The sequence below is a fragment of the Sesamum indicum genome, linkage group LG15 (genome assembly GCF_000512975.1).
Source record: "Sesamum indicum cultivar Zhongzhi No. 13 linkage group LG15, S_indicum_v1.0, whole genome shotgun sequence".
Taxonomy (NCBI): Eukaryota; Viridiplantae; Streptophyta; class Magnoliopsida; order Lamiales; family Pedaliaceae; genus Sesamum; species Sesamum indicum.
In genome coordinates, this window is record NC_026159.1 from 7,488,735 (window position 1) to 7,608,251 (window position 119,517).

General features: G+C 33.9%; 15 protein-coding genes across 25 annotated transcripts in view; 9 read left to right on the forward strand and 6 right to left on the reverse strand.

The window, feature by feature from the left end:
* The window catches only part of LOC105178170, a 4,033-nt gene extending 1,538 nt beyond the window's left edge, over positions 1 to 2,495 (forward strand). Inside the window, exon 3 of the mRNA XM_011101569.2 lies at positions 2,040 to 2,495. Within this exon, the coding sequence (XP_011099871.1) occupies positions 2,040 to 2,171 (132 nt within the window). The 3' untranslated portion in view covers positions 2,172 to 2,495. The remainder of the gene's footprint in view (positions 1 to 2,039) is intronic.
* Positions 5,906 to 8,015, forward strand: LOC105178171 (protein POLLENLESS 3-LIKE 2). The gene is made up of 4 exons (XM_011101570.2): positions 5,906 to 6,232; positions 6,333 to 6,545; positions 6,627 to 6,782; positions 6,873 to 8,015. The coding sequence occupies exons 1-4, from the start codon at positions 6,065 to 6,067 to the stop codon at positions 7,773 to 7,775; spliced, it is 1,440 nt and encodes a 479-aa protein (XP_011099872.1). The 5' UTR covers positions 5,906 to 6,064; the 3' UTR covers positions 7,776 to 8,015.
* LOC105178172 lies at positions 17,803 to 22,302 on the forward strand. Its single transcript, XM_011101571.2, is given in 6 exon segments — positions 17,803 to 17,955; positions 18,081 to 18,850; positions 18,853 to 19,050; positions 19,297 to 19,502; positions 19,814 to 20,037; positions 21,170 to 22,302. Coding segments are annotated over 5 exon segments (1,872 nt in total). The 5' UTR covers positions 17,803 to 17,955; positions 18,081 to 18,387; the 3' UTR covers positions 21,951 to 22,302.
* Positions 23,953 to 26,505, reverse strand: LOC105178173 (L10-interacting MYB domain-containing protein-like). Of its 3 annotated transcripts, none has more exons than XM_011101573.2 (4): positions 26,251 to 26,505; positions 26,059 to 26,153; positions 25,187 to 25,546; positions 23,953 to 24,968 (listed from the first exon to the last, which is right to left on the reverse strand). In XM_011101573.2, exons 2-4 carry the CDS (start codon positions 26,071 to 26,073, stop codon positions 24,474 to 24,476), a joined length of 870 nt encoding a protein of 289 aa, XP_011099875.1. In that variant the 5' UTR covers positions 26,074 to 26,153; positions 26,251 to 26,505; the 3' UTR covers positions 23,953 to 24,473. The 3 variants fall into 3 exon arrangements, with proteins under 3 accessions (XP_011099875.1, XP_011099874.1, XP_011099876.1); XM_011101572.2 differs by having other exon boundaries at positions 26,050 to 26,153; XM_011101574.2 differs by lacking the exon at positions 26,059 to 26,153.
* On the forward strand, positions 27,100 to 31,656 carry LOC105178393 (3-dehydroquinate synthase, chloroplastic). The gene is made up of 9 exons (XM_011101858.2): positions 27,100 to 27,114; positions 27,660 to 28,051; positions 29,702 to 29,852; positions 29,937 to 30,104; positions 30,202 to 30,428; positions 30,580 to 30,703; positions 30,935 to 30,997; positions 31,088 to 31,231; positions 31,322 to 31,656. The coding sequence occupies exons 1-9, from the start codon at positions 27,100 to 27,102 to the stop codon at positions 31,451 to 31,453; spliced, it is 1,416 nt and encodes a 471-aa protein (XP_011100160.1). The 3' UTR covers positions 31,454 to 31,656.
* LOC105178174 (rac-like GTP-binding protein RHO1) lies at positions 34,659 to 38,082 on the forward strand. Of its 2 annotated transcripts, XM_011101575.2 has the most exons (8): positions 34,659 to 34,827; positions 35,134 to 35,391; positions 35,855 to 35,942; positions 36,075 to 36,184; positions 36,296 to 36,359; positions 37,266 to 37,330; positions 37,452 to 37,517; positions 37,623 to 38,082. In XM_011101575.2, the coding sequence occupies exons 2-8, from the start codon at positions 35,293 to 35,295 to the stop codon at positions 37,722 to 37,724; spliced, it is 594 nt and encodes a 197-aa protein (XP_011099877.1). In that variant the 5' UTR covers positions 34,659 to 34,827; positions 35,134 to 35,292; the 3' UTR covers positions 37,725 to 38,082. The 2 variants fall into 2 exon arrangements, with proteins under 2 accessions (XP_011099877.1, XP_020554692.1); XM_020699033.1 differs by lacking the exon at positions 34,659 to 34,827 and having other exon boundaries at positions 34,841 to 35,391.
* On the forward strand, positions 41,563 to 45,294 carry LOC105178176 (ubiquitin-conjugating enzyme E2-17 kDa). Its single transcript, XM_011101576.2, has 4 exons — positions 41,563 to 41,740; positions 42,487 to 42,614; positions 44,495 to 44,599; positions 44,948 to 45,294. The coding sequence occupies exons 1-4, from the start codon at positions 41,671 to 41,673 to the stop codon at positions 45,089 to 45,091; spliced, it is 447 nt and encodes a 148-aa protein (XP_011099878.1). The 5' UTR covers positions 41,563 to 41,670; the 3' UTR covers positions 45,092 to 45,294.
* On the reverse strand, positions 48,748 to 59,970 carry LOC105178177 (vacuolar protein sorting-associated protein 35A). 2 transcript variants are annotated; one of them, XM_011101577.2, is made up of 22 exons: positions 59,785 to 59,968; positions 59,599 to 59,695; positions 59,385 to 59,508; positions 58,616 to 58,801; positions 57,665 to 57,752; positions 57,424 to 57,480; positions 57,246 to 57,335; positions 57,042 to 57,164; positions 56,848 to 56,922; positions 56,720 to 56,779; positions 55,830 to 55,946; positions 54,838 to 55,077; positions 54,697 to 54,762; positions 54,493 to 54,582; positions 52,407 to 52,496; positions 50,756 to 50,845; positions 50,311 to 50,379; positions 50,150 to 50,230; positions 49,924 to 50,031; positions 49,651 to 49,754; positions 49,406 to 49,519; positions 48,748 to 49,314 (listed from the first exon to the last, which is right to left on the reverse strand). In XM_011101577.2, exons 1-22 carry the CDS (start codon positions 59,875 to 59,877, stop codon positions 49,104 to 49,106), a joined length of 2,373 nt encoding a protein of 790 aa, XP_011099879.1. In that variant the 5' UTR covers positions 59,878 to 59,968; the 3' UTR covers positions 48,748 to 49,103. The 2 variants fall into 2 exon arrangements, 1 of the variants encoding a protein (XP_011099879.1); XR_002288354.1 differs by lacking the exon at positions 48,748 to 49,314 and having other exon boundaries at positions 49,914 to 50,031; positions 59,785 to 59,970.
* On the forward strand, positions 64,087 to 72,331 carry LOC105178178 (protein FREE1-like). The gene is made up of 10 exons (XM_011101580.2): positions 64,087 to 64,945; positions 65,265 to 65,351; positions 65,439 to 65,570; positions 66,872 to 67,003; positions 67,126 to 67,191; positions 67,828 to 67,938; positions 70,055 to 70,144; positions 71,635 to 71,662; positions 71,748 to 71,818; positions 71,952 to 72,331. Exons 1-10 carry the CDS (start codon positions 64,211 to 64,213, stop codon positions 72,027 to 72,029), a joined length of 1,530 nt encoding a protein of 509 aa, XP_011099882.1. The 5' UTR covers positions 64,087 to 64,210; the 3' UTR covers positions 72,030 to 72,331.
* Positions 77,349 to 79,944, reverse strand: LOC105178179 (F-box protein At4g35930). Of its 2 annotated transcripts, none has more exons than XM_011101581.2 (5): positions 79,794 to 79,944; positions 78,926 to 79,407; positions 78,120 to 78,194; positions 77,923 to 78,032; positions 77,349 to 77,847 (listed from the first exon to the last, which is right to left on the reverse strand). In XM_011101581.2, exons 2-5 carry the CDS (start codon positions 79,316 to 79,318, stop codon positions 77,586 to 77,588), a joined length of 840 nt encoding a protein of 279 aa, XP_011099883.1. In that variant the 5' UTR covers positions 79,319 to 79,407; positions 79,794 to 79,944; the 3' UTR covers positions 77,349 to 77,585. The 2 variants fall into 2 exon arrangements, with proteins under 2 accessions (XP_011099883.1, XP_020554634.1); XM_020698975.1 differs by having other exon boundaries at positions 78,926 to 79,470.
* Positions 86,166 to 94,763, forward strand: LOC105178180 (protein MID1-COMPLEMENTING ACTIVITY 1). 6 transcript variants are annotated; one of them, XM_020699316.1, is made up of 10 exons: positions 86,166 to 86,301; positions 86,608 to 86,648; positions 86,738 to 86,792; positions 86,932 to 87,624; positions 88,791 to 89,203; positions 89,524 to 89,627; positions 90,377 to 90,448; positions 93,168 to 93,274; positions 94,315 to 94,408; positions 94,484 to 94,763. In XM_020699316.1, the coding sequence occupies exons 4-10, from the start codon at positions 87,217 to 87,219 to the stop codon at positions 94,534 to 94,536; spliced, it is 1,251 nt and encodes a 416-aa protein (XP_020554975.1). In that variant the 5' UTR covers positions 86,166 to 86,301; positions 86,608 to 86,648; positions 86,738 to 86,792; positions 86,932 to 87,216; the 3' UTR covers positions 94,537 to 94,763. The 6 variants fall into 6 exon arrangements, with proteins under 6 accessions (XP_020554975.1, XP_011099887.1, XP_020554973.1 ...); XM_020699314.1 differs by having other exon boundaries at positions 86,177 to 86,492; XM_020699313.1 differs by having other exon boundaries at positions 86,177 to 86,439.
* Positions 97,058 to 101,763, forward strand: LOC105178181 (aspartyl protease family protein 1). The gene is made up of 10 exons (XM_011101586.2): positions 97,058 to 97,436; positions 97,753 to 97,888; positions 98,496 to 98,731; positions 99,327 to 99,551; positions 99,659 to 99,794; positions 99,871 to 99,944; positions 100,027 to 100,126; positions 100,220 to 100,277; positions 101,231 to 101,302; positions 101,393 to 101,763. The coding sequence occupies exons 1-10, from the start codon at positions 97,138 to 97,140 to the stop codon at positions 101,599 to 101,601; spliced, it is 1,545 nt and encodes a 514-aa protein (XP_011099888.1). The 5' UTR covers positions 97,058 to 97,137; the 3' UTR covers positions 101,602 to 101,763.
* LOC105178394 (protein IQ-DOMAIN 31) lies at positions 104,141 to 105,111 on the reverse strand. Its single transcript, XM_011101859.2, has 2 exons — positions 104,763 to 105,111; positions 104,141 to 104,385 (listed from the first exon to the last, which is right to left on the reverse strand). Exons 1-2 carry the CDS (start codon positions 104,985 to 104,987, stop codon positions 104,224 to 104,226), a joined length of 387 nt encoding a protein of 128 aa, XP_011100161.1. The 5' UTR covers positions 104,988 to 105,111; the 3' UTR covers positions 104,141 to 104,223.
* LOC105178182 (protein FD) lies at positions 109,386 to 110,936 on the reverse strand. Its single transcript, XM_011101587.2, has 3 exons — positions 110,276 to 110,936; positions 109,885 to 109,962; positions 109,386 to 109,510 (listed from the first exon to the last, which is right to left on the reverse strand). The coding sequence occupies exons 1-3, from the start codon at positions 110,786 to 110,788 to the stop codon at positions 109,439 to 109,441; spliced, it is 663 nt and encodes a 220-aa protein (XP_011099889.1). The 5' UTR covers positions 110,789 to 110,936; the 3' UTR covers positions 109,386 to 109,438.
* LOC105178183 (phospholipase D delta) overlaps positions 116,047 to 119,517 on the reverse strand; it is a 9,696-nt gene continuing 6,225 nt past the window's right edge. Inside the window, exons 7-10 of the mRNA XM_011101590.2 lie at positions 119,357 to 119,505; positions 118,422 to 118,580; positions 117,379 to 117,579; positions 116,047 to 116,642 (exon numbers count right to left, since the gene is read on the reverse strand). Coding sequence (XP_011099892.1) covers positions 116,346 to 116,642; positions 117,379 to 117,579; positions 118,422 to 118,580; positions 119,357 to 119,505 — 806 coding nt within the window. The 3' untranslated portion in view covers positions 116,047 to 116,345. The remainder of the gene's footprint in view (positions 116,643 to 117,378; positions 117,580 to 118,421; positions 118,581 to 119,356; positions 119,506 to 119,517) is intronic.

Below are 119,517 nucleotides of genomic sequence, written 5' to 3' on the forward strand. Positions count from 1 at the left end.
TTATTTCAGTTAACATTTTACAACCAACAGAATATTTATACCACCACATTTACCTTGGCATGAGTGATCTGATTGAGGGAAACGAAAATAGGCAGCAAAGAATCTTACTCTAATATTTATAAGACTCAAACAACATAATTCCTGCTCTTCAGTCCAAATAATGCTGGATTTATGATGGATGTGTTGATGATGTTTATGTTTTGTGATGGATGAATTTGTTATGTTTGTATTTCGTTGGAGGCGTGTCTTTGTGGGGGTCACTTTGTTTTTCCTTTTTTTTTTGGCCAAATGTTTTGGGACAACTCTCAGAGGATTTGATTAGAAGAATGTCTATACTTCAAAGGCCTCTACACCTTCTAGATCTTTTTTATTCTTTCATTCTGTTCATGTTGATGTTTATCAGGTGTACACACAATTAATTTATATGTTCTTGTTAGTGCATGTTCAAGTAACTATGATATGGTTGTGTGTCTAAGGGGTGGCTTGGTGAGGTTTTTATAGCTGAGGGCATTAGTGATATTTTAACTAATAGCGGTTTGTATTAACCTTTGGAAATAGTGATGGATGTATATTAATATTTATAATTTTGAAAATGTGGCTTTACAAGATAATATAACATATGTTGTTTTCGCGATGATGAAATTAGATGAGGCAATGTATGGCGCTTATTCCTATTGTGATTATTATATTAAGTACAGCCTCTGAGAATTATCTTGTAAGTTGGCACAACATATAAGTAAGGAGTGTTACTAGGTTTATTGCTTATAACTTGTAGGGTACCAGTACAGCAATCTGTTGTGATTTGTTGATGTAGAAATCATTGCAGCCATTTCTTTATCCACATTGCTTTTGCAAACAGTTCTCTACCTGTTTCTTCAAATCCACAACATCCCATAAAAGGGGTTGCTTGAATAGGATATTTTTATGTGATGGATACAACAATGTTGTATCACTTCATATATGTAGAATGATAACCACCAAAATCAATTATTCTTCCTACCTAGACAGCTACAGTTCCAACCCCCTTTAACTCTATATATGTAACATTTAGAATCTGACAAGCTTCAAAGCATTAGAAAGGGTATTTTGGTCAATAAAAGATGGGGATTGCTTGGTGGCCGACAAAATTTAGAGTTCACTTAAATATTTTGTCAAAATCAGCATCTAATGTCCAAAATTTTGTGATGCAATTGTAAAAACAGAGCGTTTTCGTGAAGGGTATAGGTGTAATTTTCAAGTTCCAGGGGGACACTATAATTACACAATTTTGGAGGGGTATAGGTGTAATTAGTATTTTTTTAATCATGTACTCGGGGGAGGGAGAGAAAGGGTGGAGGGCTAATTTTTCTTCTAAGTTCTTTGATATCTATCATACTTTAAAATTTCATGAAATACTTTTCAAAACATCTGAATTCTGTTTCCTTTCGCTTGAACATGGTTATCCTCTTTATGTTTGTGTGCCTTTGTGTGTCTCTGTTCATTATATTTACTCCATTTAATTATGGTTACATCAAATAACATAATAACAGTGCCAGCATATGTCAAATTTTACATATATATTGATGCATTTGTTAGAAAATCATCAAGTAGGATATTTGAAGTAGGTAAGCTTATTGAAAGAAGTTAAATAAGCCCATAGTAAAAGGGAGGGACCAAAAGCTGAATATTGATGTTACTGCGCTGTAGCATGAATAAAAAGTTGTTTTGCTCTATACTAATATTTGCACATTTTACTCTAGCTGATCCATATACCTGATGCAGAGACAATTGTCTTCTGTTGTTTGCAATTTTGTTTTGCTATAAAGCGACGCCAAGGAAATAAGTATGTCCGTTATGTATGGACATCTAATGGTTTCCCAGCTTTTAAAAGCTTAACGTTGGTTAAAGCATACCTTAAAGGTACCGTTAGTTAGGCTAATAAATTAATGTACCGGGCATGTTTAAGTTCTGTAATTATATTGATAATATCTATGAAACTAAGAACCCCAGTGCCAAACGGGAAAGAAGATTCTTATTTTCTGAAATTCTGTTATATTCAGGAAATCTCGGGTTTGCCGACTTCCTTGAAAAAGGCCTCATCCCAAGCAGCCGCCTCTCCTGATGTGATGGGAGAATCTTCGAGCTCAGGGACTGCAAGACTTGATAAGGCAGACAGTTTTAGAGCACTCTAAGAAAACATTATAATCGTGCGTTGATTGACTCCTGCTTCATATATTTTGTGCATAACATATTTAATATTGCGTTAAAGGCTCTTCAACCCACTTTGGAAGATTGTTATCCTGGAGCATAAATATTAGATGATACAAATAATTAGCATTCATGTTTTGCTATGTGATTCCAGCCATGTTACGATTAACGTATTTATTCCAACGAACGTATCTGCAACATTTTAAAAGTGAGTTTTGGTGTATGGGACTTGTATATATGCAGGATCACTCCTGTGTTTTCAAGTTACGGTATGATTGGTTTGGCAATACAAATACATGGTTCTGATATTCATCGTATCAGCTAGTTATTTAAGTGACTTCTCAAGCTACACTTCCATAAAAGTTCGATAACTGCTGTTTGTACTTGCATACTACCGGTTTGTGTTCGTCTCTCACATAGTGTTCTCACTTGATTGCGATAACAACTCCCCCTTTTCCTCGTCACTTTCTTTGTTATATTCTCTCTTCTTCATTCTTCCATCCTTTTTCTTTTTTCCATCAGAACAAATACCACTACTGGAAGTGTTTGAAAGGGGGAAAGGGTGTTGGAAGGCCAATCATGGCTTGGGACGGCTCGGTAGGTGCACCATGACCATAGCATACCACCATTGTTAATTCACTCAAGTCCCATCAGGTCTTATAAGTTCGGTCAATCTTGTTTTGATAAGTGTTGTTCACGTAAATAAGGTTGTTGTCCATGTTACAGGAAATGGAAACTTACAGTTATCATCTGTGTGGTTTGTTATAATTATCAATACCACATTGTTGTTTAAAAAATTACTAATATTTTTTTAACATTAGTTGCCGTTAAGCACCTGTCAGAATTTTGTAGTGAATTGAGAAAATGAAACGAAAAAACTGAAACCTTTCTTCTTCTTTATTTTTCCCTTTTTTTTTTTTGTTTTAGTGATGATTCTAAGTGAATTATAATGTTTATATAGTTATGTGGTTAACAAAAATGACTATTTCAAGGCCCTTCCAATCGATGCACTATTTCTCATTTGAGTCAATAATAACAAATCAAACACCAATAGTTATCCTATTTGATGGATGTGATCCAATGAATTATGGCCCAATAATGAATTAAAAGACCCAACACTTTATCTTTTGACCCCAATCCTTGTAAAAAAGGAAGTCTACCTCGAAGCGCCCAATGTTTGCGGCCCAAATGCCAAACAGGCAGTCGTAGTCTCACTAACACGTCATCCTCTTATTCACGTGGCATGCATTCAGGCTTCTCACCTATGCCCCTTTCTTGACCAACTTGAAACACGCGTGGCAAGAGGGCTTCCCTCAAGAACCTGGACCTTGCACAACAGACTCCTGACAGACTGGGGGTCCCCTTCCATCTCAGACTCTCCCTCACTTAAATAATGGCCCTAACAACATGATTTCTAAAAAATGGGATTTGATCAAGCTCTATCCTAACTAATTCTATCTATTTTCCACAGGAATAGGGGGCACTATTAGTTCCATGGCTGAGGAGGATATCCTTCTATAAATAAGGGATTCACCCCCAGGCAGAGGGACGCTTTCATGCTATAGAAATTTGGCTGCTACTTTGCCACGCTTCTACTGCACTCATATACACGATTCATTCCTATTTTTTCATCATTATATCCCCATTCTTTCAATGCTTTTCATTATTCTAAATTATTATTCTTCAAATCCAATACTAATTTGAGCGTCGGAGTGCTAACACTTTGTTTTGCAGGTATGTTTCTTTCGAATTCTGCTCTAACCAATATAGGCCCAACGCCTAAGTTGAAGATCGCTGGACTCATGCTAAAACAGCACGCATCACTATTGAATGTTGTTATATTCATAATGTGAGTTTGATCTTTTGTCAAGACATTTAGCTAAATTAAATATACATTATGATCTGTGTGTTAATTCTTGCGTGGTTAGTCTTCATATATTAGTAACAATAATTCGGGCAATTGGACCTTAATGAAGGCGCAATCCTCTAACAGATTTACCAACCTTATTTTCCCAATTATGTATACAAAATTCAAGCGCTAAAAAAGCATATAAAAACAACTTTATGTAGATTTAAGATTTTATGCAAAAGAGTTCCATTGATTCTAAAGTAGAAAATGCAACTATCCTTAAACCCTTTGTGTTTTTTTTCTTTTTTTAATCTCTCCTTTTTCTTTTCCTTTTCCTTTTGGGGTGTCTTAAATACATCAAGGGTGAAATAGAAAGTTCATTACAATAAAAAATAGGGTTAATTACACTCTCTTATTTTAAGATTTGATATAATTACACGTAAATCTTATATTATTTGAAAAATTACATCTAGCACCCCTAAGATTTGCTTTCGTCTAACAAATAAATTTCTCCGTTAGTCAAAATTCACCAAAATTTACTGATATTAACAAAAAAAACTGAATAAAAATTGATATTTACCCTTGGTTGATTTATTGCAAGTCAAATATTTTTTTTCTATTAAACTATCCTTGTAACGATAAAGATATACCTCCTTTCATGCATTAATGCGCAGAAACGTATGAGGGCAATTTGAGCATAAAAATATTTATTTGACCTGCAATAAATAAATAATAAGTGACGTAAAAATATATTTTTTTTTTCATCTTTTTGTTAATATAAATAAATTCGGTGAATTTTGATTAATGGAGGAATTTATTTATTAGACGGAAGCAAACATCAGAAGTGCTATATGTAATTTTCTAAACTATAGAGAGCCTACGTGTAATCATATCAAACTTAGGGGAGGAGAGTGTAATTATTCCTAAAAAACAATAGAATATAGACACTCTTGAGGTTAGGCCAAAATACATAAATGCCCTCTATGTTTTATAAAATTACAATTAGACCATTTGAGGTCATAGTTGCAATTACAACCCCTATTTAAATACAAAGCTTATGCAAACATCCCCTGAAAAATATTACACTAACACCCCTCAAGGGGTATAATTGTAATTTTATAAAAGATATGAAGTATTTGTACAATTTGACATAATCTCAGGGAGTATCAATATAATTTATCCAAATTATATTAGTAAAAAATATTAAGTAATAATTTTAAGTTAACTATTATTAAAAATATTTACTAAGTGAAAATAATTTTAATATTTTTATAATATAATTATTATTGTTAGAAATTATAAATTAAGCTATTATTATACACAATTAATAACATATTTATAGTGACAATTAAATAAAAATATAAATATAATGGTGATTACTGTTTCTTTATCACTATTACTTTTTTCTTTGGTCACTATGTTATCATCGTACATAGATGACAATATTTATTTAAATATAATTAATATTAAAATTTATGAGATTTTTATAGTGAAATAATAAAACTTCTTATCACGTAATACATACAGTTAATAACATTTTTAATATCATACTTAAATATTTGATGCCAAAAATTTTTTTAGTGAATTGTATAATATTTGTAGTAATAAATGGAAAAAAATACAAAAAAATATAGGGTATTAATTACAGTCATGAAGGAAATATATTAAACAATAATGGTTAAGATATAAAAAAATAGTGTATTAATTGTAGTCATAAACGAAAATAATAAAAAATAAGGGGGGTGGATATGGAAATAATCCTTTCTTAACTCCGTTAATTAAAAAACCACGGAAAAAAGAGCACAACGGCTAGTTGTGAAACGGTAAACTCCAACGGTCAGATATTTCAAAAGTCCTCTCAGCGACTGTAAAGCACACCCAAACCTTCACATCTCCTCTTCGTCTCTGCCCTCTCTTCTCTCTCTCTCCCCCACACACACACACTGTTGCGTGTGTAAAGTTGTTCGATTCTTCCACTCTCTCTCCCTCCACATTCCACACTCTCTAAAATCATTCCAAACTACAAAAATGATGCAAGAAATGTGGAATGGGCCGCCCGGTTTCCGACCCACAAAATCGGCTCCGTCGTCTCCCGCCAAGCCGCTGGGCGTCTGCCGAACCAGGTCTGACACCTTCCACGTGACTCACAAGGTCCCGGTTGGAGACACCCCTTATGTCCGGGCGAAAAATGTTCAAGTGAGTTCAAATTCTTTTCCCATTCTTGCAGTGTGAAAATCTTTGGTAAATAAAGAGATAACTGAGCCCATTATACTGTTCTTTTTTCCTTTTGAATCAGCTTGTGGATAAGGATCCGGAGAGGGCAATACCTTTGTTCTGGGCAGCAATTAATGCCGGAGATAGAGTGGATAGTGCCCTTAAAGATATGGCCATTGTGATGAAGCAGCAAAACAGGGCGGAAGAGGCAATCGAAGCCATCAAGTCGTTGCGCAGCCGTTGTTCCGATCAAGCCCAAGAATCCCTTGACAACATCTTGTTAGATCTTTACAAGGTATATATATTTTTGGGATGTAAGTGAATTTTGAAACTAGTTCATGTTTTTCTGACATGTTTGAGATGTAATAATGTACAGAGATGTGGGAGATTGGATGACCAAATAGCACTGCTGAGGCACAAACTGTATCTAATACAGCAAGGAATGGCGTTTAATGGGAAGCGAACCAAGACGGCAAGATCCCAAGGGAAGAAGTTTCAGGTCTCCGTCGAGCAAGAGGCGACTCGATTGCTGGTAAACACGCACCCCACGTACGCTGCATAAACTGTACTTGTATGCTTAGGCTTGAATTGACAAGAAAATGTGGAATCTTGAACTTTGCAGGGGAACTTGGGATGGGCACTGATGCAGCAAAACAATTACATAGAGGCAGAAGAGGCTTACAGGCGAGCGCTTTTACTGGCGCCGGATAATAACAAGATGTGCAATCTGGGCATTTGCCTGATGAAACAAGGGAGAATAGGCGAGGCGAAAGAGACCCTTCGGAGAGTAAAGCCAGCGGTGGCCGACGGCCCCAGAGGCGTCGATTCCCACCTCAAGGCCTATGAGAGAGCGCAGCAAATGCTTAGAGACCTTGAGTCTGAGATGATGAACCGGGGCGGTGATAGGGTGGAACAGAGTAAGCTGTTTGACGCATTCTTGGGTTCTTCCGCTATCTGGCAGCCTCAGCCTTGCAAGGAGCAAAATCTTGCTCCATTCTCCAACGCGCATCCGCCGTCTAAACTTCAAGACGATGCTTATGCCGATGAGAATGCAAACTCCAACATCATAACCAGCCGTTTGCCACAAAGAAGCGCCAAGCCAGGAATTGGTGCTACTCTGGTGAATTCACTCAACATTGATGCACCACCATTCTATTCATCCAAATTTGGGAAGGATTCTTCCGCAGGTACTGCCCTTTTGCCTGAGAGTCTTAAGAGGACAAGGTCCGGAAACGTAGCAAACTTAGAGCAGAAGATGATGGCTTGCACCGAGCCGGAGAATAAAGTGCGTAAACAGTCCATATCACCGGAGAAAACTGGCGATAAGTGGGCCGATTTGCTCCCGGATAGCAAGGACTTTGAGGAGGCTATAATTGCTGCTGTTTTAGGTCCGGGTTACGAAACAACGAGAAAGACTGACGACAAAAGGCATGGCAACGGCGATGATATCACTCAGAGAAAGGTGGTTGACAAAAGGCTCAAAGTATTTCAAGACATTACAGCATCTTTGAGTCCAAAGGCCTGACTTTTTATTGAACATTATATATAGATATGACTTAAAAGCTAATTTAGTTGGAATCTTGATTCTAAGTTATGGTAATGTTTTAGGTTGGAGATGAACTTGTTCTCCTCAAGTTTCATTCCTGTAGGGAGAGGGAAGGAGGGAGGGATTCACAGCTAAATAAATGGTGTCTCCACCCCATCCCCACCCCCACCCCCTCAACAGAGGAGTGTCTGTCTAATTTTATTCATTTTCTGCCTTTTCATGGCTTCTTCAAAAAATAAAGCAATTTGACGTTATTATTTTTACCAGTGTTTCTTATTGTTTTAGGCAATCTTGTTTCTTGTTCTGCATTACCTATTTTTGCTGATCTTGCTTGTTCTTCTCATCTACAATGTGGATGCCATACGGAGAATGGGTGCGAAGGCAATAAATTTATTTGATATGATTTTATGGAAAAAATGCAAGCAACCGTTCCAATATTATAAATAAGCAAATTATATTCTTTATAAAAAAGAAATAGCAATTTTATCCCCTGTATTCTTTAAAGGGTAAAATGCAAACACACCCGCCAACCTAAGGGGTTATTTGCACTTTGCTCCCCAATTTTTTCTTTTTTTTACACTTCCCCACCCAACCTTTTGATTTTACTGTTTTTGCATTTATGGGGAAATAATGACGGAATATTTTATTTGCGTGCGTATCCGATTTTGGGTTTTGTAAAATTGTAAGGATTAAGTGCAGACAGCCCCCAACATATAGGGCAAAGTGTATATGATCTCATACATTTGGGAGGTTGTCTGCATTTTAACCCTGATAAGTTTATCGAACTTAAAATCGCCCTCAGGCACGTGTACGCATGCAAATAGAATATTCAATCATTATTCCTCAAAAAATACAAAGTGCAACAAGATGAAAAGGTTGGGTGGAGAAATGTAAAAAAAAAATAATGTTGGGAGGCAAAGTGCAAATGATCCCATATGTTGGGGATGTGTGCATTTTTACCCTTCTTTCGAATACTATATTAGATGGTATATTGTTATATTGTAGTCTATAATACACGGACCCGGACACAATATGATACGGACAAGACGGCATGAAAAATGTAGAAAAATTAGGACACAACACGGCACTGATACAACTATATATAATATATAATTTTATTATATATATTCTCAATTTCTCATAAAACTAAAATATGCAATATGAATAATATCAAGATAAAGTATAAAATAAGCATGTCTTACATTTATATTTTTAACTAAATATGGCTTCAAAATATACATAATCATAAAAGTAAGCAATGAAATTTTTTTAATATTCAAATTAATTAAGCCATCACTGTCATCTCCCAAATTTTTAGTAATTTCTTCTTAGAACTTTTAGTTTGAGATGAGTGAGTTAATTCTTTTTATTTTTTATTAAGCTCAAATTTTTTTAAAAAAAATAGTCCAAACCTTTTGAAAATATAAAAAAAAAAATCAAAATGTGTCAGAGCGCCCGTCGTTTTATTTTATTTTCTAACATGCCATCTGTGTGTCCGACGTGATGTCGTTTTATTTTTTTTTTTTATTTTCAAATATGTTATCCGCGTGTCCAATACATGTCCAAGTTGTATTGTGTCCGACACTATATTAAGTAATTTTTTTTTTGAAGTGTCTATGTATTATGGATTGTAGATTGTGATAAATGTACAAAAATTACCTTTTTGTCCTGATTTAATAAAATTGAAAGAAATGTGGACAAGAAAATGGGCTCAGATGACTTGAAGCGATTTGAGTGAGTGAGAGCTTTCTATTCGTATCGGTGAAGGAAGTCTTCAACAGAGGAAGGGAAATTCTCTTCTGCAATGGACAATTTGAGGGGCGAATTGTGAGTTTTGGTTGATTTGTCATTCTTTTTCTTGGGAAAATTGCATGCAACCCCTTATATTATGCTTAAATTACACAAAATTTATTTGTGTTAAATCAATAGTCATAAAGGACTTTGTGAAATTGAAATCCTGGAAAAAAAAAAAAAAAAGGAGGTTCTATATTCAAAATTGGCGGAATGTTGTGTACAGGAGTTTGAAATGCGAAGATAAGTGCTTTTTTACCCACGTTTTAATTTTAAACGTTATTTGTTATACCAAAATTTTCTATTATAAATATCACTTGACATCCTTCCACAAACACACTTCTCTTCCCTTTTTTCTTCAAGGTAAAAAAAAAAACCTCAAATGAAATATTTAATACTCATTTATGGATTTATTTACGGTATTTTTTAGGATGTCTTATGCTCCTCTAAATGTGAAAAAATTAATTGAAAATATAGAAATTTGGAGTGTCATTGCCAAAAAATGCAGTCATTAAGGTTGCGGATCCAACCGAAGAAAGTAAGGAAAAATTATTTTGCAACTGTAGAACAAAAGAATACAACTTTTGTTCGTTGGACACTATTAGTATTTTCAGAATAATTTCACAGTCAACCTCAATAGAATCACCAAAATTCTAAGAGATCCAATCCAGACAAGGAAAAATGAAAGACAATTTTACAGAACTACTGTCTATATGCTAGGAACTAACGTCGAATTATGAAGCTTGAAGCAAACGAAAGACGGTGAAGAAATTTTTTCAGTTCTTGTTATTTTGATAGTTGCAGTATTATTTTACAATTTAACGGATGCAGTTTGGATGTTCCATTTGAGCTTAGTTCCCTATATTATAACTCATGAATAGAGAAGCACGACAATAAAATAGGTAACCATTTAATTCATCCAAAAATGTCAAATATGACGATCGTCTCCTGTTGATAATTTCCCCAGTCATTAAACATAAATACTACAATCATCGTACATTCCTGTTCATTGATCCCAATATTTCTCACAAAGCATCCTCTTTCTTCTCGATCGAAAAGCCGATCGGGGAATTAGAATGAAACAAAATAGAAATTTCAAAAACGACAGCGTCAAAAAATATAAATTAATTATTAAAGTGATTTTATACATATATATATATATATTTAAAAATTAATTAAGACATGTATTCTTAAATTAGAAACCTAGACATGGTACGTGGGACACGGAGAATAACTATAAAATCAAGAATAATTTTACTACCCAACATAATAAAATACTTACCTAACAACTTCAAACTCAATTGAGTACGAAGCGCCACGTCACCACAACTCTTCATATGCTTTTTATAATATAATGTATGTGAGTCGATCGAAATGAACTGTATGCCAACAGTTACCATGTGCTTTAAAGTAATCTTGTATGCTCTAAACTTTAGTATTAATTACATTTAGACCCCTCTAAAAATATTAAATTATATTTTTTTATTAAAAAATTTTATAATTATATTTACATTCCTATAAAAGTTCTCGATTTATATCTAACCCCGTTAGGATTTAGATGAAAAATACCAACGCAAGTAAAGAAAAATGTACAAATTTTTAATTTTGTCCCGCATTTAAAAAACTTTAATCGTACTGTTGTTATCAGTAATAACATTTGATATAATTACAGATATTTTGTTGTGTAAATACGTTGGTTTTATAAGTTTAAATTAAATTATATATACTTTATGTATTTTTATGCGACAAAAAATAAGAATTCTTTTTGCAAATGTATATCTAATTTTTATAGGAAAGAAAAAAAGATATCGTACAATAATAATAGCTTTACGATCTTATTGCATCAATTATGGCTCGTAATTGATTTAGTGGCAAAAGGTGACAATTTTAATATTATTATTAATTATACATAATAGTATAAAAAAATATTTATCATAAAAATAAAATTTATAGTTTCAAGAGTAACTATTTTATAAGCTCTTTTAATTAAGTATTAATAATAAAATAACATATATTTCTTGTAAAATAATAACATTTATTGTTAATTAACATAGATTAGTGACGAACTTAGTAAAGAATTTTGCTTACTAATTATCTCGATGTCGATTTTAACATCAAATTTTACATAGCTATGAAATTATTTTCTTGTAGTAAAATATTTTATGTATAAAATTATTTCTAAAAGTAATTAGTAAAACATATAGTGGCGATCTATTGATAGTATATAAATATTATTAAATCATTTGTAATAATAATTTTAATTACCAATAATTATATTATGAAAGATAAAGCCTATTGAGTTAATATATATATATATATAACGATAATTTTTAAAATTATCAATTAATACTTTAATATTAATATTATATTTTGGCATTGCGACAATAAGGTGGCAAGTTGAAGGGCTTATGTACGTGTTCTTTTAGGAAAGCGTGAAAGTGGAATCGCACTTTCTGACACCCGATATTCCACATCCATTCTCTCTCTCTCTAGGATAGAGAAACACCGCTTTTGATTTTATGTTTGGGCATTTGTCGAAATAAGATAAAATATATTTAATTTTTTTTGTATCTTAAATCTTGTTTGTGTATTTTTTTTATTTTTTAATTTTCTATATATAATATAAAAGAGATATCATTTGACAATGAATGATAATTTTTTTTATAAAATACAGCATTAAACGTACGATATTTATATATATATATAAATATTTATGGAAGAGATATGATTTGACAATAAATAGTGATTTTTGTCTCTCAAACTCCAATATCAAATCTACACCATTTATTTTTAAAATTTTAAATTTTGGCTTTGGTTTTAATTGACTATAGTTAATAGTATTTGGATTATTTTTATTCACATTTGTTTTGGTTTAAATAATTAAATTTGTCAAAATTGAATAGCCAACATCTAACGCTTATGAGAATGCACCACAACAAATACGTATTTTTATCATAATTAATTATTATGGTTAAAAGTAAAAAATTATGGTGAATACTAATTAATTATAATCGTGTAACAGGTATTAATTGTTGTTTCTGCCAGCAAAGTCGAACAGTAATCATAATTACGAATCATGACACTATTAATTAATTGTAATTAAAATTTAAATTTTTGCGCTAATTTTATTTAATCATGACATATAAAGTACTTACACGTAAATACATATATTTCCTAAAGGAATAATTTGTAAGCATAGAAAATTGTACACACACATATATATATATATATATAAATATATATATCTTTTTTTATATTTTTTAATACTCTTTTTGTAATTTAATTTACAGAAATTTATTTGTTGCGGTTCTATTAAAAAACCCCTTCTATAAAATTTTTTAGTCATCTCCTTAATTTTCAGATTTCATCTCAAGTAGCCGAAGATATTTTGTATTTGTCAAGAAAAAAAACAATTAATTTATTATTGCTTAAAAAAGTCAGGAAAAACAATAAATCAAAAAAGCCCCTGTCCGATAGGAGAGACCAACTGTTAAAATTTTTGTCCAAACCAAATCCCAGAGAACAAGGGCTAAAAACTACAAGAGAAAAGAAAAACCAATGCCTTCATGCTATTAGACGAGTTGTCGCTTTGCGTGGCCTAATAGAGATTGGATGACAGATGTTGAGTGGGCTGCAAGGAAGTGGAAGGGTAAACATATCGTCAATGTGGCCTATCACGCATTACTGGGTGCATGTATCTACCATATATGGAAAGAGCGAGAAATCTTAGATGATTCGAGCATACTGAGCGGAACCCGAATATTGTAGCTAATTTAATTGTGGAGGATGTTAGGCAGCGTATACTTGGCATTACCTTAGCTAGCTCTGTTAGTACACATGCACTTTATAGATTGTGGCGTATCTCTTGACCTGTCGAAAAAAATATTACTTGATTCATGATTGTTGTACTATATTTTTTTCTATTTATGAAAATTACATTTATCGAAAAAGAAAAAAAGAAAAAAAGAAAAACCAAACTGAAAAGCTTCTCAAGGTGGGAAGCAGTTGGAGTCGCAACTGCTCAACAGACATCTCAATCGGAGTCTCTTTCCATAGCATTTTAGGTATCTCCAAGCTGAGTTGATCACATCCATTGACTCGTGCAAGATGGCCACAAAAGTCAGTTGACTCTTTAAATAAGTTGGTAAATTGCTTCATTTCAAAAAGTAAAAAGGGGATAAATTACTATTTTTTTTATAAAAATAATTTACTCATTTATAATATCACAAAAAAAATAAATTGCTATCCTTCAGCAAGGCCTGCACACCGACGAAGAGCTCTATATGTGAATTATTTTGTTATTTATATTTAATTAATATACGCAATATCTTAATTTATTAATATAATACGACATAAATATTTTTTATATTTATTTGAACTTAATTATAATAAGTAAATTGCAACATTATTTAATAATATTTCATATATATGGAATAAAATTTGGGTTCAAATTTTATGTTTTTTTATTCCAGAGGGACTTTTTTTTCCCCCTCTGATTTCCTTTCTTCAAACATTCTTTTTTTATTTAAACTTTCGCATTTTGAAATAAATTTTCAGGTTATTTCAAACACAAATACTATATTTTATTAGTATTTTGATATTTTTTATATATACTTATTTATTTTTATATAATATGAAACTAACATTTCATTTTTTTTATATTGAGTATATAAGTTTGATTTTATTCTTTTATAAGGTATAAGGTTATTTTTGTCCACGTAAGCAAATCGAGGGCGCTATTTCAAATTGAATAAATATATTATTCTTCTATTTTTTATAAAAATATATCTTAAAAATGGAGAATTTATCTAAAATATCCAGATTAAATAATCAATAATTTATTTTTAAAATAAAAATTAATAGCAACATTTTACGTTCAAAATTTTTGTGTATTTATCATACTCGTTTATTACGTAAATTTATTTTTTAACAACTGAATTACTTAGGTTACTAATTATTTTTCAATTAGAATTAATAATATATATTTTTAATTGAGAAAGATATGAAGTTGAAATCAAAGTTTAAAATATTAAAAACATTTAAGCATTTTAAAATATTGATTTTTAACTGAGGAAGGAACTTATTTGTTAGATGGAGACAAACCTCAGGAGTGCTAGATGTAATTTTCTAAACCATAGGGGATCTATGTGTAATTATATATGTTCAGGAGAAAGGAGTGTAATTATCCCCCTATATTTTTTTAATAAATTACATCCAGATTCTATAAGATTAGATTCGATTATACAAAATCCTTTCTTTTTTTTTTTTTGGGTAAAAATTATAAGCACATTCGAATGTTAAATATCATATTTTGAAAAAATTACACATCCTAACATTAAATTTAATTATACAAACATCTTTTATTTTGTGCAAAATTACAAGCACATCCATTGGATTCCATATTTTGTAAAATTGCATATCTCGACATTAGATTTAATTGTACAGACACCTCTCATTCTTTGCAAAATTATAAGCACATTTCTTTATAGGGGTGTCGATGTAATTTATTATAGGAATGTACTTGTTTATTTTGTCCTTGAATAAAAGATGTATTTATAATTATAACTATAATATCATAAAGTATATTTATAATTTTTTGAAGAATAATGGTTGTTTGTGTAATTAGACCTCACTTCAAAAGGGGTGTCGATGTAATTTATTCTTTTTTTTTTTTTTTCTTAACTCCGTTGTCCTATCAACAAGTGCACAAACTCCCTCTATTCTTTGTAAAATTTCAAATACACCACATCAAAGTGTTAGTGACTTAGGGATGACAACGTGTCTTAGTTATATCCGCCCCATTTGGCCTGTTTGAAGTTTTAATTGAGTCTCGTGTCTTAGTGTTTTGGACTCGGACCAAACCCTGTTCTTTTGATTTATATATATATTAATATACATATATGAAAGTATATATGTGTATTTTATTCATACTTACATATAATACATAAATTTAATATTTTAAAGTCTAGCACATGCACATATAATATTTATAGACATTTTAATGATATACAAGTAACAAATATTTTTAAAATTTCAATATTTTAAAGTCTAAATATGCCCATATAAATTTATAAAAAAAATCATTTAATATTATTATTTTTAAAATTTATAATATTATGTAGCATTATTTTTTAAAAAATATACTTTTTAATACTTTAAAAATATTAAATTAGATTTACCGAGACCACCAAGTTCTACCCATCGGGTCCTAACCAGGTTTGGGTCCGAGAATTTCTTGGTGGATCAGGTCCGGGGTGGATTTGTTAGTTGCCATCCCTATTTAGTGTGATTTATCTCAAGGGGCATTTTGCATAAATTAGACTAGATTGTGTACTTGTAATTACAACTACAATCTCAATAATTTGACCGTGATTAGCGAAAGATAATTTATGTTATTAGACATAAGGTAAATTACAATGAGCTCATCTGAACTCGATATAATTACAACTCTTTTATTGTTTAAAAAATTATAAATACCCCCGATATCTGACGAAATTATATATCATTGGATGGAAATCGAAAATTATCAATTTTACCATTGCTGTATTATTTTCTTTGTTTTCTAAAGAAATTAAAAAATTATATAAAAAACTGAACAAGTTGGATGAAAAAAATTTAAAGATTATAAAAAAAAATCATCCACTTAGCTCTATAAAAATACTTCACAAATTTAAAAAATAAATAAAAAAATTATAATTTATATTTTTCAATGACATTTTGATCAGTTAACCACAAAAAAATGGATAGAATCTTAACATCAATTAACGAGTCGAGCTAATTATTAAACGATTGTTAAAATAAAAAATATATTAATATTTTTGAATTAATAAAAAATATTTATATTTATATTTAACTTTAAAAGAGCCCGTTATAATTTATAATTGAACGTTGCATATAAGTGTAATTTACTCTCATCCCTAAATACCACCTCATAAATCAATAAAAACACAGCCCAATTGGTAGAGATTAAGAATTCAAAGATGGAAAAAAACAAAAATTAAAAAAGAGGATTTGGCCGTTGAGAGCATTATAATTAAACACCAAAACGGGTGCACTACTAAATTAGCTGTGTCATTAACTCTGTCCTCACAACATTACAAATACACACACACACACACACACGCTTTTTATTATTCTTCCTAACGTTTTTGCCCTTTTTTCCTTCCCTATTTTTTTTACCTTTTACGTTTCGTTTTTGGCCCTGAAAAAGAGTGAAAAATCAATACCCATTTTGAATTATTTACCATAACATATATATATATATATAATTCAGTCCGTTGGAATTTCAATTTTCCAGATTTACCCTTCTTTCTTTTCTTATTTGACTATTCTCTCCCCACCACGCCCTTATTTTTTTATATGAGAAATTCTAGTCAAAATCGAATTTTAAAAGGTTCGAATTAATTACAAGACAAGTGGGTATAAATTAATTAAAAATGTGGAGTTTATTATTTATTTTTTGTTAAATATTGATAAATTTTAATTTTTTTTTTTTGCATACAGGGTCATTTGGAATTTTCGTTTCTATAAATTTTTCTTCGAATTCAAATCTACAAATCCAAATTTAGGATAAGTGTAATTATTATTTATTATGAATTATGTGCTGAATAAAATTTTGACTATGATTTTACTTCTATATTTGGACTTTTTTTTATTAAATTAAATATATGTATTTAGTAATAATATGTAGATTATGACAACAATATTCCGAGCAAGGCACTTAAAAATTTTAATATATTCTCAAAAATGTGTTTTCCATGTCTATTTATATTAATATTATATGATGCTTCTATATTATTTGGCAGAATAAATATTTTTAAATTAAAATATTTGAAAAAATTATATTTTTAGTCCCATATGATAGTGGTATTGTATTTTTTGGACCCATAATTTACGGACTTCGTATATTGGGTCTCATAAGGTAAAAAATCGTAGCTTTTGAGACAAAAAATGGCATACAACTTTTACTCTATAGGATCAATAATATTATAATATTTTATCCTATATAATTAAATATATTAAATTTATAAATTATGGGATAAAAAATGTAATAATTTTTATGGTGTGGGATGAAAAGTGCAATTTTTTAAAAATATTTAATAGGCATTTAAGAGGGGGAAATGAAGAGGTGGAGAATGTTGGTAAATAAAAACAAGTGGAGGGCATTATGGTGAAAAAGGTGAGAAATATATGTGAGTATGTATGTGTGTGTGTGTGTATTTGTAGTATAAATAAAATTATGGCACTCTGCCCAAGAGCTTCATTTTCACTGTGTGGTAGCAATATACTGTCGTCTTCCTCTCCTCCTTTCCTCCATTAATCTCTCTGTCTATGGCGGTGCAAAGATGAAGGAAAAGCTCTGTCGCAGGTCTTTTTCTCATTCTTCTTCTTTTTTCTGTTAATTTTTCATGTTTCTTCGTTGTTTTTGTTGGGAAGAATTCTTTGGTTTCGGAAATTTATGAGTTGGTTTTGTTGTTTTTTTTTTTTTTGCAGGTGAATAGTTGCGGGAATTCTTTGACTTGAACTGGAATCTCTGTCTTTCTCTCTCTAGATTTCAGTACATAAATGGGTGGGTTCTGATCTCTGTCTGTGTTCAGAGCGAGGAAGTGTAGTGTTGTACTTGCGACCACAGATTTCTGTTTATCTTTTTCCGTGTTTGGGGTTGATGGTAAGATGAACAGTACTGGAAAGGAAGATAGAAAAATGGTATGAAGAAATCGGCGTTAGAGTAAATTAGCTGCATTGATTTTCTCTCTCACACACAACACATAGTAGAGAAGGCGTTGGAGAAGAGGAAAAAATGGGATGTTGGTATTCGAGATTAGACAGAGAGGAGATGGTTTCAAGATGTAAGGCTAGAAAGAGGTATATGAAGCAGTTTGTGGAAGCTCGGCACGCCTTCTCCGCCGCCCACAGCATGTATTTGAGGTCACTTCGGAACACTGGCTCGGCCCTTCTTCAGTTCGCCACCGCCGAGACCGATCTCCACCGCCACCACCTCCCACCGCCGAATCCGTCTCCACCCCCTCCGTTGCCGAGTACCCCACCACGCCCCATGAGCCCCACTTCTTGGACGACCACCACCTCTACGACCACTTCCTCTGCTATCCGGCCACCCCCGCCTCCGCCTCCGCCGCCGCATGCGTCCGCATCCACCTGGGATTTCTGGGACCCTTTCATGCCAACTGCAGGACGGTCTGTAGATGAAGAGGAGTGGGAGGAGGAGACCACCACTGCTTCTGAGGTGGCAGCTACCCCCACCACCACGGGCCTTCTGTTGTTACCGCCACGGCCACCACCGCCAGCAGTGAGCTTGCCGTGGTGGTCTCCACCAAAAGTAAAGATCTGGTTGAGATCATCCGAGAACTGGATGAATACTTCTTGAAAGCTGCCGATGCTGCTGGTCCACTCTCATTACTGTTGGAAGTCCCCATTTGTAATTTCAATCGCCAAACATCATCAGGTATTGGTTTTCCCGTTTGCATTATATTTACTCATATCTCTTATGTTTTCGTTTTCTTTTTTCTTTTTTCTTTTCCTGGTAAAGAATGAGAATTGTTCCTACTTATTTGCAACTCAATTACATACAGCAAGAGTAAAACTAAGATTGCAGATATGACTTGTAATATATCTTAAATGCATTTGCCGACCGAGAAGTATTATTAAATTGGCCCCTTTTTGATGTAATCTTGAATCTGTTTGGTTGCAGCTAAGGATTATGGATATGGGAAGAGTTTGAGTCCAGTATTATGGACATGGGGTTCAGGTAGTGCGAAATGGAATGCTTTTGGGAAGTTTTGTGAAGATCCCATTGGAAATAATGTAGGTTGCCAGGCTGCTGATGGAAAAGCCACACATTGTTCGACGGTCGAGAGGTTATACTCTTGGGAAAAGAAACTCTACTCAGAGGTTAAGGTATCCCAATCATGGTGCCAAGGCTGCTTTGACTTTACTTAAATCTTCTTAATCTGCAGTCTTGTGAGTCTGTTTTATCACAAACTATAAGGAGTTGTGTCCCCAGATACTGTGCAATTCTTCAATGAAAAATGCCTTTCCTCTTCAGATTTTGGTAATGATGTTATTATAATGCCTATTATGGCCTACTCTTTCGGGGTCTAAGAAAATGCAGATGGTTTCACAGGGTTGTGACTATACACTTGTGTGGTTGTACTTAGAACTCGTATGTACAAGATCTGATTGAAATATTCCCTATTCTGGTTTTGTAGAATGCTGAGCATTTGAAATTAGAGCATGAGAAAAAGGCAGCAATTCTCAGGAAACTAGAATTGAAGAATGCTGATTATATCAAGACTGAGAAGGCAAAAAAAGACGTTGAGAAGTTGGAATCACAGATGATGGTTGCTTTGCAGGCGATTGAGACTACCTCATTGGAGATTATCAAATTGAGGGAATCAGAGCTTTATCCACAACTTCTCCAGCTTGTAAAGGGGTTAGTCGGCTTCTCCTTTGTACCCGTTAACACGAATCTCTTGCATAATTTTCTTGATCCTAGTTCTAAGATTAAGCATTTGGATGTTGATTTATGAAAAGCTAAAAATATCTTGGATGTTCATGAAATCAAAGAAATTTGAATTAAATTCTTTAACTTTTTTGTTATGTTTAAGTCTAAATTCACAATTTGTAATTAGTGTTGAAAGATTACTCGGACGTTGAAAGTGGAAACCTCAGGACAGATGGTAATGCTAGTGACTGGGGCACTCTCAGCCTCCGGTCAATCACCCTTGGCTGTATTTTCAGGAGATAAGTGAAATAGATAGGAAAGTAGAATAAAGACTAGAATTTGGAAATTGCCCCATGCTTATCTCTTATATTCTCATTTTACCTCTGTGCAATTATATTGTTCATAATCCATATTCATAGCATTCATGAGTTTGTTGATATCTGCATGTCCAAGCCCGTTTAAGGTACCTGAGCTGAAGGTATTGCATACAGTTTTTCTATGATAAACTACCCTAACTGATAATGAAATAATAAAAAGACTTGGCATCTAGGCTGCTGATCTTGCATGCTTCAGGGCACGCTTCACAGAGGCCTTTGATTTCACTGAGTTTCATGAGATGGGTGCCTTATAATTCGTCCTCTACAATTATGGAAATTCACCAGCAACACTGGTATCTTTGTCTTTGTAAAGAAGATAGATTTAGAGTCAGATGGGATGGTAATATGGGGGTTTTATGAGTAAGAGCATGAGCCTTTCTCAAATGTTAGCCCAACTATAAGAAATCACGATACAATAATCTTAAAAGGAGAACTGATTGAAAATGTCGTAATGAAGGGAAATTACCTGGTAGACTGGTTGTTAGGTAATATTGATCAATTGTAAACTTTTGTTACTCTAAGTTCATGCTTGAATTTGTTCACTAGGTAAGTTTCAGCTATTCTTTTCCTTTTCCCCCATATTCCCAATGCTTTTACTTGCAGTGTTGCTTGAACTTGTGCACAGGTTTCACATAGAGTGAACTTGTTTTCCTTTTCTGGTCAGATGTCAAACTATATACCACCAGCTACATGATTAACAAACAGTTAAAGTTTCTCATCTAATAAGCATCATTTTCTTTCAGGTTGATGAGCATGTGGAGAAGCATGTATGAATTCCACCAGGTCCAGACACACATAGTCCAGCAGCTCAAGTATCTCAACTGCATTCCATCTACAGATCCTACTTCTGAAATTCATCGACAGTCAACACTTCAACTTGAACTTGAAGCTCAGCAATGGCACCTCTCCTTCTGCAACCTTATGAAGGCTCAACGGGATTATATTCAGTCATTGACTGGCTGGCTCCGTCTCAGCCTCTTTCAAGTAGGTAATAATCCAATCAGCAAAACCAAGCAAGACTCCGCCATTTACTCGTTCTGTGAAGAGTGGCAACTCACAATCAATAATGCTCCTGACAAGGTGGCGTCAGAGGGAATTAAGAGTTTCCTATCGATGATCCATGCCATTGTAGTGCAACAAGCAGAAGAGCAGAAACAAAAGAGGAGGTCAGAATCAGTGTTTAAGGAGCTCGAGAAGAAGGCGGGTGAGCTTCGATCCTTGGAGAGCAAACATGGCCCATATTCAATGCCTGAAGCCTCAGGTGAAACAAATAAGGATCCGGTGAGGGAGAAAAGAGCAAAGGTGGAGGCCTTAAGGGCAAGGGCAGAGGATGAGAAAGCCAAGTACGAAAAATCAATCAGTGTGACAAGGGCAATGACAATGAACAACTTACAGATGGGGTTGCCGCACGTTTTCCAGGCGATGACCGGTTTTGCCAATGTGTGCACTCAAGCGTTTGATTCGGTTCACAATCAGGCCAAAAGTACTGATGACCTTCACAATGTGAAAATGATATTACCTTGAACAAGATACATTCGGCCACAGGTAGCAAGAGCTGAGAGCAGTACATATTTAAAGTTTCATTTTAACTTCATGTATAGATGCGTCTCCACTTCCTTGGTTTGTTCAGCCTCTACAGGAGCTTGGGAAGTTGGTTAGAATGCAATGTGCTGTTACATTTAGTGCTAAAACGATTTGCGGCCTGTGTAAGTACTTCTGCTGATGTAGTTTTGTTTAGGTGACTACAGCTTGATTGTTAGATTTCTGTTCCTAGATTCAGAAGTTTAGAATCCAGTGTTTTTAACTTTATTGTACTTTTGTTTTGAATCCTTAAAGACATCATAGGCTATCTTTGGTTAGATTTGTGATTGTTGTTTTTAGGGTGTTCACATAACTTTTCGCACTGAACTATGGGAAGCCGGATAACTTGGTTTGGTGCTGAGACAAGACACACAAACACACACACATCATAATACATAGAGATATATGTTTATACAATAAATAATTTTATCTTTTGTGAGGGTTATAGATGTCATTTTTGTAGAATTTCCTTTTTTTCTTTTAATAGTCATAAATTTGCACAAATTATATTTTTCTGTAGGTGGTTTTATCTGTTGGGATAATACACCGTCCATTGAGGTTTTGTGTAATTTATACGTAGATAATTTGTGATTTAAAGAATAAAATTCAATATTGATGGTGTTTATTTTTTGTCTAATAAATAAATTTATTTATTAGTTTAAATTTATCGAATTTATTAATATCAACAAAAAAAAAATTAAAATGAAAATTTGTATTGAGGATGTTGAGGACGTGTTCAATAAGTGTCAATCTTCCTGCATATGCTAGGTATTTGTTGTATCAGGTATATATTTTTGTCTGTACTTTGTCAATTATGTGCAAAAAATTAATGTCTTTAGAAAATTTGGTAAACGGGATTTTTTGTTTTTTGGATGATCAGTTAAATGAGAATTGAATACCTAAGTATTTGTTGAATTTTTATGTTAGGGAATATGTTAGAAATGAAATTAGTATTTCTAAATTCATTCCAAATACATATTTGTATAATTTAGCAATATCATTACTCATTTCCTTATGAATGCCTGCCCATAAATATGGGATCTGGCATTCCCCAACTTACCCATAATTTTAATTATTCCGAATAAATTGGGAATAGATTTTTTTATACATATTGTTAAAATAATTTTTAATAATATTATACTTGTAAGATTTAAAATCATAAAATTATATATTATTTTGAATACATTATACAAAATAAATATCAATATAAATATTTAAATATAAAAAAATATTACATATTAAAATTATTAACATCTTTATATGCATTTTACCAAATATTACTATAGTGATAAAGTATTATATAATAGCATACATACCATATATTGTTGTATTCTATATTTTCATTATGTAATAAATATTTATTAAAATAATTAAAATACACATCCAACAATATATATTATATATTTATAATTAACTTAATACTTCAAAATAATATTTTTATGTAGCAAAATGTTGCTTAGTTGTTTTTTTTTTAATTTTAATTTTTATTATTTTCAAAATATGTAAATGAATAATTTGAAATTCTTTTATTCGATTCATTTTTTCATTCCTTTGACATACTAATAATAGAAGTTGCATGGTAAGTCACATTAATGGATCCATCAAACCAAATACAAGCTTATGTATCTTGAGATAACTTATTCTTCACTAGCAATTGGTGTATGTCGTTACTATGTGCATACAAAGTTATGAAAATATACTATAAATAAAAACAAATATATAAATCAATATACTAATTAAAAATAATAACAATAATTTATCAATTCATGTAAAATATAAAAAGTCGAATAATTTAGTTATATTAACAGTTGAAAGGCATTTTTCGTTTCATAAAAAATTAATGCAGTGGTGTCAATAATCGACGTTTGTGAGTGAGAAGAGGCTTTTTTTTTTTTTTTTTTTATATATATTAGAATAGAATATAGACTTGAACCAAACAAGGGCCTAAAAGAATAGCTATACATAATAAGAAAAGAATAAACAGTCCCCTGACGGCAAGAAGCAGAGACTATGAGAACAAGCAGCAAAACACACTCTGCCATTCCCTGTATAAGAATATAATTCTAGCTTAGAGCTCAAACACTTCATAGCTCCTCAAGGTGACCAGAAGAATGTACCTCAGTAGATCCAAGAAACAACCCTGATGTCAAGTTTGCTCCAGTGGCTCTGAAATTTGAAAACCATGTTCGTAAGAATATTGTTGCTGGTGTTGTGACACTTGCTGCTTCATAATGATATCTACCTAAGTACTGCATAACATTAACTTCTACATGCCGAGAAGATGAAGCGCTCGAAATTTATACTCCAAAGTCTTCATCCATGAGCAGCATATGTGTGATGCATTTTCGAGAGCTCGGTACAGAAGTCATGGAGATTAGAGAATGGGTTGATGTGAGCCAAAATTCTAAGTCTAGCATATGTACAAAGTACCATCTCCCAAGTGGACGTAAGGAGAAACTGCTAGGGCTACGGCAGGGTACAGTTGAAACACTTCCTTTGCAACCAGATTGATCGTTTTTCAACTCTGAGAGTTAAGAATGTCTCCCTTGCATTACGATTGTTGAATAGATCCAAAGCAGCATGATATACTTGGTCATCAACGCCTTGCAATTGATCCAATGCTCTAACACAATCAGTTATGGAGAATTTTCCATTGAAATTCTTTATAGCTTCTGCCCTGAGTCTTGTAGCAGTGGCCATCTCCAGTATACCTCTTGCAATAGCATCTTCAACTCCTTTCCGACCTCTCTTGCGACTGGCCGGATCCGCATAGTTCTCTGATTCAGATGGCGATAGTTGTTCCACCTTTACAATCTGATCTCCTGGAGAACAAGGCATTGTTTCATTCTCCTTGGTTGATCCATTCTGTTTTTGGTGTCGCCCTGCTTCTGCAAATATCATCCGCAGCTGGTTGAAAATTGGACAGCCCATACTCTTCAAGGTCTCAGCATCAGGATGATCCTGATTAGCATATACTATTAGGAAATATTCATACTCAACCAGAGATATCTAAGACACTAATATGCAGAATCAAAACATAATAATCATAATTTTTAAAATATTCTGAAAAACATAAAAAGCATTTAGATAACAAGCAAGCTACCAAATTCTGAAAGAACACATAATGTAAATGGGAGACTTTCTTCAGCTCTGGGATCAAAATATAAACTCGAGAAGACCTTGATGTATCTGTCCCATGCTTCCTCCGTAGATGTGATTGCACCAGTTGCCTCATCCCATTTGAAATCAGGATGATCGAGTAGCAATGATACATTAATATACTGCTTTCTTAAGGCAACATAACGGCTCTTCAGTTGATCATTATCCCACCAATAACCTGTTTGAATGCGAAAGTTATCACAAATGAACTTCCACCCTCTCTTGCTAAAAGATTTGTTTGATCTATTCCCCTTTTGAATCTGGTCTACCATCAAATCAACCAAAGTCTTAGTCAATGGAGCTGTCCACTTAGCACGCAATTGATTTTCAGGCTGCTGCACCACATCAGGTTTCCTTGAACGAGTTGTCCGAGTGGTCATCTTTTGTTCAACAAAAGACCAAATAAGCAACAAATAAGAAATGCCAGGTGTAAAAATGAACAACAACCATACCCGAAAACACCCTAACAAAAGATCACACCTAAACACAAAATAACAATGACAAGAAACTAAACAGGGCTATGGTTGTTCCACACGAACTCATGATTTTTCTTCCGTATTGTTTCTTCACCTCAGATCTTAGAATATGAATGTACATACAGCATATTAATTTTCTGAGTCATACTCTAATGTGAAGTTTACCAGTTCCAAAAATATAATACCAATTACAAGTGGCCTGATGTGAAACCCACACAGGGTGCAGAGAACTCAAATGCTAAGCATATGAAAATTAAAAAGAATAGCTTTCCCAGGGAAACATCATTTCTAGAGCACAGCCCAAAAGAAATAACCAAAAAATAACTCTATATGCACCCATCATTTCAGCTGCTATAAATTCAGGTGATAGAAACAAAATAACCCTTCTCAGAGAACAGAAAACGAACAAAGTTCACCAGATTTACTGCCATGGAGGATCAATCCAATTCCATCGTTGAACTCAAGACCTCCAAAACTAATCCGCTAAATTCCAAAATGCAAACTTTTCCTCCTAAAACCCGGAAAAAACAATTCAATCACCAAATATAACTCCATCATAATTACTTATAAATAAGTATAAAGTGACGTAAGAATCGTAGAACACCTACCAAAAACCAGCGCACGCACACAGTTACTTATACGCGCTGTTATTCACCTCCGACGATGCGATTTACCAAACTACTGCACTTTTTGCGTCTTTTTTCCCCTAAATAACGTGAAATTGAAAAGGTTCTTGCCTTTGGTCAAGGAGAGGATTTCATGAAGCAAAGAGATCGTCAGTCGTCCCTCCCAGTCCCAGGGATCGGGGTTTTATAGAATTTTGCTCTATTTATTCCTATTTTTTTCCTTACTTTGTAACCACAATCCCTTTGCTTTGACGTATTTATATTTTCTCCCAATACTCCAGTGAGCGGTTTTGTTCAGGAAAATTGCAATTTTCGTGCCATAACTAATTTTATTTGCAACGTTGATCCTATAATTTCACAACCCAAATCGATTTAGTCCTACAAATTTAAAAAAAATTGCAATTTAACAAAAAAAGCACGTGCATCCGTTAACCATTAACAGTTTAACGAAAATGATTAATGGGACGTAAATTGCAATATTTTTTTATTTGTGGGACTAAATTTATTAAGTTGTAAAACAATTAAACAAATGGGGTAAATTATAAAATACAAATTATAGTTTTCCCGATTTTGTTCATAGGGAACTACGTTGACAGATTTTTTTGTCTTTCATTTCTTTTTTTACATTAAATCCAAATATACAAACAATCCTTATTATGATATTTGTATTTTTCATATTTGAGTTTCGGAATTTGAGTTGATCTACGACACTACTATTCATATCTGCACTTTCTGGTCGAAACCAAACATCACGTACTCACGACGAGATGGATTGACAGCAAACGTTTGAAAGGCAACAAATCCAACAAAGAGATTCTTCTACACAATCAAATGTGCCGATGTCTGGTTCTCAACAATAATTGATTTTTTTACATTTGTACAAAATTTTTATACTATTTTATTTTTACAAATTAGTTGCATTTTTTTAGAATTGTATAAAAAAAATACACTATTATATTTATATAGTTTATTGTATTTTTTTAAATTAATACAATTTTAACATTATAATTTTTTCAAATTTATTATGTTGTTAAAAATTAATTGAATATAATGAATTTTAAAAAAATAAAAAAAATATTTAAAAGCATCCACAACACACTTTTTTTAAAAAAAAAAATTAGTCGAGTCGTGGATCACTTCTTTTAAATTATATAATTATTACACGATAAGTATATAATATTTCTTATCTAATAAATTCAAATTTGATCCAATCTTATAATTTCACAATCCTCACCTACCAAATTGCACAAGTTTCCATTTTTTGTATTTTCTTTAAAATATAAAAGAAAATTAAGGTGAAAACGAAAATCAATTCACCTACCACTCACCAAACCTCACAACCTAACCAACAATCAATACTCCGACGCTAAAACGAAAATCTGTTCATGTAGTTGTTGATAAACGCGCACACACATACACACAACGCCGAGCGGGATTGGATTGAGCCCACAGCCACAATTTCTCTCCGTCGGCACAAATGGCTGCTTCTTCCTCGCTCTGCCAAACACAATAATCACTTCGCTTCGTTTCACTCGGTTTTGCGCTTCCCGGTCTTCGCTTCTTCCGTTTCTTCCCGGTGCTGTCTATCCTCTGATTCTAATAATCGTAATTTGACGCTGAGGTTGAAGGCGTCGGCCACTTCTGCTGCCCCGGTAATGGATCAGCCCACTTCGTCTTCTTCCTCTCCTGATGTTTCTACAATTGTAGAGGTCGATTTGGGGGACCGGAGCTACCCGATCTACATCGGCTCCGGCCTTCTTAATCAACCTGAGCTGCTGCAAAGGTAGTTAATTTTGTTGTGTTTGCTGTTGTTTCTAGTTTTGTTTGAAGTTGATAATTTTTCTTTGCAATGGGTTGTTTGGTGTTCCCACTGAAATTTGGAAAAATCGTCTTATGCCGTGCCTACCAAAGTCATGCTGAAGGAGAATAAGAGGTTAATTGATTAATCTACAAATAGTCTAAGATGATGTAGACCAGGCCGGGATTGCGTTGATTTGTAAGAAAGTGCAGTTTTATATGTTGATCAATACTTAGTGTTTGCTGTGGTAGTCCTCCATGCCACTTGTACTTTGCAATGCACTATCTTGAGGATAGACTAGTTGGCTCGTTTGGTTTAATTTTGTAAAGGTTGACTTTAATGCCAGTGCCATTGGTTTTGAACTGCTGCTGATCTGAGTTTGTGTGTCTTGTTCAAATTCTGTGCACTTGACCATCTGTGACTGGTTATGTTTAAAATGAGGGTTGTTTCTTATCCAGAAATGTAGTCTGACACTTAACAAATGTGACATTTTTTTCATTGTTGCATAGTGGTGGCATTTGTATTGAAGTTAAAATGCTGCATATTAATTTCTTTAAAAAAAGAAAAAAAAATGATGCATACCTTTCTAAACTCAATCCATAAATGATGTGCTTTACATCATGACTAATGGCAACTCAAGACAACGTGCTACGTAATGGTTATGCTTAGTATACTGTTCTGTTGCCATAATCCTTACTACACCTTCACTCAAGCATCCAGGTGTTATTCCGTGACCTGAAGGCCACAGAAGAACTGCCGTTTTTAACCCCAAGACTTGCCTTCTATGTAAATTTGAAATATAATAGAAAAATAACTACTCAAGGGCAGACTTTCCTGCCCCTGCATTAGATGAAAATTTGTGTTGCACATTTACATTTATTGCCATATTTCAGTTTTTGTGTAAGTTATGCTGAATCTGAATATACAGGGGGTTATACAAGCACGAATGTATCACGGGCACAAAGATAGAAAAATCTGAACTTTAGAAACACTAGTCTTGCTATCTATGGGATGGACCTAGTCAAATATTTAGATCTTTGTTGGGGGTGAAGGGGGTCGAACCCCTTTAATTAACCTCTGTGGTTTGGGTGTTTGCCTGGAGTCCCTGAATCTGAATGTGTTTACAAATGATCCATATCCAAAATGTTTGTTGGTTTTGGCTATTCAATTTTGAAGATATTCTGGCTGCTACTCCACGGTTTCTTCATCTTTTAGTCTTGGATTCCTTTATTACTAAGTTAGGTGAACATCTTAAAAGTTTCATAGCTTGCCAGATTTCCTGAGTGGTTGGAAGCCCATGCCCTTTTTAAGCAACATAGACTCATCCAACTTTTACTTTCCTAGATATATGCATAACGAGGAGAAACAACAATGATTAAGTCTCTTATACAATACTTACAAAGCTAAGTACAGATAAGTTTTTGTGTGAAACAGAATCATTTTTTTCCCCAATATATGTTGATCTTTAAATATTTGTTCTTTTTGTTTTATTAACATAGTGGGATTTTGTTTTTTTTTTTAACAATTTTCCTAATTTCTTTTATTGCATGTCGAGAGAGTTGAATCTTTGAGTTTGAATGTTCTTTTATTTCTCAATTTCTTTGTGATAATTTTTAAGTTACTATTGTATTATAGGCATATTCACGGCAAGCAAGTCCTTGTGGTCACCAATACCACGATTGCGCCATTGTATCTTGATAAAGCTATTTCTGCTTTAACGGATGGAAACCCCAATGTCAAAGTTGAGAGTGTAATTTTGCCAGATGGAGAGAAATTTAAGGACATGGTGGGTATTCTAAGCTAATATCATTATCTGACTTAATCATATAATTGGGTTCAAATGACAATGGCACTATTTTATGCTTCACAGGAAACTCTAATGAAAATCTTTGACCAAGCAATTGAGTCACGAATGGACCGGCGCTGTACGTTTGTTGCCCTTGGTGGTGGAGTCATTGGTGACATGTGTGGGTATGCTGCAGCTTCATATCTGCGAGGAGTGAATTTCATTCAGATTCCTACAACTGTTATGGCGCAGGTCTGATTAGCTACTTGCATCCTCATCTGTGCATGCCAATTCAAAATAGTATATTACTTATTTCTTTTTCTGATTATCCCATCATATTATTGTTTAGGTAGATTCTTCAGTTGGTGGTAAAACTGGAATCAATCATCGGCTTGGAAAAAATTTAATTGGAGCATTCTACCAACCACAATGTGTGCTTATTGACACCGACACACTGAACACATTGCCGGATCGTGAGTTAGCATCAGGACTTGCAGAAGTCATAAAGTATGGACTTATAAGGGATGCTGAATTTTTTGAGTGGCAGGAGAAGAATATGCACGCACTGCTGGCAAGGTAAATATATGTAGTCAAGACATTAGTCACACCACATCATTATTCTTTCCTTGCTGATCTAAATTCTTGCTTATATATCTTTTGTCCATGGGCATGCATGCTTATTTCCTTCAGGAATTTGACCTGTAATCATAAAGAGTTTGCTCTGCAGGGACCCGAGTGCATTTGCTTATGCTATCAAACGCTCATGTGAGAATAAGGCTGAGGTTGTATCCTTAGATGAGAAGGAGAGCGGACTGAGGGCAACATTAAACTTGGGCCACACTTTTGGTCATGTGAGTATCAAATTTGAAAATATAGAGACGCTTTAAATAACTAATGTGAATTTTCTACTAGACTGTGCTTTTGGTGTCTTTAAAATGCATATTATTCTTTATTCTCTAAGTTCGGTGATTCAAATGTCCTTAACTCTCTGAGATAGTTTGTCATTGTTAGTGCGGTACTTCTGAAATATGAATTTATTTAGAATGTCTCTTACATGATGTGCTTTCCATATATACTCACAGGCAATTGAGACTGGTTTTGGGTATGGGCAGTGGCTTCACGGGGAGGCTGTTGCAGCTGGCACGGTATGTTTCTTTCTGGACCAGGTCAAACTTTTGTGCTTGATCCATGTATCCATCCATGCTTAAAGATATTGCTTGCATATTCAATTTTAGGTAATGGCAGTTGACATGTCTTACCGGCTTGGATGGATTGATGATTCATTGGTAAAGCGAGTGCATATGATATTGCAACAGGCCAAATTACCTACAGCACCTCCAGAAACCATGACTGTGGACATGTTTAAATCTGTTATGGCGGTAAGATGGAGTACTAAAGCAAACTCGACACATATTATATTTGAAGCTCTAACCATCTGGTTCTTAGTATAACGGTATTTTGTAATGCAGGTAGACAAAAAGGTAGCGGATGGTCTGCTAAGGCTCATCCTCCTGAAAGGTCCTCTAGGCAATTGTGTTTTTACTGGTGATTACGATAGAGAGGCCCTTGATGACACGCTGCATGCATTTTGCAAGTCATAGTTTCATTTTTATTTCACCTGCTGAAATTCGGTCTGTGTATGTATTTTTTGTTTGATTTCTCTGTATTTTTGCCCCATGAAGATGTTTCCTGTGCTACAACCAAACCTACTCAATACCATGTTGTACAAACATCACCAGTAGCTAGTTAGGACTTACTGGATAATTTTGCTTGATGATAATAAGAGTGCAGATTGTATGGGTTCTTTTGCTGGCTGGAGAGAATTTCCTCCGAGTTGGAGTTTGGTTTTGTGTCATAGGCAATAGAGAAAGAATGGGAAAAGTCATAATATCGGCAAGCACCTATATATTAAGTCAAAAATCATTTTGGCTCAGTTTTGCTTTTAATGTTAGCATATGAAGTTTACGAATGTTAAAAGAGATATTTGATATTTGCCAAAATTGTCACTCTGGTAACTGAAAAACAGATGTCCTCCTCTGCATACTGCCAGATTGTTGCTTTCAGAAATTCAATGGGTTAAATGCACAAACTTTCATGTGTTTTAAAATTTAGTTAATGAAATCCTTATGTTTTTAAAATAGATTTAAAAAAAAAGTCTTTGTATTTTAAATGTAGTTCAATGGTCCCTCCCTGTTAAATATAACTAACGACATTAATTCTTTTACAAACTGATCATTATGCTTTTATTTATTATATATTATTTTTTATTCTAATAATTATTTTATTTTTTTAATAAATAAAAAAATTGTAGGATTTAATCAATTCATTGATTGGGTCTTAAATATAAATAATAAAAACTTAAATTATTATTTATTTAATCTAAATTCAATAAAATTTGAGTTTGAGGAGGTGTTTAGATATTAGATTGTAATGATTATACTTACTTTTGACAGGTTTTGTTTTTTCTGTTTTTTATTGTGTGTGAAATGATATCTGGATGCGATGTTATTCTTTTTTTTTTTTTTTTAGGGGAAGGGGGGATGCGATATTATTCTTATAATAACTCTTTGATTTGGTGGTTAAATGTGGAAACAATTACAGGAAAATACAAAAAAATTGAACAAGTAGATTGTACTATTCATATATTATTTTTTTATTATAAGTAGAACGTATTACTATCGTTGAACGTATAAAAATATATATTTATATCATCATTTATTGATTACAAAAATTTGAAGTTCATAATTTTATTTATATTTCTATTTTTGAATTATTATTATATGTAATTATATTTTCAAAGAAATTGATAACAATTAGTTTAATTGATAAAAAAACTTAATTCATTTATTGATAATTCACATCTAAATTTAATTCTTGCTATTACAAAAATTTATCTTTAAAATTGAAATTTTTCGTTTGGTATTTACTAATAATTATATTTCTTGATCTCATATTTGAAAAAATTAAAGCGAAAGTAAAATATAATGTAAAAAAATATATAAAATAAATTAATTAGTCAAATTATTTTATTTAGGATCTTTTTAATAAGAAATTAAAATTTAATAAAATCAATCATGTTTTATTTGTAGGATTTTCTTGTCTATTTGATTTTTTTAATTTAATTTAATTTTTGTTATATTATTTATGTATGTTATATTTTTTTCTACTATCATATCCTGATGTCTTTTATTTTTAAATTATTGATGCAAAATGAATACCTCATTCCTGGCAGACTCAATGGGTACAGGACCGTCTTGTTAGAGTACAACAGGAGCTTGCTCGTTAGTTCCTTGATCACCATGTGCTCTGCCTCTTTCCTGTGGGAGGATTGTCTGGCTCCACTAGCTTGGGGTCTCATAGAGTTGTATTGATGGTCTCCACGATGAACTATCAGAGCTACTGACCGAGAAGCGGCTTGATCGGCAGCAAGTAAAGCTATTGGGTCGAATGTTGGATCGGGGGCATTGTGTCCCCCTACTACCTGCTCTGGAGGTGGGACAACGTAGATTACAGTAGCGGGGAGGGAGGTGTTTCCCTCAAAAGATCTATTATCATCTCTATTGTCTGAACTGACCATTTCTCATATCTAAATTTAAATAATTCCCATAGATAAAGCTAACGATGCGTACCGGGGTCCAACCACACTACAAGGACCTAAGAATTTTTGTAAAAATCCTAAGATTATCGAGGGACTAACCCGTAAAATAAAAATTAGCACTCCGATGCTTAAATAATAGATTTATTGAAGAAATAAAGCAAAATATGAATCAAAGTAAGAATAATGGTTAAAAGTAATGTTGAAGTGATGAAAATCATGTGTAGTGCAAAAATATATTGAAAATAATCTAAAATCGAGAGAGAGAGTGAGTATAAGTGTAATAGTTTGTATTACCAAAATGACTGCACGATGTCTTAATTTATAAGCATCCATAGTGCAAGATCCGGAAGGTAGTTGGGGTGAATCTGATGTCATTGGATAGCTCACGTGTTAGCTACAGAACAAAAAGAATATCAGGATTTTTTAACTTGTTTAAACAAAGATATGATCATTTGACAAAGTTTTGCCCTATTTATCTATGTATCTAGGGTTATAGTTGCTTGCTGACTAAAATTGAGTCTCAAAGGGTTAACTGGATATTTTTCACTATGACATATCTTGAGATGTCAGCCACCTATATGATGTGGCTTTCCTATTGTACAATGACTCAACTTATTGGATTGTATTCATTCTTTTGGCCTGCCAAGTTAGGAAAAGAGAACAGTTCACGGGCTTTGTATCTTGCTCTTGGCCCTGGGCTTGGCCTACTAGGCACCCCCGGGAGGGGCCTATTTCCTTACACTTAGACTTTGAGGAAAAATATTTGGGGAGGTATCAATAATACTTAAATAAATAAGCCCTTACTTGACTTGTTGTGTTGTATTGCTGGAAAAATCCCCAATTTATATTTGTAGAGTGGAAACTCCTGTAAAGATTGTGGATTAAATAACATGATTTGAGAGACATTTCATGTTATAATTGATATTATTTCCTTAATAATAAGATATGATTTAGAATTATCAAATTTGTTATAAACGTTAATCAGAAACCAAATTACGAACCAATTTATTAGATTATTTATCCCAAAAATTTTAATCTCAACCGTTTGTATATACCGAATGAAATAAAAAAAAAAAATGTAAAATAAAAAATCCAATCCTCTCCAAGTCATTTGGATACAAAATAAGAAAAACACTATATAGTAACAACTTTATTTTTTTTTATTATTATTTTCACAACACCTACTATACTATATTATAAGAATTTGAATGAAGAAGAGTTAGGCCATATAGGAGGAGGTATGATACATGAGAGGTTGGAGGCCGGTTGTAGATCGAGAATGAAATGGGCACTTGAAGAGCGAGAAAAGCGTTGAAAGCGTGTGCGAAAGAGAGAGAGGGGAACGGTTCAACGGCAGCATTTCCCGGCTGAATAAAGGTATTGTTGCCCACCCATAAATCTCACGCACACTCTCACCCACTACTACACTACCTACGCACACAAGTTTATCCCCTTCAATTCACCATTTGCTTTCTTTCTTCGGTTCTCTCTCTAGATCTCGATCCCCCATTTTCTCTCTTTCCATCCCTCCCGCATACATATATATGTTCTTTTCCAATTTTATGATTAGGGTTTGATTTTTTATGATTCTCTCGTGTGCCGGAGTTGTTGGGGTGGGAAAAGTGTGGAGTCTCTGTGATTTTTGTGTTTTCTGATTGTGGATGTTCATTTATGTGTGATTAGGAGTCGTTGGTAGTTGCGCATTGCATCAGGTCTTCAGGAGAAGATCTGACGGACAAATAGAGAGAGAGAGTGTGTGAGAGGGAGAGGGAGAGAGAGGAGAAGACTGAGAGTGTCTGAGGGAAAAGAAAAAATAAAGGGGGGAATTTCCGTTTGCGAAGAATGAGCGCTTCGAGATTCATAAAGTGCGTGACGGTGGGCGACGGTGCCGTCGGCAAGACCTGTCTCTTGATTTCCTATACCAGCAACACCTTCCCCACGGTCAGCTCTTTTCTGATCTTATTGTTGTTGATATTCAATTGGTTGTTTCATGTATATGTTTTTGAGTAATTTGGATTAGGTGAAATGGAGAAACGAAGGTGCCTGCATTTCCCTTTTCTCGATGGTTGTCTGACCTACTACATTATGTGATTGGTTAGATATAAGAAATGAAATAAAATGGAAGAAAGAAATAAACATATCAGGACACCTTATTTTGCCTTTATTACTACATTGCAGGGGATGCTATGTCAGCTTCCCGGGCAATGTCAATGAAAAAATTGATGAATCAAATCAATCGATATGACATAATTGATTTATGGTTACATATACATTTTGTTCTCATATTTGTTATGTTATATGCAGCGGATATGTTTCTGAGATATGATGTTATGTCATTTCCTCTTACACCTTGAAACATAATTTCTTCTGGTTAACATTTTCTCTACATTTGTAAATGGAACAGGATTATGTGCCTACTGTTTTTGATAATTTCAGTGCAAATGTGGTCGTTAATGGAAGCACTGTTAACCTAGGCCTGTGGGATACTGCTGGTATTTATTACACCTGTATTTCCAGAGCTGCTGATATATGTCCCGGCATTCTTATCTATAAATTTAAGCACGTATGTATCTTTCTGTATTTCTTTTATAATAGAACCTACATTTTTCGTTTTATGAAAACAGGACAGGAGGACTATAACAGATTAAGACCTTTGAGTTATCGTGGAGCTGATGTTTTCATTCTGGCATTTTCTCTCATTAGCAAGGCCAGCTATGAAAATGTTTCCAAGAAGGTAAAGCATTTTTGGGTCTTAGAAGTTTTTCCTTGACACTGTTAACTTCCTATTTTCCACTTTACTGGCCAGAGTTTCTTTTGTCTTATGAAACGCCTACTCATTTTCCAGTGGATTCCCGAATTGAAGCATTATGCTCCTGGTGTCCCTATTGTTCTTGTTGGCACAAAACTCGGTGAGATCTTCAGTTAATCTTTTCTGAGTGGCCCAAACCAGCTTCTATGCTCAAAATATGCTTTAGATATCTTGTTTAACTGTAACTAAGACTCATCATGAAGTATGTTATTATAGAGGATATCTGATGGACAGAGACCATCCTGTCAGCTTTAAGCTTCCTGCAGCCACTACTATAAACAGCTGAAAAGAATTTTAGATGGATTTTTTGCCTGTATATTATCTGACAACACCTGGAAAATTTAATAACATTAATTGAAAGTAGTGAGAATTGGATCAGCATCATAATCTTTGTTGTTACTGTTTGTAAATTTTGCATATTTTGAAATGGTTTTTACTGATGAGGAGTTGTAACCTGTTCGGTCTTGATAATGGTCAGGGTTATAGCTGCTCCTTACCTTTACAAGTTCAAGTTACTGTGTTTCAATGTGTAAATTTTACTTTATATGTCTATTTCCCCCTCCTGTAAGTTGATTGTCATACAGCTTGATGAAATGAGGAGAGGCATGCAACTGTTATGTTGATGCTGTCTTCACTCATTTATGTGCTTGGGTACAGATCTTAGTCTCTTTCAAGTCATCATTTCTGTATTGTTTTTCTCATGTATAAATCTGTTGGCTGTAGATGAGACTGTACACCTTTACCAGAGTTTGTTTATGCACAAATCGATGGAGGGACTTGTTTCTGAGTTTTGCATAGTTTATACTCTTAGTGGGTCTATTGATCTTGTTCAATCTGAAAACTCAAGGATAATCACCAATGTATTTATATTAATATTTTGACAGCGACATTAGCTATTAGGCTTGTCTATACTTTGTATTTTGCTTTCAACTGTAGAAAACAAAATGGCTCAAATTTGTTAAATTAACGTTTTTAGTTGTTGACTTGTATGATTTTGATGGATTAGATCTTCGGGATGACAAGCAGTTCTTTGATGACCATCCAGGTGCTGTACCAATCACTGCAGCACAGGTGGGCCTCTACCGATTTGACCTATTTCACATTTCATTTTGTGCTTATTTCTTCTCATCTCTGCTCTTTATGTACTTTCTATCAATTTCTGAACGTTATATTATCCTCTTTCAACGTCCAGGGGGAGGAGCTGAGAAAGATGATTGGGTCTCCATCTTATGTTGAATGTAGTTCAAAAACACAACAGGTCCATAAGACTCTCAATTTCATCTTCTCATGGACTGTAAACATCCGCTTTCATGAGGTTCAGCTTTTCATACTGAACTAGCTTCTTGATTTGTTTTTATTGCAGAATGTCAAAGCAGTTTTTGATGCTGCCATTAAAGTTGTGCTCCAACCACCCAAGCAAAAGAAAAAGAAGGGGAAGTCTCAGAAGGCCTGTTCTATATTGTGATCAGAAGTAGGTAATGAAATATGTCCAGCAGTCGTTCTTCTGGTCCACCCGACTATGTCATTTTCTTGTTTCTTTTGCCTCAGAAGAAAATTGTAGTGCCCTTCCATGCCTTTGATCAAAGTAACTAGTGATCCCCGTGGAAGCATTGGTGGCTTGAATTGTGTTGTGCGTTTGATGTCCTAGTGTTTAAGTCACACTTTTAGGCCACTTCGTTGTGCCCGCCCTGTTTTGATTCCTTTACTTTTATTTTTGTTTATTAATGAGACGAAGATTTATGATGTTGGCTAATGTAGGGTTCGCACATTCTCTTTTGACTTAATTTCCCTTTTATGCATCACATAAAAAAAGTTTGTCGTAATTGTTTAATTCTATTTCCTTTCCGCTATACCACTATGTCCTGTGCCGACTGATTGATGCAGCAATAAGTGACATGCTCACCACTCAATGTGATGGAATTCAGATGCTTAAGTTTGACATGCATTTGCTTATTTATTGCTTATCACCTATAATCTATATCAGGTCTTTTCCAAGATTCCCCGGTCCTCTTGGTATTATTAAAATCGATCGATTGCCTTAGTATAACGCCTTCTGCTTTCTATTTATGCACTGTTTCATTGGCACCATTTCCTTCTTGACAGAAAAGGAATAAAGTTAAATTCAACAACAGGCTGAAGATAAGATTCCTTTGACATTGTTGCAGTTGTTTAAATTTGAATTTGAATTTGAATGATAGACTCCATGTCTTGTGGTGGATGAGTTGAAGTTGGACCACTAGAATGCACATTTCTAGCCATGCTTCCTTCACATTCTTCTTTTACAAGATGCTTCGCTGGTGGCCTCAACTTTGTATTTTTCAAATGCTTGCAACTTTTTGTACTCTATCACGCCCCTAATTATTAACCCTTAAAATTGGAAGGGGATATAACAAAACTCTTTTATCATTTTTTCAATAGAGATTAATCATATTGTACACTTCACTTCATTTTAATTATACAAACACCTTTTACTCTTCATCAAATTATGAGTACACTTAATATCTACAAATGTGCCTCTTATTAACTGGTAAAATTTTGTAAGTATATTATACTAGTACTCTTCTGATGGTGTATTTGTAATTTTATAAATGACGAAAAAATATTTATATAATTAAATCAAATTTCAGAGGGGTTGATGTAATTTAACTGTTTTTAATTTTTGTATTTCTTTGAGGAAAACATTTTCATATACACCTAAAAATGAAGAGCTCCCAGTTATACAGATCATGGGTGTATGAAGAAATTTGCATGAGAGAGTTATGACTGTTTAAAGTTCACTATCATCCCTAATCCCAGATATAATTTGTAATTTTCTCACCAATTATCATTAATTGTATTATAATTTTTGGGGAAAGAATGATTAATCCATGATCCTAATTTAAAACGAAAATATTATTACGGTTAATTATAAGAGTTTTTTTTTTGTAAGAGGAAAAGAACTAATGACATCATATAATAATTAATTATTAATGTTCTGTCCGAATAGTCATGTGACCTCAATTTCACTGATCGAACTAAACTCCATTCGCACCTTGCTATGGTCTCTGACTATTAAATTCTAATTACGTCTAAAATAAAGTGAATGAAATATTTCATTAACATTCACTAATAAGGGGTAAAATTAAAATGGTGCATTTCAGTTATGTCATTAATTAAAAAAAAAAAAAACGAGTCTTGTACTTTAATAATTTAGTATTTTTTATAGCTAAAAGAATAGTTAAATAATAACAAATTAACCAACTATTAATAATTTAGAAGCCAAACAAAAACTAAATATACTAAATTCATTTTATCCCTAATCATTACAATGGAACTAGATATAATAAAAAAAATTGTACAAGATTTATCTAATTACATTTCTTGCTGTATATATGTGGACAAATTAAATTCTTTTCAGAATAATGTATGTAATTAATTTAAATTTAAAATTATGTATCACAGTGCACGAAGCTACAAAACTAGCGTAGCCTATGAAATGTAATTAATTGACTTACTGAATAATAAATTAAATTCATCAAAAGTCATTACAAAAAATAAAACAAAATAAGAACTAAAAGAGTGACAATTATTTAATATTGTTATATAAAATTAATACAAGATTCTTTAGTTTGTCTCCATAATAAATTTTTATGATTTTAATAAGAGGAAGTTGCCATTTTTGTGGTAAGGGGTGGCAATTTTAGTCCCGTATGATTTATTTTCGCAATCTAATTCTATAATATTAAAAATTTGAGAATGTTGATCCGTTTTGGATGAAAAATTTTAGAACTCACAAGAAAATGTCACGCGACAATCACGTGATAATTTAAAATTGGGGCTTTTGAATGAGACAAAAGACTTGACAGTATAATCGTAAATTTGCAATCTAAACACACTTCACACATCTCAAACTTTTCGGGGAGACTGCATCAATAACTTATCATCATCTAAACTGCTTCCATTTTTATTATGCTACATTCCTTCCATTTTTAATTTCTTATTGTATATTTGTACTGTTAGCATATAATTCTAATTTTATTTTTTATTTTTTATTAATTTCAGGTATTGTTAATTTTTTTTTATGGAGGGAATAAAAAGTTACCTTTGGAAACTTTATAAAAGGGTCATTTAATATGAATTACCTTTTTTAGAAGAAATTATATATATCAGGATAATATTTTTTAAATAATGTATTTTATTAATTGAATAAGATTTTATTTATAATATTTGAAACTTACAAAATAATTTTAATTTCTCAATGGGTGGAAATATGATAATATTTTATTGTTATTTCAAAATGTTCCGTAAATGAAGTTAGTAAAAAATTCAATATTGAATTTTGCATAAATAAGTTTGCGCTATTTTATATAGTCCAATGGTTATTAAATTATAACATACTATTATGCAATTTAAATTTTTTTTTAAAAATATTATAAATTTTTTTGTAAAAATATTATAAAAATATTATCAATGAATTCCCTAAGTTAATTATTGTTACCCAAAAGAAAAAATCCTTAAAGAATATAAAATATATTAATCTTAATAACTAAAATTATTTGTGTATAATACTAATCAATTTAAATCTATATATTTCTTTATTTTTATTCATAATATTCTATAATGATTGACATATTTCTTCTTTCTTGGATATTATACTTACTATATAAATATAATATTCGAAAAAGATTCCCAACACACACTTCAGGCATTCATTTTACTAAAAAAATTTAAAATACTTTAAAATTATTACATCAATAAAAAAAATATAATATTTAGAAAAAATCTAATCAGGTCCACTCTTCTAATTAAAAAAAAACACTTAATATCCATCATAAAACATCGAAAACACCTAAGAAAAGAATAAATTCTCAAAATTCAATAATCTAATTATTCCCCGAAGCAACTCTTTACAATATACTCCATCAAAAAATCAAACCCCCCCCCCCCAAAAAAAAAAGGATTTTTTTATCATACTTTATAATAATCTCCGCATTCTTTTTTTCGTAAAAAAGATCGAAACTAGTTCTTCAATTTCCTTCAAAGACCTCACTATATAACCTATCTTTCACATAAATAAAGTGATACTATTAAATTATTTGATCATCCCATAAAGTGGTATTTCTAAAACATCTTATTCTCCTTATTGAGATATGGGATTGATGCGATTGAAAAGCAAGTAAAATGGGAGGGTTCTCTTAAAGTCAAATGGTCCCTCTTTTGAACAAAAAATTCAAAGGAGTCCCAACTTTTATCCCATGGAATTTGTACCATAAACTCTCCATCTATAAATAAAGCTTGTTTTGGTCATTGGTTGACACATTCATAGCTTGTCCACCTTGCTACATTTCTAGCTATATAGTTCCTAATTAGCAAACATAGTGTTTATTAGCCTCTAAAGAGTTTGTGTTCAAATCGGTCGACCTATATAATTAATGGCGTCGAGGAGAATTCTCAAGGAGCTCAAAGAGCTGCAGCGAGACCCTCCGACTTCATGCAGTGCAGGTACAATTGAGATATATATATATATCGAGAGATCCACAAGTTATTTATATGGTATTTGAGTGAGTCTGTAAACTTTTCAAACGTCTTATGAAACGTTTGAGAGCTTATAAGATGTTGAAAAGTGTTTGGCAGTTTTTTCGTTTTCTTTAAAAATAGAGCTGTAAGATTCGAAAAGAAGATGTTAAGGGCTTATAATAAGCCCCTTAAAGAAAAGAAGTAATGAGTTTTTAACTCATTTTAAAAAATTTAACAAATGCCTCAGTTCTAACCACGTTAGTTGTAAGATCGACGGTTACTAACATTTCACAATCTCCATAATCTTATTTTATCCAAACACTCCAAATTTTTGTTTTTTTAAGATAAGATCTATTATATTATGAACGCTAAAAGCATCTTGTAAGATGTATGAATTTATAAGACACTTTAAATAAATTTTGCCAAATAATGATTTTCTATATTTTGCACACAGACGTATAGAGATTATTATATATTATAAAAACTCTTGGATCTACAATCTTTGATATTATTCGCACGACGCTATAAATCAGTAATACATCAGAATTTTAAAATTATACATATGTTTTAGTATATTAAATTTATTGATGGACATAAGTAAATATAGGAGAAGATTGATGGACAAAAACTAATGTAATCTAAAAATATTTATTATGATATGTTCAAATTAAGTAGTATAATCTATTACACATATATTATTGTTAATAATTGAAAAAAAATGAAAATTTCAGGGCCTGTGGCTCAAGACATGTTCCACTGGCAAGCAACCATAATTGGACCAAATGACAGCCCATATGCTGGTGGTGTTTTCCAAGTTACCATTCATTTCCCACCTGATTATCCTTTCAAACCTCCCAAGGTACAACCTTCTCTTCCCCTTTTTCTTTTCCTTTTTTTAATATATATATATATATATACTTATTTGATGTAATATGTTCACATTGTATTGAAAAATTATTTTTAAAATTTTTTCAATATATATAACAACACAAGTAAAAATTAGGCTAACCGCTCAGTGTTTTATTAAATTAGTAAAAGAGTCTCTTATATTTTAAAAATAGACAAAAAAAACCCTCCTCCTGTTTTCAAAACCCCATAAAAAAACCTCATTCTGTTAACAATTAACGAAATGTGGCATGCAGGCACAGGTGGTGCGCTTGGTTGTCAGTTTCTATTGTTTTGGTCAATATTTTAGGTCATTACGGATTAAAATACTCTTTATATGTTTATATAAGAGATTAAGGCCTTTTTAGCTTGTTTTGTGTGCATTTGTTTTGCCATTATGACTAAAAAATGAAATAAATTATATTTAAATTTATTACTTTATTATTTTTTATTTCAAAAACTTTTAGAAACACCTAAAAGATAAAAATACTCTTTATACATATTTATATACATTATTTTCATATTTCAACATTTTTTAAAAATATATTTATATTAGATATAAAATATCCAAAAAATAAAAAAATATATTATAAAAAATAATATATTAAAAATCTATACTTTACTTTATGTACTAAATATTTTTTTTTAAATAATATACTAAATTTAAATTATTATTTAGGTTTAAATATTTTATTAATTATATTACTTTTTTATGAATAATATTTATATTTAAATTAGTATTATATATATTTAAAAGAAAAAAGAGATCCAATATATATCAAACAAAATAATAATTAAATATCTAATAACTAAGTTAATTAAAAAAATTAAAACTAAACATAAGTAAATTAACTAAAAAAATTAAAATTAATTATGTTTTATAATTAAGTTAATTAAAATTAATTATAATTGAGTTAATTAACTTAAAAAGAAAAAAAATGGCCATCGCCGCCCCCACGTCGCTATTGTCGTTAGTCATATTTAACGGAGAGGAACGATCGGGCTGAGTTTTAAAACACAAAGGGTTTTTTTGCTTATTTTTAAATCGAAGAAGGTTCTTTTTGCTGAGTTTTTAAAACTCAGGGGTGTTTTATGCAATTTAGCCTAAAAATTATGTAACCTTTTGAACAGTTATGTAAAAAATACAATCATTGTAAACTTATAAAGTTTATATAGATTTTATATTAATTATAACAATCATAAATTTTGGGTAATATTTACTTTAAATTAAATTTTCATAGTAATTCAAATTACGTTTTAGAAAAATAATGGTAATAAATATACTTCAAAGGGGTGAAAATAATAAGGGCATTTAAGTCATAAAAAAAATTATCCATACCATGAGGGGGCATTTTGTTACATTCTATAATTTATGAAGGTAAATGCACTTGATGCATAATTCAGCAGTGTCAAATATATTTAACCCTAAAAGAAAAAGCTTCTTACATGAGATAATGTGTCTGACATATTTTCAACACGACACTTTTTGTTTTTTTCCCAATACTTTACAAATTTAAGAGTTATAAAATTTAAAAATGTTCTAAAATGAATTAAAACGAAACGTGTTACCCATTTTAATTTTATCTTTACCTTATTTTCGGATAATTTTACCCCTATGCAACTTTTGAAAGGCAGTTTTAGTCCATATGCACTCATAGGGATAAAATCGTCCGAAAATCTGACAAAGAACCAAAAATAAGCAATTTCGTAAGTTACTGGACCAAAATAAAAATGAACATAATTATCGAACTAAAATTAAAATTAGACATACTTAGCAGACTAAAATAATACTTTTCCCTAGAAAAAATCATATGTTGATGGAAAAATTAAGGAAATGATGCATGGTTTGATCAGGTAGCCTTCAGGACAAGGGTGTTCCATCCAAACATAAACAATAATGGGAATATATGCTTAGATATCCTCAAGGATCAGTGGAGTCCAGCTCTCACCATATCCAAGGTACTATTATTTACTTTATGCTCCTCCTAATTCACTACAATTTCAAAAAATAATAATATTCATGATAAAAAAATATATTAAATAATAATTTTATAATTACTATATTATATGATAATAATTTTGATCTTTTCGTAAAGTAGCAAGAATCGTGTATAAAGTTTTTACTGTATACTATTACCTCGTCGTCACAGTACACGTGATACTAATTATTGGCTTTATAATTGTTGGCTTGAATGCATTTTTAGTCCTGCAACTATACTCATTTGACGTTTTAGTCCTTTATTTTGTTAGAATTACGAAATAATCCTGTACATTTGAATATTAATATATATGGGTGGATGGATGCAGGTTTTACTTTCCATATGTTCATTGCTGACAGATCCAAACCCGGATGACCCACTGGTTCCAGAGATAGCCCATATGTACAAAACGGATAGATCCAAATACGATACAATGGCTCGTACCTGGACACAGAAGTACGCCATGTGCTGACACTCACCAGATTTTTCCCCAAACTTGCTAATTAATATTATTATTAGTAATTAATAACCATCTTTAATTTGTTGAGTGATGATTCCTAATTCTTGGAAGGACAAATGTATAAAATTAAGGATGGGTATAATTATGCATGTACGTATTTTTGTTTGTGTGTCGTGATCTCAACTAAATAATTATTTTAGAACGGGTTTTTGAAACGCATTTTAATTAATTTAGAATGAATTTTGTGACGGGTAATTGCCCGTTCGTACTGGTGGCTAGAATCGGAAAAAAAATTATGACGGATTAAATAAATTTGCAATAGACTCAAATTTGGAACGAATTTTGAAATGATTTTCTGTTTATATGTTGTTAACTTTTGTGACAATAATATGTGTTACAAAATTGGGTGCAGATTTAATTATTTATAAGTAATAAATTATTTTTTTATTAAATTGAATTGTTTTTATGTTATTTATTTTTTATTATTTTATTTTGAATAATTAAAATTAAAATTTTAAATTATTTGAATTTGAATTAATTTGTATGTTGTGGCTTGGGCTTTTGCAATTCATGCTCAACTTAATTATATATATATACCTTATTTTGGTGTTCCCAAGGTAGTTGTGATTAGCTCCAATATCGATCATGGGTTTTCTATGAATCTTCTTGTCCACGTACATTAGTTTCATCCTCAAAATGGCTCCTAGTTAAAACAGTGGCAGTCTTCCCGTCCCAAGTGGCACATTCTTCTTTGCGACCATGTGTTGCACCACTGTGAAATGGCACCTAAATTTTCCTCTTTCGCTTCAAACATATTCTCACCACTCGCAGATGCTCGTGGTCCATTGACTTTGTTGGAAATGTCTTCTCAGTAAAGATCGCCAACGCATTTTATAATGTTCCTTCGGACAGTCCTAATATGAATGTAGGTCGTCACACAAAAAACATTCGTTGCTCTTCTGTGGCACCCCCTGCTTGCTCTCTTAGGGCTTGTTCCTATTCAATTGTCACTGCAAACTATTCTATTCTACATGTGGGGTTTTTCTATCTTTCTCACTTGCATTGGAATTACTCCTAAATGATTTTGTACCTCCCAGCTTATTTTGTTTTAAGTTAGACGTCACATGTCCTCCCCTTCGGGGCTTTAAGTTGAAATTCCTTAAGCGTGTCGCCGCTCCTATAGTCGATCCCAAATCAATCACCTATTGATGTTGTAGCTCAAACGCGCCATAGTTTCAAGTCCTTCACAAAGTTGAAGAACTTATCTTTCTCTGACATGTCCCATATATCCAAAATCAGTGCCGACTATTGAGAAGGCTTTCACACATGGAGGTTATATGCTCCAGCTTCCGCAATGCCCGCCTAGCATTGTAATTCATGTTCTCCAAAAATAACTACTCTAAAATTGCTTCTCGAAGAAAGCCCCAAGTATCCAGTTGCATTTTATTGGCCTGAATATCAACATATTTGGTGTGCGAATAGAGTTTGGCATCACAAATCAAGTACATTATCACAATTGACACCTTCATCGCCTTGTCCCCAAAGTTTGCAGCAAGGAAGTACAACTCCATGTTAAAAGAAAGTTCTCAACCTCCTCTGCATTACGAGCGTCACTAAAGGCCTTCAGTTCAAGAATCTAAAGCCTAGCAACCAGGTCATAAACAAGAACAAGAATACTACTCACAACACGTCGAAATAAACCCAATCTAGATGGACATCAGCTCCATCTCATGCCACATCTCGGCAATACTACAGCCACCAAAGGTACCAACCATTTCCTAGGCCACTTGCTGACATTCCTAGACCTGCACCTAATCCTATAATTGGGAGTTCTCATCCTCCATGCTTGCAATTCTCTCGTTGGGCAACATAGCCCATCTTCTCCCTCAGTATCTTAGCGTGGCATTCTTGCAGAACACATGTAGATCACAGCAACCTGCCTTGGCCTTAAGGTTCAGTTATTAATATGAAAAGGGGTACCGTGGGGCTAATAGACTGACAATAAATGACTATTTTTGCCCCGATAGCAACAACAATTGAATTACAGTTGACACTCGCACAGGGTGCCAGCAAGAACAGCAACACAATATCTGACAGTAGCAGCACAAGCAAGAAAGGTGTAGCATAAAAGCAGTAAATTGGGCATAACTTATAACGTGGATTACATTAATAACTGAAACCAATATACATTGTACACACGAATGTTGAGGCAAGGGGATCGCCTTGAGTGGGACAATAGACGCAAGACTACACCAAGCTTCAAATACTCATTTTTCCTTATTATAGTCTTAAAAGGATAAAATCCTATTGACTACACTAGATACTGAAAAGTTAAAAATCTCACCTCAAAATGTAATGTACCCCCTGAGTAAACGTAGTATTTACAAGTATACAACCACAAAAAACTTTCACCTAAAAGTCTAAGACTGAAAATCCAGCATCTGTTGGCAAAGATTGTTAGTCGGCCTATGGGCAGTTCAGTGGCCGACTATGCATCAAGGGACGCTTAACACTGGATTAGGATCCTCCGATTATTTTCATGTTTCTGTTGTTTATCGCCACTTTTCATATTAATTACCATGCTTTATATTTGTCATTCCACACCAAAATGTGGCTTTGATCTTTGAGAAATATTTTTATAATTTCTCATATTTATATGTTGCTTTAAGCTTACAGAGATTTTATTGTTCTTGTTTACGCATTTACTATTTTGACCTAGAGACTAGACTTTAGTCATTTTACGTTTTCTTATTCTGGTTCATTAAGATATTATTTTCTAGTTTCTAATTTTATGCGGGATTGTTCAGTCAATAGGAGTATAATCATATTTTAAGACATAGGGTACACATTTTAATCTATTTACATGACCTATTCATTTTTGCTTTTAATTGTTTAGACATGTCTTTGAGGTCCGTCTTTGAAGCACATTTTAGTCATTTAAAGTAGAAAAACAGTGAGTGTTCGGATTCTGCAAAAATAGAAGAAAAGGGGAAAATTTAAATTTTTAAACTTATTTCTAATTTTTGGTTGGGTACCCAATGGACCCACTTAACTTCACTAGAAATCGCAACATAAAAGAATGTCGGAGACAGGAAAACTTTGGAGTTTTGGACTATCTTAAGACCCAACGGAAAACCTGGATGCTACATCCTAACTTCCAAGTTTGTGACTTGGTACAGAAACTTTAGGGCTTACACTCCACAAATTTGCAAATAACTTCTTCTTTTTACTTTTATGGTGTGAATAAATTGTTAAATATATATATATATATATATATAATTTCAGCTATAACTTAGAAGTGTTCTGAAAACAAAAGTAAAAAATAATTAAAATTAGATTGTTGGAGAAAAAACTTAATATGTATAATTCTACCCGTAAGTTGCAAAATTGATAGGAAAATCACAATTTTTGTCTTGAAAGAACTTGAGCAGTTCAAAAGCAAAACTATATATCAACTCTAAACATCTGAACACCAACTCAAAATGAAATGCACATTCCTTGCTTACCAACATTGCATTATATTACTAGTTTTATGAGTAAACATACCACACAAACGAGGCGACTATGAGACAAACCTGTTTTCTGAGCATCGACTGCTGCCATCCCTTGAACTTTCATTTGCTTTATTAAAACAACAGCAAAATAACTACTAAATAAAATGGCAACAATTTGTACATTTACACAGTATCATATTCAAATCAATGTGCGACGCGATTGTCTGAGTAAGAAAACTCATTGTGAGGAAATTACAGATAGATTATGTACCACTTGCTTATTGCGACTCTTTTTCAACAATCCAGACATGCAACTGCAGTCAAGTATCAATTCAAAAGTTCACTACAATTATCAACATTCTATAGCAGGACTCCAAAGATGTTAGAATGTGCAAAGTGAGCATTTAATTCAGCTCAAAAGTAGAGCTGGCAAATTCTATAGGTGTTAAAAATTAAACCAAACCAAAATCGACCAGTAATAACTCGTGTTTAGTTCTACTAATTTCACTTCTTTAAAACCTGTGAATAAATTACACCTTGATGAGCTCATATCTCTCGCCCACTGCACCACCTTTGTCCTTCTGGAACTGTATGTACCGTAATGTACTTGCAAGAAAAGCATCTGCTGCTGGATCTGATGATGCATTGTCACCGTTCATCTCGCTTCTGATCAATTCGATCAGGTCCTGGATCGATTCAACAGTTATCTGCGAGACCCCCTTTTCGTAGAAATAGAGATATCTAACAATGATCAAATGAAAAGGCAATGAATATTCCCTAATATAAAGATAATAGCAAATATAAAGTCAATTATATGAGTTGCAGTCATCACTTGTTCAGTATCTCTATAAAGAGCACGACTGATCCGCCGCTGCCTCTAGTTGCAGTAGCCATTTGTTGAACAGCATTTGCAATTCTTAAGGCACGCTTTAAGCAAAGCAAGACCCTAAACGAAACATTGAACAATACATAAGATTGAGAAAGGAAAAACAACACATAAAAATAGAAAAAGAAACTTCAAAAATTCAATCAAGATTCTAACGGCCTCTGACAGATACCAAAATTGTATCAACGCACCTCTCTCCATCTCTGATACGGTCGTGTTCATCAAGCCAGAACAGGTGCGAACATGCATAGACAGCTCTACACTGGTCAGGCTTCTTCAATAGCTTCGCAGAATACTGGAGAAGGAATAGGGAGGATGAAAAGATACGCACATACTTATGGTACCAACAAATAAGAATCTTCCATATACTAAGATAAACAGAATAAGTTCACACAGCATTGACCCATATTAAACTGGGTTGACATGTGGCTATATTATGACTACATAGGCTTACAATAATTTACCCCTGTAGCCTTGTGCGTCAATGCGTCTCTATTCTCAACGCCGAAGACATGCATCCTCTGAAGTGTTCCTATTATTAGATGTATGCATATCACCTGAGCTTTTGAATCCTATAGAGAAGTAATCCAGGCAGAGGTGAGTACACATGGCGTCAATTCACAATAAGCCGAACTAAGAAATTTATTTGCTGCCAACCAAAAGAATATGACAAGGAAACTGAAGGTTTACCGTGATTTCTTCTTCATACAAAATATAAGCTTGGGTGAAAAATTCATATGCGACAGGTTCAAGATCACAGTCATTTGCCGCCTGAGATAAAGCAAATTAGCAACCACAGGTCGGACAAAATATAGATACACCATCTAAGATTCCAGGCTAAGATAAAGTACCTCAGCACATTGCAGATACAACCCTAGAGCCAGTTCAGGTACTGGTATACTTGACAACGACTCAATTATCTACAGTAAAGATGAGATGTTATTCCCATCTATTATTAAAAGATTGAAGTAGGTAATCGCAACAGAAAAGAATCACACAGATATTTCCAGTTGAAATAGCAGCCAGAAGATCTCTATCAAGATAGCTACAGTCGGCGTAAAAGCAACAGTTGGATGCATCCAAATACGAGAAAATTGAGGGGGGAACTTTAAGTGAACTTTACCTATGAAGTGGAGCACAGAAACTTTATTCAAAGAAATCAATTATAGGTGTTAGAAGGACATCAGAACCAAAATGAGATAATATGGAACAGCCAAAGCAAGGTTAATGGCCAAGATACCAGCCAAAGAACAACATAAAATATATGAATCAATTCCAAGGCAAAACCACTAGTACCTGTGTCACTATCTGAAAGATCTTCTTTGGTGTAGTTGATGCCTCATTTCCAGATACACTTTCATCCTGACCTTCCAGTCGCCTTACCAACTGAAGAAGACATAGAAACATCAGATAGTGCAAACACATCCCCATCAATTTTTAAAGCATTCTGAAATTCTTTTCCCCTCCCTCCCTCCCCCTTGTTAGCATGGGATGTTGCATGGGGTAATATCACATATTTCAGAATCAATGCATCCATCGCCAACAGCCATGGGAAAAGATACAGCTCTAAATTCTAATTCTAAGTAGCAACCTTTTCAAATGAAAATCAGCCTCCAAGAAAATATCCATGTGCAGACTTTTCAAATACCAACCATGATGATGATTATGAATTCATGGAAGGATGATAAATCTAAACCCTAGCAACAAAGTTACTTAATACATAACAACACATCATAAATGTTGTGGTGGGTGGGTGGTGACTGTAGTTTAGTGTCGACCTCGGTGACCACATAAATCAGGATCAGAGAAGGTTGGTCCTGCAGGCTGAATGCAGGGTTAGATTAAATCAGGTAAAGGAGAACTCAAGGTTAAGAACAAATGGAGGCCCAGCTGAGGCAAGTGGCAGAAATTGGTGAAGATGAGTGAATGGAGGCACATTATAATAGTTATGCAAACTGTAATATTCCTGGAAGTTAATTTTGACTAGAGTTTTAAAATGAGTCACATCTCCAGCATCCCATTTTGGGCATGTTCCAAAGATTTTGGAATTTTTTCCCAGATATATGCATTTTTATCAAATCCTAAAGATATATAGAATCATTTATCATAATCTAAAATGCCATTTCATACACAGATTTAATTCCAAAACTGAAGCCAAATTCTACCTTAATGGGTCATACAGGAATATGAAAACTTTCACCTTGTGATTCTTGTGGGACAACTTATCCATGTTTTGGATGAAAAGGGTGTAACAAAACATTGCAGTAAACTCAAGAATTCATGCTCCTTTCGGACATAACCGATCCCAACTCTAGCCCCTTTCTCCCCATGAATATTGCCTCTTAATAAACACAAGGGTCATATCAACAAACACGGGGCCAAAAAAGAGCTCCCATTGTTATCCCAGGAAACGTATACTTCCAAACAAGCTGGCTTTTAACCAATGAAACATTAAACACTGGTCTGCTGACACCTCACAAGTAGACCTTCGTACTCAACATTCTAGGCAGCAGTAGAGCAAATGCCATTTCTCATGAAACTACATGACCATATTTAGCTGGTGAAATTTATGTAAATTACATACTAGAAAACCCTACCTTTAGAATAAATTATGTCTTGACGCTTACAGGCTAATCTTGACCAAAAACTCGCTAGTCTACAGTCCACAAGTTTTAAAACACCAATCTCTAGGACACTATGTGGGACTACATTCCTTGTCAACTGGTTGTCATTCGTCACTAAGTAATCGAGATAACATAACATGTTTTCATGCTTCTCTAAACTAAGAACAGGCTGCATTACTATAGATGAACAGGAGCAGCCATCAATGCATACATTGATCCTAGGCAGTGTTAACCTATGATCATTTTCGGATGGCTTCTAATCTTTGTGCTCGGGAGGATCAAGTATAAAATAGGAAAATGAATAAGATGAAAAACTGATATACCTTTAGGGAACTGAATATAAGTGGAGGGACCGTAAATGGAAGCCTCTTTCGTCCTCCAGTCAAAATATGCTTCCTCACAGTATGGATGATCTGAAAATCAACAAGCATATAACTATCATGAAATGGAAGCAGCAAATATAGACAATTTTGCTATACAGTTACGGTCAAGTCAACTTCAACTAATGAACTAAAAACATATACAGGAAGATCATTTCCAGGAACGACGTAGGAAAGATAATACACTGAATCAAGAAGAGTCTATACGATGTTAAAAATAAAGGAAACACAAGAATGTGAAGGAAAAAGCTAATAATCAATAAAAATGAGAACAGTGACGAAGAGGGATAAAAATTGTAAGCATGTTGTCTTACTATATGAATATGGATTTACCTCAAGTTAATTTCAGTGCAGCTGAGGTCTGATACTTTTATATCAAATCAATATTATTTAAAAATATTAGGTTATTATCTGTGTGATGTTCAACATTATCACTAAAAGTACAGCCAATGTGATATTGTCATATATGTAATCTGTTATAGGTTTAAACAGTGATAAGGCAACAGGCCTGAATTCAACTGGCAGCAAAGCAATTTGCTCAGTCTTAAATGTTCTTCCCATGCCCAGTCCTAATGCACATGCACCAATGGAGTACTCAATAGCAAAAAATGAGAAGAGTTTGGACGGCACATGCAATCACCAGTTCACCACTTAATCAGGTAAACAATGTAACTGATAGGGTTATGTACCTATCCTGAGGTGATATTGAGAAATAAAAAATGATCAAAAATACAAAACTGGCAACAAACATTGATCAACAGGACTTACAGTACCAATTACTCAGAATGTGCTTTCATATGACAACGTTGTTAAGCAGGTTATAGATAAATGGTTGTATATATATTTTTCTTAATTATAAAGATGCATAAAATGTCATTTTTAACCCTCAATTACATAGGAATAAAATTATCCTGAAAAAATACTGATACCATATACAACCTGAACTCTTAAGTTTTTAAGTCATGATGCAATAGCAGGTATATATGTAGGAGTATTTTAGGAAAAAGAGGAAAAACGAAAGAAGCCACTTTGCAGTCCACATTAGAAATATGTCCCCTACAACTTGTCAACGACGGAGCATTTTGGTCAAACAAAGCTTTTGTAGTAGACCCCGATGTCATAGGAGGGTCTAACATTGTATATTTGCCAGTCATAGAACTGCAGACTCATCTCAAAAATTGTTCTAGCTTCCTGATGAGCTCTTCTAATTTTTTATGACCTTTCCATGTTGACACACCAACTTGACTTTATGTCAGAAAAGAAGGATAAGTATTTGCAATGCTTATTTCAGGCACCACATGCAATATTTGAACAATTGAAATAGCCTCAATATGAGATGGTCTTTGCAGCCTATATGGTAATTAAGAATGGAGAATCACCCACAACTTCCATAATAGTCCACATTATTGAGATCAAGTTTCTGTCTCTTTAGCAATGTGTGTTTACATATATATATATATATATATAGATATATGTGAGTGTGTGTGTGTGTGTCAAATCATGAACCCAAAAGAAACTACAAATTTCAAACTGCAGGATGGGCGCTCAATTCCTAGTATGAGGAATTTTCGCCACTGAAATCAGCGAATTACACCATTGGCATTGATGACTGGATTCATTCATTGATTTATCTTATTTTACATATGTTTTTTAAATTTCATTTTTTCTGGTGGGGAGGCTCACGAGTATGAGTAGTCCCTTCTCAATTGCAAAATTCGCAAGGCTGAAAAGGAGAAGAAAAGAATTTGAACTGTTTCCTGTTTGGTAATAGAGGGCAACAAGAGAAAAAGGATAGCTGCGGAGGTACCCGCCCATCTGATTATATCTCTATGGAAACATATGAGACGAATGTAAAGCTAAACTTAAGCACAGATACCAACTTATACAGTACATATCAGAGTTGCAATGATAGAAAAAGTATGAGAAGACCTTACATCAATTTTTGGCTAGCACTGTAATTGAAAAGTCAACAACAAAACCAAACACTGCCACAAAACAGAAATGGTGGGTCACTGAAAATAGTGATTACCTTCGACATCTCTTCTGGATCATCACTATGGAGCATTTGGATAAGACGTGCAACAGAATTCTGTTCCTCTTTGAAGTCCTCTTCATCAAGCTGATAATACAAAAGAAAAAATGTATCTCAGAGCAAAAAAGAAAAGATGATAAAATAAAGAAAGAAATGTTGGTAAAAGCCACATATAACTCGATAGCAAACATCTTCCAGCACCTCATCATGAAGATCTTCATCTAAATCTCTAATGAGTCCCTTTATCAATTCAAACAGTGCATCCACCTGTTGTACCAAAAACTCCATGTCAAACAGGAAGCAAAACTTCAACCAACTAAAGCACATCAAGAAAACACATACCTTCTCAGCAGTTGAAATGCAAGTCTTGTTTTTCATTATATTTTGAATGATAACATTGGCCATCTCTTTATTTGTTCGAGCATTTAGATACTCCATGACACGGGGATAATTCAACAGCTTTAGTGCAGTGTCTATATCTTTATACTTCTCAAGTGGAGCGCTCAGAAGTGCGACAATCTGTTTTGTTGCTTGCCTATCATCAAGCTTTTCTTTTCCTGAAAGTTTCTTTACACATGCTCCCTACAGGAAAGTGAGTAGCCTCTGGCTGGTGACAATGATATATTACGAAAACAAAAGGAGTTCCTATCTTCACATTATGAACACCTGGTAAGTCACAAAGAAATTCTACAATACACCAAGGGTGTAAGTGAAGAGCAAGATTACCTTTTATAGAGGAAAGTTGTTGAATGTAATTATAAGTCATAAACACGCAATACAACAAGGGGATTAGTGAAAAGCAAGATTAACTTTCAGAGAGGAGAGTTTAACAATATAATGGTGTCAAACTCTAATCTTCTACAAACATTAGCAGAGAGATTAGAAAGTGTAAGCACAACATTTTTCACAGGCCTCATGGAACTAGAATAAGAAGAAACTAGGTAGCATTTCACAGTTTTAATTGAACTATTGGCCATATTTATATCTCGTCTGCATGGTGAATAAGGTGCAGCTGGAAGTGCCTTTTCTATGTCTTCTAAAACATGGGCACAGGGTTTCGAAAGAACAAATGAGAGAGGTGTAACTATACACTTGACTCGTCTTTAGATAAATCCACTCCATGATATTGCAAAAAGCAACAATGTTTATGAAAATCATACAAGATATCTATCTATACATGCAACTGGATCAGACGATCTAAGAAAATTTTGCAGGTATCATCAAGCTAAGCAGGGGTAACGTTGAACAAGACTCAAGAAGGATACAAGGCAAGACAGAAACAGAGATGACGTACAGTAATCCTAGAACATATTACAACAAATAAAAGAACTTACCAGAATTTGGTCAATGTAATCAAGCCTATCAGGATGTACTTGTAGAGTAAATGTCAAAAGAGATGCATATAATGTCACAACTCCAGCAATAGGCATATTTTCTTGTGCTTCTATCACCTGCATTCAAGAACTGACACCAGTTGGCGGGGAAGAAATACCAGAAAACCAAAGACCACAAAACTTAAACTTGCACCAAAATGGGAGTCAGATTAACACGATAGGACTTTTCTATATGCATATAGTTATAGGTATTGAGTGACTCAATACATCTAAAGGTCAAGAATAGCATAACCCAAAAACCGATGCAATATATGTGTCTGAAGATTAGAAACGATCAGAATAACCTTCAAATGATATAATTTGCACAAATCACAATCAAAAGTATATCAAGAAAAAAAAGCAGAGATGCTGTCCTTACGAATCATGAGCACATGTGCGTATATGAAGAACACACAACTTGCACTGAAAAGACCTCATGGCTGCATCAAGGACAATTTTACATGCTTTGCTTCCTAATAGAAAGTTTGTTCTACTTTTCATACAATGAATGTCACGGAAGTCATGTATTGTACATAGTCCAAGACAACTCAAGGAAACTTAATACAGCCACAATAGCTTTGCATTTCTATATCCACAAGTGTAAGACAATAAGGAGAAAATCTACACAAACAAAAAAATCATAGTCATCATCCCCACTATAATAATACTTGTGAGATTTATCAGATCTTGAATTTGAATTCTTCCAATTAGAGTCATTACCATTTCCGATCAGTTCAACTTTAAGTACAAAGAGAATAATGAAAGCAAGTACTGGAAAATCCAAAGGCTCAAACCATCATCAAGAAGTTCGTAAGATCTTTGAATTTCAAAAGGAAAATAAGAAGATTTACCTTGCCTATGGCATTGTTCAGTTTTGCAAAAGCTTCTACTTGAAAAAATTCAGGTAAGACCTGCAAAATGGAACTCATAAGGAACCATGCTTGCACCAGATTTTCAGAACATTCTATGCATTACTTACTTCTGCACCAGAAGCAGCATAATTTGAAAGCCTTTCCATTAGTCGAGCAAGCACTGTTTTTACATCAACAGAAGGCTGTGGAAAAGCATGCAGAATAGCTACAGAAGTTCAGCAAGATAAGAAATACAAAAGAAGATAAATAAATAGAGAATGAAACAAAGTTTTAGGAATTATAGTAATATTGTTAACCCTACCTGAAGTTGAGGGCAAGCATTCAATAAGGTCTCAAGAGTCTGCAAGTGGTATTCATCGGGGAAGACTTGAATTATGCAATCCATCAAATAGTATTGAGCAAGCTCATCCTTGCAGTTAACAACCTGAAGCCCGCAAAGGTGCATATCATCAAATTACAAGTACAGAAACAGTATGCAATCAGCTAAATTAAGTCAACAAATTACTTGCTCCAACACTCTGGGAAGCACAATTTCCTTGTACATTTCAAGGTCAACACCCTCAATCTGGCTGAGAACATGAAGGTTCTTACCAACCTAACCAAAATGAAATGAACAAAACAAGACTCTGTGAGTACACCCAATCAATGATAAAGAACTCAATAATTATGAAGGGGATTATTACAAGATCGCGTAGCTCGCTCCTTTCCTTTTCCCTCTTCTCCTTTTCACGAGTAGGTCCCTGAAAATAGACCACCCAATGGAAAGGCAGAATTCAGTACCAGAAAGTATAAATACTCCAAATTGAAAACAGAAAATGCCTGCATTTACATGAATCTACTCTCATTACCTACTTTTAGTTTCATGACAACAGAAACAAAACTGATAAATGAAACAATACTGGATCTTCCTATTTTTCATCATACCTGATGTTGCATTCTAACCCAAAGCTTGTTCATCTCGGTGAAATTTTGGAGCACAAACTCAACAGCATCCATAACGGTATCAGCATCTCTATAGGAGTTAGAGGAACGTTTAAGCAAATTTGGTCCATCCAGAGTACTAAAAACATGATTCATCAATAATAACAAGCATAGACAGTAGAAATTACCAAATTAACAAAAATATAGACACATCTCTTGGAAGATATATAGAGAAACATTTTAGTATACAATTACATGTACTAACAGATCCAACCAGATGTTTCGTGCACACTTTTCAAGATTACAGGAAATAATAATATTTTTCGAAATATCCATGCCGACCGATCGGAGAAGTGGATGATATGCATATACATACAACACTATGTTCAATTTAAACCCTAGAATCAGGACTTAATTCCTAAGAACATAGCTATTAGTTGTAAACTCAGAACATCATGCTATCCAAAGAATCAGCTCTATCGTCACCAACAAGTAATAATAGATGTGCAAAGCCATCCTCGACTGGTTTCTTACACTCCCTGAAGATCAAAATCAGGCAGATAACAGAAACTGCAATAATTACAATCCTAAATCTAACATAATTATACCAGCGGATATCATGCTTATTGTTGTTTCTAATGGAAGACATACTTAATAATGGATGTACAGAAATTAAACTGCTGACATGTTTTTCTCTAAGGTTTATGTGTATTCAAGGAAATTAGCATAAGTATGATTTAAAAAGCAAGCAGACATGCAAGGGGTAGAAGTTGACAGTGCCGCGTACAGCAAACTATAAAACTGAATCCAAGGTCAAGACTCAAAAATGCAACATAGATGGCTCTTGAAACAGGAAACAAGAATGTTCAACTTATAGCTCTGAAGAAATTTTTATTGGCCCTCATACTGATTATCCTTGAAGCTAAATCATAGAGAAGCACATAATATCCTTACCCTTCATACTCAGAGCCAATGTCAGGCAATTTATCCCTACTGACTTGAGACAGGTAACTCCTCAGAAAGAGCCCACGTAGAGGATGTTGGATACCACGACACATTTCTACAAGATCTTTAAGAACATCCTTCGCGGGAGCTTCTTTGGATTTTATGTAGACAGACCCCACGGTACAGAGCAAATATCTAAGAGAAAGAAAAATGGAAGAAGAAGAAGAATGAACAACTCCACCATGTGGACGTAGTGTAATAAAATGCAAGCTGTCTTAGAGTGACAAAAGCTCCATCATGACTTGCAGGCCACTAATTTGAGTCAAGAATAACAGCTGCTTTCAGTGGTTAGCTACACACATCTACCTTCACAAACCCTGGGATGCTGATAATTCATACATATATACACCATCTTTTGAACAGATTGTCAAAATGAAATAATCATCCAAGTGCTTTGCATTCACGAGTATAATACCCAAGGGATGCGTACAGATATGATAAGATGTTTGAGTCTCAAGTGCGTGCATATGCCTTTCAACAGGAACTTGAAAATTAAAACATAAAGGAAATGCAGATGCAAATACAGCACCATCACTTGCATGATACTCCTTCAAACAGTCTAAGTGTGCCTTCCGCCAACACTAGCTTCTAAACTTGAAGTACACAAGCAGTTGTATAGAATGCAAATGCAAATTCCCACAGTAAAGAAACATCATCGAAAAGATAACGAAACATTTCAGCAAATGAACACAATAGATCCCAAAAAGTGATCCCATACAGTCTCGGCAAGATGTTGCCAGCGTGCTGCACAAGCTCATAAAGCTCGACAATCGAGCAACCACGACTAGTCTCCTCCTTGAAAAAGAGCTCCAATTTCCTCAATTCATCAAATGCCCGCATATCTAGACACCAAATCAAATTTTTGAGATGGTGAAGCAAAAAAAAAACAAGCAGAATCAAGAAATTGGAAACAGCCACACTTAATTACACACAAAGTTCGTAGTATTTGTGAGGAGAGAGCCTCGAAGTGCGGAGCTCCGAGAGCATCTGAGCAGAATACTTGAGAGCGTCCTTCAAATTGTTCGAATCCTAAGATTGAAAACGAATTGCAACTCAAAAACTAGGGTTTAACTGAACCGCGCAGAATACACAAAAGAAGAACAAATAGATGCAAGTACGAGAGCACGGTGCATGTAGAAGGCGTTCTGTTGAAGGCCGGCGATCCCGGCGGAGAGCCATTTTTCTTCATCTTCAACTCCGTCAGCGATCATCCTCCCTGCCTCCCTCTCTCTCTCTCTCTCTCTCTCTCTCTCTCTCTCTCTCTTCTTGGATCACACCTCAACAAAGTAGCAGGGCGAAATGGGAAAAAAAATGTAAATAAACAAAAAGACAAAATATTAAAAAGAAAACATATAGTTATGCATTAGTAGACAGTATTACATGTTTCTTGTAGTTACATTACTATACTACTTGCCGGCATTAGTGTGGTATTGTTTTCATATGCGCATAATAAATAATATTTTATATTTTAAATAAAGTATAACTTATTTTGGAATATGAACTTTATTATTAATATTATTTTGGTATTTGCATAATTATAATTTAATTAATATTTGATTTCATCATTAATAATATTTTGATATCTAAATAAATTGTAAATAACTTAGCTCGTATGGAATTTCATCATTAATATCACTTTGGTATTCATTTTTCTAAGTTTTCTATTATTATTTTATATAACGGTTATTTTATCCTTAAATATTAAAATAATAAATAATAAATATATCAGAGAAAATTTTACATAATTTTCTACCGGTATATTTTATCTTAAATTCTAAAAAACATGATAAGTACTATACTCGCAGGCTTATTTCTCCTTTTGTTGCTTGCTAAGTAAGTTAAACGAATTACTATGAAGTGCATCCTAACATATTGTATCACTTTGACTTGAGCCCCAAACATGTGAGAATTGTTGTGTATACTTTTTTTTTTTATTTAGAATGTCCGTGAAAGATGTGGTGTTTTTGTTGTTTGTAGAACCGACAATGTTCAAATTCATGCTGAAAAATACGTCTTGGGTATCGTGATGCAGGTTCTAACTCTTGTTTTGTGTTCTCTTATTGTTGTGCTGGAGGTTATCCACCATGCAGCCATTGCCTTATCCGCAGCCTAATTTGGTTAGCATTTTAGAGAATGTTCTGTTGAAAGCGAGCATCCTCTTCTTGCAATGGTGGATCTTCTAAAGGTAGTGTCTTGCTCAGGAGTCTTCCAATTCTATGAAATAAGCAAAAAAGTCCAAATAAACAATCACGATTGTCACATTGAATTAAAGCAGAAATAATGAGTAACAAATTACGTAGAATTTTATAAACAACATAATTAAAATAAAAGTATAAAAAAATATTCAATATTACTAAACAATCAGGCGGAAAATATTGCTACGGTAAAAAACCATAAAATGGAAATACCAACAAAAAGATAAATGAGTTAAAATTACCAACATAATTGAGAAGGTATTTACAAATGAAGAATTAGGGACAGAGAGGATATTTCAAGTCCCTGCTCAATGGCTACTATATCGTGATAATTCAACCCACCAAGGATGGTGGGATGAGTTATAAAACTTCTACAGTGAATAATATCGGGTTCCAATCTCACAAAGGAAACAACAGACCATCCTATACTATCTGACTTATACAGACTTTGATAAGAAATTAAGAAAAACTTTTAACCTGGGAGAGGGAGTTAAGTGTATTTATCTGTGCCACGTGAGATTGAATTGTATTTAACCTCAACGATATAAGATGTAGGAGTTATTATGCATAAGTTAAGCTAAAGCCACTTATTAATAATAAGGGCAACACTCATCACTCTAAGTTTTGATATACATTATGATTCCACTCTTTTAATGCATCAAGTGCTAATTTGCCAATGCATCAAAAAAAGAAAAAAAAAAAGTGCTAATTTGACAAGTTATAATGTTATTTAGGTGGTTTTAGATTTTGATTTATCAAATTAAAACCTTTCACATGCCTGCATTAGCATGATTTAATAATTTCATCTGTCAAAATTGTCAACTTTACAATCAACATGTAAAGATAATGCTAAATGTGTTAATGAATAAAAATATTTGGGTAAAATACATAAAATCTCCCTATATTTCTTTAAGATAGGTAAGGAAAAAAGACTATCTTATCTCTTACCTACCCCTATTACATGGCTAGGATTAATTGATCAAGGATATTTCAATAATTCGCCACATCCTCGTTGATTTGGTAAGTCAATCTTTCCTTTTTTTCTTTAGTTTTTTTCCTTGTTCGATACATTTCTTTCTTGAAATATTAACATTTCGCTTTTTTATTGAATTTTTTTCCTTCTTCAGCACTTTCCTATCTTGGAATGTCAACCTTTCATTTTTTATTGATGTCTTTCATTCTTCAGCACCTTCATATCCTGAAATAACGACCTTTCCACTTCTAGTTTCATTTTTCCTGCATCAGTAGCCCTCAAATTCTTGAATATCCTTAGCCCCATGTTGTAACTAGATCGATCCACAATAGTAAAAACATATTGCTTCTTTAGAAACTAGTTTATTAATTTAATTTTAACGAGAACATAAATTGCAAGGCTGAGACTCACATATTGAGGTGCAAGATAATGTCGATGGTAATTTTAGTTATACGAGTGACTAGAAATTTTATCGCTTCTTAAACCTTATTTTGAGAATTCATGGAAAGTTTATTCCGTTCTTTTTGTTTTCTCGCCGCATGCATTTTTTTATTATAAGAAATTTTAGGATTTTTCACATGCACTTCTTGATTTGGAGTGTTTTGATATGTGCCTCAAACAAATTTAATTGTTTATTGGCTTAGGTCATTCTATTATGTGTTTCAAGGACACTTGTTTGTCATTGGCTTCGGGGCGTTCTTATATATGCCTCGAAGAAACCTGACTGTTATTAGTTTCGGAGCATTCTATTATGCATCTCAAAGAAGCTTGTTTGTCCTAGACTTTGGGCGATTTATTATGCACCTTAAAGAAGCTTTTATGATTTTTTGTATAAGTTGATTTTATGAACTTTTGGAGCTAAGTTGTCACTATGATTATTTGATGCTATATGTTTACTATCTCTTGAATTAATTATTTGTACACAAACAAAGGCATATTAGCTCAGTCGTGCTAATAATGCTATGTGTTGCGATTCATCTTTTTTGAAAAATTAATTGTGGAAATGCAAAACAAGAGCAAAGTCAGAGCGTGAGACAGGTCACCACACACAAGGAGAAGAGTTGAGTCAATACATAATCTATTTCAATTGTAATTACCAAAGCAAATAATAAGTACAAATAATGCCTCCATCATTCTTTGGTTTGCCTCTAACGCTTTCATATTGGCTGTTAATTCATGGTAAATGGACAATACGTCTTTAAAATTATCTTCAATTGTTCCACTTCCAGAATTAACTTCTTCTTCAACTATTGGATGTCTTAGTGTAACTTCACTGTGAAACTTTTCCAAAAATACTAATTGGGTCCGATCAACAAAAAGAATTACATTAATTTGTCTTACAATTACAGAATAACTTTCCCTCACTTTCTTTGGCTGAACCAACAATTTTAATTGCGGTATACTTTTTACAATAACATCTTGAATTTTTATATCTCAAATCAATTTTTTCTTCTTTGGACGAAGATCTTCTAGAAGCATAAGACATTCTACAAAATTTTTAAAAAAAATATTACTAACAAAGTGTTTCAGTTTTCATAAAAATAAATTACAAAATAATAATAAATAGAACAAATAAAATTTTAGTTACCTGTAATTTTATCAAACAAACAAGTGCTGCAAAAATGAGGTAGAATGTATGTTATGTTGGTATTGATTTACAAGGGTGAAAAAAGGTGCATTTATGTCAATTCAAATAGAAGAAAGACTAAAAAACCTTCAGCCTTTCGCACTTCCAGAGCCTGTAGGCAACCTTCCGTCGGTTTGTCACGGATGGGTTTTTTTTTGTTAAGTCAATCTTTCCCCTGTTGATTTGGTAAGTCAACGTTTCCCCTTTTTCTTTAGTTTCTTTCCTTTTTTATAATCTTCATTTCTTGGAAAGTTAACATTTTGCTTTTTCATTGATTTTTTATTTCTTCAACACCTCCCTATCCTAATATATCAACCCTTTCTTTCTTATTGATTTATTTCTTTCTTCAACACTTTCCTATCTGAAAAATGACGATCTTTTCACTTCTAGTTTCATTTTTCCTCCGTAACTCTCGTTTTTTTCTTTTTAATGGGGATTGATTGAAAACAAACAACGGTGTAAACTTTCTTAACCGTTTGGGAAATTTGTGAAGTGTAGATGAAGTTCGGTATCTGCTTATAATTATAAAAAGTATATGGGTCAACTAATAATTATAGGAAACCTGAGGGGTGGTGAATGTAATTTACGATTTTGTAGTCGCGAATAAAACTCGAGAACCTGCGCGGAGTTCCCTTTTGCGCTCAGTTGTTGAACAAACAAAACTTGCTCCAACACGTTTGGCACAGAAACAATCCAAAATTTTGTAGGTTGCAAGCGATCAGATCTCATCAAAACTCAGAAGGAAGACGATGCAGCAGCAAACTGACACCACGCCGTCATCCTATTACCACCAATATTATCAGAACGCCACGGCCGCCGATCCTCCGCCGTTCAATGCCGTTTCGGCGGCCCCTTACGCCTCCGCCCCTCCGGTGACGGTTTCACCCTCCGATTACTCCAATTTCCCGTCCACTTACCCCTCCTTTCCCCCGAACCCCGATCATGTCCCTAACCCTCCTCAATATTCTTTCCCTCACCTGCACGACGTTTCTCAACATCATAATTTGTACCATCAAAATCAAGCCCCTGTAAAATACGATCATGTGATCCCTACAAACCCTAGCCCTAACCCAGAACCCAAGTATGATCCCTCATACTCCTTGAATTATTCATATGGCTCTTCAGCTGTGCCGTATCATGGGAATATGTTTGAAAGCAATGTGGACTATGCAGGAGATCAAGGATTATATGATGGCGGCGTTTACAAATATAATGGTGGTCAAATTGAGTCTTCTTATGGGGGGAAAGGAAGCCGATCGTTTGACTCTGCAAGCGACGGTGGTGTGATGTTTGATGATTATGGTAGGCCAATTAATGTTGCTGCAGGAAAAGAGCCGAGTGGACACGGGAATTCTTTTCCTAAGATTGTCAAGGCGGTTCCAAAGGTAGAGGATTCTGAGGATGTTAAAAGTGGTATCCAAAAGTTCCGTGTCAAGCTGTTGTCTGAAGGGTTTGGTCAGACTGATATGGACGTTCTTTGTCAGGTTTGTTAGATTTGTTGGTTGGGTCTTTCGTTTTGCTTTATTGAATTGTCCTTCCTTGTCAATCATTTGGATGTTAAATTGTTGCTTGGTTTTATACTTTGCCAATCCTGGATAAAAATATTGCTTGTACACAATGCCAAGTTTACTGATTGCCAATATGAGTAGACAGTGGGGACAGTGCTTAATTGTTTCTCATACAGTTAAGCATCTTATGGCGGTAATCTGAATACAACATGGTGTTGTGTCTAAAGCTGCCTTTCTGAAGTGAGTGTTTTGGTAATTCCATCTTTTTATGTTAATATTTTTAAATTGATTTTAGATTGGTCTGGATGGAATTCGGTTTTTGGATCCAGCAACTAGTCGGACATTAAAAATATATCCACTTGAGACAGTGACTAGATGGGAGGTAAGTTTGTGCACAATGCATATTAGTTGATGCATTTTCAATTTTTCGATGAGAGATTATTTTGGGGCTTATCCTATTTCTATGCAGGTGTTAGATTCATATATCTTTGCATTTTGGGCCAAAACCAGTGTTGATCCAGAACCAAGGCGGATTAGGCTGAAATCAAATAGTTATACCACAAACAATATTCTGGACACTGTGACAGCAGCCAGCATACAGGTTGGGAGATTTCGCGAATCTTATTGCTTATCTTATTACAACTCTTGCTGCAAATCTTCAATGTCTTGTTTATTGATTAGTGGCCCATGCATGTCTCAGTCGTTTAATCTGTTCATTTGTGATTGACTGAGAATCTAACACTAAACCTTATCTTTGTTTCACATGTCTTCTAGTAGAGTAGAATGATTTGTAATAGCTGGAAGGATTTTATGTCGTCGCACAAGTACTAGGTTCTGGAGTAGAACAATTGGATTTTGCTCTCTATGTTAGATGCTAGCCTTTTAGTACTCCTCCATTGCTCTATGATTTGTGCTTTTATTTATTAGCAGGGTTGGATGTTCTTCATCAAACTCGGATCTTGAAAATCCATAATATGCAATATTACATAAGAACAAACCCTTCCTCAGCTCCTCCTCTTATACTAATATTGTATTAGTGCAAATAAGTAAATGTGATTAAACATTTTTCACATTCTGATGGACCTAGTGAGAGTCTTGCTCTCGCGTTTGAATTCCAATGAGTCTAGAAGTGTGAACAGCTGGTGGATATGCTGAAGCATCTAAATGATCATGAAATGAATTTACTTGTGAATATTAGTCCCTTTCCAGCTACTCATAATGTGTGTTAGTCAATAAAGACTTGTGCTGCAAAGGAGATAATTTTGGTCTTCCTCTCCTTGGCTAGTGAATTGGTGTCAGGACCTGCAAACTAAGACTATGTTGATAGATTTGATGCCAGCCCCTTTTAGTTCTGGTTTGACAATTCACATGAATCAGGGTTGAAGTAAGCACAATAAAATACAAATGGTTTAGAAGCCTCGGAATTATGCTTCTTACCTGAGGCTGTATGATGACAATTATATTTTTATAGGTTATGAAACTTTAACCTACTTCTGTAATTGGAATTCACAAAGTAAAATTTATCCATATTCAGCAACAAGAAAAAGTTTATTGCACTGTGAAAATAGTAACTTAAAAGAACAAAGAGGAAGAGAAGCAATTCTGTTGTCGACTTGTTTTAATATCCATATAGTAGCTTCGGTAATTTTGGTCCATAATGAGGATATAGCATAATTTCCAGATCGAGTTCTCTTATATATATTTATGACATTGAACATAGAGAACCAACATTCGGCACTGCTCTCTGCTGAACTTACTATGGCGTACTGCATGAGGCACATTTTTATGATGTAACGATATTGCAATGATGCATTACCTGTATTAGTTACTAATTTCAACATAAAATTGTTTTACTTAATCTGACGCTGTAATTGCATCTGCATCTTTGTCTTTTATGAGCAGTCCAAGGAGATAGGGTCAAGCATTAACCCCTCAGATCTAGTGAAGGGAGCTGAGCCATCAGTTGAGAAGAAGAAGGGCTTCATCGACTGGAAGAACTTGATAAAGCCAGTCAATGAGGAGAAAGATCACTGGGTTAGATTAATATTTGTATTGATTTAGTGGTCATTAGATTGTTTTTGTGATTGCATTATTATGAAACACAAGATATTCTATTTCATATTTGTTACCAACTGTTTTTTACATCTTACTTTTAGGTCCCAGATGAAGCAGTAACCAAGTGCACAGCTTGCGGGACAGATTTTAGTGCTTTTAATCGGAAGGTAAGCACTCTCATTTAATGGTGGCATGAGTTAGTTGTCAACATCTGTTGGAAGTGCATAGAATTAAGCATTTATGTTTTAGAACTAAAAGAAACTTTTTGAAATGATTGAAAATAGAATTCTTCAATCTTAAGCTACTATCTATGGTGGTGTTTACATCCTTGCACGGGATAATTTAGGATGGGATGGGACAATACTAAATGGTGGATAAAATTTAATCTTGAGTGAATAATCCAACATCCAGTTATGTGACAAATGTGTGGCTGCTGGAATTAGAGTGGGATAACTTATCCCACCAAACCAGTGTTTAAGTCTGGGCCAGCCATTTCTCTAGTAAACAGGGGAATTGGTTGGATTGGGCCATTTATCCAGGCCAATCCAACCATGTAAACTAGCCTTAAAAATTTTAAGAAGAAAAGATTCCTAGTTTCTTGCATCAACCATTTAACGCCTCTTATCCGAAAGCATGTAACATGAGTTTGCAAATTACAAGACTGGTAATTTATGAGAAATAGTTTGTATTCTGCCTGAAAAACATTCCTTTGCATTTATGTCTTTTATGTGTTTGTTTTTCTATATCCATACTTCATACTCTTTTCTCATGGTGGTCTTGTTCGTGTTTGTGCATGTCATCAGCATCACTGCCGAAACTGTGGGGATATTTTCTGTGACAAATGCACACAAGGCAGAATTGCACTTACTGCAGAGGAGCATGCCCAACCAGTTCGAGTTTGCGACAGATGCATGGTACCCAATATTGTATATATAATTTCTTTTGTTGATTTCATAGCCACCAATTTGAAATTGGGTATTCGTGCATCACTAGTATGTAGAGTCTTTCATTTAAGCATTGAAATGCTAGTGCTTCCGGAGCTTCACTGCAGCAATGAGCCACTACATTGTTATAGTGGTATAGTAGAATTCAAATAATTCCTAGTTGGAGAATTCTAGTTAAACTAGAATGCGGTTCAGGAAAACAATCACCCCATATATGGTTCATTGTTGCAATAACTTTATTATGCTTTGACATGTCAGAGTAATGGTTTCAGTAGCCATGTTGGGTACACAGTAGTAGCATTAGCCCCTCACTATAAAGATCTAGAAGTTTATGATTTTCAGCAGCACATTGTTATAGTGGTATAGTAGAATTCAAATAATTCCTAGTTGGAGAATTCTAGTTAAACTAGAATGCGGTTCAGGAAAACAATCACCCCATATATGGTTCATTGTTGCAATAACTTTATTATGCTTTGACATGTCAGAGTAATGGTTTCAGTAGCCATGTTGGGTACACAGTAGTAGCATTAGCCCCTCACTATAGAGATCTAGAAGTTTATGATTTTCAGCAGCACAGAAGAATGAGTTCGTTGGTTGGATTACGATTGGACAATAAATCTTCCTAAACTTGCTTTTCCAGCATATTGCTTCTGCATCACCAATGTTGCTTCATTCTTTTGGCCAGCGTACTTGCTCCACATATCATTTCTCATAAAGTGATCACATTCTTAAGCTCTATCATCTCATTGAGGATGGGAAACCATGCTTCCGGGTTCCCAAATTGAAAGAAAGGACCAAATCTTTTGCCCAAAATTTAATTTAGTTCACCCTGTGAGGGACTAATTCAGACTTCATTTCTTGATGAATGGTGACTCTTGTTATTCTACTGATTTCGGACTTTGTAACATCATCTTTCATACTCCCCAAAGCCTGAAATGTATCTTCTTTTGATTAATTTTGTCGTTTTTATGCGACATTTTGTTATTTATACCAAGTTTTCTGCCCCATCCCAGAGCTGTTGACTTTAGACTAATGGGTTACTGTATTACAAAGTTGATACATTAAGCACCTTCATTCCACAGACTGTACCCTTAATCACTAAAGTATTATAATGTGGCGCACCACCTCAGCCGTATGCCTTCAGTCAGGTGCTGTGGACTAGTAGATGTTTTAACTTCTCTGTGCAGTATCCTTCTATACCTCAGGATGCAAGATGGAAAATATTCTTTCACCTCGAATTTATCTTCTAGTTTGGGAGCTATTTTTAGCATTTTATCTGCATGCAACATTGTCAACATTGGATCCTGCCAATCAACCCTTAATGAGGTGAAGAATGATTAGTAGATGTATCTTTCTCCTACTTCTAAAGTTGACCTAATTATGATTTATGCAGGAAAAATTTCACCCTCAGCTTGGTCTTTTCCCACAAAAACTAGTAAGCCCTATCCACACAAGAACACCATCTCTAATGTTCCACGCCCTTTTCACATGAAAATACAAGCCAAACCAAGCTTAATATGTGTTCCCAGTGGAGAAACGTAAGCCATCACACAGATTTCCTTAAGAAACATAAGGAAATGAAAATGCACTAGCAATGTTTATGGAATAACTCCCAACCTTACAGTCTTATACTTTATTCCTCAGTTTTCAGTACGGTCAAATGGGATCTTTTTGGAAATTTAGCAAAATTCTACGCATTTAAGGATCTCAAATCTTTGCATTAACCTCCCAAGTCTTGGAGACTAGCACCCCTACTCAATTTGGGACTGTGGAATCTTTTAAAAGTTCAGAGTTCCTAGTTAGCAGAAATTTTGTATGTGATATATATTTTAGACTTGATCATGGTTTGCTTAGGAGGAAGATCCAAAATATTATTATAATTAGTTCATTGGGTTTAATTGTTTGCACCATCTGAATGTGTTCCACTGCGTTACTCATTTTTCTCCGCCTATGGTTTCCTTTCCTTCTCTATAGGTGGAGAAAAATGAGTACCACCTATGGAGTTGGGTATCAGTTAATTCTTCTGCTAATATAACTTGATTTCTTATCTTCCTTCTTATTTTATTGTGATTATTGTTCTTTGCAGGCCGAGGTAACTCAAAGGCTGAGCAATAAGGTCGCACCTGGTAGAGTTGCTGGGTTGCAGAGCCATGAGGAACTTGCCAGAAAACTTCAGGTAGTGCAGAATGCAAAAGTTGATTATCCTTCACTTTGTTTCCAATATATATTTTTTATTCCAATTCTTACTGCTTGATGTGTAGTTACATATTCATATAGGCTGTGGGGAGTTTATTTATGATTGTATACAACTTAGTTGAGACAGGATAGAGAGGGAAAGTCTTTAGTCAATTTTCCTTGGCCCAAAAATCTCTAAGCTTTGGTTGGTATTGCATTTGAAACCAAGTGAATGAGGTACTGCATTTTGAATTGAGTCTATTCCTGTCATTTCTGGGTTGAGCATGACGTGATGGCCTAACTTAGAGATCCCAATCTATTTCTGAGTGGCAAGGTTATTAGGAAGCAGTATGGTCCAAACACATATCCATAAAATGACAAGATGTTTTGCCTTTAAACCTTTGTCTTATGAGATAATACTGTTGTACATGTATCTCTTTTTGAGTTGTCTCCCTATACTTCCGTTCAAAAAAATGTTGATCTCTTGTTGGCGTGAGATCATATATTGTCCTATCAAACATTTTCGGAATACGTCGGTTATGCCATGTTAGTTAGCTATTTCCAGAGTTTCTGCCAATTCAAACCATCTGAATGCAAGAACCTATGTCAGCCCTCTACCACCATCCAAGGGCCTGAGTCTGGTGTGAAAATTCGATCTATCTACGAGCACCCGACACAACAGAGACATTTATCTGTTCTTAAAAAGTATGAGATACTGGCAAGCGGACCACTTCAAAGTGATTTCGATGGATAGAACTATGAGAACTATGGATATTGGTTGTGAGAGAGTTGCTAATATTATGGAAATCTCATCCAATTTATGGGAAGACGTTGTAGGCACTTCATATACCCAAAAATCTCTAAAGCGTCATCAATCTCAGATAGAACACTTGTACTGCGTATACTAAAAAAGCAAGAGCTCCAATCCTTAATGGACTAAGTAAACTGATCTCACAGCAAATTAAACAACTTTATTCTAGGGCATTGAGGTATCTAGCAGATCAGAAATTTTCATCAATCCTGGTGGTGCTGCAATTTGGTGGTTCAGGCATGACCAAAAATCCTGCATTTTTTCAGGTCTGTTCCATCGTATAGAGGGTCAGAACCGGAAGAAGCTATTTCAGTGGTTTCATTATTTTTGCTAGTCTGTTACCCTCTATATTGAAATTCAAATTTGTCATTGGACTCTGGGAAATAAAGACTATATAGTGAAGATGGTGATTGGGTGTATGAGATGCTTGTGGGTGCACGCTAAAGGACTTGCAAGATTGGCTGTATTCTTCTGTGTTAACCATGTGATCAATATCTATGTACGTTTTTGTTAGTTTAGTGCTTTCCAGACTTCCAGTCTATTCTGACACAGAGGATCAGTATGAGGTTTAATAATTGGATGACACTTGGCTGTTTCAAATTTTAAGCAGTAGTAGTGTGAATGAATAATCTTAATTACAGATTTCTGATTTATCATGTGGTGGTTGTTTTCTATCGCAGGAGGAGATGGACAAGAAGCGCAAAACAGGTAATTATGCATACTGAGATATTGGTTCCCTTTGCACTGTTCTATGATCTTTGTATTATCAGCTAAAGTAATGTTAAACCTGTAGGTGCAAACCCTGAAGCCTCTGGCACAAGAACGAGAGAAGTTGCCTGTCCGATATGCACAGTCCATTTACAGGTTCTTTTTTTTCTTTTGTGTGTGTGTGTGTGTGAGCTGTGTACGTGTGTGTTCTTCTGTAGAATCTGTTCCTTCAGAAACCTTCAGGGAAATCAATTTATTTATTAAATTTCTTGTCATTTCACTTTGACAGGTTCGGGTTCCTTCATCTGGTTCTGAAACCATAGAATGCAGTGTGTGCCAGCACCCATTCCTTGTCAGTGCTCACTAACATGCGCATAACTCCCCTTTCCTGCACGTATAGATGGTTGATTTGGTTCATATTTGTAGTCAATTTGACAACTGCAATATGCGAGCATATATGCGACTTATTGCTAACTGGTTGGCAATGTGAATGCCAATTATTGTAAATGAAACTCACTTAGATTTCTATCCTGTTTATGATGCTCCACACTTTGTCGAAGGTGAAATCTGTGGCTTTCACATTTTTATTAACTGATACTCCATTGCATATATTTCAACAGCTTGTAATTGAGGATGTTCTTGTGCAATAAGAGGATATTGTCACTATCATGTGTGATCAAAACCTGTGTTGCTTCTAAGTTTTAGTTGAATCCTATTTGCCTATGTCCCCGGTGAGGTAGCTGGGAGGAAGAAGGCCTTTCCAAATCGGAGAACTGGGTTAGAAGTCTAGGTTTTTTCATGGCTATGATTTCACCCTATCCGTGTCTATATTGAATAAATACTTCTAGTAATATTTTTTCTACTTTATTCCATCTTTATGGGGTGCAAATTTATTAGGCGTTGGAGCTTGGGATGCATAGATGCACCCAAAAGAGTGGGTTGTCAAAAGAACCAAAAACTTCTAAACTTGAAACTTACACCTTAATCAGTTATGTGTGTGTGTGTGTGTGAGTTTTTTTTCCCGTGGAATCATAATTGACACCAAACTTTATTAGTTTTACCTCAAACCGACTGAAATTTTTCTGTGTACTTGTTGGGGTTCACGTGCATTTCATGAATTCATAAATAGACTAAGTAATCAAATATTTGATTGCTTAAAAAGGCCGCCCAAAAAAGAAAAATGATGCATTTGAGTTTCATGAAAGTGAGTGTTTATTTACTTTAATAGTAGTTAATTTCTTTTCTTTTTTTTTTTGGTTTGAATGTAGTTGTTGATTTGAATTATTAAGGTATTGAATTCATTTTTTTGTTTGCATTTACCTGAGATATCAAAATAAAAAACTTAAATTTTATATTATAAAATACTCAAAAATTAATATAAAGGTCGATTTATTTTTGAGGTTGCAATATGTTTTGAACTTTACCTTTGATATAATTAATTACTAAATAATAAGTTATCTTATAAATATTTATAAATAAAGTTATTGGCAAATAACAAATAAAAATATAAATATTATTATCAGATATAAAAGTCAAATATAAAACTTAAGAACCAAATGGTTCTAATAAAGAGATAATACATTGATTAAAATTTATACAAAGTTTTCTTTGGTATATTAATTATTTTCATTTAGTATCTAAGAATAAAATAGCATTACATAAATATATATATATATATATATATATATCAATTGGACACTAAAAATAGAGTTATTCATAATTCCTCTCGTACCAAAATGAATTTCATAAAATAAAAAATAGCTATCGAATTGTTTTAGGTTTTTAACTTTTTTCGGTAAATACTTCTTGCATTCTTCCATGTACTCCTTTCATAATTTTGCCCTACATTTGTATAAGTGTTCTTAATTCCTTCTCTTTTTTTTTTTTTCTTCTTTTTGAAGTGTTATAATCCTACAGATAAATAAGAGTAGATATGTTGTGCTTGTTTAAAATTTTTCAAAATTACATTACATATTAAATTCTTTAACGTTCGTTTGAATTATTTTTTGTATCATCTTTATGAGCTTCAGATTGGCCTAATGAATTTACCAATAACAATAGTTTACTCGCTAAATTCGTAATTCTCTACTTAGAGTTCGAATCTTTTAGAGAAAGTAGAAATTCGACGTATTATAAGTTAGTGATGGTCGACTCCCGACATACGGAGAATGTAGAGGCCGTCATTTTGTGTATTACATTTGGCCACCCAAGTTTATAAAGTTTGATTCAGTAAAATAACACTTGATACATGATTCCGCATAATGCTACAGAGACTAAAATGATAATTTTATTGCTTCGAAAGCGATTCAATACATTTCAACAGGATCTTGATACAAGTAGTTTTTGTATTTTTCAAAAGAAGGTAAGGAGTATATATATACTATCATCTATGCGCTACCTAGCACAAGTAATACAAAAATACTACATTAACCTTCATCTGTCCCAAATACAAGGTTATGATTTATTGGACAAGGACAACAAAGTAATTTTCTCCATCAAGTTAAATCATGTGGTTGTCATCTAATCTTCTTGATTTGAAAAGGTCTAAATTATCCCTTTAATTGCTTTCTTCCTCCATCAATACCAAAAGCCTAAATTTCATGGAGATAGAGAATAAGATAAAGAAAGGTTGAAGCCCATAAAAGAGTATTGAGGGCAAAGGCTGTCATTTAGTATATACTTAGTGGTGGTTTGATCCATTAAACATTGACTTTAATACCAAAGGGTTAAATGCATTTTATTCCCTTAATTTAAATTATTTTGCATTTTATTTCTTTAATTTTTTAGGATAATATTTTAGTCTACCATCATTTTAATTTTTACTATTTCAATGCTTTTCCCATTGGAGTTCACCCTTTTCGCAGGTGGAGGTGAACTTTGATGAAAGACAAGGACTGAAATTGCAAAAATTACACAAATGTAGGATCAAAATGCTATTTACAAAGTTAAAGAATAAAAAATACGAGAAAAAATGAGCCAATAGAAATAACAGTCTCAATTTTAAAAGGTCACGTGAGGTGCACATGCATATTTCCAATGAAAAGGGTAGTAAACCCGACGAAAATGAAACGAAAATCACAAAAATTAAAAAAATTCAGTTGCAAAATGCTACTCTTAAAAGTTAAAGAATGAAAACACTAAATAGCCTGAATTATGCGACAAAAATGCATTTAAGCCAAAAACCAAAAGCCTAAAGTTCATGGAAATAGTGAATGAAACATGCAAGCTCCGATCTAGATTTTATGGTGTTTGGCCAAACTTATTAAAAAGATCTTACAAAATCATACAGCTTGTAAGATTTTTTTTAAAGCTTATAAAATCTTAACTCTTATTTTATAAATACGTTCATAAAGTATTTGAATAAAATAAGATTATGAAAATTATATAATGTTACTAATGACAAATTTGTGATTAATTTGAAGAAATTTGTTAAGATCTTAAAAATAAGTTAGACAACTTATAAGCTCCCAACATCTTATTTTTAGACCTTATACGCTTTTTTTTCTAAAAAAAATTACCACACACTTTATAACATTTTATAAAATATTTTAAACGGCTTATAAATTCACCCGAATACCTTTACATATCCGTTTGTTTTATGTTTGGAGAGACCATCTAATCTTATTATTAAAAAGGTTCTAGAAAAAAGGTGCTGTTATGTCTCATCTTTTTCTGGTAGATGATGTTGTGTTATTTTCAAGAGCAGATGATCAACAATCTTGTGAAAATATTAAAGAGACACTTATGAAATTCGTGATGTGTCTGGACAGGTTATTAACTACCTGAAATCCAAAATGCACAATTACTCAAAATTTAGGTAAATATTTAGGGTTTCCTGTATATTATAAAGTAGTCTTCAGACAACAATTTGCTTACATTGTTGAGAAACTAGGACAAAAATGGTCTAAACTTTCAACTTTGGCTGGTAAGACTACTTCACTGTGTTTGGTTTTATGTTTTTGCTTTTCTCAACATAAAATAAAACACACTCAATGTTTGTTTTTGTGTTTTTATACTTTATCTGTGTGTTTTTTTGTTTTTCAACTTTCTATATAATATATATATATACACTTATATATATAATATAAAAGAGACATGATTTGACAATAAACAGTTATTTTTGTCTCAAAAAAACATAACATTAAACATACAATATTTATATATATACATATTTATATATAAAAAGATATAATTTGACAATGAACAGTGATTTTTGTCTCTCAAATCCCAATATCAAACCTACACCACTTATTTTAAAATATTTTAAATTACTTCAAAACACAAATCCAAACATGTCATCTATTTTTAACACACACTTATTTATCTCTATTTTTCTTTCTCTATTTCCAAAACACAAAACAAAACACTCAAACCACAAATTCAAACACTAGCTTCTGTTTTAAATGTATTTATGGCATGTTCAAGTCTTCAAGAATGCCATATATATATACCCAAATCTATTTGTGATTGAATTGAAAAAATCTGTTCTAGTTTTATTGGGTTAGATGTAATCTACCTCTTTTCATAAGGGAAATGAGCAAAAGACTTCTTGTAGGAGGAAAAAAATAATAATAAATTATTGTGTGTTTGGTAAATGACACGTGCGGTTCTTTTATTTTTTTTAATTTAAAGTTTAAAATAGTATTTATTTTTTTATTAAAACTCATTGAATCTTAATTTTAATCAAAAGTTCAAATTTAACTAATAGATCAACGATGTAGATTTTATCTAGTTCGGATCAACGAAAAATTAATAAAAGATATTTATCGAATTTGCTAATATTAATAAAAAAAATACAAAAAAAAATCTATATCTACATTCAGTTGACTTATTACTGACTCATTATAGGACAGATAGATCTTTTTATAACCAAATTATCCTCATACTTTTTCACACATTAATGCACGTGAGGAGGTATATCTTTACCTTTATAAGGAGAGTTTTATCCAAAAAAAAATTATTTGACCTGCAGTAAGTTAGTAATAAGTCAATCGATAAGTAAATATCAATTTTCATTCAATTGTTTTTGTTAATATCAGCAAATTCACTGAATTCTAATTAACGCAATGACTTATCTGTTAGACGGAAGCAAACCTCATGCTTGTTAGATGTAAATTTTCAAATTTCAAGAGGAGGGAAATGTAATTATCCCTAATATTTTTATAAATAATATACTTATATATATTAATATATTTAACATATAACATTACATATATATAAATAATATTTTATTTGTTAAAAAATCATTCCCAGATGAGAGAGGGCGTGAGTAGTGCACCATTGACCATAGAGGGATATTCTGCTCATTTTTTTTCCCGCAAGAAGGTTTTTGCACATTTCTTTGAAGGTAAATTACAATTTTTCGTAATTTTATTTGGGGAGAGAGAATTAAGGTACTAGGAAAGTCCGTCTAGTTAACTAGGAAATAGAGGGTGTAAGCAAGTATTAGGTCGACTGTGCATTCGGGGAAGTTGGGATAATAATAGCCCTATCCGGCTGAAAGTTGTCATTTAAACTTACTGATAATTAATTCTGTGTGAATAGAAATAAATAATACATGGTTAAAGAAATATGACTAGAATTGAAGTTGCCGATTCCTCTTTGTTGGGAGCACACGAGCAATGGTAAGTTTATACGCTAAATATGCATACTGGGAAGTCTCTCAGGACACGAAAAGACAAGTTCATCACTGAAAAAGCGACATGTTTTGGAACCAGACTGTACAAATGACGAGTATAATACATTATTCGCTTATAAACCGTCCATATCCTTCTAATTCCTATTACTTGATACCCAGAATCCACTAGTGCACTGACATAACTACAAAAATAAACCCTGTTCCCATACTAGTATCGGAAAGGAAATAGGATATGCTGCTTGCTATACACATATGGAACAAATTATCAGAAAGGTTGCAGGAAATTCAACGAAGTTTGTTTTGAGCTACAGCCTGGCACAGTTCATCCTCATAGAACAGGACTCTATTGGAAGCCAATGATTTGCAGATAGGTTTCTGTAGAACTGATGGCACCAAACACTTTGAAGAAAATGAAGACTCCTGAAAGAGAACAGCTGCAATTTGCCTCATCTCAGTGAACTTTAAGCGAGAGGGGGGACGAGGTCCATGCTTAGGTGCCTTTGGTGCATGTGGGCTTGTAATCCACATCCCTTTCCCACCTCCCTTGCTGCAAATGGTTTTTGTTATATTAAGGAACAGTCGATATATGTCAAAGACTTCATATCAGACTCAAGATGCTTACCTCACAAAAGGCCAGTGATCTGTCGGGAGTGGAGTCATTGTATTCAGCATCTCTTGCCTTGTTCTATCTGGAGTTGTGTAATTAAAGTGGAATTGTCTTGCTATAATAACCTTTTCCAATCATAGAGGAAGTCATATTATTTTTTTTATCATTATCACAGGGCAGAGTAAGACGGAAGTATTGGGTATGAAACTTACTGCCTTCCTGATTTTCTGAGAGACATGAAAAACTGCTCTAAGTTGATCATGGTGCAGGTGGCAAAGTATTTTGACCTTAATGATACAATATAAACCAATCAGATAGAAATCTCAACAATCAGGCAAAGGGAGCCAGAAATGACAAATGATAAATCAGCAAAGTAATGCCAAGTGACAAAGATCACTCAGTACAGTATAACCCAAACAAACATCCACAAATTCTACCCAAGAGAGATAGAGAGTCTTCTTTTCCTCTATCTAATTTCTGAATTCTCAAAGTCAAATAGTTAAAGACCACTAGAAAAGTGAAACTAAGAAAACCTAAGGAGCAGAGAAAGATTTCCAATATATGAAACCTCACTAAAGGAACATCTCAGCAATCCAAAAGAAAAAAGAGGAAAGTGATAAGAGATATGTCAGGATTACAGAACAGCAGTTATCTTCTACTATGATTTTCAAACATGAAAGTTTGGAACATGCTCTTACAAAGATCATAACCAATGATAAGTGGCCATTGAAAAGTGTTCGCAAGATCCATTTATAAACACTATCATGCAAATTTATAATTATTGCACACAATGAATTTAAACAGATGGAGTGTCAGTCAGGAGTTGATTAATAACAAATATATCCTAGAAATCTCCATATAAACCAAAACGAACTGGCAATATTATCCACATCTAAAGATAAAAAGGAGGACAGGTCCAGATATCAAGAATTGTAAACTACTATATAAAACATCTAACATGTTACAAAGAATACAAATTTCAATATCATAGTGAAGCTCAGGGTGAAATGTTAAATACCAGTAAATCAATGGGGAGCGATTCTAGCCTGGACTCTGACTCACATTCTTCAGCACGAGGGGTCTTTGGGGTGCTCTGTAAATTATTCTGACTGAATACATCAGGGGATCCAATTACTGGAGCAAACTGGAACCTTACAGGCGATAAAAGTGTGGGACTTTTATCAGTGTTTTGGTTTAGATGAATCTCGGGATTGTCACCCCCAGACTGCTTAGCGTTCAAAACAGCAACTCTTTTCTTCCCAAGATCTGTACACGGTTTAGAAGCCGATGCCTTGCTATTCCGTAGCTGAGCAAGAGCACCAGGCTTCAAATACTTATTTTTCGCATTTCTTGACTGCTTTTTCTGTCTCCCAGTTTTCGGTTGCCTGCCATTTGGAGACACCTTCCCCATGCTATAGGCTTCTTCCTTTCAAATGAACTTTTATCTACTCCGGAAATCTCCTTATAGTAAAGCCGCAGCTTTTATTTTTTTACCTTTATCTGTTTGCGTGTTGGAGAAAAATACACAAAATGAGTCAATTCAACAAAACCAGAGTAGGGTTTCTGCATAACCAACAAGAGCAGAATATCAAAGACTCCATATACAAATATCCATCATCAAACAACACAATAACCGAATCTTAATCAATTTTCACAAATAAAAAACGAAAAAGACATTAAGAACGAGAGAAACCCTAGCCTGCCGTCAAGACATGGAACCAACGACGGAACTTGATAGTAGACAGTGGAAAAACTAGCCACACAAACTAAAGTCCTAGAAATGAAAAATCACAGCTAAAAATCCACAAAGGAAAAAAAAAAAATCCAACAACATTACCAGAACACTGAGATGATAATAAAACCGCACAATTAAAAACATTACTCACCTTAGAAATCACGGTATAATCAGCCAGAACAGAGTAAAAATCGGAGAAGCTAAAAAAAAAAAAAAAGAAAATTGACAAAAAAATGAAAAATACGGCGAGGAGAGAGGGGGTTGGGGGAAGAGGAGGGAAATGAAAGAAAGGGAAAGGCAGGCTAGGGTTTTTGGTTTTGGGAACAAATTTTGAATGATGTTTGGATAGTGAATTTGCCCGCCAATTTTTGGAGCAACAGTTACCAAATTCAATACAATAACCGCAGGCAGTGGCCATGTGGCACCCACTCGCCTTTTGATTGGCAGAAGCGTTACGTGGGCCTCCTGCAGAGAATCCTATGCTACTCTGTCCCTGCCATAGATTCCGGGGGATAGATTTACTTGGGGTCCACTTAATTAGCTGCTGCTGCTTGTTATTGTCATAATATTACATTTAATATTTTTAATGAATTTACTAAAATACTTGTCAAACTTGAACATACCTCAACTTTTGCATATTTTACGTTTTGAAGTCAGTATCTAATGATTTATAACTAATCCATCAATAAAAATATTAATTATTTGTAATTTTTAAATATTTTTACACATACATTGAGTGTGTCATGCAATATTTTGAAACTCGAACCGTTCATCAAATCGAAAAATTAAGTGGGTTACGGGTTATTGGTTCAACCTGTTGGGTAACAGCCCATGGTCATTAAGACCGGCAGTCAAACTCACAATTGTTCAAAATCCAATCGTAAAACCGGCCACACAGACCCTTTTTGTAAAACTATAAAGGTTTCCTCACAAATTTAGGGTTCACATAGAACTTTTAATCAGAGCAAAAGAAGGAGAAAGGAAGAGATGGCAGTTGTTCGTCTACTCAACAACTAGAAAACACACAGGAGTTTATAGTGATTCTGCATTCAAGAGAAGGGAGGAAAGAGAAGATGGAAGATAGTTTCCAAGGACACAAAGACAAAAATAAAGGAGGAGAGAAAAACCAAAGAGAAAGAAAAGTGGAAGAAAAACAAGGAGACAGAAATAACAATAGGGATAGGCTTTTAGTGATAAGTACATTTTCAACTGGGTCAAAATAGGTCGGGCAATGGGTTGGTAAGAGTGGCTGAGCTAGCAAAAGTAGGCCGAAGTCAAAGAGTGGGCCTGAGCCGTCTAGGTGAGAATGAGAGTAGGAACTAATGGGCTTGGGCCTACCATGGATCATGGTCCAAAATTCAACATTCTCCACCTTGGACCAAGACCCGTAAGAGGGAGCCATGCATTCATCATTGCCCAGATGCCCTAACAGAACCTGCAAAACAAGGAGAGCACTTGCATGTATATATAAGTTAGTGAAACTATGGAGATCACCCGAAGTTCAAGATTTTTAGACAAGTGTTGAACCTTCATAGAGTCAAGCATTTTCAGATTTTATCTTTTCTAGGTTAATGATTTCTTTTCATACGATATCTCTAATAAAATGATATCTATACATGTGAGGTTCTATAATGAAAAATTGAATTTTTACATAGTTAGATGCTTGATTGACTATTAGATAAGACAATAAAGGCGTTCGTAACATCCGACGCATGAGATAATATTGATGGCGCTTTGTTGTTATTTGGTAGTATATATATTTAGATTTATTTTTATTTGAATAATTACTTACAAGAATGATGGTCAATGAAAATGACGAAATGATGAAACTTGAAAATAAGTATGGTGTGGATACTCGTTTGGTTGGTCTAATAGATAAGTGGCTTTTAATTGGTACCAGTAATTTGTGGCACACTTTATGTGTGTGCAATTTTTATAATTATATTTAAAATAAAATATGTATAAAATTTTATTATTTAATAAAATAATAAGTTAATATTAAATTTATAAATAAATAGTGATAAAAAAATTGATTGAAAATTTTTTAAAAAAAAATAACTATTGAAAGATAATGAAAAAGTGAAAAGTTAATAATAAATTAAATTTTAAATATTAAAATTGACATACCAAAATAATTGAGACACCAATTCACCCCTCTTCAATTTTATATAGTATAGATAAGAGGCTCCATGTGTTATAAATGATGTTGATAGATCTGCATGAATTGTCATAGCCTAAGAGGCTCTATGTGGTTGATAACTAGCTTAAGCACTTTTGTGTGGACCCTTCCTCCTGCCAATGTGCTTGTGGCCATAGAGGTGGGTGTGTTAGGGGAGGCGCGCCTGGAGCCAATCCAAAGAGCCAACAGCTAAGGAAGCCACCCCCCTTCAAAGCAAGAACCCTCCATGAGTGAAGAGAAGACCTCGTCTGTGAGGCAAGAAAAATTATGTATCCCCCTCTTCCTTCTATATTTTAAAGATAATTTTTTGTTTTCTCTATTTCAGAATGGGGATGAGATAATTTTACTTTACCTATTTTCAACATACTTCTCTTCCTCCTCCTGCCGATTTGGCTGGGGGACTTTTATGCATTCTGACTTTGCTTTCGTATATTTGATCTGAAGGCTTGCCGCCCGCTTAGTTTGTTAGGTCATTCATGAATGGGGCTTGCTGCTCCTGCCTTACTATGCTGTGATGTTTTTTTTTTTTTTTTGCTCCTTGCGTATTTTGGCCTATCCTATTGAGATGGAAAACTTTCATATGAAGTATCGCTCCCCTTAAGTTTTGATTGACTATCTTCATTGGGGGAGTGAGGACAAAAGAATGTTCATGCCTATTTAAGAACAAGGCTTTGGTATGATGATCATGCCAGTTTAGATCTAGGGATTTTCAAGAGATAATGTGTTTGCTTTCTGGTAAGGCTTATTTTTCAAGCAAAGCTTGACAGGCAATAGGGCATTAATTTCCTAATATGCAGTAAGAGTTTTTCTATTTTAAGTGGAGAATATTATGGAAACTACTTGTTTGGATCATTAAAGTTTTCCAGGGGGACTATTTGTTTGTAGGTCATCATCTGCCTTGGGTTCTAAATGCGCAATTGGCCGAATTGAGCTTGGGTTTATACTTTCGAAGGACCCCAAATCTTTCTTCTAGGTACAAGATCACCAACTTTTTTGCTATTTACTAGCATATCTTCTAAGTATACTTCTACATTTCTCTTAGCTGGGGGTAGAATATCTTATCTACCAAGTATTGATAAGTGGTCTCCACATTATTAAACCCGAATGGTATGGCCAGATAACAGAACGTCCCATCAGAGGAAACGAAACCGACCCTCTTGTGATCTTCAGGAGCTAACATAATCTGAAGGTACCCTTAGAATGCCTCCATCACGCTCAGTAGCTTGCAACCAAATGTGAACTCTACCAGTTGATCAATTGTTGGGAGAGGGTAAAAATCTTTTGGGCAAACCTATTGAGATCTTGAAAATCCACGCAAATCCTCCATTTGCCCCCTGGTTTGGGACTAACACTATGTTTCCTTGAGCCCTTGTTGAATGGGAGCTCTCGACGCCCTCTTTTGCCTCCTACCTTGTTATCTTTCTTTGGTTTATGTTGGGCTCTTGCATGTGGGCCGTAAATTAAGCTAACCATATTTTGTCATATCAAACTCATTTACAAAAAACAAAAAAAATCAAAACAACTAGAAGCACTTCTCAAGATGTTTTAATGACAAAAATATTACAAGTGATTGAGCCTATTATTTTGGCACCCAAATGTCAAATGAGATAATTTAGGAGTTAATGAGGTAATTTTTTGTCTTTCCATGTAGTAATTCTATTTTTCCTTTGACCTAACTTTGAGTCCAACACATTAGGCCTATCAATTGGTGTACAATACCTAGACCCAAACCAGATTAATTTTGATAGTTATGACCCATATTGGTACTTAGTATTTTTACATTAGATCCAGATTTGGATACATATTTATGCTAATAATTTTTTTGCATTTGGATAGAGCCTATACCCTAAAATACATGTGGGTAAAATTTTAATATGCTAAAATGCCTCTTATTCGTTAATTTAAAATTAGTGAATTTATAAACTTTTGCTAATTATCAATACAACTATTTATACACTCAAATTTGAAATAGTTATTTTGACTTAATTTATACAAATCTCGTATTAATTTATAAACATTGTAGTTGTTCAAATCGATTGATATATTTAACAATAGTGGGAATTAATATGAATATAATATATATAATTAATAGTTAAGGGTATTTTTATTAATTCTTATTTAATGTTAAGGGTATATTTATTACTTCTTATTTAATTTAAAGGGTTATCCAAAGGTAGGGAGTAAATGAATGTTAATTTAATTTAGGGGGTAATCGATCACGGTAACATATTTTAGGGGTACAAAATATATTTGACCCATAATTATATTACTCAGTTAGAGCAATGCAGAATTAAACATTCAATTTTTCAATTAGTATTCAATATTTTAATAATATAATTGATAAATATTTATAAAATAAATATGAAATACACTAGTTAAAATAATATATATATATTTTTAAAAAATAATTTATTATTAACAAAAAGATAAATGCGAATATTATTAACAAAAGACAAAAAGGACCCACTTTGACTTTGTTTCCTTCTTCTTTTACAAATAACTTCTTTTTGAATTTTTTTTTTCTCTTCTACATTTTTTATTTTCTATGCTTCTCATCCGACAACAACAAAAAACGCTAGAAATTTCCCAACGTTTTTTTGGTCTCATTTGACAGCACAATAAATGCTGAGAAGAATTTTAGTGCTTTATTCTTTGAGGTAATAATTATACAGTAAAATTTAAGGTAAATTATAACGATTTTTTTTAAAATTTAGCATAATTATAAATATTCTCTCGTTATTTAAAAATTATTAGTACCCCTAAGTTTAATGGTTGTCCAATAATTAGTCCAACCCATTAGATTTTTATTCATTTTTAGTAGACTAAAAACTATAATTTTATTTATTTTTAATTTTTTATAACCTAAGTGGCTATTTTTTTTTAAATTTTCCATTCACCTCATTCGATTTGTTTACAAATTATTTATTTTTTTTTAAAAAAAATTACATTAAGGGCAAAATTGACAATTTTATACATCCATCCAAAAATTACATAATTTCATCAAATATCAGGGGGTATTGTAATTTTTTAAACAACGAGGTGGTATTGATAATTATGCCAAACCTCAAGAGAGCTCGTTGTAATTCACCCTAAAATTTATATTTGTGTCCAAATTTTTTACTAATGTTATTTTGATACTTTAATAATTATAAAATGATTTAATTGATACTCGAAGTTTACAATTAATGTTACTTTTGTACCCAATTAATTACAAAAGACTCATATGATATACGAACTTTACCATTAATATCACTCCGACGCCTGATAATAGCAAGTGAAAGCAACAAAAACAAAATCAAAATAAAGTTTTAGTGTGCAGACTGTAAAATTTGTTTTTGTGTTTTGCACTTTATCTGTGTATTTTTTTTTTAAACTTTCTATATATAATATATATATACTTATATATAATATAAGAAAGACATGATTTGACAATAAACAGTGATTTTTGTCTCCTAAAAATACAATATTTATATATAAAAATATACATAAAAGAGATATGATTTGACAATGAACAGTGATTTTTGTCTCTCAAACTTCAACATCAAATCTACACCACTTATTTTAAAATATTTTAAATTACCTCAATACACAAAATTCAAATATACCATATATTCAACACACACTTATCTCTATTTTCAAAACACAAAACAAAACACTCAAGACACAGATCCAAACATAAGGCACATGTCCAACAAAATTGACGGTTGATAGTTATCTCTTTTCCTACTTCTCGATGATGTGGTAACAACTGTTCATCCTGTGTAAATCACTTGGACCTGTCACTTAGCCGCTGGATTGAGAGGCATCAATTATAATAATTAAAAAAAGTAGAAAAAAACATCTATACCTCTAATTTATGATCTAATTATACAAATTATCACTATCTTTTACAAAATTATACATATACCAATCAAAATTCAGAAACGTCAATATTATTACACAAATTACCCTTATTTTTGGATTGTCAGGAGTGGTTTCTATAATTACATAAAAAAAACAGTGGTCATTTATATAAATAGACCATAAATTAAGAATTATAAACATAATTATCCCTAAAAGTATTCTACTCAATATTGTTTTTCACATAGATATTTTATTTTTAGTTCTGCACACTCATCGAGTATGTTTGATTGTCGGTAGTTAGATTTTTTTTAATTAATTAATTATATTAATTATTCTTTCATGCATGCAAATTCAAAATTTTAATTGGTTATTTATTTTATTTTTCTAATTAAATAAGTGTACTAAATAATTAAACTATTTTATAAATATATATATATATATATATATATATATATATAAATGGAGCATGTTTGAATAGGTAAGTTATTTGAAAATGAAAGAGAAAAAAACATCCGAGAACAACACTTCCCAAGGGAAAAAGTCACTCATCTGGCGTACGTAGGTATCTGCTAAAGCAGTAGTCACGGAGTCGTTCTCTCCAAACCGAGTCGCGACAAGGAACACCGAAGCCGTGACGGTGAGAGAGACAGATGTCCTACACTATAACACACACTCATTCACACACATATACAGACATTTGTTCTCAATTTTAGGCTTCGTGTTGGTGTCTTTTTTCGCTGTTTACTGACACTGAAGAAGAATCTGCCTCCACAGAGTGCGTTAAAGCTGTTTCTTTCTCTTGGCCCATCTACATGGAATTCTTTCTTGGTTAACAATGCTAAACCCAACTCGTGAACACTGCCGCTTTCTCTTTTATATACACAAGTGCGTTGGCTCTATACCGAAATAGTTCTTGGACTGATTCTGGTGTTTGTTTCTGCAGGCAAAATTCTGCGGAGTTATCGGTTTCGTTGAATTTTAAAGGTGGGTTTATTGAATTGTGTTTATTCAGTTCTTTGCTTTTGTCATTATGGTTAAAAGGGGTTAGTCAAACATTCTTTAATTGTTTGCAGCCTTTTTTGGTTTTTACCTTTTCACTTTGTCGGAGAAAAGAAAGCCAGATGAAGGGTAATGGGATTACTGTAATATTTTTGTTTTCTTTTCTTCTCTGTTCTGGGGCTGGATTACTGCGAATCTTGGGATTCTGTGGGTTTAGATTTTGTGAATAATTGCTTTAATTCCCTCTTTCGTTTGGTCTGTATTGCAGTCAAGAGTTGAGAATCATTGTAGAGGTCACATTGTGGTGTGGAAGTTGCATGCTGGAAAAGACTTGAATTTCCATCTACCTATTTGTGAAAAATTGGGAAATGGGATTCACTGGAATACTCATTAATTTGTGATGGTTTGATGTAGTAAGACTAGTGAAGAGATAGAGTTCCGGTGATGGGAGAAACTTCTGATCAGTGATATGCTGATCTGCAACGCCTATATGCTTATTGGGTTCATCTAGATCAGTTTGAGGTTGGAGGGAGATTTTTAAGGGAGTTTGAGGATGTCGACATGGGAACATTTTGGGGAAATTGCGAATGTAGCACAACTGGCAGGAGTGGATGCTGCAAGTCTGATCGGAATGATTGTGAAGGCAGCAAACACAGCCCGAATGCACAAGAAAAACTGCAGGCAGTTTGCACAGCATCTGAAGCTGATTGGGAATTTATTGGAGTCACTTAGAATTTCGGAGCTCAAAAAGTATCCAGAGACTAGAGAGCCATTGGAGCAGCTTGAGGATGCGTTGAGGAGGTCTTACATTTTGGTGAATAGTTGTCAGGACCGGAGTTATTTCTATCTCCTTGCGATGGGATGGAACATTGTTTACCAGTTCAGGAAGGCCCAAAGTGAGATTGATCGATATTTGAAGATCATACCTCTCATTACCCTTGTTGATAATGCTCGTGTTCGGGTATTGTTTTCCTTTCTCTTTGATTTGCAATTAGTTTCTTCGTCAGTGATATATGAATTATACATATTGTTCTCTGTATAACGCCCAACTCTATCTTTGATTTCCAATTTCCGTTTTGATTTTTGCCTGTAGTTTTGTTTTAATTGTGCATTTAAGAGTTATCCCAATATAAAGTTTGATACGAGTAAGTAGTCTCAATTTAAAGTTGGATGCAATTGGTGAGAAGTTGATGCAAATCATGTGGTGAAGCCTCACTTGGCGATTCTTGAAATTTCTAATACCATTTGGTTGTTTCCTTGCATCACTTTACATTGTTGGTTTCCTTATGATCTGCTGTTTTTGGTGCTTTGTAGACATTGTACCAAACTTTTCTGCTGTACAAATGCAACTGTGACTGAAAATCCACCAGCAGTTGAGATGTCAGCTTGAGAATAGAGGTTATCCTCACAATGTTTGTTAGGGTAACTTCTAAGACACCTAATTTCAGGAAATCTGAGGTGAAGTGTGTAGCAAGCCAGCATGAGTATCAGCAGAAGTGCATCTAGATCTACAAATAAATTTGGAATTAACTGGTTGTCAACTAAATGAGGTAGAGGCGATCAACTATAAGGAGAGAAGAGACCTATAACAATTTAAAATAAATAAAATATGTTTGAGATATGGAGGAGATGTTGAGGCTATAAAAAGCATAACTATATTTATTGTTGTCATGGCAAAGATTCACTCTTTTCTGTATTTCACTTGGAGCAGTAAAGAGATTCAACTCTAAATCTTTGGCAATTATTTTAACTATTCGATTTCACATGTGTCTTAAAAGAACACTGCTAGGAGAGTATATACTCTTTTTTAACTTGGCTAGGCAAAAGATAAACTTGTATTGACTGTTTTGCCGTCAACTGTTAATGCACCGTCTCTGATACCCTTGTTCTTACAGCTTTATATGAAGAAAAGCTATGAAACTCTCTTTGCGGAAATCATGTTTAGAGATATATCAAACAAATAACGCCACTCTCATTGATTAAACTTGTTTTCTGATTCATATCCCAGAACGTCACCGCATATCATAGTCAGGCAGAGTAAAAAGGACTTGGATATACTGGTTGCCCTTGAGCTCAGATAATTATTGTTTTCCTTAACTTATATTAATTTGCTTTACATGTTGTCAGGAACGACTCGAAATGATTGAAAGGGACCAACATGAGTATACCTTGGATGATGAGGACAGGAAGATACAACATGTGATTCTGAAGCGTGAGCCCTCACAGCATGACACCATTGTTTTGAAGAAAACCCTTTCTTGTTCCTACCCAAACATGCCCATTTGCGAGGCCATACAAAAAGAAAATCAGAAGCTTCAATTAGAACTGCAACATTCACAAGCTAATTTGGACGTTGGCCAGTGTGAAGTGATTCAGCATCTTCTTGAAGTTACTGAAGCTGTTGCAGCAAATTCTTTGCCAGAGAAAACTTCATTCACGAAAGAATCGAAGGTGGAGCAGGTTTATGTTGATGTCAGCAGTGAAAAGGAACACTATGATAAAAACTACAGTAGAAACAGTGAAAAGCAGGAAGCTTCAGGGTCAGTGTTCCAATTCACAGCGTTTAGATTCTATGACTTTCTCATCATTCCTGATGTAGCTTGTGCGGTTCTAAAATATGATCATCAATTGTACACGTTAGATTTAATGCCAGTAGCAGTTAGGCTAATGCACATATATCCTCAAACTTGTAGCAACAACCAGTACTTGGTTTCCCAATAAGCACCTTGATTTTGATATAGATGAGCCCAGTTTGAATGAGTTATGTTTATGTTTTAGCTTTATTAATGTTAATTATCTCTATATTGAAGTTCCACCACCTCCTTGATTCCTCCTGCCTTACATTTATTATTCCTTACAGGAACACATCATCAGTTTCCTCAAGACGTGATTTGCTATCATTTAAAGGTGCACAGGATGAATGGCATTCAGATTTACTTGGCTGCTGTTCCGAACCTCTTCTATGTATGTTCACTTCTTCATTTACATTGAAGTTGCATAATTTTTTCTTGTTATCAAGTCACTCTGTGTCTTTCTGTTCTTTTTCGAATACAGGTGGTTTATGAAATCTTAAATGCTAAGGTATGGGAAAATATGATTTTGGATTGAGGGTGAGACTGCAATGATTTCGCATGGTATTCTTTTATCAAAGAAAACTCAACTGGTAACCAAGTGGAATAAGGTTAATTTTCTTTGTAAAACGATTAATTGACCAGAAGGACCATGGAAGAGCTAATTTTGTTCTCTTAGAACCCGTCTCCATTGATGTCACAGCCTGACTATTGTTTGATGTGAAATTGAACTCCATAATGTTTAATTTTATTAAAGACCACTTCTGAATTGGTAAATCTAATTAAATCATTTTGGTTTTTCCACCACAACATCTAACGGGATGTAATAGGGGAAAGATGAGCCATATTATTTCATGCACATGAGTAATTTGATAACCACTCTGTACATAAATAAAGTTCATTGTGACTTGGTATATGTGTATTTTACCATGGAGATATAAATCTGTTCACAGAAAAGCACAATTTGGCACCATTCTGATGTTGGATGGACAAAAACACGTGCTCCTGCTATCCACTTAATCTATTGTTTCTTTAATTTTTATTTTTCGTGTGTTTTCCGTATCCTTATAAAACTAATTCTATTTCAAAGAGTCATTATTATACTTATTATGTGTTATAAGTAGTGGCTTATACAATTTGCAGGCCTAAAAACCATGCTTTTCCCTTGTGGCACATTTTCCAGAATTGCTTCAGTAGCAACTAATAGACACATCTGTAAGTTGCATTTATCTTTTCAATTATCTAAAACTTTTATTCTAGCAACAAGGCATTTTCTGAACTTTGTGATTTTTCTGTGAAGCAATTGTTTAGCATTTGAAGTAGTGATAATGAAACAACATACAATTTAGGGCTCTATTTCGATGGGGGGATTTGAACTTGAGATAAAGGATTTAGAAAAACGATCTCAAATGACTTCAAATGACTCCATATTATTGGAGTTGAAATCCATCAAAATGCTACTGTATATAGTTCAAAGTGAAAATTGACGGATTTGAAATCATTTGTAACATAGACGTTTCCATATAATTACAGTGAATTTATTATGAATCAAGAAACCTTAACTTCAAGTCCATCGATCCGAATGCAACATATTGGAATCTTAACTAATAAGTTTGAGTTTTGATCAATATTTGGTGATGATAAAACGGTTTCTAATTGAAATCTTTTTATGTACCGTAATGTTGTGATGGTATCTCCAATATTTTGATACACTAATATGCTGAAATGAATGTAGTATGTGGTTAATGGCCTTGATACTAAAATTGTAAATAGGCATCCCACACACAACGATATAATATACATTGTTGGCAAATAGTGTGGGAAGTCAAAATGGACTGAAGCGGTCAGCTGTCTGAGCATATTACTAGGGAGAAATGAATTTGCATAGATACAAGAAGTGTAAAAGAGGGGAATAATATGTTGCCTTAAGTCCAAGAGTCTCGTATGCTTCAATAATGGGGTTAATTATTGATCTAACAAGAAATCGGAACTCGATAAGTTATGATGACGGTTTAAGAACCATCTTAATCCCATTTTCTAATGTTTTATCTAAACTATGCTGAGGCTTCCACCCCCATCACACAAGACATAGAAACTTTCAAGAAAAGTCATCATGTATCAGGTAGAATTTATAATGGGCAATTAGCAATAGGATTATTTACATCTACATCTTCTCTAAAGTCGCTCACTCACCAACTCCGCCCACTCTCTGTTTTTTGCAACTACAGAAACTTCTACTCTAAATTTACCACATTTTCTCTATTTGACTTCCTAGTTGTTAGGTTTTTGGATGGAAAATTACAGCTTTTGCAAAAAAAGAAACCTCTGTTTTGCCTCTAACCTAATTGTCATTATATTTTAGCGGGCAGGATATTCTTAGTATGATTTGGAACTATGGTTGTAAAATGATTAGATATGTAGAAGACAAAGTCCCGAAAGTAATGAAATAGTGTTGTTAAATAGTAAGCTTGCATGGAAAATATTAGTCATCTGAGGCCCAAAACTTAGGTTGTGCTGGCTTGTTATAAAATTTTTCATCTCATCTCATAAAAATTTTCTTGTCCATATGTATGTTTCTTTGTGTGATTTTCTTCAAAACATATATCAAAATTTAACTGCTCTGAAGAAATAAACATATCCCGTTAAACTATAACTATTACATTTTATTCTACCTAACACCTTTCATACAAACATCAACTGTCATTATTGCAATTTTGGCCCGCGTCTAAAAGTACGTTTAAAAGTTACTTCCATCTCATCGAAATTCATCTGACCCAATTGTTTCTCACTCAGATGAGATGAGATGTTAGCTGCTAATTGTTGGTTTTTTGGCACTCCCAAATATATCGTAGACTGACAACCGTTCTTGTATTTGTATTCATTACCTTCTTTAGTGTTGTAGGATTGAAATACCAACAGTCAAGTGCCCTTAAGAACTAGAATACTAGATAGATTTAATCTTCCTTTCTGCTTATTTTTTTTTTTTGTTCTCGAATTTCTCTCTTTCAATTCTTTTATTGCGAAAATTACCTCTTTCTCTTTAGGATGGCCATGGGGAAGATGAGGCCTCGAGTGAGGAGTAGGGAGACAGAGAGGATGTGATGGGCTGAATAAAGGAAAGATGACAGGGAAAGAGAGAGGGTGGTGGTGGAGAGAGAGGATAGAGAGAAGACGGTGAGCGAAGAAAGGAGTGTGAATGCAATGGGAGAAAGAGGGACGATAGAGGGAGAAGATGAAATGAAAAGAAAAGAGGGCGAATTGCCAGCAGGGGAGGGAAGGAGGGAGAGAATTGATTCAAGGTTTCATAGGATTTGATCCCTTCAGATTGAGTTAAAACAATGGAAACTGGGATTGAGCACATTTTAAGAGCTGAATTCCAAGAACCGAAACTTTTTATATACTTGGAGGGAAAAGTGATATTTCCATTTAAGATTTTTCAACTTGAGTCAATGAAACTTAATTAGGGATAGTATTGTAGACACCCTTTAAAACGATGCAAGTATTTTTGTTAAAACTGGTGGCAAAATGTTCAATTCGAACTTCCATCGGGATCTTTTATATATCAAACTTAGAGTGGAAGTTGTACTAATTACAAACGAGGGAGAGGAGTTAGTAATTAAGCTATTAACAGAAAATCTAGTCTGACCAACAAAGAGGAGAGCAGTTTGTTCACTTTTCTTGCATACACGATGTGAGAAAGATATCAATCGAGTGTGGGACGAATCATGATCTATTCCGCTCCATTTACTTCATTGTTAGCTCTCTTCTTTTCTTTAACAAAACATGGAACAAATTGCACCAGTTTACCCCTCACCCGTCTTCAACTCATTGACTTATAGCTGCTTTCTTCATACGTTGTTCTTGGTTCTGCTCCGGTCACTGGTTTTGTACAATTGAAATTCTGTGGGCTATAAATGATGCTTCTGGTTTGCAGCTCCTGCAGAAGCCTGTAACGACTTGATGGCTTATTCTTTAATACTGTCCTGCTGCTGCTATACCTGTTGCATCAGAAAGAAACTTCGAGGAATGCTTAACATCAAGGTAATTACATAATCACTGTATGGTCTTGTGTCCGTGGTCTATTTCGACTGTGTGTTTGAGTAGAACTACTACGACAATTTGAGTTACGACACTTATCAAGAGAGACTAGAAACAATATATACAATTGTTAGACGATGAAGTCTTGGAGGTGGCAAGTCTTACCACCAAGATGAATAAGAAAATTCAAGATAAACAATAGCCGTTGCCTCGGTCTATTCTAGAGATTAGAGGGTGTTTGGACGAACGTAAACCTTCTTTAAACCATCCCACAAGATGTTACAAAGTGTTTGGTTAAATTTTTTAGTAAAAGAGCTTATAATTTTTTTTTGGTTAAAAAAAGTTAGGATTGCTGATTTATTTTCAAGATTTTAACAAGTTAACTCAAATTTCTCCAAATTAGTTACGAATTTGCCATTACTAACATCTTACAAAATTTCACAAGCTTAGTGTATCCAAACACTTTAATAACTTATTTTAAAATAAGATTAGAGGATGTTTGGGTGACGTAATGAGCTCTTAAATACATATTAAGATGTTTGAGAGCTTATAAGATATTGAAAAGTGTTTTCTAAACTTTTTTAGAAAACGAGCTTATAAGATCTAAAAATAAGATGTTAGAAGCTTATAACATGTTAGAAGCTTAAAGCTCCTTCAAAGGAGGAGTTTCCGAACTACTTCTAAAATTTAACAAACTTCCTAATTTTATCATATTAATTATAAATTGCTATTAGTAACATCTTATAAGCTCCGTAATTTTATTTTCTAAGAGCTCATTTGTAAAATAAAATCTAACATCTTATAAGCACTAGAAACATCTTATAAAATGTATGAGTTTATTAGAAGTTTTAAATAAGTTCAACCAAACACCTCTTTACATCTTATAAGCTCGATAAACATCTTATACGATGTATCAACTTATAAGATCTTTTAAATAAGCTTAGCTAAAGAACACTCTTCATCATGTCGTTGTTATCGCAACACAAACTAAGCAATCATACTCACCAGATTTGTTGATACACATCTTGTTTGTTCCTTTGTAGGGAGGTTTATTTGACGATTTTCTCTCCCACCTTATGTGCTGCTGTTGTGCCCTTGTCCAAGAATGGCGAGAAGTCGAGATCCGTCAAGTTAAAGGTAAAACAAGTACAAGTTCGACATTGCATTATGACAATAAATCAGCTTCTCATGCTTGTAATTCCAATTGTGCAGGTCATCAGAAGACAACAACATGCCCTCCAACTATCCAATACATAGAATACTAAATTGTTAGATTGCACAAATATGGCTGCATTTTTCAGATCACATGCTTGCATGCATTAGAACTTCCTGTACAGGTAACTGGCTTGTACCCAAATGGTACCTGTTCTTGCAGTTGGTTTTCCGTTTCACCATTCTGTACAGTGCTTTTTCGTGGCGGCTGTGCCGTGTTATGTAATTGATATTTTTTCAGGTCGCGTAGAATTGCTATTACAGCTCGTCGTTACAATTTGATTTGTTTTTCTTGTATTTTTAACCCAAAGAAGCGAGTGAGCAGTCCAAACTTATGTTCCGAGAAAAATTGCATTTCAGCTGCAATCTGCATTTGCATAATTAATCATAAATTATTAATCCAGACATCATAATCATTAGCTGCAATTTGCATCTGTATAATGAATTATAAAATTATGAATTTGGACATCATAATTATTTTTCTTAAAATTAATTATCTGGAAAGTAATTTTTTTTATTAATTATTTTATAATCAATTATGAATAGTGAGATTAAGCATAGTATGACGCAGATAGGTCATTTACACCGAAAATGTCTGTTGCAGAAATGTCCTAGGCACCCATCACGATAGCCGAGTAATTGCCCTTTCTAGAAGAGACATGTTCCATCAGAAACTTCAACTTCTGTCTGGGTGGAGGATGTCCAACATTTCCTCTTGTTCACATGACCTTTAGTCATCTTAGCTCCAAAAAATAATTTTGTGTGCATATCTAATATGCCTATTTAGAATTGCGTAAATTCTTTTTAACGAGGAGCATTATCGAGCCGAAATCGTCCAACCCATCATATTACTTTTGGATCTTATTTTCCATGGACTCCAGTATGATCTACGGACCTTGCGGTTGTCATGTCCGACAAAGTCTAAGGAATAACCTCATTTAGAATATAGCTTTGGTTCTCGAAATCAAAGAGAATCTTTGTATTTGACAGCCAATCGTTATAATTTGTTCACTTAAATTTGTTTCCTTCAAGAATTATAATTAGTGGATTCTTAGACATTTATAATTTAAACAGAAAAATTTTTAGTAGATCATTATAATATTGTGTTCAGTTAAGATTTGGTCTTTAGTCATTAACCTCTCCCATGATTCATTCAAAAGCCTATGCGCGCTTGCGTGGCTGCTAGCATGCGCACACGCATGGAAGGACTGTTCTTGAAACCCTATCCTTACGGTTTTATAACTTTTTATGCTTTGAAATTTTAGAAATTTCAGAACAAGTCTAATAATAAAATCATAAAAACTAACCCCAAAACTCATGCATGATTTTAGAATCGTTCTAAACATCTCAATCATATAATTTTAAGCCAAACATTACTAAGACTATATTTTGTGTTTGCATGAATCGGGCTTTAATATCACTATTGGGTTTGAAATACATGGCTAGGGAGGTGCAGTCGAATTTAAAATTTCAGTAGTTAATCTAAACATGTATAACAATTATACATGGCATACGTTCTTTCGAATAGTGGATCATGTGCGAAAAGCAAAATAAGTGCGATGAGGGATAACCAAAGTATACATTTACACACTTGAATAGATGTAGATGGTATTTGAAATACTTCCAAGCGTTAGCCAACTGTGATCATTTGTCTCAATTTCGTTCTAAACGTCGCTCATCTGACAGTATCCACACCTCAGATGCCCACCAGTATTTGAATTCAATGCTAGTCAATCCCAGAGCCTTTGCTCCTTGATTCCTCCAAGAAACCAACATTCAATGCACTTTTGTTCTAGGAGGTGAACTTCTCCAAATGAGTTTGTGACCCCTTACGTTCACTTTAGTAATAGTTATGGCCTTATAACTATTGTGTTTTGTCACTGTTGATATAATCACATTAATTTAATTTATCTGAATTAACTCTTTAATTTGAAGAATCGATCAATCATGGTTGGCGTCTAGCAACAAGTGATCAAGCCCTATATCTAGGTGATTGTGACGAATTTTTAGACAACGAGTACCATACAAGTAAGATTCTTTTATTAATCATCTTCCGATTAAGTCCGCGAAACGCCCAAAGAGTGCTCTTCTTTAATAACAAAGTTTGTAGTCGTGCAACATTGTTTCCTAATATATAATTGATAAATATTCTTAATTAATTTGTTTGATAAATATAAATATTCTTAATTAATTTTTTTTGATAAATACAAATATTCTTAATTAGTTTAGAAATGTATATAGAGGATAATTATACCTCTCGTCCAGAAATTTGGTCTAATCAAACTTAAATCCTTTGTGATTTAGAAATTAATCTAACCTTTGATTCTGTCTGCCAAATAGATCCACACTTAGATAGATTTTTACTGAATTTGCTGATATTAGCAAAAAAATTGAATAAAAATCTATATTTATCACTGATTCGTTTTTGATTAAATATGAATTTTTATTCAATTATTTTCATTAATAAATTAAAATAAATATTAAAAATACTAAATTTGTCAAATGTCGGGAGTCAGTCGGTATAAATATATATTGGTTTGGTTGAGTTTGAATATGTAATTAGATGGAGCGAATGTCTTCTAACTTCCAACTGTCTTTCTGATAGTCGCTATCTTTTACCTCTCTGCAATCTGTAGCTAATTTTCTTCTGAGAAATGTGTTGGAAGTACATTTTGTTGCTATCAATCTGTCTACTACGGCTGTTCTCATGCTCCTGCGCTCGGATTTTCACTCTGGAAATGCACCACCGGTTTTCCGCTCAGGTAAAGGAGTGGCACCACCGGAGCCGAACTGGTTTACCGGTTCACAATTGGCCGGAAAAGGGTAGTGTTGAGTACTATTTGCTGTTGGCGAGTCATGATCGCACGATTCACCGGCGAGCGTTGTCGGGTTCTGATGGTGCTCTCACTTTCTCAGACGGCAACGCCACTTTCCGTATCAGCTCTTTAGGATTGTAAGCAAATTGAATGAAAATGTTGCCTGCTAACGATAATTGAATACCACGGAGAATCCGTTTCAAAGTGATTGTTATCAAGTAGTTGAAGCTTGAAATTGGAATGTGAATTAGAACTCCGAAGCCTTGAATTTGAGTAGTTATTTGTCTAAATTCCTATTCCCATGAGCTCAATTTTGTGGATTTAAATATAGTAAGGTAGTTGGTTCCTTAATAAGTTAAGAAAACATTTTGTTTTTCTTTAAAAATTTTTGGGTTAGCCATTTTTGAAGTGCATGTGATCACTCATATAATTTGTACGTGGAGATTGCTGTAGTTTGCACTACACAACAGTGACGTTGGGCACTCCAGGGATGACGTTTCTGGTGGCGCTTGATACAGGGAGTGATTTGTTTTGGGTTCCCTGTCATTGTATGAAATGTGCATCTACAGATGATTCACCTTATGCTTCTGTATGTCCCCTTACTCTTTTTTTCTGTTGTGTCATGGTCCTTCTTCAGCTTTATTTTGTCTGAGTAGTTGCATGATGGCCTTAATTAATCTTGTTTCCCTGTGCTTGACAATGTATTCCCTTACTGCTGTGGGTTTGCCAAATTTCAGCGAATTAAGGAACCAGTTCACAGATTCTTTTTTTGTTTATTCGATCTAGCCTGCTTTACCGAAGTCTGTCTTTCCAATTGTATTAGGTGATATCATGGTTTAATAGACCCTAACAACAATCATCTTCATGTTATTCTTTTACTCTGCAAAGTGGGATGTGAAGCTGCCTGCAGAGTCTATTCCCTATATGCTCATATAACTCAAGTCTTGGTTAAGATGTTAGTACTCATAAGACAAAATACTGGCACACTTTATGCTATACTCTGGGACATCTGCAGGATTCTTAATACGATTCTCAATTGACAATGTTTCTTGGCATTCCTTGCTAAGCTTGATGCCATCAGATTCACCTATTTACTTTCCAGGCATCATGCAGTATTGATTGTTAGTATCTGTAGGTGATTTTTGTTTGCCATTGTATCTGGTGGTAATTTTGACCAGTGTTCTTCACCATTGCAGGATTTTGAGCTTAGCATATATGATGCAGATAGGTCATCTACAAGCAGACATGTCACTTGCACCAATGATCTATGCACCCATCATGGTAGCTGCAATGGAACATCTGGTTATTGCCCTTACTATGTGTCATATGTTTCATCAGAAACTTCAACTTCAGGAATTCTGGTGGAGGATATCCTACACTTACGGACCTTAGATAATGATCAGGAATTTATAAAAGCATATGTTGCATTTGGGTGAGTTAATAGAATCTTATTTATGTTTCGGAGATACTTGCTTTAAGGACACCCTTGTTTACTGGAGTCTTTAATATACGGTCAGCTATCTTAAAACTGACAAACTGTGTACACCTGTGTGGACTCTGGCTATATCAGTATGGCTACATGCACATCCTATGACATTTTCTTGTCACTCATAGTGTTAGTCCTCATCTGCAATCATGATCCATCACCACTCTAACTGGACCTGATATTTCAAGTCATTTTCCGTTTCACATTAGTTGTATTTTTCATATGAAATTCAATTTGTTGAATTTAGATAAAGAATATCTTATACTTAACAACCCTATGCAATAATGTGAAACTTGTTTAGGAATATTCTACGTGTAAGTAGTCAATAGAAGTTCGAGAGCTGCAACATATGGCTTCAAAAGTTCCCTCATTTCCTCGAGCCTTCTTAATTGTATAATGTCTTGCAAGTGCAACTCTCAATATTGATTCTAGTTGTGTTGATTCCTACCTGATTTTGCTCTAACACATTTGCGCAATTTAGATATTTAAATTCACGAAAAAGGCTAAAATTCCTGATTCCTTTCTTGCTTGAGTTGGGAAGCTGTGGACAGGTCCAAACTGGTTCCTTCTTAGATATTGCAGCACCAAATGGTCTACTTGGACTGGGTCTCGAGAAAGTGTCAGTTCCTAGTACCTTATTCAGGGAAGGTTATATGGCAAACTCATTCTCCATGTGTTTTGGGCATGATGGGACAGGGAGGATTAACTTTGGAGATAAGGGTAGCATCAACCAGGAGGAGACTCCATTCCATACGAACTCATTCCAGTGAGTGCCATATTTTCTCTGATTGACATGCTATTTGGATAACTAGTAAGCTGGGTACTAGAGATACTGTTATATCATTTCTTGTCACTAATCATATTGCCTTGCAGCCCAACCTATAATGTTAATGTCACTCAAGTTCGTGTGGGGACTACTGTCCTTGATTATGAGTTCACTGCACTTTTTGACTCCGGCACCTCTTTCACATATCTTGTTGACCCCTTCTATACAATGCTTTCAGACAGTGTAAGCCTTCGCAAGTGGCAAATTATGTATACTACTTAGCCAGGTTCACATCTTATAAGTTTTTAATTTTCTGCAGTTTAAATCACATGTACGGGACCAACAGCGTCCACCTGATCCAAGAATACCCTTTGAGTACTGTTATACTATGAGGTCAGAGCTAACTAGTTTATAGTTCCCAGACTCCCTGCAAACATGTTCTTAACTTTTTTCCCTTTCTATTGATGAGGAATAGCCACGACATGCAGACCAGTTTGATTCCTGGTATGAGCCTGACTATGGATGGGGGAGGCCAGCTGGTTGTCTATGATCCAATAATTGTCATCTCCTCTCCTGTAACATAAAATTAATACTGGTTATTTTACTTGTTTTATCCTTGTGCTTTTTCTCTTCTGTGTTGCTGAGATGATGTTTTGTTCATTTTGCAGCACGAACTTGTATACTGCCTGGCTGTTGTCAAGAGCCAAGAACTCAATATAATTGGACGTAAGTTTCCTGATTGCGATTAACCTTGCTTGATTCTTTCTATTATTTCCTCTACTTTTTCCATACATGAGTGGAGTTGTTTCACAGTCATAGATTTTGATCTGGTTTCATAAATTCTGCTCTTCCTTGTCAAGACATGATGTGTAAAGAATCTTATAAGTCAATGCAAAGTTGAAAAGTTACATGAACTATCTGCTGGGAACTAAAGGATTGAATTATCTCCAGTTGGATTAGAGTATTATATAGCTTTGAGAGTCCATTTAACTCAATGCAATTGTAGATGTATTTATTATTCTTGTGAATCTATCTTTCTATTCTGTATATAGTTCACTGTGGATATTGGGATTGGTGGGTAGGGGGGAAGTGAGGGGTGGTGAATTATGAAGATCATGGAGAGAAAAGTGTAAATAACTATGCACTAAGTAATGAGACTAGATTGCCTAATTTATTGTGTGTTTGGTCATGAATATGTATTTGTTCATTGTTTCACATGCTTCCTTTTTTCCATCTCATGGTTGTGAATATTCTACTCAAGAAGTTGCTTCTATTGTACTTTATGAATTTTGAGCGTGACCTGTGCTTTATACGCTGTTTTATGACATCTGACAGATCAGGAGTTAACCTGATATCTAAAATTGAGCAGAAAATGCTTTTCTCTGCTAGTATGATAATACACTATTACATTATTTGCAAGTGCTCAGTATACTTAGAATAATACTTTGAACAGTTGTCCTTGCTGATGTCATGGGAAGTATAACACTCATTTGCATTGTTATTGTATTTGTACAGAATTGCTGAAAATAAGTGCCGACATTCCTTTAAACTTGTTGAGCTTCTGGCATTGCATTATCTCATGTGTGTTTGAAATAAAGTAATTACTTATCATTCTCCTTTTCTCATTCTGTTACTTGCTTTTTGATGGCCACTTACTCTGGCCAATAATCTTCCCGCAGAAAACTTTATGACTGGCTACCGCATTGTGTTTGATCGAGAAAAACTCATCCTTGGTTGGAAGAAGTTTGATTGTAAGTTTTATTTGAATGAGTCGGTCAGTATATATTTCCTTGTTACATGAGCTTAGTAAGTCATTGGATGAAACTTCTGGCCTGATCCAGGTTATAACCTGGAAGATTCAAATACCTCCAAAGCTAAACCCGTGAACTATGCTAAAGCACCACCATCTACTGCTGTCAGCCTCCTTAATCACACTACTCAGTCTGATGTACCAGATAGGAATAATGCTCGAGATTTAGCAGCGTTATCATTGCACACATATGGTATGTTTGATCTGATACACCATCTCTTAGTGCTCTTACTCTTTTAGTGTCTATAGCCATATACGGTCCTGGAATCGCCGTTAATAGATCCAGAATTTTGATGGCCTCTTCAATTTTCAAGGAACCTCTGACACAACAGTGATAGGTTGGAAGTTTTGCATAGTGTTGGTCTGATTGTATCAGAACTCAGTGTTGATTAAATGTAGAACACTTGCAGAAGAATTATGCAACAATCTTTTACTTTGGGGTTTAGGGATATCTAATCAGATCTGAAAGCGTTGATATGAATTGTGTGCAGCAACTTCACTTGGTTAACACATTAAATTTAGATTTGGAACTTGGAAGACTCAAAATTAGATACTATTTATTCTAAAGTAGTCCTTATCTCAACATTGAGTTGGGAGACTTCATAAAGGTTCACAAACCATACCAATGTCCAATAGTTGCTGTGAGCTTTAATTTTATCGTGTATCAAAATCAAAACACAAGAAAATTATCACAAATAAAAATATGTATTTGATAGGTAAAAGTAGGTACAATCACACACTAGCACACACTCGAAAACACACACTACCCTAAGCACGGGCCGCAATGGAGATGATGGGGTGGCTACTTCGGCCGGCGTTGAGGAAAGGACGTCTGATGATGGCTCATCAACAGGACGAATAAGAGCTTACAAACAGGATGGATAAAGCCCATCAGCAAGGAATAAAAGCCCATAGGCCTACTTGCAACATTACTGAACTGGCCGGCCCAAGGAATAAGCACATTTTAGCCGGACACGTCACTCTACAGCTAGGAAGACACGTCACTCTACAACTGAGAGGACACGTCATATAGCTTGCCAACACATTTGTACATATCATCCTAAAATATCTTCAGGTGGGCAGGTAAATCGATCATGAACAAACTAGAAAATCTGTGCATAACTAACTCTCGAGATTATAGGCAGATTTGACAGGGTTTAATCCAACTCACGAGTCTCAGCAAACTCTTACCCAAATCACCAACGGTTTATTGTGGATGACAACTGACTCAAAGAGCTTTCTAATAGTGTACGCAACTTAGTAATTCACCTCGTATTTAACTCTGTACAAGCCTATAAATAGAGGTCTTGTGCAGGCTTTTGGGGACAGGGTTCTAGAGCTTCACACTTATTTTCAAACTCTCACTTTCATGTACCATTTTCTCTCGATTTTTAGGATATTTCAAGCTTATAATTTGCACTCTAAACGAATATTCATCATTTTAATCATATCTCACCGTTATTCTCACATTAGTTCAAATTTTCTCTTTTATTTCTTCTCTAATTCATTATTGACTTAAGTATTGAAGTGCTAACCAGATTTTATAGAATTAATTCTTCGATAATCTTATTTTTTTTTTTTTTTTTGAAAATCCTAAATTTCTTGTGGCATGGCCAACTATAATGATGTTTGATGGTAAATTTTTAAATGAATTCATATGTAAAATATGACGCTAAAACTTCATAGAAACACAAATTATAAAATAGCAGAAAGACACTGACAAGATTGTTGGCGAGGAGAAAAATGTGAGAATTTACATCAAGGCAGAGATTTGTTGAAAAGTGGCTAAGTCCCACGTAAGGAAATTATGGCCAAGCTCAAGCATCTTTGGCCTATAAATTTTGAGTTTGTTAGCATTATTTAGCATCGATCCCAAGATCAAACCATTCTTTTAACAGTGTCCAAAAATATAAGCATGTTTTTCGGCTGAACCTATTAAATCTTGTATTCATTATTTTGTCATTTATGTTTGGAATGATTACATTTACACTCCCTAATTTATTATTTGTTCATACAAAGTATTTCTATTTTTTTTTTATGTAATTACAAAAACTATCCATAATAAGTAAAAAGAAAGAGTGCTCGTGTAATCATATTGATGTTTTTTAGGAATGTATATGTAATTTTTTAAAAAATATAGATAATTTATATAAATAACATTGACCTCATGGACTGAGTCCATCAATCGAACGTGCCAAATTATATTTTTAAGCAGAATTACTCGCAAGTGCACACACATATACATCAGTATGTGCTTTAAATAATTATACATCGTACTTAAAAAAAAATATATATATATATATAACAGAGGCTAAGTCGTTGAAAATGTGTGAGAGGCCTAGATCTCCACCCCGTCCTCATGATGTCCATTCCCTTCAAATTCATCACATTCCTACGGGCGTCCACCCACCAGTTACTTTTTGGACAGGAAAAATATAATTTATCCCACGAGATATGTAAAATGAGCAAAAATTCTCTTTGGAACGAATTAGCAAATTATCCCCTTGAATTTTGAAATTGATAGGGAGGTACTTTCCTTCATTTCGAAAGAATACAACGGGCATTTGCTATTTTTTTCTTTACATAATTTTTTTGTGTTCATTTCTCATATCACATGATAAATTGCAATTTTTCCGTTACGTTTTTGACCTTAAGTTTTTCAATAGTTATGCAGCTAACATTTCTACAGTGAATTCAAGAAATGGAACAAGAAAACATACTACATATGTATATAAACATATAGTTGATTCATGGGAAAACCCGAACACAGTGATCATATATATATATATATCCTTAATTAGGGCAAGAAACAGTTACTAGTAAGACGAAGAGGAGTGCGTGCGTCAGTGATTGATTATTCAGTCAGTTATTGAGTAGCAGCTGTCGGGCTCGAACGGTGACCTGAAGGCGAGCCAGTGCGTGCATGCAGTGTAGAGCAAAGCGCGCCTGTCGTCGTACCACCACCCCGCGAACCACGGCTTGCAGCTTCACGAGGCTTCTCAGTGCTCTATACGCCCGTCTCGCCTATTCCCACATGCATACAAAATTAAATGACCAAAACACTAAATTATATTCCGTGGAATGATAACAAAATATTAGTAGGCGCAAAACTATCAAGAAAATATAAGATGGGAAATGGGCTGTTGTAAATGGCGTTAAAATCAGGGAGTATTTATAATTTTTTAAACTACAAGGAGGTATTTATAATTATCCAAAACTTCAGGAAAAGTGGTTGTAATTTACTCATATTTTCATCGTTAAAACTTCTAGCTAAATCACCAACAAAAAAACTAGATGCTGAATCAACGATTACCAAGTAAATGTTTTTTTTCTAGCTAAACTTTCACTATTTTGCAAGAAACTCGTATTGTTGCTAATGATATTATTTGTTATAGCGTTACCAGATGACCCCTAAAGCATGCTTGGATTGTGATGGCGGCGATGTCATCCCTTGACGTGAAATCTGAACCGGCATTCTCTTGGCAGGCGCTGCTGTTGGATTCTTGGCTGAAGTTTCCGTTGTTGGTGTGGAGAACGATGATGGCATTGTCGCCGTGGTGATGCGAAGATCGGAAAAGCTTTCTCCTCATCATTCCCCACCACAGCTTGTCTCTGTTCTTGCCCATCTCTGCCACTTGCCTGTGCTGCAGAGTTACTTCTTCCTGGATTTTAACGATCAGACCGTAGCATGGAAATGTTCAAGATGTGTGTGTGGATGACATGTTTGCTTCAGGAGGAGCACTTCGCATCTCTCTGCAGGCCACACAACGTGCCCAGGATGAATGAGTTTCTTAGTCAACGTCTCTTCTATCAAATTTGTGTTAGTTGGGAAATTTTAGTTCGGATTCGACCCGTCAAATATTAATAAATTATATGATAAGGGCAATACACTTTTCGATAAGTGTATAGTTTAAAAAAAAGTGATGAATTACATAACAAGTTTGATACACTTGCTCTATGTTGATTTGGTTTAGTTATCAGTTCTATTTGGATATTGATTATAGAAAACAGAAAAAATTGTTGGAGTATATTAACTTAAGGATGTTTAGTCAGCTTGACGATCTCAGGTGTTTTCAAATATTTAATTAATAAAAACTTTTAATTATTTGGATAAAAAATAAAATTATAAATTTTATAAAGTGTCTATGATAATAATTAGGGATAATTACACTGTCCTTTTATGAGGTTTGGTGTAATTCCACGTCAACTCCTTGTGTTTTTTTGAAAGCTACAATTACTATTTTTGTGGTTTGCTTTCGTCTAACAAACAGATTAATCCGTTAGTTAAAGTTAACGAAATTTACTGATATCCACAAAAAAAGTGATTGAAAATCTATAATTACATTCAATTGACTTATTGAACGTCAAATAAAGCTTTTGGAACTATGCAAACTACCTTTATAAGAGTAAAGATTGCACATCCTCACATATATTAACGTGCGAAGATGTATAAGAATAGTTGATTATAAAAAATTTGTTTGACCTGCAGTAAATCAGTGATAAATCCATCGGAGGTAAATATGAATTTTCATTCATCTTTGTTTATCGATATCAACAAATTCCATGAGTTTTAATGAATGGATTTATCTATTTGTTGAACAAAGTCAAACACAATGGGTACTAAATGTAATTTTTCAAATTATAGAGATTTACGTGTAGCATGACCATGTTCCCGAATTCTTTTGACAGGGAGAGAGTGTGATGCCTCGTATTTAATTTTATGTATCAGTTTTAATAAATTAAATTATGATACCATCGGGATTTAATATTCTTTTACTTTAAAGTTTATTTGCGAAAAATTTATTTGAGTTAATTTGGGATGAAGAAGAAATTATATGAAACTTGCTTACTTAAACTTTAAAAGTTAAAAAGTCTCAAATCGATTAGGAAATAAATTATGGGATATGATTCAAATATATTAAAACCTTAAGAGACTAAATTGAAATTTTATAAAGTTATTAGGGTCAAAATATATAAGTATAAGAATTAAGGGGTTAGTTTTATAAATATATCAAAAAAAGAGAGATGAAAATTGGTCGACAGCACGTGACTGCCACCAACCATCCTAAATAATAAGCAAGTGGCCCATATACCTTTTGCTTTGGCCCACACACTCACACAAAGACAGAGGTGAATATATATATATATATATATATATGTCTAAAGACACATATATACATAGGAGTTGGACTTCACTGTGAGTAGTATTTAAAATTATATTTGTATTTATAAAATTGGAGGAATATATATATTATGTATGGCTATACGTATGTATTAAAGGTGATCTGTTCTTACGATGGATTTGAATAAAATATTTCTTGAGATCGTTCATTGATAAACGAAAACAGATATAATATTTGACTATCTACTTGGATTTGAATGGGCTTTCGAAACTCTTTGGAGTTAAGTGCTATAACGTGATTATTATTATCGTCATGTGGTATTCTGGTATTCGTTATGAACTTCCATTGGGAGCCACCTCTAGAGTCCATATGAGTATTCAAAATGAATTTCCGTTGGAAGCCACCTCTAGAGTCCATATGAGTATTCAAAAGGTCTCATTTATCTCGATATTGTTCAGTTCGTAGTAATATTAAATATGCATGTGATCTTTAGATTGTCTATTTTCTACATAATTGTTCGACCGGCTTTGTAGATTTAATGCGGCTCTTGCTAAACGATCAATGGATCCGGGACTATACGATTCGTGAGGTACACTGGAGTAATAATTAAAAATAATAATAATAATAATTAAAAAAAAAAAAGAAGACAACAAAGTACTCTATGCCGTACCGACCTTGTCACGAGCTGTAACAAGTTTAGCTTAAAGGTGGGAAGATACGTGACAATACTACGTTCTCCATTGGACAGGGAGAGTACCTACCAACAGCTCAATCATCCTCATCATCCAAGTTTTATGCTTTGTTTTTAATATAAAAAAAATACAAGCAATCTTCTTCTGATATTGTAAATGAGTAAATTATCACTTTATAAAAAAAATAATTTATCTTTTTGTATTTTTAAAAATGCAGCAATTTATCTCTGTGTTTTTCAAAATGAAGCAATTCACCTTCTTATACAAGGAGGTAGATTACTTCATTTTAAAAAAACATAGAAAGATAAATTGTTATTAATTTTTCATAAAAAATAATTTGCTCATCTACAATATCACGATAGGGTAAATTATATTAAACCCTTTTCCAGAATACAAGATTGAATAAAAAACAAGACCACTTTGTTCAATTTAAAAAAAAAAAAACACTAGATAAAGTTATATAAAGTTTGACCCAAGTGGGACAAATTCTCCTAAAGGTGATTTCAGTTTCATTGGATTGATGTCCAATCAAGAAGCCACACCATTAATCTAATTGCTCCCTCCTCAAAACTCATGAAAGAAAAAATAAAATAAAAAAAGAAAGAAAGAATCCAATAAAATCACAATATTTACTCAAAATCAGATCATATCTTTCTAAAAATTTATTTTTTAGAAAATGTTGTTTTACTTTGGTATGATTTCATAATTATTCAATTATTAATATATCTAAATGACATTGTTGATTAATAAGCTCCCATGTAAAATTTATACTTTTGAATTTAAATTGCGAATTCGACATTAAATCAAATAAAATGAGTTATTTTTGAACGGGAAAAATGTATTTATTTTATTAATAATTATTTATCTTTCATTTGAATTTTTAATTTTTTTTTGGTTTATTTTATCTTTGCCACATAAATTGTCAGGTTCTTGGGTATATATGCTGCTTCAGCATCCAATAATTGGTAAATTCTTCAGTTTAATTATTGCATTTTTTACCACATTAGATTATTTCGGCAAGTTTTTTGTACTCCCATAAAGTTTAGACATAAATATTGTACGGTTTTAAAATTGCCAACCCTATAGTCAAGTATTTAGGAAATGTCATCCTTAACTTTAATTTTTAATAGGGCTAGAAATGCAGTTGGGTGATACCGTGATAGTGTCACATGTAATGGAGTATGCTAGGTCAAGATACGCAGTGAGTCAGCTCGGTTTAAGATTGGATTGAATCGACAGAAAAGTGGGATGAATTAGGCCAAGTCGGTTTGTGACTGGGCCAGTCTCAAATATTGAAACCAAGACCGGCTCAGTCCAGTGCCCCGAGACCGCCTAGTCTTGAGTCTGGCTTGGGTTGGATTTGTAGGGCCATTTTTTTTTTTATTTATAAAAATAATGCATGACACATAAGTTTTAACGAACTATTCTAGTAGCTTTTTAATACTTTCGAAACTCCAAAAGTTTTCTTTTTTATTGTTCATCTTTTGTCGGAACCTCAACTGTATCAATTCATGAATTGGCTCGAATTTATAAATGGACTCAATAGAGACCCAAGGCCGAGAACAATTCCAAGACCAAACTTTTTCGAATTGATCTAAAATTTTCACTTTCTTCTCCAACAACTTAACTTTTTCTCTTAATCAAATTTCAATGAATTTCATCAAAATGGTTTCTCATCCCTTCTTTTATTCTTCATTCCCGTACTTACTCCATTGGTTTTCATCCCAAAACCCTAGTTACCAATCTTCACATTTTAACAAATCTTGATCTTTATCAAGAACCCTTCTTGTCAATGGCATGCACGTTCACTATGTTTACCCAACTAGTAATTCACAAAACAACAAAACGTACTGGAAATCAACACGAGTGACATGCAGCACCAATTATGATCAGGTCAAAGAATGAGAGGAAAAGAAGAGATGAAGATGGATAGGCAGTGGAGAAGAATCCAAATGAGCAGACAATCCCTAAACTCTACCTTGTACAGATATATATATCCCTTCCCACCCAATCCCCATTCCTTCCTCAGCTGCTTCCTCCACAGCAGCTAGCAAAAGAAGTTAAAACAGGCGGGTCTGATCAGAAGCAAGCAGCAAAAGAAAATGGGCCCCCAACAGAAAGAAAAATTCTTGCTTCTTTGGGCTAGTAAAGGACTGTAAGACTAACTGTCCGTTTTCCTTCCTAAATATTTAACTAAGATATGGATCAACCAGCGCAAACCCATCAAAATATAGCGTTTCTTGATCGTTGGTAGCTCGAGGGTCAAAAGGGAGCTGTTGAGGTGCGATGGAGAGTCTTCTTTTTCTGATTTTGAGCAGCTGCAGCTCTATATAACTGGTAAAATTTAACGCTAAATCAGTGACTTTTCTTTCCCTCTATAGAAAGAAACATGAAGGGCTTGGAGAGTTACATATATGGTAACGAGTGGGAGTCAGTTTCTTTGTTGCAAAATGTCAAAAGACAAGAAAACATGCGTAACCAAAACGGGGCCAGAAGAACAAATTAAAGTTCTCTAACAAACTATACCATATAGAGCATAGATTTTTGCCCATAAAACATGGGTTCTTCCAATTCCCCTTTTGTGTACTGTTACCCGATCTTGGCTAAAAAGGCATGGTTTTTATGAAAAAGACGTGCTTTCTAGTGTAAATGGATGAAAAGGAGTGATGTTTAGCTAGTGATTTAGCTGTACATATACATAGATGTACCTGTTCTTGCTGCTCCTTGAGCCTGGCATTCTCTTCCAGCAAATGGGCAACTTCTAGCTCTAACTCATTCGTGTAAGCCTGTAGAAAAAGATGGGACAATGAACTAAAGAAAGTTGAACAAAAGAGATGTTAAGGAAATTCTTGAATCAATACGTACTTCTGCAGTCGTTTTCATAAGTAACGCCATATTATAAGAAGCATGGACTCTTGAAGCCCACCAGGTGAAATTTCCATATAATTAGCTAACTTAAATGAGAAGGATGATGTTGTGTTCAAGTAGTATTATTTCTCAGAGCCAAAAGCTCATTTTGATGTTTATTAAGCTAAAACTAAACTAGGAAAGCTGCAGGGAGTTAAAGAAGTTAAAGTTAGGGCGAGTGAAGATGCTTTCCTGCTTTCTAGCCCTTGACCGAGCAGCAGACTCGCGGTTCTTGATCATACGCTTGTGGCGACGGTCGCCGGAGCTTCTGTCGGAGTCGGGGAACCTCTTCTTCCCGCCGCAGCAATTGTCGTCAGAAACCAGAGCATCGAAGGGCGGGTTGAGAGAGGATACATGTGGAATGGGGTGATGATGGGGCTGAAAGAACAATGAGCTGAAGTGATGGGTAGCAGAGTTGAGAGTGAGCATTGTGGGAGGCGGGGGAGGAGGAGGAGGCGGAGAGGAGGCGAAGCCTGAGGAGGAGTTGGCGGGGGGCGGCGGATCTTTGGAGAAAAAGTCCTGGAGGATGACCCCATGTGCGGAAGGGTGGTGGGGGATATCAGAGGCAAGAGTGATGTCTCTCCAAACCTCTTCCATTGTCTTGGGATTACTGTTCAAAGTGCTGTAAGGAGAGGGAGAGGAAGAAGTGGAAGAAGAAAATGAGGTAGAAGCAGAAGACGAGGAAGAAGAAGAAGAAGTCCACATTTGGAGAGGCAGTGGGGTTGGAATTAATGTGAAATTCAACTCTTACTACATTATTTTTTGAATAGGAAGGCAGAGATCAGTGAATTGGCTTTCTTTTGTGTACAGAAGAAAGACTGGTTGTGTACGGGGAATAGTTGTGTCAATTCTGTGCATTGTCTTGTCGAAGTGATGCACACAGTACCACGCGTCCATAGGACACAGTTCATATCTGTGTGGAGCTTTCTCACCTCAAAATGCCTTTACCATCTACTCTCTCCAGCCCTACTTCACCAATAGATTTTGTTCGATTCACTATCAAATTTGGACCATAGTTCAAACCCCGAAACGTTTATTTCATCCTTTGTTTTTTCTTTTTTTATTTTATAAAAGGAAATTGTTCAGACTAAATGGAGCCAAGTAATCGAAATTTATTAATTCTAGAATGTTTTATGTTTGATATAGAAAGACAAAATTACTTTAAAATATTAAAAGTTCATTTTTATATGGGAATGACATTTTAAGAACAATAACTACATGGGTGGCAACCGATCATCAAAGTTTTCTAATTCATGTAAGTTGTTGACGTGGACGAAATTAAAGTTTTTGAAATTAGGATTTTTTTTTGTGGTGAATTACCCAATTTTGTATTATAAGAACTGCAGTTACAAGAAGCCGACAATTAAATGCCCATGATTCATGTAATCCATTTATGCGTATTAGTACATTGTTTTCATTGGTAAAACTTGTACGTATAATGCTCTTGCTTACGCGCCGCACACAATGGCCAGCAGTGCGCACGCGCGAGATAGCGTTGGGCGCCTACACGTGGGCAATCTGCAGCTACACTGTCGTGTGTGCTAGGGCTGTTGCAGTCGTGCTGGAATTGTTCGGAAACAACGACTAGCCGTTTTGTGACTGAAAATATTTTTTTCTAATTTTTTTGAATATTTATATAATTGGAGTTATTTTATACTTTAAATGGTTAAATATGAACTTTTTTTCCATGCAAATTCAATTCTAGTTAAATTTTGAAAAAAACTTTCCTCATAAAAGTTTATTATTTGGTATGTTCAAATATATGTTTAGGAAAGTCATGGATGTTTTTCAAAATTTATTGAGTACTCAATGTCATTTGATGCTTAATTTATTTTTAGAAATATTGGATTTCCTAAAAGTGATGAAAAATATTTTTATGGGGATTAAATTATTTTGAAGTATCCAAAACTTAAATTTAATCTAAAACATTTCAGAAATGTGTTAAGGAGATCAAAATAATTTTGAAAATTATTAAAGTTATCTATTATTAAATTGCAAAACTAAGTTAGGATCTACATGTGTTTTAGATATAAATTTGCATATACCATGTTAGATACAAAGTTAATACATGAGATAAGTTCTGCATTTTTAATATGTGATATTTTAAATGCAATGTGATTTATTTATGTGATAAATAAATTAGAAATGATCACAAAATTCGTGCCTTATCTCATTGAAATTTTCTTTTTTGGTTATGAGGCTTGCAGGCCTCTTTGTTCTTCTTCTCTATTATTTTTAGTCTTGTAATAAAACTGGTTTATTGTCTCCCTCTGATGTACTCTCTCAACTGCTAATAGGGTTTTCTATATTATTTCACAATGCAATGAGTGTAAATTAAGGTGAGGACCTATTTCTGCAAAATAAATGTAAAGAAGGCCTAATTCATGAGATGGATTCCATGGTGGGCCCATGGATATGAAGATCACAAAGAGGAACCCAAGATGCAAAGATGATTACAATCCCCATTACATGTAATAAATTTTTATTATTGAACTTGTAATAGCGAGCATTTACTATAAAAAGACCAATGATCCACTACGGGCTTAATGAATTGTATGGGATGGATTTGTGATCATCCACATGTGCTATGCTTTATTGCAAGTGATGCATTTATTTTGTATGAATATTTTATATTTGATATAAGTACAAGCATGGAAAACACTGAGGTGAGATCTTGGTCATGAATGAATGAACTCTCACATGGAATATCCAAGTTGTATATTAGATCCACAATATGCATTCCATCTGGCGTTTTAGTATGAGATGCTACCGTTCTCTTTATATGGTCTCATGAGTTGTGACGTATTCGGGAGTAGTGGAAAGTTGTACTACTGTCGTGAACAAATTTACTATTCCATATTTTCCTGTCTCACAAGTCGTAGGGGGCAATAATAGAGATAGTCCATTTGGTCGATGGGTCGAGTCTAACATGGGGTAGCGTGATTCAGTTGGAGTCCTTGGGATCATATGAAAAGTGAGGCGAAGTTCTTGGATATCTCGTATAATGAGAAGGGTAAATATTACCTTCCACAAAATAATTTTCGTGTGAATCGTAAAAGCAGGGCATGGAGAATTATTGTTGTGAACCTTGAGCTTATTAGAAAATTATTAATCGAAAGCCCAATTAAAGTGATGGGATTTTTAATAAAATAGTGGGAGTGATTAATGACTAAAGACCACTTCATGAGTATATTCAATATTAAGAAAATCTGCTAATTTTTTGCTTTTATTTTGATGTAGATCAAAACAATGTCTAAGAATTCATTATCCAGAATCCTTGACTCTAATAAACTAAAAAGAATGAACTTTAATGATTGGCTTAGAGATCTAAAAATTATTTCGGGTTTCAATAACCATGCGTATGTTCTGGATAAGTTACCTCCTATTGCCCTTCTAGAAGGATGTGTGACGTTTGAGAAATGGGTTGAAGACAATCAAAAGGTCCGCAGCATCATGTTGGCTTCGATAACAAATGAGCTCCAAAAATAGCATGATAGGCTTGATAGGCATGATAAGAGTTATATGCGGCTCCTAATAGGCATATATAATATGCCACGATGAGGGCATTCTTTGGTATTAAGATTGTTGAAGAATCGTTGGTTCATGAACATTGTGTCAAGATGCTCTCGCTTGTCAAAAAGCTTGAGGATCTGAAAGCAAGCATGGACAAAGACACATATATCGATGTGCTCCTCTAGCCTCTTCCTCCATCATTCAACCTATTTAGGTCAATTTCAATATGAATGGGCTTGAAAAGTCTATTTCGGAATTGACCAATATATTGGTGCAATACAGGGCAACGGTAAAATGATTTGTGCCTGTATTGATCAAGGAGGCTATGACTTCCAAAAAGGACAAGAAGGCTCAGCATTGAAAGAAGAAGAGCAAAACCAAAGTAGCAGCCCCTGCGCCCAAGTAGTCAAGCCTGTTGACAAGGGCAAAGCGAAAGTGGTTGAGAAGGGCAATCACACAGATGATGTGTGCCATTTCTATAGTGAAAAGGTGTTTCTTGCCTTTGTCTAAAGAGGTACGTTTGTGATCATGTTAGATAATCAAGTTGCTAAGAAAGCTGTAAGATTAATTCACTTAGTCGTTAGTGATCATGTTAGGATAATTTTAAAGATTGTTATTATGTACCTAGCATGATCAAAAATATTGTTCCAATTCCCATATTAGATACTGAAGGTTATGAATTTTTTATCAGTAAAATTTTTTTTATCTTTTGAAGAGTGGTTCCTCAATGTGCTTGGTAAACTAATGAACGGTCTTTATAATATCCACGCCATAAATTGATTATGATTTTTTAAAATAAATAAAAATTAGAAAATCAAGAAAATGCACAGATTTGGCGTGTTAGGCTTGACCATATTTCTAAAAATAAGATAAGAAGGTTGATGGACTCAAAGAGTTTAGAAATAGACAGTTTAAACTACCTACTATAGGAAGTGGCTCGGTCTGAGAGGCACTGTAGAAGCACAAAGAAAAACAAATTAACGAAATTTAAAGCATAATTAACAATAGCAAAGGGATGTAACCTTGATTTATCCTGAGCGTTCAGTGTATTAAAAAGTAATCTATTACAATTCAATAATTAAAACAAGAAAATCAAGGGGCAATAATATAAATGGAACCTTTATCCTCTTTGTTTTCTTCAATAAATTTCGTGCGTTGTTTCTCTTCAATCCAATCGCTCTCCTCAAATTTCAACCTTAAGTTCCTTCAAAGAAGTCCACTATAATTATAGAGGACCTTCCTTTTCTCGTTCTAGCAAGACAAAGGAAAGGGAAGGAGAAAATCAAACATACGTTATGAATTATGGTTTTGATTCCTCTTCTTTGTAATGTTTTTATTTTATTGAAGCTCATAATTATTTCTTTATATTAAAATTTGTCATTGTCGTACAACCCTCCCATACAGAAGCTGTCTGAAAACTTTTTTTAATGCATTAATTATCAATACATATTTTATTCATAAATTAAAAATTAACACTTTGTACAATATATGTTATATTGATAACGATGAGAACATATACATGCAAAATTCAATACTAATATATTATTTCAATTTCAAGTAATAATAAGCTTAAAGAAAGTGGAGTAAATTTAATTATTGATTACATGTAATTGCATGGAATTCATTTTGAAAAAAAATTAATTGAGTAGTTAATTTAACATGAGTTGGAATGTTATAGGACATCTTTTGGTATTATAATAATTTGGTTCAATGGTATCAGAACTACTACTTTGAGTCTATAGATCCTCTTCCCTTTATAATAATACTAGATACGGTGACATGCAATACCTGCGCACATAATTTTTTTAGTAATACTTTTATTTTATTAAAGCTCATAATTTGTTTCTTTATATTGAAATTTATCATTACCTTACAACCTCACATATCTGTCTGATAACTCTTTTCAATACATTAATTATCAATACATATTTTTCTCAAATTAAATTAAAAATTAACACTTTCTACAATATATATTATATTGATAACGATTATTATATATACATGCAAAACAAATACTGATATGCTATAATAAACTTAAACAAATTGAAAGTAAATTACTTTTTTGAGCATGGAATTAATTTTGTAAAAAACTTGAATGAGTGGCTAATTTTAACATGAATTGGGAAGTTGAAGGGTATTTTCAGTATTAACACAATTTAATGTAGTGGTATCAAAACTACCACTTTGAGTGTTTTATAATAATATAGAAGATATAAATATAGTATCGACACTGTAGATTTTAAAATTTAATTATTATTTTAAAAAAATATAAATGTTATTAGGGTAAATAAAAATATTAAAAAATTAAAAGAAAATTATAATAAATTATTGAAAAAAAGAGTGAGGAAAACAAAAAGAAAAAGAGACATGGAAGTTGAGAAGAAAGAGAAAAATAAAGATTAATAAGATAAATAGATAAATAACAAACAAGAAATTTAAGACCAAAAGGGTATTTTTCAATTTGTAGCGATGCATTAAAATGATAAAGGGGGCAGATGCTATCACCTATCTAAAGTTTAGACAAGCGATTTACTTCTTCATTACTCAAAACACGACACCATCACTACATAATCAAACTTCAGTGCCCTCATCTCTTGATGGGAGCCGACACTCATATGCACATTTGTACACAATAATCAAAAGTGAAATCCAGTCTTCCTCTCCGAAAAAGAAAGGCAAGAGATTAACCAACTTTGATGACTACAAGACTGTTGAAAATATTAGGTCCAGAAAACAAGGTGGGTTGATGTCATGTTGTAAGAACATCGGGTATAGTAGGAGAATGAGCTCCGAGAACTCTGCCGCCAACATCTGGGAAGTTTTCGTATCCTGGCAAAGGACTTACGTTGCCATCAACATCGACAGCCACAGGATACTTGAGAAGATGACCTTGCAGTAGTGTGAAATCATCACTAGCATACCTCTTCCAATTATCTTCACCAACCTCGTTCACCCTCTTTACACACTCCAATGTCTCGGGCTCCTTGAAACAGCTTTCAACCGTTCCAAGGTGTTCAGCCCAGAGGGACATCCTATAACCGTAAACCTGCAGGTATGGAACTCAATACTGATGGGTCTGTTGGAACATTTTGTTCATTGAAAGTTAAACAAACTACATTCCTTTCTACAATAGCTGTCATATGCATAGTTGTCACTATATGATGTGGCGAAAAAGACAGGTTTCAAAGGTTTCACAAGATTGAAAAGTTAGATTTCCTCCACTTCAATTAGCAATTTGTGCCAAATTACTTGCTTTTTCTGTTTAGCTCTTCAACAATCTTTCTGTATGGCTTGGTAATGGTGCTCAAATTTTCTCAAGTAAAAAGAGCAGCATCCGTATCCAATATCAGTTACAACAAAGAGACTTGCTATTATTGATGCAAAAGCCCTTTAAAAGGCAATACTACCGCACTTTGTTTGCTATATGAATAAGGCGTGGCACTGGTCAAGATTCAAGGCTGCTAACTCCTATGTTGTCACTGGAAAGTCAAATTCGACAATTTCATCTTTTACACTCTTCCAGTGGTGCATATAAATACTATTACCAAAATGACACAGATGCAACTGTAAAGTTAAAGAGCTAAAGATTTTATCCATAAAAGCGAACACTTGCAGCACTGGAACACGTACAAGACCTTATTATAAAATCAACTTCAGCATGCTATTAAGCTGTTCATCGCAATAATAATCAGTTGAGAGCATGCGCCACCAGATGATAATTAACAGGCAATAATTTACCTGACGCTAATAGGAACAGGAAAAGCATCACAAAATGAACAAACCTCGCCATGTGGATGTCGCTGCTTCCCTGTCCACGTATGATGAGGCTGATACGCGCCCATTGCTATCTCTGTGTCTTTAGTGCCAGCCATTGATCTTTGATTAATATTGGCTGACCCTATTATTACGTACTCATCATCCACTATCATTCCTTTGGCATGCACATAAATCATGAAGCGCTGAAACTTCTGTGAGTCTGAAACCTGATTGGAAGGCTCATGCATAACCAGGAGTTCTATAAGATTAAGAAAAAAATAACAATATAGAAATGCATAATCCTGATATAGAGATATGGCTGCAAATCCGTCTAAAATTAGATGATTAGATGCCCCAAACCATGAAAAATGGCAATAATAATTCAGGAGTAAAAATGACTAGCTTGATCTGGAGATGGCATAGCGGAGAAGAGGATCCATGTTACCATCTCTGATATCCCAGATTCCGTTGAATCACACATATGAAAACAATATGTGAACATATGATTCAGATAACTCCAAGAACAAAGCCAGGTTCCACGAAGATGATTATGGCATGTTAAAGGAACTTCAAATCTCCATTGGCCTTTTAATTCCCAGGAGACAATTATCTCTTCTGTGTTCATGTTTTCCATTGGATATATGTATATGTATGTCCTTTTGGGTGTTCCTCATCACCTAAGCAGTTATAGTTGGTTAGGAACAGGTCCAATTTGTTCTTCTTTCATTCTCTCATGTCCGATACAAAAAAGCTCCTTTCAGAAATCTTAGGACTAAAACTTGAGCCTTCATAATCCATTCACCAATAGCCGTAGCTAACACATACAATGATCACATCACCTATGCGCACCTCTTCTCAGACTCCATCATCAGCTATAGAGTTTCAAAAGAATTTACCATGAATGACAGCCATGACTGTAAAATTCATGCCCTTTTTTTTTTTTTTCCAATGCAGAGTATAAAACTTTAGCATGCAATTTGCACTTGAGTAATAATTTCTAAGTACATGTATATGTACAACATTATTGTAAACACAAGAAAGGGTGTATATTGTGGTTTAGTATAACAACCTTATCAGCATCTCCAGAAACCTGAGCAGCAGTGTTTGTAAATGGTTCCCGATTGCCAAGACAGAAAAAATTCAAGTAGTCTAGTGGATGAGAGTCCAAAAGTTGCATTGATTTGATCTCGTTCGCAATAACTTGATACATCATCTGCATTGTTTGGCCCTATCCAACAAAAAAGACGTGAAGAGCTTAATTCCACTACTTACTTGATATATTACTTTGTCAAGTGCTTCATCCCATGCCACCAAATAAATTATCACAGTATCTTTCATCCAGTTGATGCAACAAGATAATAAAATGAGAGAATCTTGAATCCAAACCAAAAAAGTTTGCTCGCAGAATGACCAGACAGTTTATGTTTGCAAACTAACACAGGATGCTTTAAAAAAGGCATCTCGGGTGTTTAAATATCATTAAGAGCATCCACTGGAAAGAAAAAAAATGCAAAGATCTTCTTGATACTCCACCTACGCACCGCGAAGCAGCTGCCTAAGGGACAATAGAGAAACAATGCAAGCAAGAACTGGCTCATACTTCTATTTATTTACTATCAGATACCTCTCCAGCAGCTACGCCAATCAGATAAAATAGTAGAGCGCTAAAAATTTGCACTCCTGTCATATTGTATAACCAAGGTCTGTAACAAATGCATGGAACTAAGATACTAAACTCTCACAATCTAATAAAGTTTCTTTCTCCTAAAATCCTTCCTTTTCTCCTACCCAAGTAAAATGAAGTAAGTAGCAGCAAAATTATATCTTGTAACCAAATGCAATCATTATCAACTTTAATTTTGTCATGTCTAGTGAACTAATACATAGAGTCCATATGCTCTAATATCACATATATAACTTTTTTTTGTGCATTTGACGCATTCAGCAAGGATACTATGTCTCTAGGATAAACAAACTACATCAGGGGAATTAGAGGCAGATTACCTGCCAAAAAAGAATTTCTTGCATAACATTGTCCTTGGGATTGCCCTCAGGCCACATTGGCAGAACAACATACACAGCAAATCTCTCATTAGCTCTTATTTTACTAGCAATTTTCAACGCCAACTCCATAGGGATTAGATGATCAACCCCTGTTGGAAAGA

Bases quoted from the DNA above. Each gene is read 5' to 3' on its own strand.
- LOC105178181 (XM_011101586.2), top strand. From the start codon at position 97,138: ATGTGTTGGAAGTACATTTTGTTGCTATCAATCTGTCTACTACGGCTG. The intron at 100,127-100,219 runs GTAACATAAAAT...TTCATTTTGCAG, and splicing joins TAATTGTCATCTCCTCTCCT to CACGAACTTGTATACTGCCT. The intron at 100,278-101,230 runs GTAAGTTTCCTG...ATCTTCCCGCAG, and splicing joins AGAACTCAATATAATTGGAC to AAAACTTTATGACTGGCTAC.
- LOC105178178 (XM_011101580.2), top strand. From the start codon at position 64,211: ATGCAGCAGCAAACTGACACCACGCCGTCATCCTATTACCACCAATAT. The intron at 64,946-65,264 runs GTTTGTTAGATT...AATTGATTTTAG, and splicing joins ATATGGACGTTCTTTGTCAG to ATTGGTCTGGATGGAATTCG. The intron at 67,939-70,054 runs GTACCCAATATT...TGTTCTTTGCAG, and splicing joins GAGTTTGCGACAGATGCATG to GCCGAGGTAACTCAAAGGCT.
- LOC105178180 (XM_020699316.1), top strand. From the start codon at position 87,217: ATGTCGACATGGGAACATTTTGGGGAAATTGCGAATGTAGCACAACTG. The intron at 87,625-88,790 runs GTATTGTTTTCC...ACATGTTGTCAG, and splicing joins TTGATAATGCTCGTGTTCGG to GAACGACTCGAAATGATTGA. The intron at 94,409-94,483 runs GTAAAACAAGTA...CCAATTGTGCAG, and splicing joins CGAGATCCGTCAAGTTAAAG to GTCATCAGAAGACAACAACA.
- LOC105178176 (XM_011101576.2), top strand. From the start codon at position 41,671: ATGGCGTCGAGGAGAATTCTCAAGGAGCTCAAAGAGCTGCAGCGAGAC. The intron at 41,741-42,486 runs GTACAATTGAGA...TGAAAATTTCAG, and splicing joins TCCGACTTCATGCAGTGCAG to GGCCTGTGGCTCAAGACATG. The intron at 42,615-44,494 runs GTACAACCTTCT...TGGTTTGATCAG, and splicing joins ATCCTTTCAAACCTCCCAAG to GTAGCCTTCAGGACAAGGGT.
- LOC105178173 (XM_011101572.2), bottom strand. From the start codon at position 26,073: ATGGCAGTAAATCTGGTGAACTTT. The intron at 25,547-26,049 runs GTTCGTTTTCTG...GTTGAACAAAAG, and splicing joins CAGTAAATCTGGTGAACTTT to ATGACCACTCGGACAACTCG. The intron at 24,969-25,186 runs GTCTTCTCGAGT...TATGCTAATCAG, and splicing joins CATGGGACAGATACATCAAG to GATCATCCTGATGCTGAGAC.
- LOC105178179 (XM_011101581.2), bottom strand. From the start codon at position 79,318: ATGGGGAAGGTGTCTCCAAATGGCAGGCAACCGAAAACTGGGAGACAG. The intron at 78,033-78,119 runs GTAAGTTTCATA...TGATTGGAAAAG, and splicing joins CTCAGAAAATCAGGAAGGCA to GTTATTATAGCAAGACAATT. The intron at 77,848-77,922 runs GTAAGCATCTTG...AACCATTTGCAG, and splicing joins GATCACTGGCCTTTTGTGAG to CAAGGGAGGTGGGAAAGGGA.
- LOC105178174 (XM_011101575.2), top strand. From the start codon at position 35,293: ATGAGCGCTTCGAGATTCATAAAGTGCGTGACGGTGGGCGACGGTGCC. The intron at 35,943-36,074 runs GTATTTATTACA...TTATGAAAACAG, and splicing joins AGGCCTGTGGGATACTGCTG to GACAGGAGGACTATAACAGA. The intron at 37,331-37,451 runs GTGGGCCTCTAC...TTCAACGTCCAG, and splicing joins TACCAATCACTGCAGCACAG to GGGGAGGAGCTGAGAAAGAT.
- LOC105178177 (XM_011101577.2), bottom strand. From the start codon at position 59,877: ATGATCGCTGACGGAGTTGAAGATGAAGAAAAATGGCTCTCCGCCGGG. The intron at 58,802-59,384 runs GTATGGGATCAC...TCTTTCTCTTAG, and splicing joins GGCAACATCTTGCCGAGACT to ATATTTGCTCTGTACCGTGG. The intron at 50,380-50,755 runs GTACTAGTGGTT...TCTTTACTGTAG, and splicing joins TCTTTCAGATAGTGACACAG to ATAATTGAGTCGTTGTCAAG.
- LOC105178394 (XM_011101859.2), bottom strand. From the start codon at position 104,987: ATGGGCAAGAACAGAGACAAGCTGTGGTGGGGAATGATGAGGAGAAAG. The intron at 104,386-104,762 runs GTAACGCTATAA...ATGTGGGAATAG, and splicing joins CATGCTTTAGGGGTCATCTG to GCGAGACGGGCGTATAGAGC.
- LOC105178171 (XM_011101570.2), top strand. From the start codon at position 6,065: ATGATGCAAGAAATGTGGAATGGGCCGCCCGGTTTCCGACCCACAAAA. The intron at 6,546-6,626 runs GTATATATATTT...AATAATGTACAG, and splicing joins TCTTGTTAGATCTTTACAAG to AGATGTGGGAGATTGGATGA. The intron at 6,783-6,872 runs GTAAACACGCAC...TGAACTTTGCAG, and splicing joins AAGAGGCGACTCGATTGCTG to GGGAACTTGGGATGGGCACT.
- LOC105178393 (XM_011101858.2), top strand. The intron at 30,704-30,934 runs GTGAGTATCAAA...ATATACTCACAG, and splicing joins TGGGCCACACTTTTGGTCAT to GCAATTGAGACTGGTTTTGG. The intron at 30,998-31,087 runs GTATGTTTCTTT...ATTCAATTTTAG, and splicing joins AGGCTGTTGCAGCTGGCACG to GTAATGGCAGTTGACATGTC.
- LOC105178182 (XM_011101587.2), bottom strand. From the start codon at position 110,788: ATGTGGACTTCTTCTTCTTCTTCCTCGTCTTCTGCTTCTACCTCATTT. The intron at 109,963-110,275 runs GAAAGCATCTTC...CTTTTTCTACAG, and splicing joins GGTCAAGGGCTAGAAAGCAG to GCTTACACGAATGAGTTAGA. The intron at 109,511-109,884 runs GTACATCTATGT...AAATTTTACCAG, and splicing joins TCAAGGAGCAGCAAGAACAG to TTATATAGAGCTGCAGCTGC.